We start from the raw sequence: 144,179 nt of genomic DNA on the forward strand, positions 1-144,179 counted from the left end.
AACTAACACACAATGTGACTCAATGCATGTGGTACCCAATGTGAATCCAATGTTTCACCGCTTTCCGATTCAATGTTTAGAATCCAAGCCACGCTTCCGATCCGGACAAGATCAACGCCAATACGCCTATCTCCAATTAAGGATAACGTCTTCTACGCCTATTTCCATTCAAGGATCAACGTCTCTTACCATGTGAACCCAAGTTTCACCGCTTCCACCATAAAGCCGACCATGCTATGAATGTATGTACAAATACCAACAATTTATGCAATTAAGATTATCTCATCAATCTTAACTTACCGCATATCACCATAATCCAACTCTATGAATTATCCGCCGATTGTACACAACATTCACAAACACAATTAACAATTGCAACAAGACATAACAACCATCATATATCCAATCACATACATCATGAATACATCTACACAAAGTGTTCCAACAATTGTTATACATCACATACAAACATAACACGCATAAGACAATTACATGTCATTCCATATAATAACGTCACAATTAATCAATAGAGTGCAATTAAATACTATACTATCATATAGAATATCACGATAGCTTTCTAACGCTTCGAACGACGCATAAAACGGAGCTACGGATAAAAAGTTATGGCCTTTACAAAAATCTGCCAAAATGGAATCTGCAGGTCGACGCAAGGAAAACATAGGTCGACACATTGCTGTTTTCCATCTCTCTCGGGTATGCACTCGTCGACTCATGTGTCGACGTAAGGATGCTATAAGTCGACTCACAGAACCTATAGGTCGACGCATGCTGAAGGAAAATGGATTTTCTGCTGTTTTAAGATGCTCAGGTCGACTCATGCCTCTATGTAGGTCGACCTATGCTGCGTAAAACTCAAAATCACCATTTTTCTTCCCCGCTCCCCTCATACAACACCCATTAACCCAAACACAATCCATGCATCAATTGAAAGCAAAATTGGCACACATATGATGTTCCTAATCATGTTTCTAACCATGAGTCATTCATACAACACATTAAACCTGAACAAATCATAAAATCTCATTGTTTTATCATAACCCTAACATTTTTCCAAAACTATGAAATGAAGAGATGAAAGATTACACAAACACACATTACCCAATCATGTAACTATAAGAACTTGGATTCAAACCCTTACCTCTTGAATTTCTCCTTCTAACTTCAAGAAATATACAATCCTCTTCTCTTCTCTCTTCTATTCTTTTGCCTCCTTTCTCTTCTCTACTTTTCTTTCTATCTTTCTATCTAATTTAGGTTAACTCATAAATTCTCTTCTAACTCTCATTATCTCATTGGGCTTAACTCATCCACAATTCTCATTTCTAATTCCCATTAAGCCCAATAGCTAATTCTAATAAAATTCTACCATTTATTAATTAGCTAAATAACATATTACCACAAAATCAAATAATTATTACTCAAACAATAATTAAATAAACACACAAACAATACCAATTATCAAATAATCCTAATTAATTAAAATTTAATAAAAATAGGGTGTTACAAGTCGACCTGGAAGGATCACGCGTCGACCTGAAAGAAACTGTGCGTCGACCTAAGGGTCGACCTGAGAAACCCGAGACAGGCAAGAAGGTCTATGCGTCGACCTGAAGAATTCATGAGTCAACCTACGGGTGCATGCGTCGACCTACAGGGTCGGCCGGATCAAACAAAGAGAATGAGATCGGATGATTACAAACGCGAACACGACGCAAACACAAACGAAATCCAAGAGATGAGAGGGATAGAATGGTGCACCCTAGCCTTGTGGGAGAGAGAGATCCGAATTTGATGATCAATGAGAAAGGAGATTCTTCACTCTTGCTTTGATCTTCAATTGTTCTTGAGATTTGATCTTGAATTTATAAAGATTGATGAAGTTTTTGTGGTTTTGATCCAAGAAAATTGAGAGAGAATTGAGAGAAAGTGTTTTTGATCTTTTGGGTGAAATTGAAGTTATGAGAGAAAAAGAGGGAAAATGACTTATATAGTGTGAGTGGTGAAATGTCAAAAACGCCATTAATTATCTCTTTTTGGCTCGTTTTCAAGGAAATGCGGCTCGGTGCGAAATTCGAAAACAGGACCAACGTCAACTCAAAGATGACTAAATTTTTGACTCGTAGCCGCGAGAATCGTCTCAATCCGATAAGCGATGAAGAAATTACGCGCGTTTGAACGACGAGAAACGCCAATTCATCTGGCGTGACTGTGCAGAATTTTGTGAGTACCGCTCAAAGAATTCGATAAAACTCCATCTCCGGCTCGAAATTTTAACAAGCATGTGTGACGATGAATCGAAGCTATCAAAATTTCTAAGAGAATGCCGCCAGAATGGACTTCATACGATAAAAATTGAAGAAGTTATGAATTTTCAAACTTGTCGCGACATGCCCGAAAACACACTTTTCACTGAAAAATCATGACGTTCTTCAAAATACCGGGCTTTTATGTGCATAATTGGTCGAAGGACCGAACATATGAAATATTGAGAATAATGACACGGAGCTTCGGTTAAGATTTCGAGCGAATCCGACCAGCGGATCATGATATATGAATTTTCTAAGGCCCGAAAACCTACATTCAACATCATTTTTCACTACGAACGCTTCAGTAATTTGCTAATTCGACCACCTTCCTCAAAGAATTGGTTTTTGAGCCAAACACAAAAGTTGTAGGGAACGTCGAAATAGTCCCGGCCTCGCGGGAACCAAGCTCATAACACCTTCTAGCTAAGACTTGTGAATTTCTTTGCATTCTCACCGTATAAACCAATTCTCACGTCACATTTCCTTAAAACCATGAATTTCTTTGCATTCTCACCGTATAAACCAATTCTCACCCCATGATACCATCTAGTATACGTCTGTGATCAGATGCATCTGCTGGAACGGAAGATCCATCCGTCGCCTGTGATAGTACCTACATCTGTGCACGTCGCACATAGGCATGCTATGCAGTCCTCCCATATATAATACGGTCTGGATGATCGGCCATAATGTCTCCATTGTATTACAAATAAAGTCGGATTATATACAATTAATTTATAAAAAAGAAAAGGAAAAAAAATAAATATAACTCCGTAGGTGCAAATACGAAAGACTTTCGTAGATACACCTACGAAATTGCCTAAAATTTCAAAAAACTGGGTTTGTTCCGTAGGTGCATCCACGGAACTACCTAATGTTTCATTTGTTCCGTAGATGCACCTACATAATATTCTGCAACTTTAAGGACGCAACAATGACGTTTGTCACTGTTCTAGCCACTAAAAAAACCCATTTTGGTGGCTTGATCGTCCATTTTATACACAAAAAATTATCTACATTGTCTCTAAACTATGTTTCTAAAACTAACTAATGATTTCTACACCTAAAAGTGTATTCAAACTCTATTACGTGAAATACTCTAAAATAACTCGAAAACTTACCGATTAAATTGAGTTTTGAAGTTGTTGAAATGTGTTGATGCACACGTTTACCGCCAAACTCGAGAGAAAAAAAACAACTTTGGTGGATTTTAATTTTTGAGGTTGAGAGAGTTTGATAGTGTGAAGCAGAAGAAAAGTGAAGAATGAGGGAGGGGAAGAGTCTGACGTGAATATAAGATCAAATGTTTTCGTAGATGCTTCGCTGAAAGTCTTCCATAGATGCTCCTATAAAACAAATGAACTTTGAAACAAACAAAAGTGCTTCCGAAAATACATCTACGAAAATAAAGGACATTTTTAACAACGCGCATGATGCAAAAAAGACTCTAGAGATTGGGGTTAAAATTTCTCTATTTTTAAATCTGTTTTATAAATCCCTTCATTTTGTTTTTTCAAGATTTTAATTGCTTTTAATTTGAGATTAAAATTCATTGACATGACAATCCACTTTATGATGTAACAATGACACGTATGCAATATTTAATTTTATTTTATATCGTATTGTTTTTCTACATGGATGGATAATTAATTTTTATTTTATTGATATATACATTTTATATTTATAAAGAATAGAATAAAATTAAAAATGTGATGCCCTAAAGTTTCTAAATATCTCATTATCATTTAATGGTAAATTTATCTTGCCTAATGATAAATTAGAGATCAAATAGAATTTTAGGGATATCATTATTAATACTCTCCTAAAAGAGTCAAATGCATTATGATTAGATGGTGTTTCTTGTGTCGTCACGAGAGTTTGACGAAGACACTTGGATACACATCGATAACGGAATGTGATACACAATTCTCAAAATTAGGAGAATGTACACACACTCAAGTTGTGAACCGTAGTAGTTCAGTTATTAATGCGATGGGTTAAGTGGCATGAATACCCTAGAGGTAGTATGTAATACGAGTATGTGATCTAAAACATGCTTGGTGAGTAAGTAACTCTTGGGTGAAAAGTAACTTAAAGGTTAGGTCGAACGAAATTCAGTTCAATCTCAAAGTTCAATCTCAATAGACTCAAGTATTGTATAATCTCTTAAGTGGAATTTTGGTTCCTATGTCTTGGATAATTGGTAGTTAGATATGTAGAAGAGTAAGGCCTGAGATAGGACGGTAGAAAACTTCTTAATTATTTTTCTCACTACTAGAAAATTCGCTTTTAGTGATCGAATTAGAGACTAATTTAGCGACCATTATTTTTCGGTAGAAAAAGTGCTAGTTGTTAAGCTTTTGCGACAGATTTAATTGCGACGAATTTAATGACCGAATTTGTGGCCGATTTTAGAGATCGATTTTAGTGTTCTTTTTTATAAAATAAAATTAAAAATTGTGATACCTAAGAATCAAACTTGCGACCTCCACGTGTTTTAATAAGAACTTGCCACTGCACCACTTAACATTTATTACTATATTTTATATTTAAACATATACACATATAATTTTATATAAATATATTATATGTTAAAACAATAAAAAAAATACGAAAATTTTAGTAAAAATTAAAAGAGAATTAAAATATTTAAAAAATGGAAAGGAAATAGTAACTTAATAAAGAAGATTAAAAATAGAAAAAGAAAACAAAAAATATTAGTGACCGAAATTTCGGTCTCTTAATTTTATATATAAATAAAATTGTAAATAAAAATATTTTTCATGACTGATTTAGTGACTTTTTAAAATTGGCTCATGAATATTAAATTTTAGTGGCTAATTCGGTCAATATAGTGACCGAAATTTCGGTCGCAAAATGTTGGTCTATAAATCGGTGGCTGATTTATTTTAGTGGCTGATTTAGTGACCTCATAAAATTGGCTCATGAATATTAAATTTTGGTGGCTAATTCGGTCACTAAAAGCGAATTTTCTAATAGTGTCTGAGGTGTATCTAATCCCAAAAGTGAGACACCACTCGAGGTTCCCTAAGTTATTTCTTCAATCCCAAAAGTGAGAAACCACTTGAGTTCGGTCCTTTAGTTATTTCTCCATGAGCATTTGGTCCAAAAAATTAGAAACCACCACCGACAGCTGATTGGTTATTTGTAGATTCGATTCAACCTGGCCAAAATTTGTAGCTCCTTGGTTCACTTGACAAGGTTAAGTAGGAAGCTGGATCCCACTTAGGAGGGTGTATGGAGACTTCAAACAGGTGGGAGACCAAGCGGGAGCTCTACACCCGAACCTCTCCATTCCCTACTCGCAATTGAATGCGTTCAAGGTTGTTCAGGACAGGGCCTTGGTGGAGAATTCTAGTGCAGCGTCTCGTGATGGATAGTCTGAATGGACAATGATAATTATCTATTCAAATTTCTCATTTTGATGTTTCCTTTGTTTATGATGTAATCTATTATAATATATAAAAACTAAAGTACTTGGAAAATACATTCTAAGCCCTCTGACAAAACAATTTAATCTGATCTTATTCCATGGGTAAATTAGTCTTTTTACAAAATAACTCACTATTATTCATCTGGCATTTATTACAGGATGATGTGTCAGCCTTATAAATTTTATTATTGGTATTTTAATTTTTTTTAACCAAACCCAATATACATTGCAAAACCCTAATGCCTATTTTATACCCTAATAATGCCTATTTTACGTGTTAAATACATAACATTAGGGTGGCTTGGAATGTACAAAGGTTGTTTTGAAAACATAAATCCCTTTGTACAAGAGTGTTTTCAAGCCTTTGTAACTTATATGTCCATACCTTTGATACTACAGATGCGATAATTCTCGAGCTTTAGTGTGAAAGAATTGATCAGATTGTGCTTGTGAAAAACACTAAGTTTGGGGCAGCAAGATAAACATACTATTGGAACTCGTGTTGGTTTCAATAATTAAACCCTTCTCTGGATGAAATATCTTGCAACTTCCTCCCTTAGCAAAATTTCCAAATCCTTTTCTTGCAACTGCCATATACTTAAGAGATTATTTTTCAGTTTTGGAATATAGTATACTTCAGTAACAACGAGCTTCATTCCATTTAACAGCAATTTCACACTTCCTTTTTCCATCACATCCATCTTAGTGTTGTTTCCCAATTTTACAGAATGTCGGTATTTTTCATCAAGTTCATTGAATATAGTTCGATCACTGCACATATGATTAGAATATCACGAATCAAGGAACCGTGCATCTTGTCTTTTAGCTTCATATAGCTCCACATAAGACATCAAAAGCATTTATGCTTCTTCATCAAATTATGCATAATTAGCTTCTTTGTTGCAAGGACATTCATAACGAAAATGTCCAAGTCGATGAAATTGGTAACACTATAATTGCCTTGTTGAAATATGTTTGACCTTTACCTCTTTCCCTTCCTCTGTAACCAACTCGACCACAACCTCTTCTCCTTTCATATGTAACTTTCAAGGCTTGTTCTTCGCCAGACTGTCTTTGGAACTTCTATTCATGCACTATTAATGAGCCTTGTAACTCATTAACAGAAATAACATCGATGTCCTTTGACTCTTCAATAGAACTAACAATATAATTAAAGTTCTTAACTAATGAGCGTAAAATATTTTCAACCACTTTAACGTCTGACATATCCTACCCATATATTCACATTTTATTGGCCACTGTCATGACCCTAGAGAAGTATTCTGTTACACCTTCACTAAATCTCATCCAAAGAGTTTCAAATTCTCTACGGAGAGCATGGAGATGAGAGCTTTTGACCCTTGTATTTCCTTCAAACTTTTTCTTCATAGCATCCCATTTATATTTAGAACTATCCTTCTTAAGGATGGTGTCGAGCACAGTTTGATCAATCGCCTAAAAGAGATAATTCTTTGTTTTTAGATCCTTCAACTTCATCTCATCGTTCTTCTTTCGTTGTGCTTCTGTCGGTACCACTCCACTTGTTGGCTCAACATAGCTAGGCTCGATTAGCTCCCAATACTCCATCAATTTGAGGGAATTTTTCATTAGCATGCTCCAATGATCATAATGACCATAAAAATGTGGGATTGCGGGTTGCACAAAGCTCTATTTTGTAGTCATTTTTTTGTTTTCGCTGCTGCAAGAATATCAAAGACTGCTGCTTTGATAGATCAGGCCCAAAGAGGACTCTGATACCAAATTGTTGAAAACTCGTATAGATATTGAAGCTAAACGAAAGAACTAAACAATTGGACTGAATGACTCCGTTTTTATTAACTATATTATTGGCTTAAATAGCCATTGATTACACGATGAAAAATAATAAGTGAAAGCAATCAATTATACTAAAATAAAAATTGGTAATGCTAAATGATTGCACAAATTAAAAAAAAAAAAAACACAATACAAATAAAGACTAAGTCTGTTCTATAAAGTAGTACTTTATTCTAACTACAAATTATAGAGTAACTCTTTCATAATCATATGGTTGGGGATACTTATATTTAGTGTTCAACATGTTTTAAATAAAATAATTTCAAAACATGTTTTAAATAGAATCATTTCAAATGGAGAGAACTTATGTGCAGAAAAAGTTATGAAAAATATGTTTAACTTTCTCAATTTTCACGATTTAATTTTTGTTTTCTTGTGCATATTATTTCGTAGCATGAAATTTTGGTTTCAAAGTATCAATTTCATGAAATTGATACCGAGTTTTTATGGAATGAGATTTTGGTTTACATTCTATTTTCATCTACCTAGATAAGGTGAGTTTTCAATTCTTCATGACCGATTCAGGTTGCTTACATTTAAAAACCACTATAAGTAGCTACAATTTTTTCTATCAGCTTAAAAAATTTCAAATGCTTCAATTTTCTTGTGAAGAGCCAGTCATTTACTTAAATTTTATATGTATGTAAAGTTATTTTTGTCATGGTATTGAATTATGAATTATAACTATTAACTCACTTTTTGAAAATATGATCATGAATTGAATTATATATTATGTTTAATAGTTGTTTTCATTTGATCTCCAATATATATAGTTTTCTTGTAGTTATGTAATGACAATAATTGATTTTGCTTATAACTAGTATTGATAAAACTAATTTTGACAAATTTTTTCAGTAGAATTGATTTTAGCTAAAAGTGAGTTAAATATAATTGATTTATGCTTTAGATTACTTTGCATATAGATGATTTTTATTGACTCATTTTATTTTTTGATTTCCAATATATAAATTTTTCTTATCAGACTAAGTAAGTGTGTTCAACGACAATAATTGATTTATTTTGAACAATAATTAATTTTGATAATTTTTTTAATAGAAATCATTGTGATTATAAGTGGGTTAAATATAAATTAATTTATATTTTAGATTTATGTTTATATATGTAATTTTTATCAATTCATATTTGAATAATATAGATCAACGTTTTTTTTCTTTTAAAATATGTAATTATTGAAATAAATTTTAACTAGTATTTATATGAAAATTTTGTTGGAATTAAATTTAAAATGAAATATTATAAATTTTATATTTAACGTAAAATTTTAAGACTATACTATAAATTAACTTTACATTAAAATTAATTAGTAATAAAAACAGCATCACGCAACATCAACACATACAAATATGCTAATAAGAAAATAAGAAATTTGGAATTTTTAAACATTATTTTTCCTAATATGTTAATGAGAAAATAAGAAATTTAGAATTTTAATTATTATTTTTCCTAATGAAATAGTACCTTTTTCATTTTACAATTACATGTTTATATATTTAATTTATTTTTGAAGCTCTGTTCAGGATTATTCAAGATAATTAGAACCAGATCGGAAATTGAACCAGTATATCTATCAATTCAGAGTTTTAAAGTTTGTTCGGGGTTTAGTCGATTATATATAAATAATTTCTTTTACTATATATAATAGTAATAATGCAGAAAAACAATTATACTTTTTAAATAATAAACATGTTTTTTTGATAATTTCTATATAATTAATACTTAAGATTTTTTTAATTTTTTTTATAATCTATTATATTTTTAATAGCTTAGATATGTAGGCTCAAAACTTTTATTTTATAATAATAATAATAATAGTAATAATAACAATAATAATTAATAATTTAATCATTTCATCAATTATTTGTTCACGGTATTGTCAGATTATTTCTTATGCATTGAAATGTATTTTATCATATTTATCTATTATATAAAATATATTTTCCTTTATCAAATGAATAGACAAATAGACAATAATAAAATAATTTAAAATAATTTTTACTTAATTTTTCTACGATAACGTATTAGAGTGATTAAAAAAGGAAATTAAATCATGTATTTCAAAAAGAAATTTTTTATCACATGTTTATAAATTAAAAGCAAAATCCGGTCCTACCCTAAAAATCGCCTAAACAGTCGGTTTTCTAGTTTTAAAAATCGCCTAAACTGCCCGTTTTCTAGTTTTTAACCGAGTTGGATTGACTTTTCGGTTTAAATTCCAGTTTCTCTGCATGCCGATTTTCAGGTCTAAACAGATCAACAGATCGATTAGGATTCTGGTTTCCAATTCAACTGATTAAACGTCGATCCATCCAATTTTGATTACCATATTTTCCTTCTTATAAGAATTTCACATAAGAAATTGTTAAACTTAAAAAAAATGATTTTCATTATATTATTGACCCAACACTTTTTTTAAATTGTTTTTAACTTTCACAAATGCAAGTCTCTTAATTTACAAATATGATATTAAATTGATAGGTTCCACCATCACTGGTAATAGTCCAAACTCAGCCAACAATACACAAATTTATAATATCATAGAGGCTGATTTTTTAGAATTGTTGAGAGGTTGGTGTTTTAGAATTTTAATAGATAGATAGAGGAATGTAGGATCTAGATCCTCTACTGCTCGGATCTAGATCCTCTGCTGCTCTTTCTCTGCAGCCATGGTTCAGCACTAATATCGGCCTTTGGATGTAGGCTATGTTTTTCTCTTTTTCAATTAACAGGTTTTGTTTATTTTTTTCAACCACTAGATTTAGAGCAGAATACATAGCAGCATGCTTTAGGCTGGAGATAGGCTGGAGATGATCCATATCCAGGAATGTAATGTTTTAAAATTGGTAGGCAGATGTTTTAGAGTTATTGTCGTGCCATTTATGCAGTCATGTTTGTGAATCTCTAATCTGAGATTCTTCTTGATCATTTTTGTGGATCACAACATTAATATAGAGATATTACTAGTTCTTTAAATCAATATAAGAATATATCTTCAAATCAATATAACAATATATCTTTTAAAGTAGACATTTAAGAAAAATTAAATGAAGAAAACAATTTTAATTATAACTTTGGTTCCTTTATTTTCATATATTTTTAATTTTTGGTTCTCTTGTTTTAAAATTTGATTTATTAGTCATTTTATATTTTTTTTTTCAAGATTTTAATTCCTTTAAATTAAGATTAAAATTTAGTGACATTACAATCTATTTGATGATATATCAATGACACATAAGCAATAATTAATTTTATTTCATATTTTATTATTGTTTTAATAGGATTGATAGTTTTATTTTATTTTATTGATATATACATTTTTATATTTATAAAAAAATTGAATAAAATTAAAAAACCTAAACTAAATTAAGTGCTAATCTACAAAATCTTTCATGATAATTAAGACCATGTGTGTATTTAATCACAAACCAGTTAAAAATGTGTTTCGGAGGCCGCATTTGATTTCTAATCTAGGAGGAGATCTCACCCCTAATATGTCTTTTGCTTTTTCCTTTTTATGAAATTCAAATGTGTTGAAACAAAATATATTCATACTCTTTGGGTTTTGATGATAACAAGGTAACTAAAGAACAATAAGGTATACTAATATTTGCTTAAGTGTGCATGATCATCAAGCTGATATATAATTTGATTCTCACTCAATTAAATGAATTATAAAGAAGAAGTAATCCATATTCTAATGGACCAGAATCTGATTTTCAAATAGAACCTCAACACATAATCATCTCAGCCTCTGATGTTCTAATAGGACCTCGGTGTCATATTGACTCAACCTCTGATATTCAAATAGAGTTTCAAGCGCCTTGTTGGAAACATAATACAACATCTATTTGTCCGTACTCTGTGCAAAATCAGCTTCATCTAATCAACTGCCTGAATTATGGAGAAAGTCAACTAGAGGTTTAACACAAGTTTCAAGGCAACTTGACATGATTTCTTTAGTCCACTTCAGCATGCTTATGGATTCCATACTTGAGAAAGACACAATGGATAAAGAACTTATTCAGAAGATAAACATCGTCATCGTACAGGCTCCAACGTCTCTTTCTTGGAAATTGCTTCTTTAGTAAATATACTTGTGCAAGCAAGCTTTCGACGTATCTTTTGTTCCTTCTATATAAGGAGCTGGAGATTCAAAAGAAACACCACGAATATACAACAAGAACAAGAACTATTTCACTCTCTTAGCTTCTATATATAGTTGTTGTGGCTGCACATAGTCTTGAGAATTTCTTACATTTATATATCTTAGAAATCTCAAGAACCAATGTCTTTTTACCTCTGATTGTATATCACATACATCTTGTTGGAATCCTAAACAATTTTTTTAGTATTTGTAAAAGTCTCAGATTGAGTGTTCGAGCAAGGAAGTCCCTTTCTATTGTGATTGAACAAGGAGGTGCTGAACAATTGGTTTAGGCAAGGAAGTCTCTTTCTATTGTGATTGCGAAAGTAAGTCTTGAACAATTGGTTTAGGCAAAGAAGTCTCTTTCTAGTGTGATTGAGCAGGAAGTCTTGGACTGGTGTGTCTAGACAAGTTGTAATCATGTTCTGATTATAGTGAAAAACTCTTGTGTGGCAAGGGGACTGGATTACTCTCATTATAAAGGAACCAAGATAATTATTGCGTGTGATTTACTTATTGCTTATGCACTTTACATTATTCCACTACTGCATACTCTAGCTTAGAATCTGAACTTGGTCAAATTAATAAGCCGCTGTTTGAAAAAGGGAAATAGTTATCAAATACACAATTCAACCGCCCTTATTGTGTATTATTCTCACCTTTAGAATGCCTCGAGTAACATACTAGTTTTTGCTCGGAGGCTTTTAAGACTGCAAATAACACTCGAACTCGCCAAACACAGAGTTATTAGTGAAGCTCGCGACATTGTGTATTCATCGTGCTTTGGCTCTGAATAGTCACATGTTCATCTTTTCATTCTCTGTCTCGTGACTGGCCTAGTATGGAATTAGATCTTTAATTGGCTAGGAAATCAATGGAATTTTTTCAGGTGCTTCTATTCTCTAGCATTTGAAGTCTTATGCTATTTGTATGCAAGACAAGGTGGAGAATTCTTTTAGGATTCTATTTAGGCTTGCAACGGTTCATGGGATTTAGTTAATTAGAAACAACATTCTTTTTAACTATGACATTAAAGACGTGAACGCCATAGTTTCTCTAGCAAAATTCATCTCCTGGATATGGTTTAGGGTAAGGTTTAAGAGGTCTGTTGTTTCTCTTAAGAGGTGTTGAGTTTTATCCTCAATCTCTATTTTTGTTAATTGGTTCGGGGCTCTATTCCTCGCGCTCCTTGTTTCTTTGTATTAGGGTTGAGTAGCCCTAATACTCACATTAATATTTCTTAAAAAAAGTAACAACTAAAAACTCCATTTCATCTTTTTTCCAATTCAACTTTGTCTCCTTTCCTTTTTTATTCTAAATACATATAAGAATTCAGAATGTTCCTGATGCATTCATGATTTATATGTTAAAGAGAAGTTGATTTTTAGTGTTGTACCCAATATTTTAAAAATTGGATCAGTGAAACTTCAGGTTTAAGGTTCAATTGGTTCAACCGGTTAAACCTATTGTTAAACTGTTTATTAAATAAACTAATAATATGAAACTATATTTCATATATATGCCATACATCATATGTTCACAACTTAATAAAATAAACATTTTAAATATTTATTACAGACTTAATACAACAATATCAATAATACATATAATAACACGACATAATTGTACACTTCATTTCAATTTTTATTTAAGAATAATTTCAACAAATTAAAGAATTAAAATAAAATAAATTAAACTAATTTAAACCAAAATTAAAATAATAAAACATAATAACAAAAATAAAGTTCAAATAATTAAGAATACCTAAATTAAATAAGATAGAATACTAAAAATAAACAATACATTATACTTAATTAAATAACAACAAGCAAATTCGAGTTGAAATATGACAAACAAGTCATAATTGACAACAACAAACAATATTGACATGAACGACAACCAATATTGAGCTGAACAACGTAACTATACTTGAAAGAAACGACGCGATGATGCTGAAGTGTAGTTGAAATAAAAGCTATAAAAGAGTGACAAAATTTAGAAGTTTGTATCATTGAAAAAAATATCCATTTTTTTTTTGTGATTGGAGAATGTAAGTTAAATTTGATATTGACATATTAATTTTTTTAAAAAATTTCTAATTTGATGAGTTTTTTTAATCAGAGGGTTTTACAAAACCGACTTTGATTCTTTGGTTCTAATGGTTTTGGACAATTCAATCCAATTATTTCAATTTTACTCCGATTTTGACCCACTAATAGTTTTGAAAGGTTGACCCAACCAGATTTATCCCCAATTCTCGATTCAGCCGATTAAACGAGCCAGTTCAACCGAATTTTAAAATATTAGTTGTACATAATTGCTCATCTCTTTCCTTTTAGGTGATAGTGGTACAAATCAGTGTTTTAAAAATCGGACCAAACCGGCCGGTCGGACCGGTCCGACTGGAAACTAGAGGGGTCACTGGTCTGGTCTGATTGTTGAACCAGATATGCTATTGAACCAGTGAGAACCGACCAAAACTGGAAAAAACCGGTGAACCGAAGGTTTTAGAAAACCGGTGGTTCAAATGCATACTCTTTTCTTTTGCACAAAACGACGCTGTTTTCATGATTTTTTTTTTTAATAAAAAGTACAATTAAAATATAATTAGACTTTATTCAAACTTTATTTGGAACAACTTTTTTCCTATTTGAAATTAATTTGGTATAAAATTTATTTAAATTTAAATTTTGTTTTATTTTGTTGTGAGTGATGATTATATTTAAAATTTAAATGTAAAAAATAAACATGTGAAATTATGATATTTTAAAATTGTAAAATTTTGTAGGTTTTAAGATATTTTTTAGAGACTAAGTCATCCGATTCGAACGATTTAATAACTATATAGTATTGCAATAGAGACCGGTTTATTCAACCGAGTTATTCAGTTTAATCCGATTTAATCATGCGGTTTGACCAGTGACCCAGTGATTCAACCAATAAATCAGTGACTCGGTACTCTAGCCGATTTGATGACCGGTTCAGTTTTTAAAACACTGATATATAAATGTACGTTGGTACAAAATCTCTGCACATAAAGAAATAAAATATTGGACGTGAAAGAGAGAATTTATAAACAATGAAATATTGTCTACAAATGTTTAACTTAAAATTGAGCCCGTTTATAGATATATATATATATATATATATATATATATATATATATATATATATATATATATATATATATATATATATATATATATATATATATATATATATATATATATATATATATATATATATATATATATATATATATAATATAATTTTATGTCAAGAACATTATTTTAAAAAAATAAAATAAAAACATTATTTTAAAAAATAAAATAAAAAATAAAGATCCTGCCAAGAACATTATTTTAAAAAAATAAAATAAAAAATTCTATAATATTTATTATAAATAAAAATAAAATTATATTATTATAAACATAATATATGTTTAAATTATATAAAATAATATTTGAATATTTAAAATAAGAGAAAAATTAATATAAGACAATGAAAGAATATTGATTATATTGTATAATATTTAAAAGAAAAAGATGAAATACAATAGAAATAAAATTTAATGAGATAAGAAAAAGCAATGTGCTATTTTAAAATAAGATAAATATTAATATATATTTTTTTAAATTTATAATTAAGCGGGTTTAATAGGATACAACAACTCATATAAACCAACTTTAAGAGATAGTGGACTTTTTAGAATTGTGCTAAAAAAAACTCTAATTTTAAGGATTAAATCCTTTAATTTTCTTTTGGATGTTAGCCCATTTTAATAGCAATCTCCTATAAAAAATGAAAAATATGTTAACAACTTCTCAATATGGAGCTACTAATTGGACAGTTGTAGTAAGAGTACAATATGAGATTTCTTCTTGCTTTAGTTTTCCTGTTAGATAAATCTGAATTGGACATTTTCTTATCCATAATGACTGAATCAAGAGAGTATATTCATAGGGCAAGGAAAGGCAAAGTAGAAGATTTGACAGCAGCTGAGAATGATGACCAATAAATACCACCAGTCATTCTTTAAGAAATCGATCTTAATCATATCCTCCAATGCAATTATTCTCCGAATCATCTGAGAAATTGGAAGAAGTTTCAATCAACATACGCAAGAGCCTTCAAGTGTCGGTGATAAGAGTATGTGTTCAAGTCCTTACTAGCAAAATGGTTTTTTTTAGAGGTTTTGATGTTAAAAATATTTAAAATTAATTAATTTATTACATATTAATTTAAAAAATCTAAAAATTTGTGTAGGATTATTTGTAAAAAAATATTTAAGTTGAAACAAAATAATAGAAATCATTGATATTATTCTACAATCTATTTATGCATTTAAAAACTAAAAATATGATTATTCATTATATATTAATAATTATTCAAAATTTAAATATATTTTTAATTTTAATTTCAATGAACTAAGAGAAAAATTAAAGTAAAAATAATTTAGTTAGATTGAGAAGATAATTAGATAATTATACGCATCCGTTGACACAAAGTGTCTAACATCAAATATTTGTTTGATATAGTAATAATATATATTTATTCACTTAAAATGCTACATGAAAAAAAATTTAGTTTCTCTCTTCCTCACACATATTTTTTCTTTAATAATTAATATTTTATAATATTTTGAAAATAATTAATTTTTTTTATAGAGTGGTCTCCTTCCTTTCGTATCGACTAATTCACTCAAGAGCATTTCTGCACCACGTAGCCTCCAAAAGTTGGTCCTACAACCACATAGTTTAATATTTTATAATAATTAAAATATTTCTAAAAGTTAGACAAGAATTGTAACAATCCAACAAATATGCATCTAGAATCGCATTACTAAAAAGAGTTAAAATTTGATATTGAGTATAATCACTGTCTAACTGACATTCACAAGTGTACTAGTTCAAATACATAACATGGGACATAAAAAACTAATACAATAATGTCCGATACAAGTAATCGAGAAAACACAGCGGAAACTTAAACATGAGACAACTAGGTCTTCAGGTCTTTGAGTTTTCTTGCCAAATCCTTAACCCTTCATCAAATTATCTGGAAAAAAACATAATTAGGGTGTGATAACTACCGGAAACAGTTACTTGGGATGACAAACATCTCTTTTACTTTCTTATTCCTCTTATCATTTTTAACTTAAAGGAAATGATAATCATCTCTCGAGTGGAAATGACTTTCCTCATACCATATGGAAGAGTTTTTTATGAACTTTTTTCTCAGTTAAAGATAGTTAATAAAGATAATGTTAAAGTTAAATGGAGTTAGGAGTTTGAATATGTGGAATAGTTATATGTTGTCTTGTTTTTTTATTATTAATAAAATATTTTCTTTTCTATTATTGCCTATTCTTGTTTATTGATATAACAAAGATTTTGTGAATTACTAATTAACAAAGAAAAACATGGAATCAGGAAAGACGTCAAGTGAGTAATTGTTGAAAAAAACTTTAAATGAACGAATAGTGATTCAAAGTGAGATCCCTTATAGCTATATTCCCTCGATTTTCCAAAAAACCGAGAGAATAGGTTTATTATTTTTTTATGGATAAAAATGGCACTCAATTATAGCTATGTTATCTTGGTTTTTGAGAAAACCGAAGAAAAAAGTTGTTTATTTTTTTTAAAAAAATAAACATTACACTCCCAGGACCTATACTATCGATTTTTAGCATATTCGAGGTGAAAACTTTGTCATAAAAAGTGTTATTTTTAGTAGTGACATAGTCAATGCCACATTCCTTTTATGCAAATGGTTTATTTATTTATTCTTTGAGAAAAACATTGAAAGATACTTATCGTACGAACCAGTGGGCATTGGAACGTTTCCTTGGACAACGGTCCTTAGAAGGTACGCGTCCGGTCGTCTAGCGATCAATTTTATCCTTGTAATGATATGAGTTGTGGCTTACCCCTAACATTTTGTCTATCCCTTCTCTATAGGCCTTATCCACCATCATTTGGCCCATTATGTATGCTTTCTCCAACCAAAGGGTGTTATATAGTATTGATAATTTGCTTGTATGATCACAAATGTGTTTCCTTCTTATTAGATCTGACCCTGAGAACCCGGGTTCAACGCCTATGAGCGGTAACAGCTTGTGCCCGACCAAGCCGGTTACCTATTTGTTTATGTTGGGCTCGGTATCAGAGTTTACTAAGGATGACAGACATGATCAATACTTGGTTTCCAATAGTCCTTCAAATATGCTAGTGGTACCCTCATCTTTCTCTGGGGAATGCTTTCTTCTTTAATGCATGCCTCAGTTCAGCTGGTCGGATAAGAGCTGATTTTGCCGGTCTACCTCCTTCATAGAAGATTTACTTTCCTGTTCACCTCAATCTACATTTGGATCTTGTTAATTCACACTGTAGATTAAGCTTTTTGAAATGATATGGCATATCGTTGTGATAGAACAAGATCTTGAATTTGTAGTAGACGCTTACTTGCAGTCAACCTCTAGTCGCCTTAATTACGACACTTTAACTTGTCTTCATTGCAGTCCTAACACCATAATTGTGATGGCTTTGAAGGGGTGAATTTAGTCACACAACTTAGAGATATGACTTGTGTTGTGTTTATAAGTGGGACAATCTTTATCCTACAAATCGATTTTATAAGAATGAGTTAGAATCAACCTAAATTCTAAAGGAATCATTTTCAATGGGGGAGAACGTGTGGAAAAAAAAGGTATGATACAGCTCTACGAGAAATATGGTTGATTTTCTCAATTTTCACGAACTTATTATTATTAATGATTTTCAATGGGAAAGAACTTGTGTGGACAAAAAAGGTATGATACAGCTCTACGAAAAATATGGTTAATTTTCTCAATTTTCATGAGCTTATTTATGATTGCTGACTCATGATTTACATTTTGGTTTTCTTATGCTTATTAGTATTTTGTAGCATGAGGTTTTTATTTTTACAATATCGATTTCATGAAATTGTTGCCGATCTTTCATGGCATGAAATTTTGGTATACGTTCTATTTTCACCTAGTTAGATAAGGTGATCTTCCAATTCTGCATGACTATTTCAGGTTGCTTACATTTAAAAATTAAAATCATCATAAGTAGCTACAATTTTTTTGTCAATTTAAAAATATTCAAATGCTCTTCTTTTGTGTGAAGGAGAGTCATTATCATTTGCATAACCTTTTATTAAAATGTTCTCAATAATCATTTGCATAACCTTTTATTAAAATGTTCTAAATAAAAAGTTGTTAATAGAATCATTTATGCAATACTATACTATATTTTAAGGTAATATAAACATCTCACTGTTATTTATTTATCGGGTTAAATATGTAGAATCCTCCTGTAATATAGCGAAATTCGCTTTTCTCCCCTACAATTTTTTTTAAACACCCTTGAAATATAAAAATATTATGTTTTTTTGCCCTCTAAGCGTAAAGTTTATCCTTGTAATATTTTTTTTTGTTTGATTTCCCCTATAAATTTGGTGTTTAAATTGCATGTTTAGAGGATAATCCAAAAAAAAATATTACAGAGAGAAAACAAAAAAAAATATATTACAAGGGAGTAAATTGAATTTCGCCTATTATTACAGAGGTGAAAAGTGATATTAATCCTTATTTATTTATTAAACATATGCATGTAAAGTTAATTTTGTTATAGTATTGACCAATGCTGTAAAAAAAATTAATAATCCTTAACCAAATAATTAATTAGATTGGTCCAATTTTTTAAACCCAAATTTTAAATTCAAAACCGGTGGTTTGTGAGATAAAAAAACCGATAGCCATAATCTTTCATTTTCACAAAAATTTAACTAATTAATTTTTGAACCGATTCATATAAAAACCAATTTTATCATAAAATTCGAATGGACTAAACTGTTTGAAAGGAAAAAAATGATTGTAAATAAAACAATTATAAAAACTGAACTTAACAATAAATCAGTTATTATGGTTGTAATTATTAAATTTGATCTCCAATTTATATATGGTTTTTATGTAATATATACAACTAAGCGTGTTTTGATTCTGACAATAATTGATTTTTCTAAAATAAGAATTAATTTTAATAAAATTTGATATTAATTAGATATGAGTTAATTATAAATTTTATATAATACACAAATGGAAATTTTATATAATATGTAATTTGAAATTTTGTTGAAATTAAATTTTAATTTTCTTTTAAAGATTTTACCATAAAATGTTAAGACTATATTAAAAATGCAAAAAAAGAATACATACTAATATGATAAATTCTATATTATAAAAATAAAATTAATGTTAATTTTGTCACCAAAATATAATGTAAGAAATTAAATCCAGAAACTTTATTAGATACGGATCAATCTTGCATTAATAGTGTGGAATGCACAAATGACTGAATAAGAGGCTACTACAGTTGAATTGGCTACCGAAGATGCGGAAGATACAACTTAGTTGGCTGCAACAACAGAGGTGGAAGAGACGGAAGAGGCGGCTGCAGCTAAGGTGGTTACAGCATATGCGGAAGAGACGATCGAGACAGCTGAGGTAGTTTCAGTAGTGGCGGCCACGGTCCCTTGGTCAGATGAAGAAATAGTAACTTTGATTGTAGCTGCTATGCTTTTAAATATTATTATTTTGAGCACTCTTGTTTTAATTAGTATAAAAGTATTTTATTTTAATATTTTTTTTGTTAACTTGTATTTTTAAACAATTTAATGATCTATAAAAATAAAATTTTCCGTGTAATATTTTTATTTTTCATAACAAAACTTTCTCATTTTTTGTTTTTTAATATAAAGTTATTTTACTTTATTTTTGTATTTTTGTTTTTCTTGCCCCTTTAACCCAACACCTTTTCTTGCAAGACCCGAAACATCTCAATACAAAAAATTCCATTAATACGAGTTGGGTTGCAAGATATATAAATTGGGTTGCAAGATATACAGATTTGAGTTGAAAATTTTACTTTGTGCCCATACGTTTGTCTTTATATCCTGACGTTTAAAATATTTGGACCAAAATACCCTCGCATAAACAGGGTACTTTTCACAGTTTCACTTTTCACCCATTTTACTGAAAACGCTCTGAGTAAATAAAGAATTTCCAAACCGGAACATGCTATCAAACTCTTCTGATTTTTATTTCTTACAAACTGGAACACTTTTTAAAACTCTTTCGGTTCGCAGCGAAGCATACCGGAACAAATCAAGTAAGTATTTCGGTTTAGACAAACACATGCCAAAACACTTTGGAAAACTCTTCAGGTTTAGGCTAGCACACACCGGAACACTTTAGAAAACTCTTCAGGTTTAGGATAGCAAACACCGTAACACTTTTGAAAACTCTTCCGGTTTAGGTCAATTAAGAAATCGGAACACTTCCTCCAACTGTTCCGGTTTAGGTTTAAATTTTTTTCTTTTTGTTAATGTTGTTTTTGTAAATTTTTAAAAAACTTGATAGTGGTGTGTAGAAGAGGATTAGACGGGAGACCTGCTAGCTGCACTTTGGGACGACGAGATGTTGTAGATGATAATGGTCTTTCTGCACCAGTTCCACAACCCCCACAGGCGTCAGTTGGATATCTTGGAGGGCCTGCTGACCCGTCGTTACTTGTGAGATACGAGCATCATGTTGCTTGACATCTATGGTTCGGCGAGGCACTTTATTCTACATTGATTATTTTAAAATTAATTTTAAAATATTTTTTATTTTTATAAAATGATTTTTTTTTCAGGAAAGAGGTCCGAAAAAGGAACTTAAAGTTGCAGGACACAAGTTGAAGCTGAAGGATAGGGTTCCTCATTTCCAGAGAACCATCCTGAGTAAGATAAACACAAACCTTGTTACAACATTTGTGGAGAGGTGGCATATAGAGATATCGTCATTTCACATATGATTTGGTGAGATGACGATTACCTTAGATGATGTTTCCTGTCTGCTACATTTGTCCATTGAGGGTGTGTTGAGCTTGGCATTCAGTATCTAGGTGTGGGCAGGGGTGCAGCTGCCCGACATGTCCGTGAGTGTAGGGGCGCTTATTATTCGATGCAGTGGTTATATGATAGATTTGTGGAGTATCGAGCAGCTGGTAGTTAGGCATTTGCGACCAGAGCATATCTTATGATGTTGACGGGTTGTACCATTTTTGTTGACAAGACTTTTACTCTTGTTAAGGCATGATATATGTTGCTGTTTAAAGACCTAACCCATACAACATCTCTCTGCAATGCGTCTATCGTCTCTTGCACGTCTTTCACCACATATTCTTCGCATTTTGAACCACATATTCCTTGCATGTCTATCACACTCTTATGTTTGTATACTTGCGTGATCTGAGTGACATTTTCAGGATATTGCTCTTGCAATGAACTCAATATATGTCTAGGCGGAACATATCTCTTTGTCAAATCAGCGACATGATGCTTCTCATCTACGGTCAGCCTACCAACAAAGAAATGACCTTTTAATCTATCTGGTAATCCATGATTATGAACTCCACATTTTACATCAACCTTCCATCCAGATCCATATTTTGCCGGAGTCGACCGAATTTTGAATGGACATCCACGTCTCTTAGTCGCACTTTGAGTATCAGTTTTGTTTTAGTATTTTCCCCCTTTATTGCAACCAAATATCACTTTGCCGCTTCTTCCACTCTTGCCTATTTCGGTGTCCAAACGAGTGATAATAATGGTCACTTTATTGTTGATTCCAGTCTCTATAATCCATCAGATAACCTCATCTTGTGTGACAAATCTTTGAGAATTTGTGAATGTATCAGTGGTATCTACAACTGTCTCGTTTTTTTAAAATATTTGGAGCAGGATTTACGTACTTGAAAAAAACGGAAAAATCATCCCCTGTCAAAAAACTATTCTGGATGATTTAAGAAAAGTGTTATGGTTTGCATCAATAGTGTTCCGGAAGACTTTAACAAAGTGTTCCGCTTTGGTTTGAACCATTTCGGAAAACTTTGTTAAAGTCTTTCGGACCACAATTGATGCAAACGAGAAGTCTTAAGGAGTTAGTTCCGATTTGTTATTTTACATACCGGAAGTCTTGCGTAGGGGTGCAATTTTTCTAATTTTTATAATTTTTTTTGGTGAATAGTAAAAAATAAAATGGTAAAAATTTTGAAGGGTAAAATTGTCATTATTTAAAAATTGTAGGGGTACGTAAAAGTAGGGATACAAAATTTATAAGAATTGAAATTCAATAGTTGAAAATATGGGTTAGGTTTCATGATATAGAGATTTTGATTTATAGGGATTGAAATTCAATGGGGAATTTCTCTATAGACCCATATACTTTCTTAGTGACCTGTCAAATTTTTTTTTCCAGAATTTAGAGATGTATCTCCGAAAGCACCAAATTCAAAAATAATATTTGGTGTCTTCGGAGATGCATATCTGAAATAACTCAATTTTTAGTGTGGGAGTTTTCGGATATGCATATTTAAAATAATTTAATATTTATTAAAAAAATTAAAATCAAGTTGGATCAATACAATTATTAGTAGGGTTATTATAATTTTACCTCCTTGCCATATAGGTCATTTATGGTTTATCTCTCTGTAAAATTTTTTTTTTGAAAAACAACCTTGTCATTTTAAAATACTAACAATTTAACCCTTAAAGTCAAAATCCACAGGGAAACCTTCTTTCAAATTTTCCTGCGGATTTTGACTTTAGGGACTAAACTATTAATTTTTTGAAATGATAAGGTTGTTTTTCATTTTTTTTAAAAGGGGTAAACCATAAATGCTTATATGATAAAGGGGTAAAATGGTAATAACCCTTATTAATATAATTAATTGTATTAAATAAAAATATATACTTAAATGTATATCCTTATAATCAAGATATATTAATAATATCAATTTATTAATTATTTAAATCAACATATTATTTTTATATAAAATTAATAAAAAAAGAATATAAAAAATTATAATGTTAATAGGAGGATATTTTTACATGATAATTTTATTAATTATAATGCATAATATTATAGTCATTTAAAAAATAATTACTTTTATAATTTTAAAAAAATTGTGACAAATAAGTTATTACAAAACTAAAATTTTGTTTGATCTCTTTCTTCCTTATTTAATTTATTACTTCCTTATTTATAATAATTTGTATTTAAGTTATTCTTTATTAATAATAATTCACTTTAATTATATTATAACTATATTATAAATAAATACTTTAAAATAAAATAAAAAGAAATTTGAGATATTAATTAATTCGGAGATGCATATCCGAATTAACCCATATTCTAAATTTCTCAATTTCTTTGGGTTTTTTCGGACATGCATATCTGAAAAAACCTCTTGACATTTTAAATCCAACGTTTAAATAAAAAATATTTAAAGAGGGTGTTTTCAGATATGCATATCCGAAACATATTTAAAATGTGAAAAATGTATTTTCGAATATATATATATCCGAAAGGTATTTTGAGATTTCAAGGATGTTTTTCACCCTATATTTTGAGATTTTCAAGTATATTTAAAATGTTTCATTTCTACTCATTTGGTTTGATTGGCATCTATCTAGCAAATTTATGATGATAAAATAATAGAATAAAATATTTCATTTTTACTCGATTTATTTTATGTATGAGAGTTTTGTCTAATATTTAGTTTTTTCTTGTAAGTAAGATTATATTAATAAGAGAATTAAGGGTTCTTAAAACCTGAATACATAACAAAGTCGAGAAAAAACACCGACTACAAAAAAGAAATTATAAACCAATTAGAGATTACGAAAGAAATAACAAAGAATTTTTGTTAAAATCGTAAAAATTATAAATGGGGTGGGTAATTTCTCCAATAAATGACCATTTCCAAATCAAAGACTTGATATCCCAAGCCATATTATTCACGTTCCATCCTTCATTCCGAAAGCAAATTCTATTCTTAGCTAACCAAAAAATTCACAAAATAGCTAGCCACACCAATCCATATTTTCCCTCTTTAACTTTTTTTTTTTACAAAACGTGAACCATTCCATGAAACTCGAAAAAAAATCTTCCTCCCAACCATCCAACGGTTTCCCAATCCAACTAGCAATATCCCTCCAAACAACCTTCACCTTCAAACACTAGAAGAAAGAATGGTCACAACTTTCCGGAATAATACCACAAAAACACACTTTGAATTCTCTATAGACAAAGGAACATGTCTAATCACAAGTAAATCCTTAGTCGGGAGCCTATTCACAAAAAGTCTTCATCCAAACGCCTTAATTTTGAAAGGCACATGTACTTTCCAAAGCAAAACCAAAGCGACATCACATCTATTTAACAGACCAAAAAAGAAGCTACCAAAAAAGAGTAGTAAAGCCATTACCAACGGTGAAACAATAATGTTCCACCAAAGGATCGACACCCAACGAAGTACCACCAGAGATCAAATCTTTCCACCACAAAGAAGAATAAGATGGAGAAAGATTAGAAGAAGAAACGGAAGAATACATACCTCCGCAAAAAGACTTCATGGATAAATCACCATATCGAGCTTTCAACAATTTAAACCAAAGCGCGTCGTGCCGTTTAATAATTTTGCATCTCCATTTGTTAAGAAGAGAAAGATTGAAACCACAATATTTTGATTACAATACCTCCTTTTTCAAAAGAAATACACACGTTCTTCCAACTCACCCAATGAATCTTCCTCCTGTCATCCATCCCCCTCCCCAAAGAAAATTACTTTGAATCCTAGAAACTTCCTTGACAACCATAACCGGCATTTTATAAAAAGAAATAGTGAAAATAGCTAGAGAGCTACGAATATATTTCAAAATACATAGTGAAAACTGCAGAAGAACTATAACCCACCCCCTCCTCAACGTTTGATTTTTCCGTTTCAAACTCTTCAATACTATCGGCCGAGTCTAAACTCCTACTGGATTCCAAATTAGAGTAGAAACCATAGGATCCATATTCATTATAATTCAGAGACTCAGATGACTCAGAATAATTTGCACTAAAAATCTGTGTACCTGAGCGAATGCTAAAAGAAGTTGGAGTTTCCTCTTTTAAAACCAACCAAAACGGCTCGCCATCTACAATTACCTCCAACGAATTGTGAATCACAACATTAAAATCCACACACACTTGAATTCTAGCCATATCCAAGGTCTTTCCACGTGCAGTTGAATCATCTAAACATATGAACGAGCCATCATGATTAGCAACTAAGACGAAAAATTCAGGAGACCATGTCACACCAGGAACTCCATAAACCCTTAGCCAAACAACTCTAAATTCATCTAAAACACCATCATTCCATCTTGATACTTCCACAAACCATTCTTTCCACCATAACGCATCTTCCCCCAAGAAATCTGACAGCGCCCCTTGTTCGACTTCCTCCAATAAACATTTTTTTACTCCTAAAGGAGTCACCGTTAAACCAAAGAAACCAGATTTCTCAATGTTAGATTGCAAACTAAAAGCTTAACCAGGGCTCCTCAAGAGGCCCACAAACGCTTTTGAAAACCGACATCGAACCTCCTCCTTCGAACTGAACACCAAAGCCTTCTTTCCTCTCCTCTCACCACAACCTTTATTATCAGCCACCACATCCGCAAACGACCTCGCAACACCCCCCTCATTCCTAACCCCCCAGTTCCTACGAAAAGCTCCAAATCTATGACCTCGTTGCTGGAAAAACCCCTTGCGCACAACCTGAATCTTGGAACATTAGCATGTATTTTCTTCCCTTCAATGCAGACATTATCTAGCTTCACCGTCAACAGTCGAGCACCCTCCACTTCCGAAAATATCGCGAAGCCAAACCTCTTGCGGATTCTATTTCTTCTAGGAGCAATTGCGACCTCTATAATCTCACCTATGCACCCAAACAAATAGAAAAAATCTTCTGCCTTGCTCTTATCTAGAAACTCCGAGAAGTAGAACGATTTCACCTCCGCTATTATATTTTTGCGAACTGGAAAAACGTCCTAGTGGGGGACTCAGTTCCTGAAAGCTCTCTTCATCGCCACCTTCCAATCACCTTCACGGTGGGAAGCGCCACCGGACATGGTGGTTACTCAAAACCCTAATCCTCAATTAAGAGAGAAGGGGGAGAAAACGCCAAGATGAGAAGCTTATTATAGTTTTGTTTGCAATTACTCTTGATTGCTATATATTTATTTAATAAATATAATGATAAATATACGTAATGTTTAGACTTAAGACTGGAATCACTATTAATGCATAATAGTGAATGAGTGAATAGTATTGTATATGTTTTTGGATGATAATGAATATGTAATCAGTGGCGGAGTTGGAATTCTGAATTAGGGATGCAAGATATTTTTCAATGAAATATTTTAAATTTTTATTATATATAAGTATGTTGCATCTAGAGCAATTCTTGCATGGACACGGACCTAAATCCATATATTTAGGAACAACCAATAAGAAGAGAGAGAATTTTAAATTATTTAAAATTTAATTTTGTTTTTAATTGCCAACATGGAGGGTGGTTGTGATAATGGAGGAGAGAGAAAATTTTAGTTTTATTATTTAATTAATAAAAAAATGTGATTGGTTGTGTGTAAATCCAGGTGGTGTAGCTGTGTCCATCTAAGTATTTTTCGTTGCATCTATGGTGTAAACGTGGTTCCGCCTCTGCATGTAATATAATGATATTAGTTTATTATTTGAAAGATGATGTAATTGTAATGTAATATTTAGTTTATCACTTGAATGTCGATGCAAATGTATTATAATGATAATAGTTTATGACTTGGATGATGATGGAATCATATAAGATATGTATGGTTTCTTAGTTCTATTATGCAAAATTTAATTATATGAATGTATGTTTAATGAGTATTTAACTCTTTTTATTTTATATTTTTAAGAAACTTATTGATAGGATGAGTGTCACACGAATGAATATTTTATAAGATAACTTAATAGTTGTTGCATTTTCAATACATATGAAATGAGATTTTGGGTTAGAAAAGACTAGCCAAATCATAATTCTAATTAATTGAATCCAACCGTATGGCCGTTTAAATCGATAAATTGTTGATAAAATCAAATTTAATTAAAGGTGAAATTTGGTCTAACTTTTTCAAATGTGGGTTAGTTCGGTTTAGTTAATTTGGACCCAAACCCATCCATAACCAACTAATGTCTAACCTTAAACCACACCACACCTCACTTTGACTTTGAACACCACAATTAGTTTTGATTTTCAAATGAAATAACACCTGCAATGGAAAACGTTTGAGCTCACATCAAAGAGTCTATGTCGGTTGTCTGGTTTATCGGTGGCAACGAATGTTGATGTCACCATGTTTTGCAGTAACGTTGAGTCTGGTGTTAGATTTTTGAGTCACAAATATAATATTACATGTGTTACGCTCATTATTTAATCAGGTAAAATTAAAGTGGTCTAATTGATATTAAGTCAATGGTTAAGGGTATATTTGTCACGAAAGATTATTGTGTGGATATATAAGTTAATATCTAGTTTGATGATGTGCCAAATTATAATATTGAAAACTAAGAAATGACCCTATGTTTATATATATGGGTTATGGTCCTCATTTGTAGATCGATAAAAAATAAGATTTATCATGATTCTCTCTTCATCCCCGTCAGAAGAGATTTGAGAAACCCTAAAGTACTCTACAAATCGAAAGATCACATACCCATAACCTTCAACGATTCCAATGACAAACTCAGGTACGCTTGATGGGAAATTAAGATACAATAACAGACCAATACGCGGAGGATATAAAATTCCTCATACTTGTAGAAACCTTGAGGATCAAAAACAAATATAAGACAACAAAAATAAACGCACAAAAGAACACTGATATAACGTGGAAAACCCCTCAATTTGAGAGTAAAAACCACGAGTCGTCCAAACCAAAGAAATAGCTCCACTATAATAAATTGAGGCTACAATAGATTCTTAAATTGATTCACAAACAAGTGCTAACAACCGCAAATCACAAAGCACAATTAACTTACAAATAAGAATCAAAAAGCTGCAAAATAACTCAAATATGCAGCTTCAATGCGATACACATATCTCTCAGCTCAGACATTGTTTTCAAATTCTGAACGGTCAAACATTAGATACATGAGTTACAAACATGCCCGCAAAATTTCAACTCGATCCAACGGTGAACGATTCGAGGATCGTCGATTTAGAGAGGCAGGTGGAGAAAAAACGCGAATGAGTTTCTCTCCTCTTTTCTCTCTTTTGAATCCTTATTTTCTCTGTATCTCTCTTAACCCTGAATTGACACTCTCCACTTAAATAAGTGAGATAAATGAGCTATTGATATTTGGGCTTTTTTCCACACAGAAAGGGAACCCAAACCCAACAAATCTCCCCTCACAATTATGTGGAGGAAATCGCCAAACCGGCGATATCACAACAAGCTTCAAACTTCCCTCTTGGTAATGCTTTAGTCATCATATCATAACCATTATCATCTGTATGAACTTTAGCTAACTCCAACAACTTAGCATCCAAAACATCACATATCCAATGATATCTCACATCAATGTGTTTGGATCTATTACGAAAAGTTGAATTCTTACCAAGATGAGTAGCGCTTTGGCTATCAACAAATAACACATATTTGTCTTGAACAAAACCAAGCTCCTGCAAAAATTTCTTCAACCATAATAGCTTTTTGCATGCTTCGGTAATGACAATGAACTCAGCCACTATAGTAGACAATGCTACACACTTTTGCAATCTGGATTACCAAGCCACAACTCCCTCTTTCCAATTTAATCATGTAGCTCGAAGTGGACTTTCTGGAATCAATATCTCCAGCCATATCAGAGTCAGAGTACCCCACTAGAGTAAGCTTATCTCCTCCAAACAAAGCCTCATATAAGTAGTGTCGCAAAGATACCTTAAAATCCAATTTACAGCATTCCAATGCTCTCTACCTAGATTTGACTAAAATCTACTGACAGTACCAACAACATGTGCAATATCTGGTCTTGTACACACCATTGCATACATCAAACTACCCACAACAGACGCATAAGGAACACATTTCATATCAAACTCTTCATCTTCACTTGAAGGACTTTGATTATAACTCAACTTGAAATGAGTAGCAAGAGGAGTGCTTATCGCCTTAGAGTTTTCCATTTTGAATCTTTGCAGCACTCTTTCGATATAATGTTCTTGTGACATCCAAAGTTTCTTCTCTTTTCTGTCACGCATGATTCTAATGTCAAAAATCTGTTTAGCTTCTCCCATGTCTTTCATTAGGGGTGTTCGCGGCACGGTTTGGGCGGTTTTGACGAAAAAATCATCTGAACCGCAAGAGAAAAAATCGTGCGGTTTGGTTTGGTTCGGTTGGCTTTTAAAAAAAATCCGAACCAAACCAAACTAATGCGGTTTGGTTCGGTTTGGTTGGTTCGGTTTTTTACAAATATTTTATTGAGCCATACATACACATATAGATGACAACATAATTTTGTATTTAGACATTCATATACTATCAAATAACAACAAAACTCGTCATATTTTGACAACAATTTTCTATTTAATATGTAAAAATTAAATTAGACAAAAGTGAAATATTAAACATAAAATAATAGCATAAAACAATATAAAAATTATTATAATGAAACAAAAAAATAGAAGAGACGAGAGATTAGTGAATGTGAAAAATGAGTATTTAAAAATAAATTGGTTTTTTTTAAAATAAGAAAATTTGAATTTTTTTAAAAATAAAAAAGTCGGGCTTTTCCAGAAATTAAAAAAGTCAATTTTTTCGAAAATAAAAAAAATCCAATTTTTTTGAATATCAAAAAAAGAATTTTTTTCAAAAAAATAAATTTAAATTGATTTTTTATGAAAAAGTCCATTATGTAAAATAATACATTTAAAAGTTTTAAAAAAATGATAAAAACAAATCTAAATAGGTTTTTTATTAAAAAAATTCAAAACAAATTGTAACGATTCATTTATTTAACAAATGGTTTAGTTTAGAAAAAATTGTCTTATAAAAGTTTGGTACGACTCAAAAATTCGGAATTTCAAAAAATCTTTTGGTTCAGTTCATATGACATTATATAATGGCTAGGTTTGGTTTAGTTCAGTTTTCTAACAGAACTTTACCATAAACAGTCCTACCTCCATCATATTTTGTTTCAATATAGTATTCATTTAGGCGAATATCTTTAAAACTTAATCATTTCTATGAGACTTAGAGAAATATAATGTATCATCAATGTGCAATATTGTTCGTCAACATAACAATACATTGACTTTTTCGGAGCCTTCAATTATTTTTCGAGGTGCCAAACATACTTCTAAATTAGAGAAATATATCATTCTGACCACCAATTTTCTCTTACTATAACACAATTATTATTTTTAACACTTTTTTTTTTGGCCGGTTATAGACAAAACATTAATTTTAATAAAAATAAAAAAATAAAATAAAAATGAATGTGAAACACAAAGACATCCTCAGCCACCGTCCCACGAGTTTACCATGTTTGGTTTCATTCATTCTTAATTTCTTACAAATATTTGGAATTTTGCGGTCAAATTTATCATTTTCATTCTCATAACAAAACACACTGATTTACAATGGCATCATCTTCTTCTTCAACCACATTCTGCAACCTCAAGTTCCACCCCAAAACACCAATCAATAGTAAGAAACCTTTTTCTCTTCCTCGTATTCTTCACATGAAGCTCCAAGAGGAAGACAACAACAACCCTACCCATCAAATCAACCGAAGGTACTCTTTCTCTTTCACTTCTTCATAATCATTTTCTCTTCACCCAAATCTCTCACACTTCTAATTTTTATCATTTTCCAGACAACTCATTTTGAGAAGCAGCGAATTGGCAACCATTGGTGCCATCTTCAATTTAAGGTATCTAATTTTTTACTTTGAGATTATAGGAAAATTGATAAGATAGCTTTTATGAAAAAGTCACTATACACTTTGAGTTTTAAATAAGCACTTATGTAAGTTGTTTTGATGTAGTGGGAAAAAGCCTGAATATCTTGGAGTTCAGAAAAGTTCATCAGCATTGGCTCTATGTCCAGCAACTAAGAATTGTGTGTCAACCTCTGAGAATATCAGTGATCTCATCCATTATGCTCCTCCTTGGTAAACTTTCCTTCATTTTCTCATGTTAATTTTAACCCTAGTTTTTTAGATTATATCATATAGCTACAATTTTTGGTTGAATGTTGAACTCGGTGTTAAAGGCTTGCGTCCTGAGAGTGTATTTCTCTCAAGGTTTCAGATTCGAATCTCACTAGGTGCTAACAATCTTTGTGTTAGACCAATCTATACAACGTTTTGCTCTGGCTATAAATAGACTCTGCTAGGGGACGGTGGGATTGATCACTTGGATTAGTCGGTCTTAAGACTAGATATTAAGTTTAAAAAATAATATATCACTTGGATTGATCACTTGGATTTTGTCTTTAGTTTTGCTTAGTGGCTGCTAAACTAGATTTAGGAGATACTACTATAATAATTAATATGGTCTTTGTGTGATTCACACATTGCAATACTTTACTTCAAATAATATATCATGTTTTGAACAAACCAATGTTGAATTGGGTTGTTTAGTGTTGAATGTTGACTTTAATATTGGTCCTACCAAAAGTTAAACTCTATTAAACTATAATGGTGTTACTTTGTTTAAATTTTATAATCTTTGTACAGGAACTATAACCCTGAAAGCAGGAAAAGTCCTGTGAGCAGAGAGGAGGCAATGGAGGAACTAATAGAAGTGGTAAAAAATATATGACACCGACACAACTACGATACTTGTATATAGTTATAGAAACAAACAGTCTAATTCAGAAGGTGTCCGTCTCAGCTAGAGTGTTTGTTTCTATTGCTTTATGCAGCTATTTTCAGGAACCAAATTTGACTTTAAGTATTCAATTTTAGGGGATAATAAGATTTTGTTGCACGGTTAATCAATCATAATCGTCGGATCATTAGAAATATCAGACACTCTAAATACTTTTAAAGTCACACACATGATTGATTAAGATATATCGACAGTTTTAGACTTCTTACAGAGACGGTGCGTGAAAATTAAACTCTTTACAACTTTAGTTAGATGTTTGTCGATTTCTTAGTTTTAGGAATCAATTTTGGGATTCACTCAACATTTATTATAACTGGATTGGTATAACATTATCTGCACTGCGCCATTGTGGATAACTTTACAGATAGAATCAACAAGACCGGACAAATTTACACCAAGAATAGTCGAAAGGAAAGAAGACTATGTTCGAGTGGAGTATCAAAGCTCAATCTTAGGGGTATGTATGTCTGCGAAACTCACATTTAAGAAAAATGAAACTCATCATGAAATAAAATCATAATAATCATTTAATACATTTATATGATTTCAAGAACAAGCTCTAACCCAACCTTCCCTTTCACTGCCATGTAAACAGTTTGTAGACGACGTTGAGTTTTGGTTTCCACCGGGCAAACGTTCGATTGTGGAGTATCGATCTGCATCAAGATTGGGAAACTTTGATTTTGATGTTAATAGAAAAAGAATCAAGGTATGGAAAAAGAATATGTTGACATGTTTTATTTGGCATGGAAAAAGAAGTTCTAAATTGCATAATTATGTGATGAAAAATGATATGGTTTGTTGACAGGTACTGAGACAAGAGTTGGAGAAGAAAGGATGGGCATCTCAAGATACTATATGAGAAAACCTATGCAAGATTCATGTGCATTTAATCAATTATAACCAATTGAAATATTGTTGCTAATGTTTTGTAAACTGCAATATTTTTTTATTAAACTACAAAGCTTACACAATCAATGTAATAAAATGTCAGATTATTAGAATTGTTGAATTCATGATAACAATATTTTAGCTCTAAAGGAAGGAATAATATAATGCATATGGTTTCATTGACTCAAATATTCCACTACTTTTATTTGGTGAATGGATCGTCTCCAATTTTCTTTCTTCTGCTTTCAATGCTGCCCAACTGCTGAGGATCCAAATCCATTTATTTGTGGGTCCACTTAACTTTCTAGCTTTAATGAGACAGTATCTTGTTTTTTATATAAGATATAGCTTATCCCACCTCATAAGTCTCTTGAGCACCATACGAGTTGTCTCTCTAAATATACTTTTGGAAGTACTTTTTTGTCAAAATTTGGCTTTTTTCCGAAAGTGCATCTACATAAGCTTTAATAATATAGAGAACGTTTGCAAAAGCCAAATTAATTCATTTCATAAAATCTTGCGTATCTACATCTACAGAAGGTTTTGAAAATAGAGTGTTCCGAATTACATTTCACTTTAAAACTCAATTATTATAACAAAAATGGAACATCAAATTATAGTAAATCATATTGCAATTGAGGTTTTCCAATTACTTTGATTTATTATAATTTGATGGACTATTTTTGTTAAAAAAATTTAGAGATGTACAGGTTTTGTCAAAAAAATTGGAGTTTAGAAGTGAAACGTAGTTGATTTGAAAATATAACATAATATTCCGTAGGTACATCTACGAAACACTCTATGTAGCTATGGAGGATTTCATATTCTGAATTAATTTGAGTTTTCCCAAGGTTCACTATGTTTTTAACGTTTCCGTAGTTGTATTTTCGGAAAAAACCAAATTTTAACAAAAAAAAAATGTATTTCCGAAAGTAAATCTACGAAAGCGGCGGCATAAATGAAATCTTGTCAGGTGGCTAAATGATGCATTGAAATGTTCTCTTCTATAATACACTAAAGAGACTTCAACCTTATACTTTGTGTATTTAATTAAATTCCAGTGCTAGAATAATCCTAGTGGTATTAAACATTATTTTTTTACTTGCTAAAAAAAAAATACTAGTAAATTTGTTTAAAGATTAACAATTGAGTTTAGGTTTTTTCTTTACCCACCTTTGTATGGGGTCACCCCAGCGAAATTCCCAACTTACCCCTGCTTCGGAGATTCATCTCCGAAGTAATTTATTTTTTAGATTTTTTTAGACTTCGGAAATGCATTTTCGAAAACACCAAAAAATTGGTGTTTTCGGAGATGCATTTCCGAAATGCATGAAAATTCAGTTATTTTTTACAATCAGGTAATATTTCGAAAAAGTGTTCATATACCATCAAAATCAAACCCAAAACAAACCCAAACCCTCTCCAAAACTTCCATCAAAATCAAACCATTTTTCGTCTCTTAATTATTCACCATTACAGGACAAAAATTGTAATCGCATTGATAGTAAATTGGGAAGTCTCTTAATTATTCACCATTACAGGACAAAAATTGTAATCGCATTGATAGTAAATTGGGAAGTCTCTTAAATGATAGTAAATGTAGAACAAGTTGTAATAAACCTGATTTGAAATTTCGAAGTGCCTTTTCTTTCTCCCCCACCACTCTCAGACGGTTACCTTCTAAGAAATGTGGTAACACTTTCCTACTTAAAAGCCTGCTCTCTCACCCATTTTTCTTCCAATCACATCCAAAATCATTTTCGATCTTTACTCTTTTCCTCTACTCACACATTTTCTCTCTCTTGTAACCGCTTTCATCACAATGTTTCGCCGCGGTCGAGGAAACCATCCTGAAAATTGCCGGAGTCAACCATCTCCTGCACATTCTCAACAATCATCCGTCAATGCTGCAGGATCAGGCCGTGGTAGTGGTGGCCGCGGCTCTCGCAGTGGACGTACCGCCGGTTCTTCCTCCTCCGGACATCCACCTCCTCCGGACATCCACCTCCTCCGTCATATGCTTCGCCATCGGTCACCCCTACTCCTACTCCTACATATGTTGCAGCTCTGGTTCTTCGTCCACCTGTTGCAGCGCCATTCGTTCCATCTATTGCAGCGCCAATTGTTACTCCATATGTTGCTGCGCCGGATGCTTCTTCGAGTTCGGCTCCAATTTCCATTGAGAGCCTGACTGCCGAAGTTAAACAGAAGGCTACTCTAGAGTCGGCTCCGTCGTCTCAGAAGGCGGTTAGGTTCCCTAACCGGCCTGGTTACGGTCAATTGGGAAGGAAAATTCAAGTTTGTGCTAATCATAATGAGTTGCGAGTGGCTGGTAAGGATCTACACCACTATGATGTAAGTATAGTACTCATTAACTGTACTCATACAGTATCCTATAAGATATTTTACAACATGTTTAAATGATAATAGCTGTGTTAACAAAAGGGCAACAATTTCTACACCTTTTGGTAAAAACATTGGATGAATAATCAAAACAAACCCTAAATTAGGTGTATTTTCCCATTAGGGTTTCATGATCATGAGAGTAATGTGAGGGTTTCATGATCATGAGAGTAATGTGAGTGGAATGTAAGAAAAAAAAACGTAAAAGTAAAGAAAGTGTAATTACCGGGAATATGAAAAGGAGAAGGTAGGTGAACAAGGGTTGGGTTTGGTTCAGTGATGTTTAGTTCAAAGATCAGGGGCCGACGTTATCAAAATGTTGACTCATCCTCACCTACCCGTGTTTAACAATATGTAACTTTAATCTTATGTAATGTGATCGATGTAATCTTCATCCGATTAAATAAAGCGAATCGTTCTTGTTTGTTATTTTTCTTCTGTCCAGACCTTATTTCGGAAGTGCATTTCCGAATTCCTCCAAGGGGGGTGAATTTGGAGATGCACTTCCGAATACACCAATTTTCTGAAAAACAACTTTAATTCGGAGAAGCATCTCCGAAATCAATATTTTTCATTAAAATATTCACCTTTTCGGAGATGCATTTCTAAAAACACCTTTTTTTTCAATAAAAGTACGTTTTCGGAAATAAACTTCCGAAACAAGGGGTATTTTTGTAAATTCGCCAGAGGTGACCAAGAAGGTTAGGAGGTGGGTAAAGAAATTTCCTTGAGTTTAATACTTTATCAGGTACCAAATATAAGTGCGAAGACACTCATATTTGATGGGCTCACACATAAGTAAAGGAAAATTTACCCCAACCCCAACATTTATTTTCACATCTCTATAAATATACTATTTTTTACTAAAATATTTCTGTATAAATAATTTATTTGTTCTAAATTTTCACTTTTCATTATTCAATCTTTAAGTTATTCGATCCGAAAACTTTTTGTTGTATTAAAACTCTTTAATCTTAGTTATTTGGTCAACATACATAAAATTGAAAGTTTTTTTCTCTAATTCTCTCATCAGAAAAGTTATTGGAGGTCATAAGTCAAAGTTATCAGGTACACATATTGTAACACCGAAAGTCTTGCAAAATTCTCCAATAATGTGTTCTAAAATTACCTTTCGGAAAACTTTGAAAGAAGATATCAGTGAAGAAAAAAAACTACCACATCTTTTATTTTATTTTTTGACATAACCAGATCTTTTATTTAAGACTTATCCGAGGCAACCATAAATTTAGCCACTAGATCTCTTTTATGAAGACTTTTACTGGCTAGTAAGTGACTTGCCCTCAAGTCAAGCAAGGTACCGAGTTAGATAAAGAATTATAGGGGTGCAAGCCCGAATACTAACTATTTCCCTTGCTACACTCGATACATACTTGCTCAAATTGTTGTAACTCTTGATGATCTTCAACTTCATCACTAGTCCATACAACTTTCATTCATAATGTGTCTATCACCTTTTATATGGCATTCACAACATATTGTTTATATTTTAAACCAACATTTTTGTTGATGTGAAATCGACAAAGCAAATTAATTGTATTTGAAAACACAACTTCAATTGCTTTCATCAAAGCAAGATCTCTATGAGTCAAAATCACTTGTTGACACAACTCTTCCTTAACAAATAATTGTTTCAGCTTATCCAACACTCAACAAAAGTTCGCTGCCTACTTAGATTCCGTAAAGGCAAATGCAACCGCAATTTCAACTCGGTTGACGTCATGCCAACTATTTCAAACTGAGGTTGTATATATTTGTTTGTCTTATATGTGTTGTTCATAACCAACACAATAGGAAAAATATTCAATAAATTGATTGAATTTGGATGGGCTTAAAATATATCTGTCACAACATATGAGTCATCTCTTCTTCTACTCCAGTAAACATAACATGCATCCTCTATCAATTTAAACAAATGTTGTATCTTTGTTCTAGGACCTCTTATCTCTTTTTGTAACTTACTTTATGTTTAAATATTTCCGTGAATTGAATGACATTCTCCGAATCTCACTATTGCAATGACAACAATATTTGTATGGATGGAACATGACACTTTGTCGAATCAACAACATGCTCTTACTTGTTTCAGTATATAAAAGACTTCCAGATAGCTTACCATTAAATAATCTAATACACAAAATGAAATTGACCGGATAACGTTATACAAAGTAATCTGGTACACAAAATGAACGCAAGCTAGGGCCTTTTGGTTTCCGCGGCAGAGGTGTTTGACGAAAGGCCGCAGAGAAGTACGGTTACTTTGAGTGTTTTTATTAATGGTTTGATTAAATGGGGCCAGATGAAATTCGCTCGGTCTTTGTTTGATCGGATGTTGATTCGGAGTGTTGTGTCATGGACTCTTGTTATTGATGGATATACGAGAGTGAATAAGCCGTTGAAAGCTTTGGCTTTGTTTAGGAAAATGGTTGAGGTTGATGGTATAGAGCCTAATGACGTTACTCTTTTGGCTGTTTTTCTTGCTATTGCTAGTCTTGGGGATATCAAGATGTGTAGGTCTGTTCATGGGTGTGTAGAGAAGAGAGGGTTTAACGCGGTTGATATAAGGATTGCGAACGTGTTGATTGATTTGTATGCGAAGTGTGGATGTATAGAGAGTGCGGGAAGATTCTTCTGGGAGATGCCTGACTGGAGGAAGAATTTGGTGTCGTGGAAATCTGTTATATCTGGTTTTGCTATATTTGGGATGGTGAGGGAAGCTGTGGAGACTTTTGAAAGAATGGAGAAGGCTGGGGTGCAGCCGAATCATGTGGCGTTCCTTAGTGTTTTGAATGCTTGTAGTCACGGTGGGTTGGTCGAGGAGGGGCTTGTGTTTTTCGGTAAAATGGTGAATGATTATGGACTTGTGCCGGATGTCAAACACTTTGGTTGTGTGATAGATATGCTTGGGAGAGCAGGGAGGTTGGAAGAAGCTGAAAAGGTTGTTATGCAGGTTCCTTGTGAGGTTGCAAACGATGTTATTTGGAGGACGCTTCTTGGAGCTTGCAGCGTTCATGATAGATAAGAGAAATGCCTTTAAACTTCCGGGCTATAGTTTAGTCTAAATTTCATTTCATGTGATATATAATATCGGTGTTAACATTTGAAGCAGATAAGGGCACCATCATGGAACATGGGAGAAGTACCTTGGTAGGCCATTGTTGTTGGCTTCAGAACTTCTGAACTACTTCAACTCATCAAATTGAAGTAATATTTATGGCCAAGTTCATTGAATCTGGGAGCTCGCGCCTTCTTGTTGCCACTACAGATCTGTGATAGTGCATGATCCATTTATTCAGAGAGGATTAGTAGCAAGATGTAAATTAAACATATTGCTATTTGCTTAGTGTTTTGAAAGCTGACATATAAGGTAAGCAAATAAACTTGCTATTTTACATAAATGCATTAGTCTATGATTATATGTAAATGTAATTTGCTTTAACTCTAGATCATTATGATTGAAAGCAAAGGTAAATTCATTCACCTCAATTCATGAATATAGTGCTATCAATAATATGTCCTGTTCTTCAAATTTTAAATAGAACAATCTTCCCAATTTAACCATTAACATTGTGCTTAGTAAATTGTCATTCATTAGGCTCAAAAATCAATCTTAGACACAGTTGAAATAAGAGAGAATGAGAGACATTTGAATAAATTGTGTCTGAATAGCACACTGAGAGATGTATTATATAATAAAATATACAATTCATCGTATTAATTACATTCCTATTCTATTCTAAAATGAAATAATGAACTAGTTAGCCCTCGATTTCCAGAAATAATCAACATAATAAATTTTATATTAAAAATAAAATATTCATGAAGACGCCACTTTAAGTGCATGTTTGGTTTGGCTTTTGAAAAGGCCAAAAGCAATTCTAGAGGTGTAGAATCAATTCTGGGTGATTTTAAGATGTTTGGTTTGACAAAAGTAGAATTGATTCTGTCTCCAGAATTGATTCTACTTGAAGCTAGAATTTGTAGCTTCTACCTCCAGAATTGATTCTGGATGATTTTTACACTGTAATTTATTATTCAACTCACTTTTACAAAAATGTATCCAAACATAAATCAATTCTGTTAAACTCAATTCTGCTAGAATCAATTCTACCAAACTCAATTCTACTAGAATTAATTCTGTCCACCGCCAACCCAAACACACCCTAAATGAAATAAAAACACAATCTAAAGATGTTGGGATTCGAAGCATGTACACTAAACTAGTTCACCATTCGGTTTTCATAAATAACCGATCAAATAAATTTTATATTAAAATTAAAATATTCAAGAAGACGCCACTTTTAATGAAATAAAAACATAATTTGAAGTTGTTGGGATTCAAAGCATGTATATTGAACTAGTTTACCTTTCGTTTTTGTTAACATGAGCACGCGGAAGCATTGGGAAAGATGAAGAGATGGAAAATATTATTATTCAAGTTGAGTTTATGTTTACAGGTGGTGTGCTATATATGGCAAACATTCTAGCCGTTACAGTTGGTCATATACAAAAGTGGAAAGAAGTTACATATAAGGAAAAATGGGCCTAGGGAGAGTGTCCAGTGGGCCTTTGTAATCCAACACCCCCCCGCAAACTGGAGTGGATGTTAAGCAGTCCAAGTTTGGAAATGCAGGATGAGAAAGGACCAAGATGGAGAGGTTTTGTGAAGACGTCTGCGACTTGGTTTTCTGAGTTGATTGGCATTAGGTGTACAGTGTGATCTTGAATTTTGTCTCTAACGAGGTGGCAGTCCATTTCTATATGTTTTGTTCGTTCGTGAAAGATGGGATTGTTTGCTATTTGAATCGCGCTTTGATTATCACAGTAGAGAGTGACTGGCTTGGGATGAGGAATGCGTAGGTCATGAAGGAGAAATAGTAACCATTGAGCTTCGCATGTAGTGTTAGCTAATGCTCGGTATTCGGCTTCTGATGATGAGCGAGACACTACCGTCTGTTTCTTTGTCTTCCAACTGATGATATTGTCTCCAAGAAAGAAACAGAATCCCGTTGTAGATCTTCGTGAGGTTGTGCAAGCTCCCCAGTCGGAGTCGGAAAAACCAGTGAGCTGTAGGTTGGAATGTCGTCTGAAGAATAGTCCCATGGCCGGTGCATTTTTGAGGTAGCGAACGATCCTATGAGCAGCTTGTAGGTGTGTAGAGTTTGGCTTGGCAAGATATTGGCTTAATCTGCATACAGAGAACATAATATCAGGCCGGGAGTGTGTAATGTATAGGAGCTTACCTATGATGCTGCGAAAGACGGATGGATCAGGTAGGAGTGCTTCAGTTTGGTCATCAAGGTTGAGTCCAGGTTCAATTGGTGTCGATGCCGGTTTTGAAGCAAGGAGGCCTGTGGCTTGAAGTAAGTCAAGGCAGTATTTTCTATGGCACAGTGTGATCCCTTGAGAGGAATGTGCAATCTCGAATCCTAGAAAATATTTAAGGACTCCCATATCTTTGATGCTGAACTGTTTATCCAGAGTTTGTTTGATGTGTGAGATGTCTGAGATATCAGTGCCTGCAACTATCAAATCATCGACATACACAAGTATAACAGTAAAGCAAGAAGGAGTATATTTAGTAAATAAAGAATAGTCAGACTTTGATTGTATGAAACCTAGCGTAGTTAGAGAGGAAGTAAGCTTGTGGTTCCATTGTCGGCTTGCTTGTTTTAGGCCGTAGATAGATTTTTTTAATTTGCAGACCAGATTTGGTGAAAGTTTCATGCCTGGTGGTGGTTTCATGTATACTTCTTCCTCAAGATCTCCATGGAGGAAGGCAGTATTTATGTCCAGTTGGTGGATGTGCCAGTTGTAGGTAGCAGCAATGGATAAAAGGAGCCTAATGGTGGTCATCTTGATAACGGGGCTGAAGGTTTCTAAGTAGTCCAAACCTTCAGTTTGGGTGTAGCCTTTGGCCACAAGTCTGGCCTTGTGTCGTGCTATGGTGCCATTCGGGGCAAATTTCAGTTTAAAAACCCATTTGCTACCTATGGCCTTTTTGTTGGGTGGAAGGGGTGTGATCTCCCATGTTTTGGTATCATGAAGGGATTGGAGTTCAGTGTTGATGGCCTGTTGCCATAAAGGATCAGTCATGGCATCTTTGTATGATGTAGGCTCAGTGGCAGTAGAAATGTTGAGGCTAAAGATTTTGTGTGCAGAGGATAAGTTATCGTATGTCAAAACAGCAGCCAGTGGGTAAGGGTTGGTTTTTATAGAAGGGGTGGGGGATATGTTGGTTTTTAGAAGAGAGCAATGATAGTCTCTTAGGTAGGATGGTGGTTTGTGATGTCTTGTTGATTTTCTAGTGGTGGAGGGTGGCTGGCTAGGGCTGTTGTTAGTATTTAAAGGAAGAGGGGATGTGGGTGGATTGGGAGAAGAGGATTCTGGTATAGCAGGGGTGGTGGTGAGAATTGGAGATTGGAGGGGTGGTGATGGTGGGTTGTTGGGAGTGTCTCCGGGAGGTATAAAGGTTGTTTGTGGTAAGTAATCAAAGAAGTCATCGTTAGAAGAGTGGTGGACAGGTTGAGGTGATTGATAAGGTTTAGGGGTGGGAGTTTTGTAAGGAAAAATCTGTTCATAGAAGGTAGTATCTCTAGAAATAAAAATATTCCTAGTTTTGATGTCATATAATATGTATCCTTTGACACCTTGCTTAAGACCCAAGAAAATACATTTTCTAGATCTGGAATCGAGCTTTGTTCTGTGTACCTGTAAGCTGCAAGCATACACTAAACAACCAAAGGTCTTGATAATAGTATAGTTAGGAATAGAATTATGAAGTAAATAGAAAGGACATCTGTTATCCAGTAATTTAGAAGGTAACCTGTTAATTATGTGAACTGCATATGAAAGAGCATAAGACCAAAAAAGTTTAGGCATATTAGATTGAAAAAGTAAGGATCTAGTAACACCAAGCAAATGTTGATGTTTTCTTTCAACAAGACCATTCTGCTGTGGTGTATAAACACAAGAGGTTTGGTGCTGAATGCCTTGAGAGTTGTAGAACTCTTTTAACATGAATTCAACTCCATTATCAGATCTAATGTTCTTAATAGTTAAGTTGAATTGAGTTTGAATGAATTTAACAAAGTTCTTGATTAGCAGAGATGTTTCAGTTTTAGATTTCATTAAAAAAATCCAGCAGTATCTACTATGGTCATCTACAATAGTGAGGAAATATTTATGGCCATTGATAGATGGAATTGAAATAGGACCCCATATGTCCATATGAACAAGATCAAAACATTTAAGAGTAGAAGTATTACTAGTATGAAAAGGTAATCTTTTATGTTTAGCATTAAAGCAAGTATCACAAGGAGCAGTAGATTTTTGCAAATTGGATAAAGGGAAAATTTTATTGATGTGAACAAGTGTCTCATAAGAAGTATGGCCTAATCTATTATGCCATAAAGTACAAGTGTTTATAGCATGTGTGTTAGCTTTATTAATAGAGATGGCAGGGGAAGTGAGAGTGTAGAGACCATTGTCAATTTTAGCTGCACCAATCGTCATCAGGGTATGTGTGCCCTGTATGAGACAGTGAGATTCAGTGAACAAACAGTGACACTGTAATGAAGTACAAAGTTTAGAAATAGATATAAGATTTGTGGAAAACGTAGGGATATATAAAACATCGTGAAGTTTGAAATGGTTGTTAAAGATTATAGTGCCAGAATGAGTGGTTGTAATGGTGACTCCATTAGGGAGTTTGACAAGGATAGGATTTATGGTGTGTAAGTTTGTAAAAAAAGATTTGTTGTGGCAAACGTGGTCCGTGGCACCGGTATCAAGTAACCATTCAGAGGCGATATTAGTATGAATATTATGAATGATAGAGATACCTGTTTGAGCAGTGGGATTTGTCTGAAGATGTTGAATATTTGGTGTAGAAGTATTGGTGCTCTGCTGTAATAAGGCAAGGAGTGCCCGTTGTTGTTCTGCAGTGAAGCCAATACTTTCTGAGTTATCTTCAGTGGTACAGAGGTTATTTGCTTCAGTATCAGGTTCATCAGAGGAAGCCATAGAGATGTTAGCTTTCTTAAGGTAAGGTGGAAAGCCATGTTTTTTTGAAGCAAACCTCTATGGTGTGGCCAGGTTTATTGCAGTAACTGCATATTTTCAAACCTTTGGTTTTTGGATTGTAAGAAGGTTTGGTGGTGAGATCAGTGGGCCGGTTTTTTGCAGAAGATTGTTGAATTTGGGCTATCATCTTTTCATCAGGTAGAGGTGTAAAGATTTGTCTTTCTTGTTGAATAAGCATAGAAAAGACCTTATTAACACTAGGTAGGGGATTTAGAAGCATGATTTGGGATCTAACAGGGGCATACTGATCATTCAGACCTTTAAGAAAACGAATGACATAATCATTCTCCCTGTAAGTTTTGATGGTGGGTAAAAGTTGACAATGGCAAGAAGGTTCGCACTGACAAGTAGGCAAAGGACGAAAATTATCGAATTCTTGCCATAGCTTTTTTAAGGTGGTGAAGTATTGAGTAACAGATAGATCACCTTGTTTCTGAGCGTAGATCTCTTCTTGCAGGTCAGATATGCGAAAGATGTCGCCTTGGTGGTATCTTTCATGGAGTTCTTCCCAGATTTCTTTGGCAGAGTCGATCCAGAGAACACTTTCCGAGATTTCTTTGTCGATGGAATTCGTGATCCATGCCATTACCATGTTGTTGCAGCGGTTCCATAGGACAAAATTGGGATCGGTGATGGCTGGACGAGTTAGGGTTCCATCAATGAACCCTAATTTGTTCTTGGACATGAGAGCAAGTTTAAGGGATCTTGACCATGAGTGAAAATTGGTGTTGTTGAGAGGTGGAGTGACGATGGCTAACCCAGGATTGTCACTGGGGTGCATATAGTAGGGATCTAACATGTCTTGTTGAAAAGATCGAGTTTTTGAAGTATCGGCCATGGTGATGCGTTTTGGAGAATTGATGGGTGAGGAAGATTCTTCGTCAGAATCTGTCATGGAAAAGGAATATATTTGGAAGAAGAAAAGAAAGAACAGGGAAGGAAGAGAAAAAGAACGATGTGAAAGAAATGGATCGTGAGAAAAGATGAGTTGGGGAAGGTGAGGAAAAAAAAGAGAGGATCAGAGTTATCTTTCTGATACCATGTTAACATGAGCACGCGGAAGCATTGGGAAAGATGAAGAGATGGAAAATATTATTATTCAAGTTGAGTTTATGTTTACAGGTGGTGTGCTATGTATGGCAAACATTCTAGCCGTTACAGTTGGTCATATACAAAAGTGGAAAGAAGTTACATATAAGGAAAAATGGGCCTAGGGAGAGTGTCCAGTGGGCCTTTGTAATCCAACAGTTTTTAAGAAATAACCGACATAATAAATTTTTTTTTTTAAAAATGGCGCGTCCAGGGATTATACCTCGGTTTTTTGATATGTGATGTGAACTCTTTATTATAAATAGTAGCTTTTTTGGTAGTGATTGCGGCTAGTGGCTTATGGAAGATAGTGTAGATGGTCATTTGCATTGCCTGTTTTTATATTTCGCTCGATCTTAAGTCGGCTATTAGCTTATTTTAGAACAACAACTCTAATATTGTAACATCGGGGTTGGGATATTTGCTATGTTCTTTGTTTGGTCTTAAATTTAATAATCGTACTCTATTATTATGTTTGAACTTCAATTTTCATTTTGAAATAAAAGGTTGAATATTATGAGGGTGTGACACCCTCGTCTTATCTTATTATATCCCGCAATATTTTCATAAAGAAAGAAAAAAATTATTCTGGATTTTAGGGTGTTACAACTTTTGTCCTTTTGATTCAATTTCTATGACCCCTTTCTCCTCCTCCATCACAACCATACACTCTCTTTCTCCATTGTAAGCTGTAACCCTTTCTTCTCTTCTACTGAAACAAAATCACTCTCTTTTTTTCTCGCTAAACCAAAATCATCATCTCTTTTCTCTTCATCAAACAAAGGTTCTTCTTCTACCAGAACAAAATTGATCCATCTTCTTTCTCATCAAACCAAAATCATCCTTTCTTTTTCTCCTCATCAAACAAAGCTCAATAGTCTCAACCTATATCACTCGATTTCAATCTCTATCATTCACACTCACACAAAACTCGATTGTTAACCTCTACCACTCGATTTCAGTCAAAATTATGATGCTGAGATGAAATCTTTGAAAGTTGATAAATTGTGTTGATTTTAGCATAATTTTAAAGTATTATTAAAAGTAGGGAATTATTTTGAGTTTACTCATTTTAGTGTGTTTTTTTATAACTTCTAATAAAGCTTTATTATGAGACATATTTAGTGTATTTTATGTCTTGAAACTTATTAACCAACATTTGAGTTGTATTAGAGAAATTTTTACACACAATTAACCACTTTGTTTACCTGTAAGTCTACTTCATTTTTTATGTCTAGAAATTCATTAAGCAACATTTGAGGCGTGTTAATCAACTTTATACATATAATTAACCAACTTTATTTTACTTATAATTTACTTTATTTTTTATGTCTGTAAATTCATTAACCAACTTCTAAGCGATATCAACCAATGTTTTACATATTGTTAACCAATTTTGTTTTATTTGTAAAATACTTCATTTTTTGTTTGAAAATTCATTAACCAACATCTAAGATCTATTAATCAGTTTGATATGCACATTTAACCAACTTTATTGTATTTATAATTTACTTTATTTTTTTATGTCTGTGAAATCATTAAGTAACATCTGAGTTGTATTAACCAATATTTTGCACAATTAATCAACTTTATTTTAATTTAAAAGATAAAAAATAGAAACTTTAATAGCAATACCACTTATTCTCTTTTTTTTTATGCAAAGTTAAGTAAAAATAGCATATATCTTAGACTAATTAATATACAACTTCGAGTACATAAAAAGTAATCAAATTTACACACCGTTAATCACACTTTAAAAAAAAAATCTAAAACTTCAATTCATGAAAGTTATATATCTTATCTCTGTATCAGTTGGACACAACATTCATGAATTGGAGATCATTTCCCATTCTCTCTAAAACATTATAAGGAAGACATAGTTGAAGATCAATACTACCTTCTTCTGCTCCAGCAAACACTGTAACAAGTCCATTTACTTTATTTGAACATCGAACTGCCACTGGCTTTCCCCATCCAAAATCATTACCATAAACATCAAAATGTGGAGAACTACTTATGACTAAGAAATTATTATTCGATATGTCATTAAGCCTAATAATATTTGGATTTTTCAACCAAGATTCGTAGTGATTCTTTATCTTCTCATTAGAGTATGAAGCAATTAACTTGTTCATCTCGCAAGCACCATCACAAACCCCGCCTTCCTTCAACAACTCTCCAGCTTTCATGGTAACTGTACAAGTTATAATTGTGTTTCCAAAGTAACCTTCTAGCAAAGGTGGATGTAATCTTGGTCCAACCCCGATCAAAAACATGTTATGAACTTCTTCTTGTGGATCAAATTTTTTGGAACGAACAAAGGAGGACCAAACATGAGTTAAAAGTGCTTGTAAAGAGGATACTTTGATGGTACTATCAATATGCGTATTGAATTTTGATTTTAGTTGCAAGATTTTCTCCTTTTTGAAATGAAATAATCTCTCTGATAAATTGAGTTCATTATCAGATGGTGAAGAATTCGACCCATCAGAGTGATTCTTTTGTGACTCCATAGTATAAGCAAATTGTACAGGATGTTGAATATCATTAGGAAACCAACGTTCCAATATTGGGGGTTTGGATATTTGACGATGACAAGAACTACGTGAAATTTCAGACCAAGAATTAATAAAATGCCATAAGGAATTTCCGTCAACAACCACATGGTTGACATTGCAACCAATAAAGATGCCATCAACTAGCTCCGTGACTTGAACAGCCAACAACGGTTGTGACGTACCTTCATAGTTACTAGCTCCGATAAAAGGGAAAAATGAACTAACAATTGAAGGAACGTATATGGGTTCTAAGATATCAGCAACACATATATTTTCTACGGCTGCATGAATAAAGAGAACACCTGCATTGTTGCAAATAATAGAACACGAGATAATATTGTCTCTGTGTTCCGTTATTTTAAGACGACCAGCAAGAGGTTGGAAAAATTCAAGGACAGATGATAGAGAGTATTTCAAATGTTGGATTTGGTTTGCTACTAATGGATGGTGATAAAGAAGACCTTTTTTGTTGGATGGAGTATATAGAAATTGGAGATCCCATGGAGTTAAATGGATTTTCTTATCATTGGATTTTGGTGCCTTGATTGTATCAGTAGAGAGGACTCGGACAACACCCATTTAATTGTTTCAGGCTGTATTATACTACTTTAGTACTTGGAAGAACACATTCATATATAGTTCCTTTTTGGCATGAGTACGAGACTTTGAATTATTCATAGCGCAATTATTTATTGTCCCTCAACTTGCTATATAATATAGAAAAATCTAGAAATAAAAAATTATATAATTAAATTGAGTGGAGTAATAATAGATTAAATATGTGCATGCAAAACGTTCAAACACACATTGCTGTCATATCACATGGAAAAATACTTAATATAAAAGTTGTTTACATAAACTCAATAAATGAAACCCATAAATTGTTCTTGGAATTAATCATTCTTGAATTTACATCTCTTTGAAGTTACAACTATTTTCTAGGATTTTCCCCTTTTTATTTTATAATTTGAGTATTTTTAGATTTTTCTTTGAATGAAATGATATGGATGATTGTTGATTAAAGATTCAATTTAAATTTTTTATTTTAAATTTTTTGTTTGATGAAAATATTGAAAGTTGAAATAGATGTTGAATAACGTGTGAAGGTAGGTGTTTTATCTATTATTTTATACAATAATTGAGTGTCCAAAACGTAAGCAAAGTAGCAAATTGATATTTTGTTTTCTTTTTTCTAATAACACGAGGACCTTGTTATGACACTATGTCTTAAAAAATGTTTTTGTTGATTATTATTCATATTCTAACCAAATTGGCAATTACATAAGATATGTAAGGATAATGCTCACTGCACTCTTGAAAATTCGAAAATTCGCTTTTTATTGTTTGGAGATTAAAATTCAAACACACCCAAAATTAAAATAATACTTCAATACAACAAATCTCTTCATTAGAAACATATTCAATGCAAATAAATATTTGTCTAGATTGCAATCTTCGAACACACCCTTCAACAATTGAAATCCAGACTAACTCGAGCAAGAAAACAAATTACGCATTACCTTACGTGTAATTCATGCATATGTGACATCTTCATGATCATAATATATTTTCTTAAACCTTTTCAAAAATTTCTTGTATTCTTATTAAAGATTTTTGTTTGCAAACACAATTCTATTCTATTTCAACATCAAAATGCACAAAATCTATATAAGATAATACACATGTCTACTATTGATGATCATTGTGATAATTTATTTTACCTCAAACACCAGATAAAGGTCTGATGGTTGTTTCAAGATCCAAAGGAATCTCAATAATCGGTTCGCGCTTTTGGATCGTCGCACTGGAAAATGAAACTCATCATAATCATTTAATACATTTATATGATTTCAAGAACATGCTCTAATCCACCCTTCCCTCACATTGTCATGTAAACAGTTTGTAGACGACGTTGAGTTTTGGTTCCCACCGAGAAAAGGTCCGATCGTGGAGTATCGATCTGCATCAAGATTGGGAAACTTTGATTTTGATGTTAATAGAAAAAGAATCAAGGTAAAAAACTCTATCACTTATATATGCTTTCTCTATAGCTTTGTTAGATAGAGTGATTATTGGTTTTAGCATGATGATTCATTTTTCTAAATTACATAATTATGTGATGAAAAATGATCTGGTTTGTTGACAGGCACTAGACAAGAGTTGGAGAAGAAAGGATGGGCATCTCAAGATACTATATGAGAAAACTTATGCAAGATTCATATCTCTAAGCAATGTGGACTAAATTCACCCTTTCAAACCCAACACAGTGAAGGTGTTGGGGGCTGCCTTGAAAACAAGCCAAATGCTGCAATTAAGGCGACTGAGAGCAGACCGCAATTAAGGCGGAAATTCCGACACACGATTTATAAGAATTGCAATTTTAATTGTTGATAGTCAGAATGATCTCAATTATACATAGGTTTAAGATAAAATGTTAAAAGGTCTATTTGCTCATAGTATGTTCTAGAAATAAGATTACCAGCCATGTCCTATTGTAGAATGTTTTGCAGTTTTGTGGAAATCAATTGCAATGTTGGAAAAGAAAGACTAATTTATGCCCTCATGTTTGCTGAATGTTGTGCAGTTTTTATATCATTTTAAAATCTGACTGTTATACCAAACATTGGCAATTTTTATTAATATACTCAAAGATTTATTTCTTAAAATAATTGTTTGACTTAGTTGATTTTGATACAAATATGGAATGTTTATGTTGAACTCATTGTGCTTGCTTATGTAAACAGAGGCATGGGGGACTCCTAACTCATTGGTGTCTAAGATTGATTTTTGAACATAATGAATAACAATTTACTAAGCACAATGTTAATGGTTAAATTGGGAGGATTATTCTATTTAAATTTGCAGAACAGAACATATTATTGATAGCTAGTTACAGGACATATTCATGAATTTGAGTGAATGAATCTACTTTTGCTTTTAATCATAATGATCTATAGTTAAAGCAAGTTAAATTTAATCATAATGCGTGTATGTAAAATAGCAAGTTTATTTGCTTACCTTATGTCAGCTTTCAAAACACTGAGCAAATAGCAATATGTTTCAATTTACAGTTTGACACTAATCCTCTATGAAGAAATGGATCATGCAATATCACAGATCTGTAGTGATAACAAGAACGCGCGAGCATCCAGATTCAATGTACTTGGACGTAAATATTACACTTCAATTTGATGAATTGAAGTAGTTCAGAAGATCTGAAGCAAAGAGCGATGACCTACCAATAGACCATTGGTCTAGTGGTGAGTGAGCCTCTCACATGGTACTTCTCCTATGTTCCATGATGGGGCTCCTATCTGCTTCAAATGTTATCACCTATATTATATATCACATGAAATTTAGACTAAACTATAGCCTGGGAGTTTGAAGGCATTTCTCGTATCGATCATTTCCCTTAATCTCTCGACATCCTTGAATCTCCCAACACCTGCCAAAATATTAGACATTAGAACATAATCACCGCCATGCCCCTTCTCCATCTCCAATATCTTCTTAGTCACCCTCTGACCAATTTCAACATTATCATGAACGCTGCAAGCTCCAAGAAGCGTCCTCCAAATAACATCATTTGCGACCTCACGAGGAACCTGTAAGGCAACCTTTTCAGCTTCTTCCAACCTCCCTGCTCTCCCAAGCATATCAATCACACAACCATAGTGTTTAACATCCGGCACAAGTCCATAATCATTCACCATTTTACCGAAAAACTCAAGCCCCTCCTCCACCAATCCACCGTGACTACAAGCACTCAAAACACTAAGAAACGCCACATGATTCGGCCGCACGCCAGCCTTCTCCATTCTTTCAAAAGTCTCCACAGCCTCCCTCACCATCCCAAATATAGCAAAACCAGATATAACAGAATTCCACGACACCAAATTCTTCCTCCACTCAGGCATCTCCGAGAATACTCTACTCGCACTCTCTATACATCCACACTTCGCATACAAATCAATCAACGAATTCACAATCCTTATATCAACCGCGTTAAACCCTCTCTTCTCCACACACCCATGAACAGACCGACACATCTTGATATACCCAAGACTAGCAATAGCAGGAAAAACAGCCAAAAGGGTAACCTCATTAGGCTCTATACCATCAACCTCAACCATTTTCCTAAACAAAGCCAAAGCTTTCAACGGCTTATTCACCCTCGTATACCCATCAATAACAAGAGTCCACGACACCACACTCCGAGTCACCATCCGATCAAACACGGACCGAGCGAAATCCAGCTGACCCCATTTAATCAAACCATTAATAAAAACATTCCAAGTAACAATACTTCTCTGCGGCATTTCGTCGAACACCTCTGCCGCGGAAACCAAAAGACCCCAGCTTGCGTACATACGAAGCAACCCAGTTTGAACATAGACATGAGATTGAAAACCCAGTTTAAAAATAACACCATGGAGATGAAACCCAAAAGAACAAGAACTAAAATTCGCGCAAGTGTGAGAGAGGAAAGTGAATGTGAAGGAGTCAAGTGAAAGAGGGTGTGTGAGGGAGTTGAGAGTCGAGGTGAAGAAGTGAAGGGCGTGATGGGGGGAAGAGGAGAGGGAGTAAGAACGGATAAGGTTGTTGAAGAGGAGGAGAGAAGTTGGGTTGTTGTGGAAAGGGTGATGGTGGAAGAGGGAGGAAGTGATGATTTGAGAGTGGAGTTGTTGGAGGGATTGGTGGTGAGAAGGGTTGTGAAGGAGAAGGGAGAGGAAGTGTTGTGGATGGTTTGGTTTGGGGTTTTGAAAATGGAGGTTGGTGGTTTGATGAGAAACGATGGTGGTGGTGGGTATTATGGCTGATGCAACATAAGATGAAACAGGGTACATTAACTTCAAATGTGACATTGTTGATAAAACACAAACAGATTATGTTTTTTTTTGAAAATTTAATAACCAAAAACAGGAGTACCAAACACTAACCTTGTTGAGTTAAAACTTTTTCTGGTTCGTTAATACCTGCTATATAAAAAAAATGTTATTTTAGTTTCTTTTATTTATATAAAATATGTTATTTTAGTCTCTAATGATAAGATGTTATCAAATTTGCATACATTTTGTTAACTAAAATCAAACAGTAATTTTTTTTCTTAAGCAAAGGCAATCAAATTTAGGATCTGTTTAGCATGACACATTTTTGACTTATAAGCTTGTATCAGAAGTGTTTATACTCCAAGAAATCATAGAGACATTTGTAAAAGCTTTTACCCCATCAAAGAGTCAGTTTTCAACCAAACCTTCTTCCAATTTCTCTCCCAAACTATCTCAATGTGAGGGATGTTATATTTCTGAACTAAGAGTGTCTCACACCAATTGTCCAATCAAAAGTTTATACTTCTACCATTACCTATGATCCAATCACAGTTCTCAATAATTAATTATGTTGTATTGCCTTTTCAAACCACTCCAAATTAATGAGTGAATATGATGGTTTGTTGCTCTGCCGTTTCTCAAGACTTTAGCTTTAACAAGCCCAGACCAACTATCCTCATTCAAGGCTCCAAGCCACTGTAACCGATTTCCTTTAATCTGTAATGTCACTCTAGATGAGGTTCCTGATTCAGGACTCCAAATTTTTAAGAAGCTTCGCGAGAAAGTCATTGATTTAAAATCAATGAATATACATACTTTGAACCACTGATTTAACCAAATGAGTTCTACCTGCCATGGTGAGAAGGATAGCTTTCCATGATGACAATTTAAGTTTTACTTTATCAGTGAGAAATTGGACTTATTATCACCCTTGCAAAACACCATAATATTATCAGCATATAAAGTGTGAGAAGGGCACTGCAATTTCTAATATCATTTATCAAAGTTATCACCTTATCAATAACTAAATTGGTGATACCTCGAGCACCTCCTCAGCAATGGACCTAATTTGGTCCAAGGAGTCAACATTTTGTCATTTGGAAATTAGGACAATTGTATTGAAGTTGCAAGGTGGAAGAATCCACTCATCCTTGAAGAATTGGGCGGCTGCCGCATCAGGGTTGATAATGTCCCAATATTTATGATAGAAGAAAGCTCCAAAATCATTTGGGCTTTGAGCACTATCTCATAAGATTCACGACAGTTTCTTTAATTTTCTGAGCAGAAAGAGTGTCTGTGACATGATATTGGTTTTATTGGTTTGACCATTCACCAAGACACCAAAAGAGAGTCATTGTGATCATAGCGCAAGGAGTAATTATACATTGGAAACAAATTTACCACCTAAATTTTAGGTGATCATCTTTAATTATTTCTCTGTTTGGAAAAATATTTTTCAATTTTAGGCAATGTACACAATACAAATTTAAAACATAAGTTGCAACAATGCCTGCGCATAAATCTAAAACTAATTTTGATTTGTATAGTTCCCAAGAAGAAATGAGAAAAGTATACTTTCGATCCAAAGTAAGCTCATCCAAATCAGTGTAATGTTAGTAACATCTTGAACTGAAGTTTGTCAAAATTTAGCTACAAATATATACAACCATTTAGTAATCATCCACTTATAATATCCTTGCATGAGTAAAACAAAATGTGATTTTAAAAAGGAATAGGCTTTCTTTCCGGCCATGATTCTATCTTCAGGAAATACTTGGATGGAACAACACCATCTAAACCTTCAGTCAAGATCACTTTGTTGTCAGAAATGTATAACTTTATACCTTCTGAAATGAGATCAAAGAAGCAACAAACCAGTCAAAAGTCAATAGTTTTTGAGTTTAATAACGTAAAGAACAAGTTTAGAATATTATCATACCCTCCAATGCTTTTCTAACATCAAGAAATATCAGAACATTGACATCTCGCCTCATACCTGTGAACAAAAAATAAATAGAAATGAAATTAGGTAGGTGCATCAAAGGGCATAATAACATAAAACTATTAAACGTTAACCATAATGAAACAAAATATATATTCAGATTTAAACTTTTCCTGGTAAAGAAAATTCTTTTCAACAATATATCACATTACCACTTATTACTTCTCCATCTGTTGGTAAACCACAAGAGAAATGAACATGCAGTCTCTTCATGCGTTTCAAACCAGATGTTAGGATTGAGTCTAAGTTCCTTCTATACGTTCCATGAACACAAACTGCATTTTTGTGAAAAAATAAAGATGTAAAGCAAATCAAATAACACTAGAGAATTTTTTTTTAACAGAATATGATTTGTAAACTCAGTATACGGCTCTTCAGTTGTTATAGAACTGTGTTAATATGATATGGTTCATGGTACAACTGCTAAATGCCAACATATACAATTTTCAAAGGATAACTTTGAATTACAAATATGTACGAAATTTAGCAGTTGATATGCAGCTAAATGTTAAGTTCACTGTGAATTGAAGTCTATACTCTATAGCAATACACAACTTCAATAAATATGCACCTGGAAATTCTTCAGCTGAAAGGATTGGTTTCAATAAGCTTTCAGTTTCAACAGCCTGCAGATCAAAAGTCAATGACCATATTTTAAGAGAAGATCGACAATATTGAATGAATTCATAACCAAAGGCTTTACATAACATAAGCGACAACAATAGTAAAAAAATAGTTAGCTCAACTCTAAATTCATTGAAGAAACAATTGATACGTATTATCCACATAATGTCTTTCTAGACATTAGATTACAATTTTTCTATTCATTGAACGTGATACATTGAGAGCAATTATATGCCAGTAGGCCTTTAGCCCAGTGGTGAGCAGCCCTAACAAGGTTTTTCTCCCGTGTTCACGGATTCAATTTCTACTTTTCTTTCATCTATATCCAAGAGATGATAAGAGGAACAATGATATATCTAATATTTATATCGTTTAGTCTAACTGTAGTCCGGAAGTCAAAAAGCACTTCTTTTATCTATTAATTCCTTTAATGTCTCGACATCCTTGAATCTCCCAACAACAGCAAAAATATAGGTCACCCTTTTCAATCTCCAATGTCTTCTTGGTCACCCTTTGACAAATTTCAACATTATCGTGAACACTAAAAGCACATGAAATGCCCTCCACGGTACAACTTTATCTCACTTCATAAAAGAAACCATTGATACTTTATCAAGTTATCGTCAATATTTCTAAGCTTTCAAGCTAGAATTTAGGCTTTTCTTTAAACCCCTTTGGCTTTTAACCTCCATCAACCTTATCAGTTTAATGACATAAAGATAAAGAACCACTATATTATGTTAATTACTTCTTGAATGCCTATTAACTATGCTCCTATGTTGTTAATGTCACATAATGTTGAGTAGCACCGACCCCCTAAAATGCTATAGTGGTATAATAGCAGATATTGCATAGACTAAAAACTAGTGTACAAAGTAAACATAAATACTAAAAAGTAGAAAAGTACACAAAATTAAAGAGACTGTCATACTTAATAGTTAAAGAGTCTAAAGTATAGAGCAATACAACTTAAGTAGAGAGAAGAACAAAACAGAACCGAACTAAAAGTAGAAAGAAGAACAAAACGATTATTTGTGAACAATAATAACATAACAAAATGAAGAATAAAACATTATTCTTAAAAGGATTCTGATAGAAATTTATACGCTTAACATAAGGCAACGGCTTAAAAAAAAGAATTTGAGGAATTTCCTCCATAATCCTAATTGCGGGCACAGTATCGGTTTGGGGCCGCAACTTCGCAGAAATTAGCGGCCGTTACAACCGCTATAGCAGTATTGACAATATAGCTCTGCTCCCAGTTAGTTACACCACTTTCTTAACCATTAATTGCCTATCACAAATATATGTTATTTTCTGTACTAACAATATCATAACTTAAGTGCTTTAAACTTGTATGGTATCAATAGTACTAACAATGAAAGCATCTATTTTTCAGTGAAACATTTAACTAATCAATATATTTTGAAGCCATGTAAGCAACTTTATAAAGTAAAAAAAACAACCAGCAGTAGTTTAGAACTTGAGAGATATGACTTCATGTCATATCGGTGAAAATATGCAAAAGGAAAGAGAGAGAATTACAAGAAAAAAGAGTTAAAGAACATTTCATTGATGGCATCTCAGCACAACAATGACTAGCAAACTTGAACAAATAATTAGGTGCATTACCATTTGAGTGTACTACAGAGTACAATCCCGGTCACTTCTATTATACAAAACATAATAGGCAAATTTGATGAGTCAATATTTGGTGGACAAAATACTTTACCGTTGTTGTGTGGCCTTGGTTTGCACGTATTAGTATCTCCCCGTTCTCTTCTATGAGGCTGAAACGTTGCTTGTTATCTTTTCGAACAGCCTGAGGATAACAAAGAGATACTTTAGAATAAAATGTTTTTCTTCAGAAAATTCCAATGAAATTAATAACTAGATAATCAATTTACTAAATTATTAATTTATAATGAAATTAGTTGTTGAAAGGATGGATCAGTAAATTCATAATCCATAATCCATCGAACTCAATGCAATCTTTTCAAAGCATAAAATAAATTATTGGAGTTTGGCTAATATCAACAATATGACTTTATTTTTTATATTTCCATCAAAATGATCCTTGGATAATGACACGGGAATCAAAACAAAAAAGCGTATAAAATGGAATGAGCACGTGATGGGTTCTTATATGAATATATGGATGAATAGAGAATATATGAATAGAATAGGAAAAGAATTCTGTAATTGTATTATTATGGATGATCAATTACAGAGAAATAGTGGCAATGAAGATAACAAACTGATAGTTAATAACTATCAGCCCTTAAGCACGCAGTGCTTCCCTCACCAAGATGGTGATATGTAATCCTAATAGAATCCCTAGATACGCTCTTTGCTCTATTCCTTCCCTATTTTATAGACACAAACTTAGCTGATTATTTTCTCTCTCTCTTCCCTAATTTATCGTAACAATATAATTATAATAACAAACTCCTATAATTATAATAATAGACTCCCATAATTATAGTAACTAACTCCTATAATTATTCCCTCTATTCCTTTATTCCTTTGCCACGTCTTCTAGTATAAACCCTCCATACTTTTGGCTTAGGCCCAAAGTCAAGCCCAACTTCTTCATCTAAGTCTCTATCAACACCTCGGTCCTTCACAACAGCCTTGTCCTCAAGGCTAAAATTTGGAAACTGCCCCTGCAGATAAGCATTGTCTTCCCATGTGATATCATCAACATGTTTGTTCTTCCACTGAATTAAACTTTGAGGAATAGAAACACCTCTCAGCACATTAATTCTGGAGCCTAACACCTTTTCTGGATAAAAGTCATCATCAGGTGCCACCTCTAACTCTGTAGGTAGTGCCCCTTGAGCCTGATAGTCACCTATAGCCTTTTTTAGCAATGAAACATGAAAAACTGGATGGATTCTGGAAGTGTCAGGTAATTGCAACTTGTAAGCTACAGCTCCCACCTTGTCCACAATTTTGAAAGGACCGTAATAACGAGCAGCTAGCTTTTGATTAATCCTCTTGATCACTGACTGCTGTCTATGAGGTCTAAGCTTCAAAAACACCCATTCACCGACATCAAATTGTACATCTCTTCTCTTTGTATCTGCATACTTCTTCATTTGTTGTTGAGCACGCAACAAATGACTTTTAAGCTGATTCAAAGCCTCGTCCCTTTCACTTAATTCCAAAGCCACAGCAGCTACCTTTGTTTCGTTGCTTAAAAATCTTAACAAGCTGGGAGGTGGTCTTCCATACACCACTTCAAAAGGTGTCTTCCCAATAGAAACATGAAAAGTAGTGTTATACCAATATTCTGCCCAGGGAAGCCAGTGAGACCAGGACTTTGGCTGTTCTGATGCAAAACACCTTAGATAACTCTCCAAACATCTATTTAACACCTCGGTTTGCCCATCAGTTTCTGGATGGTAGGCAGAGCTCATCTTCAATTTTGTACCTTGTAGCTTGAACAATTCCATCCAAAAATGACTTACAAACAAAGGGTCTCTATCACTGATAATAGAAGCAGGAACACCATGGAGCCTGACAATCTCCTTCACAAATAACTCTGCTATGGACTTTGCAGTGTAGGGGTGTTTTAGAAGGATGAAATGACTGTACTTAGATAGTCTGTCCACTACCACAAGTACAGCTGCATAACCCTTAGATTTTGGAAGGCCGGTGATAAAATCTAAGGACAAATCCTCCCAAATCGCATTGGGTATAGGAAGGGGCTGTAGGAGACCACCTGGGGCAGTAGCTGCATACTTTTGTCTCTGGCATATGTCACAAGCTCTCACGAAATCTCTGACCTGCCTTTGCATTCCCACCCAATATAAATTCTCAGCCAACCTTCTATAGGTCCTGAGGTACCCAGAATGACCTCCTGTGGGAGTGCTGTGAAATTCTTGCAACAACAATGGGATTGAGGGAGAGTTTGGGGACAATACCAACCTGCCGTGATAAAACAAGGTCCCCTGTTGCACCGTAAAACCTGGTCTAGCATCTGGTGAGGCCATCAATTCAGCAATGATCTTCTGAATTTCCAGATCCTGTTGCACTTCTTGCAACAATTTCTGACCCTCCAACCATTTTGAGTAAGAGACTATAGAATTCATCTCCACATCTCCATAGCATCTGGATAAAGCATCAGCGGCTTTATTCTCCCCTCCTGGCTTATATTTAACTTCAAATTGGTACCCAAGCAACTTAGCTAACCAACATTGTTGGTCTGGTGAGGAAATTCTTTTTTGAAGGAAATGTTTCAAGCTCTTGTGGTCAGTAAACACAGTGAATTGTTTCCCCAAGAGATAATGTCTCCAGTGCTGTATAGATAATACTAATGCCATTAGCTCTTTTTCATACACAGATTTTGATAAATTGCCATCAGACAAAGCCTTGCTGAAAAACGCTATAGGCTGTCTGTTTTGCATCAAAACTGCCCCGATACCCCTTCCGGCTGCATCACATTCCACTTCAAAGGGTAAGGAAAAATTAGGCAGCGCTAATACAGGAGAGGTGGTCATGATTGTCTTCAGTTGGCTGAAAGCCGCAGAGGCTTCTGGACCCCACTTAAAATTATCTTTCTTGGTCATTTCAGTCAAAGGTTTGGCCAATTTGCCATAATCCCTAATAAATTTTCTGTAATATCCCGTAAGACCCAAAAATCCACGTACCCCTTTTACATTTTTGGGTTCAGGCCAGTCCATTATACATCTAATCTTCTCAGGGTCTACTGATACCCCTGCGCCAGAAATTATGTGTCCCAAGTAATCTATTTGTTGACATCCGAACTTGCACTTAGATTTATTAGCAACAAAACAATTGGACAGTAAAACAGTCAGCACTTGCTTCAGATGGTTCTCATGCTCAGACATATTCTTACTATACACTAGGATATCGTCAAAGAAAACTAATACGAATTTCCTCAAAAATGGTCTGAAAATGTCGTTCATAGTGGCCTGAAATGTGGCTGGGGCGTTCATCAACCCAAATGGCATTACTAAATATTCATAATGTCCATTATGAGTTCTAAATGCGGTCTTGTGGATGTCCTCATCTGCTACTCTAATTTGATGATAATCAGATTTTAAATCAATTTTAGAAAAAATTGTTGCGCCAAATAACTCATCAAGCAGTTCTTCTACTATGGGAAAGGGGTACTTATCTGGTATTGTAGCCTTGTTGAGAACTCTATAGTCCACACACATCCTCCAACTTCCATCTTTCTTCTTAACCAAGATAACAGGACTTGAAAAAGCGCTCATACTAGGACGAATCACACCGGCTTTTAGTAATTCAGACACTTGCCTTTCAATCTCTTCTTTTTGATGATGTGGGTACCTATATGGCCTCACATTAACAGGGTTATGATCTGAGAACAGTTTGATTTGATGCACTTGAGACCTCTTGGGAGGAAGACTTGTGTATTCTTGGAATATGCTCGGAAATTGACTCAACATAGTTTTCAGCTCTTGATTTTTTTCTGCACCATCTAACTTCTTTTCACCTTTTGACCAACTCCACACTTCACCCCTTCTCTCATGTCTATCTTCCAAGAAATTGTTGAGGAAACCTTGCTGTTCTGTTTTTCCTACCTGCCCCTGTAACATTACTATCTCACCTTTATGCCAAAATTGCATAGAGAGAGCCTTCCAATCCATAACCACCTTCCCTAGAGTGCTCAGCCATGAAACCCCCAGCACTACATCCAACCCACCTAAATCCAAAACCAAGGCATCCACCACTATCACCATTGGACCCAGATTTATACTAACTCCTTCACACACCCCTTGAGAAAACACCCTATGTCCATCCCCCAACTTAATGCTCTTTGCAGCCATAGGAGTGACTTGCAAGCCTAAAGCAGCAGTGATTTTAGGAGAAATAAAATTGTGGCTAGCTCCACTATCCACTAAAACAACCACATCAACATCCCCCAATTTACCTTCAATTTTCATAGTTCGATACTCACCCATGCTTCCCAACACCCCAATGAACTTACACTCTGCTTCCTCTTCGCTTTCAGAATTTTGAGCCTCCATGGATACGATCTCGCCTTCCTCGTTTAAACTCTCGCCGTCTCCCAAAATCAAAACCCTTATTGATCTTTCAGGGCATTTGTGAAGAGTAGGGTGATACTTCCCGCCACACTTGAAACATAACCCTTTAGCTCTTCTCTCCTCCATCTCATCACTATGCACGCTTCGAACCCCTTTCCATTGCTCAGAAAAGTTAGAACGACCGTTTTCCATTTTCTTTCCGGTTGAACGCAATGATGAAGAGGAATTTTGCGTGGAACCCACCGAACCCGTTTTCCGAGTCGGGTTGGACCAACCCATATTAGTTGATCGGGTCAGATCTTTAGGGTTAGAATTTAACCCATTATGATATTTGGGTGAGGATCCAGCCCAATCCCTTCGACCCCCAAAATCACCAACGGCCTTCTTCTTCCCATAATATCGCTCCCCATCGTCATCTTCTTCCTTCAGTTCACCTTCAACATCTTTAGCCATCCTCATCATCTGCATCCTAGTGATAGGATTCAATGTTCGAACTCGCCTTCTGATCTGTGGTTTTAAACCACTCATGAAATAACCCAAATATTGTTCCTCAGGTAATCGACCCACTTGCGACGATAGAAGCTCAAAAGCTTCCACAAACTCCTCCACACTCCCGGTTTGACGTAACGTGGACAATTCTTCAAACGGGTTTTCTAAGCGTCGACCACCATAGCGCGTGATTAAGGCCTTCTTCAATTTTTCCCAAGAGAGATCATCCTCTGTTTCAAGCAGTAAATTGAACCAATGTATTGTTGAACCCTCCATGCTCAAACGTGACAGCTTAACCCGCATCTCATCCGGGGTATTCTGCACATCGAAATAGATCTCTGCGCGCGTAATCCACGCAACTGGATCATCACCTTCGAAGACTGGCAGCTTCACTTTCTTCCCAGCAAGACGTGATTCATTGCAAGACGATACTTCAATAGACGGCTCATTCTCCGGGGTTGTCTTCTGTTTGCCCAGTTGCTTGCTCATCTCACCGATCACAAGGCTTTGAGTCTGCATTTGTTCGATCAAGGACTGTAACGTCGTCTTTACCTCACTCATTTGTTCCTCCAGTGCGTCAATTCTGTCTCCCATTTTTGGTTTCCGTGGCATCTAACGCTCGCTTGCAGAAGCGGTGTGGGTTTCGGATCCGGCAGGTCGGACCAATTGATGGGTTCTTATATGAATATATGGATGAATCGAGAATATATGAATAGAATAGGAAAAGAATTCTGTAATTGTATTATTATGGATGATCAATTACAGAGAAATAGTGGCAATGAAGATAACAAACTGATAGTTAATAACTATCAGCCCTTAAGCACGCAGTGCTTCCCTCACCAAGATGGTGATATGTAATCCTAATAGAATCCCTAGATACGCTCTTTGCTCTATTCCTTCCCTATTTTATAGACACAAACTTAGCTGATTATTTTCTCTCTCTCTTCCCTAATTTATCGTAACAATATAATTATAATAACAAACTCCTATAATTATAATAATAGACTCCCATAATTATAGTAACTAACTCCTATAATTATTCCCTCTATTCCTTTATTCCTTTGCCACGTCTTCTAGTATAAACCCTCCATACTTTTGGCTTAGGCCCAAAGTCAAGCCCAACTTCTTCATCTAAGTCTCTATCAGCACGTGCAGCTGGAAACAGAAAAGAAAACAAACATATACTAGATCAACTGACCTCCCTAATGTCATCAATAGTGTGGGATCGTAGAGGAACATTAGCTAATGTCTTCAAATTCAGCTTTAGCAAATCATTAACATTCACATAACCATCACTCCTCATATTCAATTTCAATTCAGATGCCATGTGACGTAAAATCCGTGTCCTGCAGATATAAAACAAACGCATAGTTTGAGTAAATTGCTTAGTAAATAATTAAGCACACAACAGTTTAATTGAGTCACAGCATAGAGTTCATCCACTATGTTACTCCAATCCCATGCAAACAAAATACATATTAGTTTTTCAAAAGAGACTGCTTTTAATTGGCTAAAGTTACAAGAGATATCCCATAAAAATCCCTCCTTCCTTAATCAAGCATGATAGAGATTAGAGACACAAACTTCTTTCTACGCATGAAAAGAATGAGAATATCCACTTTGTATTACAAACAAAAGAAAAGTAAGTATCAAGTGAAATTTGCATTCTTTCTAAACAAAGAAAGAAATAAAAAAGTTTATGAAAACAAAAAACAATCAGACGGGCAAGTAGTGCTTACAGGAGCCTACCAAGAGCATCAATTTTATCCTTTCCCGATCCACTCGCACCACCACCACGTCCTCTTGCTCTTTCTTTATCAATTCTTGTATCAAAAGCCCGTCCTCGTCCATTACCAGAGCTGCCCACAAAATATCAAAAAGCATAAAACTCTCCGCTTAACTTTCTATCGGAAGCTACTGTAAGTAATAAGGAAACACAAAGCAAAGCAATCAATGACATAAACTTATCCAAAGTAATGAATCGCTAGAATAAACATGAAATTCCGAAAAAAGGTGTATCTCTGTTAGTGTCTAAAACTGAGTCCACACTTGTGATTACGTTTAATTTTTTTTTTTTTTTAATTATTACCGGTGGATGTGTCAGTGTCATGTTTCTGGCTTCCGTCCTCATAAATCACATTCACATATCATGTCCAATAAAATACCAAATTCCTTGATTCACAATCAAAATTAACAAAACTAATCAAACCCTATCAAATTCACAAATTCTCCCACAATACTATAAACTACAAAAACATTACAACAACATATATATAAAGTCATTGAATTTGAATACTAACCCTAAATTGAAGAAGAGTTAAGAAGAACCGATTACCTTGGAGTAGCGCGAGCGTGGGAATTGGGATTATTGTATACGTTGTTGTTGATGTCCATTGGAGGTGGAAGTGAGGAAAAGAATCTGAGAGATGGAAATAGACGACGGAGAGTACGGTGGCGTAGAACAATGGTGCCGGTGTTTGAAACTGAAGAAAACAACATGAGAAATTGAAATCGAAAGAGAACAGACTGGGAATGGATCCTCCACAGCTAGCGTGTATACAGCTTTCGATGCTGCATAATCTAAGCCATTGGATTGATCCGACGCTTCCAGACGTCTGTCTATTTTTTAATGGTTTGAATGTTATGTAAGCAACTTTTCTCTTTTTCTTTTCTATTTTCTCCGTCAACCTGCTCGCCCTCTCCTCCGTTTTCCACTCCATAGGTAAGCAACTTTTCTCTTTTTCTTTTCTATTTTCTCACTAAATTAACACTTTCACTGAATTAAACTTAACAATTTGTTTCCTATCGAATTCGCCCATTGAATTCAACTTTCATTGCTCAGGTGCGCTTAGGGTTTAACCATATCTGCGTTAGTGCTACTTCTATGTTCGCTGTCTGTAAGGTAAAATTCATCTTTTCTACTTTGCCTACTAAAAGAATTGATGAATTTGATTCGGTGCAAATGAAATCACTTTTGCTATTCTAGTTTTGTTTCAGAATTTGTTGTTTATGTAAATTTACAATAAATCAAGCTTATATTTAGAGATATACTGTAGTAAAAACATTTTATATAAGAAACTGTAACATTGTCATTAGACCCTATCTAATTAAATCATAATAAGGTTGTATTTTTTTTTTTTTTTAATGTTTCAAATTTTAATGTGCATCCATTATGTGTATTCATTATGATTGAAATGATCAAACATCCAAGAGACGTTTGATTTCGTTTTGATTTTTATATACAGGATACTAAAGTTGCATTATTGTTGACTCGAGTGGGAAACATTGACATACTCAGGAAAACTAACAACCTTACTGTGAATTCAAGTATGTCTATATACTTTATTTTCCTCGCTATTATGTAGACATGTATGGGATGGTATCAATCTCCACCTTACAATGGTTAATTTGTACATCATGAAGTGACTCCCTACTCGTTTAACTACTTTTCGGTCAGTGTTGGCAATTGAGATTTGCAGAAAATAGAAGTTTTGTTCAAATTCCACTACTTTTTGACATCTCTTTGTACCAAATAGTAGTATATTGCTAAACAATAGTGATTTCTGCAAGTTCCGCTAAACTGCAGCCTGCAGGGCTATAGCGTCGCTATTTGACAATACTATTCCAACTTGTGGTAGATACCCGAAAAAGAACTTGCTTGTTTTTAGCTTTATTTTTCTTTTTACTTACTTTTTTAACTACTTTTTAGATTGACGATAAAATACTTTTTTTTTTGCAAATTTTTGTATAATTTGAAACAAGCTTTTGTTCTTGTTTTTGATGACTTTGACACACATTGGGCCAGGGTTGAGTGGGACAAACTGACAGCTCTAATTGTTTCATTTCATGGACTAGGGTGCAAATTTTTATTTTGCAAAGATAGTAGAAGAACATATATTGGCCGAGCGAGGTGTGCAGTTGCAGTGGCTGGAACAAGAGAGAAGATGGAGATGGAGAGGAAAGAGACGGTAAGAAAAGCTGAGGCGTTGGTTGAGAAAGCAATGAAAGGGAATGATGCTTCTCACGACGCAGCGCATGTTTGGAGGGTTCGTGACCTTGCTCTCTCCCTTGCCTCTGAGGAAGGCCTCTCTTCTGATCCCCACTCCATGGAAATCGTAACTATCCTACATTCTTCCTATTTCTACTTTACCATTATAAAATGTACATTTTGGTTTTTTATTCTTCATATGCTCGCTTCATTCTCATTTTTCTATTTCAGGTAGAGCTTGCTGCACTTCTCCATGATATAGGTAATCAAATATCAATTTTCAGCTATCGTTGTTGGCAGAATTGTTTGTCCATGTATCCATGTGTGTGATTTTTATTTTAATTAATGAAAAAACAAATTATAGTTGGCTAATAAATTCACTTCTTTGTTGATAACTACAGGTGATTACAAATACCTAAGGTTAGTATGTATTATAATTTTATAAATATATATTCTCTGTTTCTTTCCTTTAAAATGTTAAACCATAACCAATGTTTTGTTTGCTTTAGGGACCCATCTGAGGAAGAAGCTGTTGAAAATTTTCTCAAGGAAGAGGGAGTTGAAGAGAGTAAGAAATCGAAAATTTTGGAAATCATTAAAGGAATGGGTAAGTTGGCGAAGCTAAAATTTTCTTGCCTATGTTCTTACATTTTTTATGTTCTTTAATTGAAATTAATATATTTTCGAGGTATAATTAATTATACTCATTGTTGGTGTTGCTTCCAATATTCAGGTTTTAAAGAGGAGGTGACAGGAAAAGGAAATACCGAATGGTGTCCAGAATTTGGTGTTGTCCAAGATGCTGATAGGCTTGATGCTATTGGTGCCATAGGTATTTGATAGAATCCGGTATCATATTATTGGAAAATGGGGAATAATTCCCTTTGATTGCATTGAGGCTTCATATTTCTGCAATATAAGTGTCATATTTCGGTCGCCTGCTAGTGTTTGACACAACACCGATATTAGGAATTCTACTTAAATGTGATATGCTTAAATCATTTCCTTCCTCTGCTTCCAATATTAGGAATTGCAAGGTGCTTCACTTTTGGTGGGAGTAAGAAGAGGGCGCTACACGATCCAGCCATTTTACCAAGATCTGATTTATCCAAGGAACAATACATGAATAAAGAGGAACAAACTACAATTAATCATTTTCATGAGAAGCTTCTCAAGCTTAAAGATATGATGAAAACAAAGGTACAAGTGTATTACGATTTTCGACGACCTTATCAAATTTGCGCAATTTCTCTACTGCATTCTTATAGAAATTGTGAAGGAGTTATAACTTAAGCCATCTATTTCAGGCTGGGAAAAGGAGGGCTGAGATAAGGCACAAGTTCATGGAGGAGTTTGTGAAAGAGTTCTACGACGAATGGGACGGTTCAATCTAATAAATACTTAATTTATCGGGAAGTGTTATTTTCATCTAGTTGTGTTTTTGCTTGTATGTATACTTTGATTATAAACTAGTCATGACACCTCAAACCGTTCAGATTTCAATGACACTTTCAACTATTTAGATAACATGGAACTTTAAATGGTTTTGATTGTGTTTGTATTGAAAATATGATATTGAATCTCAGTTTAGAGAACTCAAATTACTTTCTTAAGATTCATTGGACCCCTTAGATATGATCATCCACATGTTTGAATATTCTATATAAGTAGAGATATTTGATTTTTTTTTTTTTGACATGGAAAAAGATTAATTCATTCAAACTGAGGGCCAGAAAAGCCAGAAACAACAGAATTTGCAGCCGGGACACTGTCAAGCCAGGTCCTGGAGCCATACAGTTTGCCTAACAAAACCATATTATGAGCATCATAGTTATCCTCTCTAGGAGTAAACAAAACAGAACTAAAAGAAAACCTACTTAAGAACACCCTACAGTCCGCCGCAATAGGTTCGAGAAAGACGTTACAGTCAATACCATTAATGCAATCAACAACAGACAAGGCATCGGATTTAAAGACGGCCTTCTTCAGATTCAGGTTCAAGGCTATTTTAATGCACCATCTTAGCGCAAGCATTTCTGCCAAGCTTGACTCCACCTCTACATTCTCCACTTTGCTAGCAGCCAGGATCACATCTCTGTTATGGTTCTTGAACACACAACCGAAAACAGCCTTCCCCTCCCTATTGAAGCCAGCATCAACTTGAACCAGGTGAACATCCGTGGGCCACGAAGAATTGTGATGTTGGATAGGAATAGACCTCCTCTTATTGCTACCAGGGCATGTCCTGTTGAACTCTTGCACACTCTCAAATGCATCCGCTGCCACAGCAATAGGACAGCAAGATTTGCCATGAAAAACAGTCAAGTTCCTAGCAGCCCAAAGTTTGTAGAGGCATGCACAAATTATCTGAATGTTGTCAGCATCCCCACACTCTAACACAGATTGTAACCAGTCGATAACGCTCACACTCGAAGGTATCCGGTAACTTAAAACAGAGGCAAAGAGGACTTGTTTGGCAAACACACACTCCATCAGAAGGTGTTGCACAGTTTCGGTACCAGCAGAACAGAGGGGGCATTGAGAGTCAATAAACATACCTTTTTTAAGGAGGTTACCTCTCGAAGGTAGGATGTTCTTTGCAACGCGCCATAAGAAGTTCCGCTGACGGGCAGAGATAGGAGCCTTCCATATGAGGGGCCAAATCTTTTGGTTAGCAGGTGAGGAAGGCCCAGGAAGAAGCGAGTCTTTGTGCGCACGCGAAGCATGGTAAGCTGTCTTAACAGAGAACTCACCATTCTTCTCAAACTGCCAGACCATATTGTCCTCATCGGGATGCACAGAAAGAGGAATGCTCGTGATCTTCATTGCATCTTCAGAATTGAACATACTTTGAATGTCCTCAATCTTCCAACACCTGTTGTCCCTGTCAATGATGTCGCACACTCTGGCTGAGTCCTCCACATTTATCCCTCCTGGTTGAACTTTGAAACCTGTGTTCTTTGGAATCCACCTGTCCTTTAAGATATTCACCTTCTCCCCGTTTCCAATTCTCCAGCACGCACCCCGTTGGACCACCTCCCTAGCACCTATAATACTACGCCAAGCATAACTTGGATTGTAGCCTATGCCACAGCTGTCAATGGAACACTTTGGAAAATATCTTCCCTTCAGCACCTTCCCCACCAGGGAATTCTCCTGATTCAGCAGCCTCCAATAGTGTTTGCCAAGGAGGCTGGAGTTGAAATCGCAGATGCCCCTAAAACCCAAACCCCCTTCAGCCTTTGCCTTCGCCAACTTGTCCCAACCTAGCCAATGCATTTTCCTCTCTCCTTGTTTCGACCCCCACCAGAACCTAGCAATCATGCCCTCAATCTCAAGGCAAACAGAATCCGGGAGCTTGTAACAACTCATCACGTACGTAGGAATCGCTTGAGCAACGGCCTTGATAAGGACTTCTTTACCAGCAGAAGAAAGGAACTTCTCCTTCCACCCTTTGATCTTTTTCCACACCCGCTCTACCACCATAGCAAAGATGACTTTCTTCGACCGGCCAAACATAATAGGAAGCCCCAAGTATCTAGAATGAGAAGAAACAGAATTAACCCCCAGCCAGTTGCAAATAGAATCTCTCACATTTTCATCCACATTCCTACTAAAAGAGACTTCAGACTTCTCAAAACTAACAACTTGGCCCAATGCTTCCTCATAAATTCTCAGGATGTCCTTGATCCGCTTTGCTTCTTCCAAATTAGCACGCGCAAACAACAGGCTATCGTCCGCAAAGAATAAATGAGTGATCGTTGGAGAGTTTCTAGCAATTTTCACCCCATGAATCTCCTTCTCCATCGCCGCTTTCTTCAATAAACCTGAAAAGACATTAGCACACATTATAAAAAGATAGGGTGAGAGGGGATCTCCTTGACGAAGACCCCTCTCCGGAGTGAAGCTCTTGCTAGGAACACCATTCACGAGGACTTTGTAGGAAACCGAATTGATACATCTTTTAATCAGAGACACCATCGCCGGAGGAAACCCCATAGTAGCTAAAACCTCAACAATAAAGCTCCCTTCAAGTCTATCATACGCCTTTGACATGTCCAATTTAAGGGCCATGACACCTTTCTTCCCTTTAACCTTCTTCTTTAACCAATGGAAACATTCCATAGCTATAAGTGCATTGTCCATGATCGGCCTATCCTTTACAAACGCACTCTGTTCTTCGTCAATGATTTCTGGAAGGATTTCCTTTAACCCGTTAGCTATAACCTTAGTAACCAGCTTCATGACCACATTACATAAACTAATAGGCCGGAAATCTTGAGGTTTAACGGGGTTTTTACACTTCGGGATAAGAACAATATGGGTATTGTTGATAATCCCCGGGTGCTTCTGGTTGTTGAGGATATCCAAGACAAGTTTACAAACCTCATGCCCAACAATATGCCAATACTTCTGAAAGAAGAGAGCCGGCAGTCCATCCGGTCCCGGGGCCTTTAACGGGTTCATTTGGAATAATGCTGTTTTCACTTCTTCCTCCGTGTAAATAGCCTCACAAAATCTGATATTCTCCATGGATAAACGGCCCTCCACAACATTACAAACATCAGCAATATTGGTAGGGAAAGAAGAAGAGAAAAGTTCAGAGAAGTACGTGATCAAGATTCTCTCACAATGCTCATGTCCTCTCCACCAATGCCCATTCTCGTCTTTAATCTTTTTGATGTTATTTGTCTTCCTCCTTTAACTGGCTTTTCCATGAAAGAATTTTGAATTTCTATCTCCATGCTTGAGCCATAAAGCCCTGCTCCGTTGCCTCCACATAATCTCCTCCGTGCGAAGTAACTTGTCTCTTTGACGCTCCAAGGCTCTATTGTAACTGATATCCTGCCTCCTCTCGGCCCAACAAACCTCCTTCCCAAGATGCTCCTCAATTCTTCTAAGCTCTTTTGAAATCTCACCAATCCTGTATTCCTTGAAGTAGTCATCAAGGCACTGCATCCCTTCAAATTTGTTACGACATCTGAAACTGGGGTCATTCCAAAGTTGCTGCACTAGCTTCTCACACCTAGGGTCCTTGCTCCAAGCTTCCTCGAAGCGAAAAAGATGAGGCCTCTTCCTTTGCTGTTTCTGATTACACGTCTCAACTTCAAGAGAGATGCTAATGGCAGCATGATCCGAGTTAAACCTGGAGAGATGATGAACTTTGATAGGAGAATGTCTATTTAAAAAACTGTTAAAGGCCAAGGCCCTATCAAGGCGGCATTGGATATTATCCTCTCCTTGTCTTCCGTTAGTCCAGGTAAACGGGTAACCAACGAAACCCAAGTCCAAAAGCCCGCACAAGTTAACAACATTCCTTCCCCACATAAGCTGACTAGAACTCCTGCTACTCCCTCCCTTTTTCTCTTGCTCCCAAAGAATGTCATTGAGGTCCCCAAACACAATAGCATTATCTCCTTCCTCCCTTAGCAAATCTTGAATCATTTGCCACGTTTTCCGCTTGTTCAGCTCCTCAGGATGCCCATAAATACTATAAAACTTCCATGCTTTACCATCTTCCTCATCAATCCAGTAGCCCGCAATATGGTTTAAAGATTCCGATGATATGCTAAGCTGAATCTTCTATTTCCACAACAACATCAACCCTTCAGCCCTCTCCTTCCCCGTTCCCTTACAATCCACCACAAAGTAATTCTCAAAACCAGCCTTTATTCTTATAGTTTGAGTTTCTTCCTCCTTGAGACGAGTCTCCATAACGAAAACCAAATCGGGATTTTCAAGACGGATGAGCCTTGACAAGGCTCGAACTGTACGGGGATTCCCTAACCCCCTACAGTTCCAACTAACTATTTTCATTGTCCTAGGCGGTGTTGGCCATCCAACACCACCTCTGGTAAATTTTGTAACGAAACCTCCATAGCACTTTGTCCCTTCCTCTTCTTCTCTCCACTGCCACATTCCTCCACTTCGCCCTCCGTGATCATAACATCCACCAATTGCCTCTTCCCTATCTCCACTTCTAATTTCTCTGTAGAGGTTGCCTCCTTTTTCCTTGAAGATAGTCGTCTAGTCCACTTTTTCTTTTTTGTGCCTGAGCCCTTGTCCAAGCCAGACTTACCCGTCCCCACATTCGAAATATCTACCGCTCCAAAAGATTCAGCAACGACTTCTATTTCTAGCAAGCTTTCCGGCACCGTAGTAGGGCCAACCGCCTCCTTAGACATTTTCTGTTTTCTTCCTTCACTAGCATCTTTCAATTGTTCCACTTCTCCTTCTCCTTCCTTCTCTTTACCTTTTGTTTCACACTTGCTCTGTCCCGAAGAGAGATTGAATAAGCTTCTGCTACACGACCCGGAGGTTGAATCTTTCTTCTTTGTGGTATCCTCCTGCACCCTGGGCAAAGGAGATGCCCGAAGCCATTGGCCATACAAAAGATCCGTCTCTTCAATGTCGTCATAACCCTCATCATTAAGATCATCGGCAGTCTCGCAATCCTTTAATTGATGACCAAGGCACCCACAAACAAAGCAGAAAGTCGGAAGCCTCTCATACTTGAAATGGACACGTAGATTCTTTTCTTTAAATCTGACAACCGTCCCCCTCTTCAAAGGCTGCTTGAGATCCATCGTGACTTTAATCCTCAGAAATCTCCCGTTCCTATCGCCTCCTTCATATCCATTTCTTCAAACTTTCCCAAAATCCCCCCCAGTTTCCTCGCCATAGATTCTGACCGTAGCATTAGGGTGGCAATTCGTACACTCTCACCCAGAAGACCCCAAAGTGCATGTTCAGCTCAGATGGTTGCTCCTCCCCGGACACTCTAGAGAGAACAAGAATGTTTCTATCGAAACTCCAAGGGTCGTTCCTCAACACAGTCTCCAGATCTCGTTTGGTTGAGAACCTAAAGAGAAAAAGGTTCTTACTGAGTTCCTGAGTTTCCACCGGGTTTCTCAGCTTCCAAGCTCCCAGCATCGTACTCAGAAAAGCTCTCGCATTAAAGCTGCTATCAGTCTATAGCCTTCCCGCCAGGGTCCTCTGAAAAGTTTCTTCCCCACAAATTTCTTCTCCTTCGACCGTGACTCCTTCTTCTTCCTCCTTTGAAAGAGGAATCTCTTTCCATTTTTCCATACTGCGACCGACAGAACTCACCAATAAGCCAAAGGATCCACAAAGATTTCTTCCAATACAAGAGGAAAACCAGGAAAACAAGCTTCTACTAGATAAGAGAGCAGAAACGATCAAGAAAAACTAGGAAAAAACCTGGAGGGGCGCCGCTACTCAAAACCGTAGAGGTGGAGAGAGGGGAAAACACGATGAGTTATCTAGAGAGAAGGGAGAGCCTCTCTCTCTAAAACACGTGGGTTGGGCACGAGATATTTGATTTTTAAGTGTGTTTGGATTGTGGATTTTAATGAGGCAATCTAATCTTATGAGAGACTTTTCAAATTCTTCAATTCAAATCTCATTTTATCGATAATTTTTTTTGAGAATATGTAAAATGAATAGATTTTATGAAAATTTTATCAAAGTTAAATTGAGAAAGATTTACTATTAATTCTTAATTTTTAAATAAAATTTAAAAATTAATAGCAAATCTCAAATTGGTATTCATATTTTTTCTTAAAGTCGATCCCTACAAAGTTTTAAATAACCTATTCTTAGGTATCTATGATAAGTAGTTGGGTATCGGTACCTTTAGTACAAATTAATTAAAAGAATTAATTTATTTTAAAATACAAATAATTTAAAAGATGACATGACAATGAATAACCTTATTTGATTGAATGAGGGTACTGGTACCCAACAAAATTTAAGAGTATCGGAGTGTTCACCATTTTAAATTAGTCTCTAAAATTTATATTTTGAAATTGGTTCTTCAACTTATTGAAATTTTATAAAAATAAACTAACAATTAATAGTAAATAAAAGAATTAAAACTTCATTTAAAAAAAATAAGAGGACCGATTTATAAAAAGAAAATCAAGTGAGACATTAAACTTCATTTATTTAAACCAACTTATTTTTATAAAAAAATTAATTAAAACATTTAAATTGTTTAGAATTTTGATTTCCCAAAAAATTTAATATCTAAAAAAAATTAAATATGTTTTTGAAGAGATTAACAACATAATTTATAATTTCTTTTTATTTGTAAAGAGAAACAATTTTCTATGATTAATGTAGATTCTACTTAAGTTCAAAAATAAATAACTTACATGCTAAATTTTGGTTAATAACAATTAGTAAACTCAAGACATAATTTATGTGTGCGTGGTCTAACGGTAAAACGCTTAGGTCCTAAGAGTGTGTTCATTCCTAACACAGAAACCATCTACTCCTAATATAGGAGAAACATGAGGTTGCCTTGAAAGCACAAAGTTTTATTAACAAAAAGAATTGGTAATTCGAGACTTGCCCAACTTTTGTTTATTAAGAAAAAATATGTACAACATTAACTACAACATGAGAGTATTATTGATTTCTAAGTTCTAGATTTTATAATTTGAATTGTGAACATCACTTATGACCCAAAAAATACATACTTTCTAAGTGGAAGGGGCCAAACAAAACAGTGAACCTTGATGAATGCACCTACAAAACTTCATCAGCAAGTGGGTTCCCACCTAGTTGAGCATGGCTTGGAAGTACTTCAAAAATAATGGGAAGTGGAGACTCTGCAAATGTTTTTAACTAGAAGCCGAAGCAGCTTTCCGTTTATCCGATTCCTCTTGCTCTTCCTTGGCAAACTCTTCGATCAATTCACGCTGCCTCTCTGTCAGGCTTCTGTAAAATCACATCATAACAAATCAAGATTCATCAAAATGTATCAAGACTCATACAAGTCAAGTCAAGTTATGAGAAATTTTGAGAAACTCACGTTGGAATGCTGACATTAAAATGAACATATTGGTCGCCATATTTGAAACTATTTGTTCCTGTTAAAAGAAAAAACAAGTCAAGATCAATGAAAGAAGTCAGTTTACTGTCACCAATTGCCGACACTTTTTCAAATGTAATTTCCCAAAATGAATCCTAGAAAATAATAAATTTCTCTAAATAATATCACCTTGCATACCTTTCCTTATACCTTTCCTTTTCAAAACCACCTTTTGACCAGGTTGGGTGCCTGGGGGAACCTGCCAAACAGAACTCATCATTCAAACCCTGTCGCAAAGGAGTGTTAGGAACACACTATTTCCATCACTTTCTCTATTGGCTAAAATTCATATAGAACCGATTAGTAGAATCCACATGAATTTGAGCCAATAATAGTATTAGAAAGAGCATCTAAGCATGTTGCCAACACCTCTGTATTATGTTTTGTATTCGAAATACTCACCTTAAGCATTACATTTCCAGTAAAAGACGGAACCTCAATGGTTGCCCCCAAAATCGCCTGAAATAAATATTTAAAAGAAAAACAAAAAATTTCAACTACTTAGTTTCTTTATAATTATTATAACTAATAATATCAATAAATGTTCGACAAACAACAAACAAGATATCAGGGGTCAAATATTACGACAAGCTAACCAGCCAAAACAAAAGCCTCCATGCCACTGCCAAAATTACATTGAAATAAATATTTACAAACGAAATATTATAGAAAATCAATTCTCCTACAAGTCCACAAACAATTTTCATGCCATTAAAGCTTGCACAGTGTGGTAGCTCCTACAAAGGTTCTCAATTATATCAAAAGATAAACGTACTACCGAAGTACTATACTATCTCAACTTCATATATGGCTGCATTTCTTGGAGCATTGCATGTGAGTATAGTGTACAACGATATAAGTCAATTATGAAAGTAAACTACGACTTAGGTCCCTAAAAACTATTTAGCAAGATAATTCCTAGAAAGTATTAACTAATATCTACAATGAAACACGCACATGGATTACAAAATACCCAACCCAATAACCACATAAAATCAATGCTCAAGATTTTCTTCATGAAACATTACCTGAGTAAAACTTAAAACAGCATTCACATGAACATCTAATCCTTCTCTGCGAAAAACAGGATCTTCCCTAACCTGCAAAAAGTATGAATGAAAGAAATACAATTGACTTGGCTTTAAAATATAAAGAAATAATTAAAAATGGCAGAAATTTCTAAGCTACCGAAGTACCTTGATAGTAACATATAGATCACCAGAATGGTGTCCATCAGGATTTGCTCCTCCACCGCCATACACCTTTAGGATCTCATTGTTGTCGATTCCTGCAAATGTAAGAAAAACCGTACATCATTGAAACATTTATCTCTTTGTATGTCATATAACCATGGCCTGCATAACATATTACAACAACGTGTTCCAATTTTTTTGAAATATTTACCAGATATAATATCTAACTTTACTGTCTTTGTTCCTTTGACAACTTTCGCACCCTTGCAAGACCTGCAGAAGTTCTGATACCATACCAGTAACAAAAGTTAAAAATCATCAAAAATCAATATATCATCACAATTTCATATTTGATATTAGTATGAAAAACCCCATATCCATAGAATGATTTTAATTATAAAAATCAATGGTAGAATGACAAATAACTGCAGAATATCGGGTAAATGGATACAAGAACGATAAGCAAGTTATATAAACACAAGAAGTTCATATATCATATTGGAAGTTCTGAATCTTTATATGTAACATACTAAACAGAAAAGAATCAATATGGCAAATTAGAGAGGGCAATTTGTACCATACCGATACAATTCTTCCAGTTCCTTTGCAGGTACCACAAGGACTCTGCATTCTGAATATTCCAGTTTGTACAAATATCTGGACATCTCGAAAATTATCAATTGAACAACACTTCTCAAGCTTGTAACAAGAATTAAATCATTTCCAACACGATACTGACCATCCCTGACCCTTTACATCGCGTACAAGTTTCAGGTCTTGTACCAGGAGGAACACCACTCCCACCTGAAACAGTTCGGCAAGTGAGAGATGTGTTAATTTTAAGGAGCATTGACTTGTCAAAATTCGAACCTTTATGAATACAAAATATCAGTGAAGGATGACAATTCATAGCTTATTTATAAACATACCACAAGCATTACAAAGCACATCTGTTTGAAATGCCAAAGTTTTGGTGCACCCTTGGATAGCTTCGGTAAAAGATAGTTCAATGACAGTCTGTGATCAAAAAGATTATTAATATGGTTTTCATCATAGAATCACAAAGCATGCTTAGTAAAGTATGAAGATGAAAGAAAAAACCTTGACATCAGCACTCTGACGGAAAAAGTTGTTGAAAATATCCTGATCACCATGAAGAAATTGGGAAATAATATTAGGTATCAAATTTAGAGCATTCATTTATAAATTTAATAAAAACTACTTAATTTGTAAAACACAAATTCCATGCGACATTATTATAATTAACATGCATTGAGCCAAGTGTATCAGCTTACAATTAAAGACAAAAAACTGATATAGAACCAAACATATCATTCAATTCAATTAAATGGAAAGACGTGACGACAAATTTCAGCACGTCCATATATACAAAATTTCAAAAAAATAAAATAACTTTCCATTTATAGTGATATAAAAATGTTTGGGGTCTGCTTGTATGGTTTTCAGAAAATATAAATTTAACAGTTAAATGATATAAAAATGAATATATAATAGTATAAGTATGAACATAATTAAAAATGAAATATCTCATCAAAGCTTGATTAATAAAATAGAGAGAAGGAAATAGTAAGTCGTTACCTGGCCATTGAACACATGCTCGAAAGGATTGAAGCCACCCTCGCCTCCGAAACCAGTGCTTTGTTGGTTTACATAGCCATCATGTCCAACCTACGAATTCATGACAAAGTAGAGTAACTCAAATGAGAGAGGCAGTAGATACTAGGGAGAAACAAATAAGCACATTAAAATACACAAACAACTAAGAAATATGGACAACTTCACAAGCGCATTAAGCATAAGTCGTTCATAAACATAGAAAGAAATACACCTACATTCTATAAAATGTTGCTGAAGATCTTAAAATTTCTAGCAATCTACTATGCCTATTAATAAAGTTTTCTACCTTCCACTTCAAAGAAGGGGGGAAATGTCAATTTAAAACAAAGAAAAGAAACCACGAAAAAGCTAAAATAAAACGAGCTTGGCATTTCTACTTCTCTCTATCTTTCTTTTTCTATTAAGTAGCTTTTAAAAAATATATAGTTCTCCATGAAACAGAGACCAGCACTAAAATCATACCATTCCCTCCATATGCAATAAAACTCACATTACAGACAGTTTTTCATTCATTAGAATTCACATGAAGTTATCCTACAATATTTCTCAATTTAGTGAAAAGGTAGTTACTACGAAGTTTCTAAGAAATAGCCAGTAAGGAATTAAACCTGATCATACTGTTGACGCTTTTCCTCATCCTTCAAAACCTACACACAGTAACAGGGAATATCAGCAGTTAAATAAATTGGGACATGAATATGGATTTAGGGGATATGCAATGTCAATGTAAAACAGTTTTCCATCAACATCCATGATAATCTACTTTTCCTATAACAGCCCAGCTTTTTAAAGGTATTTTGATACTGGTGGTATGACATGGAAAAATAGCGATCTCTCATTGGATGTCAGTGTAAAACTTTTACACGGACAGTATATGCCTGGTAAACTCTGAATACTTGAGATAGATATCTGGCTCTAATGACAAACAAAAACAACAATAGTCCACCTCATATGCCACCGTGACTTCTTGAAACTTCTTTTCAGCCTCGGGATCATCTTTATTTGTGTCTGGATGAAGCTTCTTTGCAAGCTGCAGAATATGGAGAAGAAATGAGGAATAATAATAAAATATAAAAGCAGATGAATAATCCTAATTTCAAAATTGAATCAAACTTGATCTAATCTTAATTTCAATTTTAAATCAAATATAATCTAATCCTTAAATTAATCTTAACAAATCAAATGCAAACTAATCCTAATTCAATTTCGAATTAAAAATATAATAACTACAATAAAAATAACAATACTAAATGATTGAGTTTCGCCCAAAACTTCAATAGAGATTGGCTAGTATATAATAATGTGAAAGTTACTCAAAATAAAACAAGCTCTTCCTCGTCCCACAACATGGGAAACGGTTGAGTTTCCATATGATTATTTTATTCTTACATTAGCAACTTAATGAATTGACGAAGTTTAACAATGCAATAGGCTAAATAGTAAATACTTCAAAACACACAGAAATCCATATTCCAATACATATATTCATGTACATTGACAATTATGAGAAATAACCTACCCCATAGTAAGCTTTCTTTATTTCAGAAGAGCTTGCATCTTTACTCACACCAAGAACATCATAATAGTCCCTTGCCAACGGTGCTATAAAATAGTTTGAGTATGCAGAAAAAGAAAAACAAGTCAGTGACATGCACGAAACAATAAACAACTATGCACAAGGAAGCAAGGACATACTTCAACGAAAAAACGAAAGAACTTCAAGCTAAAACTACCATTCTAGTAAATAGTAATCAATAGAAGTTAGTATAATAACCATAGTCAACATGTAAGCTATAAATAATAACAACAAAACTCTCAAACACGCGGCTGCGTGATTTTACGAGCAATAAAACAGGGCCTACATGCATCATGTAATACATGATAATAACTTATACCTGAGCCATGAATTGATCTAGACGCCCCTAAATATGAATTAGCCGCTCCCAATAGCAACCAGTTCTTCAAATTAACACAGCCTTTAACTGCAACTACGCAACCGGAAGGTAATCAAAATCAATATACAAAATTACGACAGTATAACCTTGTTTTAAAGATAAGAACATTTTTACATTCCAAACAAAACAAGAAAAGGATTAATGGTTAATTAATTTAGCAACCTATTTAACTTTCCAAAATAACTATACAACCAAATTACCAAACAAAAAAAATTAAAATAAAGTAAAATAACATGTTGTGTTGATCCACTAAAAAAATTGTTGATTTAACGCCTCAGTAGCATGTAGTACCAACAACTCTAAAAAAATATGTGTTACAGTGTTAGTATTCAAACCGACACCGGCACTTCTGTTTATGTTTAATTTATTCATTTTTTTCAAATTATTATCAGTGTCGACGCGTCAGAGTCAGTGTCGTGTTTCTGTTGTCTCGTGTCTGTGCTTCATAATTTAACATAGTTTAACGAGCTTCATAGTTTAAAGCATACCATTTGGTGCATTACTACCAATAACTCTAGGTGAATTGCATGATCCTAAATTCAATGTCCTATAACCCCTGTGGAAAACTACTTGATATACCTGCAAAAAAAAAAAGAAAAAAATCCATAAATTTGTTAAACCACAGTTCATAGAAAAATGTCAGTAAGAAACACACACTCATACACAGAAGAAGAAAGATATTTACGGAATCGTTGGCATGAAAAAGTGATCGACGAGCAAGGTGAGTAAAGAGGATGATGCTACTAGAGCGAACCATTTGGGTAATTGAATTGAATAAGAAATTTGGAAGTTTTGTTTGAAGGGGAATTGGGATTTTTTTGGGATGAATAATCAAACCCTAGAAAAAAAAACCCTAATTTGATGAAATGAAATTGGAAGGTTCTAGTAGAACCAGGAAAGAGGGTCGGTAAAGTTGTTACGATGAACCGGGATTTTCTGTTGCGTTGTGGTGTGTGCATATCACACACAGTGTTTTTGTGATTTTTTTTTTAAAAATAATCCTGTATTAAAAAAAAATTACGCAAATAACCACGTTTCAAAAAAAATTACGCAAATAACCAGATTTCTGAAACCCTTAACACCAAGGCGCCATCTCACATGGCTTATTCTCTTTTTTTTAGTCCTAGGCGCCATCTGACATGGCACACTCAGTCCTAATAAGCTATGTCAAATGGCGCCTCCCTTCAACTTTTAGGAGGAGGAGCCATCTCATATGGCGCCTCGTATATTTTTGTTCAATTTTTCATTTGAAAATGCAAAAAGGCGCCATCTGAGATGGCTTATTGCAGAAAAGTTATACATAGGAGTCATCCCAAATGGCGTCTCCCTTCATCTGATACAATGGTGGCGCCATCTCACATGGCGCCTTGGTGTCAATGTTTTCTGAAACTTGGTTATTTGCGTAATTTTTTCTGAAGTATGGTTATTTGCGTAATTTTTTTCTAATACATGATTATTTAAAAAGAAAATTCTGTTTTTGTTGGTTATTTTTTTCTTTTATTTTTTTAATTAATAAAAAAATTGGTTAAATATAGATACTTTTAATATAAATAAATTTAAAATTTAATTTATTTTAAAATAAATTTGTAAGAGAAAATATAATGTATACGATCCACAACGTAAAATAATTTTATTGACTAATAAAATATTAATATGACTTAATGAAATAGTAAATTTTTATTTTATAACTGTGTAAAATTAAATATAGAATACACAATAATGATAGAATAAAATATAGTGTGTTTGTTTTTTTCATACATGAGAAAAAAAACTAAACCAAAAAAACTTCATTTTAAGTATTATTTTGTAATATTTTTTATCTCAAACTTTTTATTTTAAAAAAAATATTAATGCAATTTTTATAATGTGTTTATATTTTATTGTTTTTAAGTTAACTAACTATTCCACAAATTTTATTATTTACTAAAATATTTTAATAAAAAAAATGAGATATAGACTAAGTCTGAAGACACGAATAAAACGAATAAAGGAATAAGAATTGTTTACGTTACGCACAGATTTTCATTATGTAATTACGTTTCGCACAGATTTTCATTATGTAATTACTCCAAAGAGAATATATCAATGTAATAAAATTAGTCGGACTATAATTGTGACAAAATATTTTAGCTATTCAACAAACAAAGATTACATCAATTATTTAAAATTATTATTCAACATTTTTTGTCAATATATTTTTCATTAATTTTAAATAAGAATTACAACAAACTTAACAAAATACCTCTTTAAAATACATTATTAATAAAATTAAATTCAACCTTAAACTAATAAACTCAAACATCAGTGACATCTTCAATTGTGCTAACAAATGCATTCTTCAATTTGAAAATTTTCTCTATTTTCTCTAGTTTTTCAATATTTAAATCTCCTCATCAATAATGTCATCATGTAACCACTTAACAAAATTACAATCTTTATCCAAGTAATTTAATTTCTATAATTTCTACAATCTTTATATAATTCAAAATCTCAAAAGAAGCAGGACAACAAAGCACAAGCAAAGAATCTCTAACTAAGCTAATCTTCCTTTACTTTTAGTCCTGCAGCTATGGTTTTATGCCTTGCTTAAACACTTTCTTTTCTTCACTTTGCCATTGCTGTCCATAGAAGAAAGTAATAATGTTACTAAAATCCACATATAATAACTATTAACTAACTACTACATGACAGAAAGTTGAGAATCTTTAAGCTGTTTTTGTAAGTTAGGAATCAACCAAACTTTCCTTAATCTCATTATACAAACACATTGAATAATTCGTTTCATATTTGTAATCATTGACGAATTGCTATAGACAATCTCGAAAGCTTTTCCGTATTGCTAAAGCTCATCACGCAGCTTCTCCGTGAAATTATTCTTTGCTTAACCGAAACTTTGTCACCTTTCATCTATTTCACTCTTTAGTACAACTTCTTTGTTTCAAACTCAAATTTCCAGTTACTTCCAATAGATATCCACACATAGCTGCAACTACTTGTGGCAAATAAACACTAGAAAAAAAAGATATGAAACTGATAGTCGAGGTCATTAATGCGCATGATCTTATGCCAAAAGATGGCGAAGGATCAGCGAGTACCTTTGTTGAAGTAGACTTTGAAAACCAGTTGAGTCGAACAAGAACTGTCCCTAAAAATCTCAACCCTGCTTGGAATCAAAAACTTGTCTTTCATTTAGATACAACCAAACCTTACCATCACAAAACTATTGAAGTTTCTGTATACAACGAGAGGAGACAACCGATACCTGGCCGAAACTTCCTTGGAAGAGTCAGAATTCCTTGCTCAAATATTGTTAAAGAAGGCGATGAAGTGTATCAGATTTTGCCGCTAGAAAATAAGTGGTTTTTTTCATCTGTTAAGGGTGAGATTGGCCTAAAAGTTTACATTGCATCAGAGTCCAAAGCTGAAAATTTTTTCACTCCCACTTTCACTTCAGAGCTAGAAAAACTCGACCCTTCTAATCCAAAACAAGCACTCGAATCCATAGATACTAACCTTCCTTCTCTTAATCATACTCTCTCAGCCGCAGAAACATTAGAAGCTGATCCGGAAGAGGAAGATCCTGCACTTGACAAACCAAAAGCAACAAGAGAAGAAGCAGAAGTAACATATCCTGTTGCTGCATCCAATTACTCCATTGAAGAAGATCAATCTAGCGGCATTGATATTGATCAAGAGCCAAAGATAGAAGGCAAAAAAGCTTTCCAATTAGATAAACATCAAGCTCACCAGCAACCAAGGATTTCAATAAAGAAAAGGCCACAAGATAATCTATTCACAATGCATTCAGTCGATCCTCATCAAGTTCAACATAGTCATGCCGAAAACTATAATCACAACAATGACTCCAACATGCAGCCGAGGATTTCAATCAAGAGACGACCGCGACCACAAGGTACTCCTTCATCAACAACATACTCAGTTAATCCACAAGTCCAACCTAGGTATGATGAAAGATACAATCTCAAGGGAACCAACCAACAACCAAGGATTTTAGTAGAGACACCAAGGGATGTTTCTCCATCCCCAAGGCACCATGTAGATCCGCAAGTCCACACTAGCAATTTCAAGGGAACCAACCAACAGCCAAGGATTTTAGTAGAGACACCGCGACATGTTTCTTCACCTCCAAGGCACCGTGTAGATCCGCAAGTCCCCACTAGCAATGATGAAGACTACGATCTGAAGGAAACCAATCCACAAATTGGTGAGAAGTGGCCTAGCGGTGGAGGTTATGGTGGAAATAAATGGATGAGTGGTGCTGAGAGATCCACTAGCACACATGACCTTGTTGAGCAGATGTTTTATCTCTATGTCCGTGTTGTGAAAGCAAAGGATCTTCCACCAGGAACCATCACCTCAAGCTGTGATCCTTACGTGGAAGTGAAGCTAGGGAACTATAGAGGAAGAACAAAGCATTTGGAGAAGAAATTGAATCCGGAATGGAACCAAGTATTCGCTTTCTCCAAAGACCGGATTCAATCTTCGATTCTCGAAGTCTTTGTGAGAGATAAGGAAATGATTGGAAGAGATGATTATCTAGGAAGGGTGATCTTTGACCTCAATGAGATTCCAACAAGAGTTCCACCAGATAGTCCATTGGCTCCTCAATGGTACAGACTCCAACACTTGCGAGGCGAAGGCATGGTGAGAGGCGATATTATGCTTGCAGTTTGGATGGGAACACAAGCTGATGAAGCTTTCTCAGATGCTTGGCATTCTGATGCTGCCACTGTCTATGGTGAGGGTGTTTTCAACATCAGATCAAAGGTTTATGTCTCTCCAAAACTATGGTATCTACGTGTCAATGTCATTGAAGCTCAAGATGTTATCCCGAATGACAGAAATCGCTTACCGGAGGTTTCTGTGAAAGCTCAATTAGGATGCCAAGTACTGAAGACAAAGATTTGCTCCACCCGAACCACTACTCCGCTTTGGAATGAAGATTTGGTTTTTGTTGCAGCTGAACCATTCGAGGAGCAATTGACAATAACGGTGGAGGATCACGTGCAACCTTCAAAAGATGAGGTACTAGGGAAGATAAATTTACCATTGAACCTCTTTGATAAAAGGTTAGACCATAGACCGGTTAATTCTCGTTGGTTCAACCTCGAGAAATTTGGTTTTGGAGTCTTAGAAGGTGATAGAAGAAATGATCTTAAATTTTCGAGCAGGATTCACCTTAGAGTTTGTCTTGAAGGTGGATACCATGTCTTAGATGAATCCACATTGTACATAAGTGATCAAAGACCAACAGCAAGACAGCTATGGAAGCAGCCAATTGGAATACTTGAGATAGGCGTCTTAGGAGCAAAAGGGCTTCTCCCTATGAAGATGAAGGATGGACATGGTAGCACAGATGCATACTGTGTTGCCAAATACGGTCAGAAATGGATCAGAACTAGAACACTTTTAGACACTTTCAATCCAAAATGGAATGAACAATACACATGGGAGGTTTATGATCCTTGCACTGTCATAACATTAGGTGTTTTTGACAATTGCCATTTAGGTGAAAAAGCTCCTAGTGGAAGTTCAATCAAAGATTCAAGAATCGGAAAGGTAAGGATTAGGCTATCAACACTTGAAGCGAATAAAATTTACACCAATTCTTTTCCACTACTTGTTTTACACCAACACGGAGTTAAGAAAATGGGTGAGCTTCAACTTGCAGTGAGGTTCACCGCACTTTCACTAGCTAACATTTTTCATATCTATGGCCAACCTTTGCTTCCAAAGATGCATTATTTACAACCTTTCACAGTTAATCAAATCGATAACTTAAGGTACCAAGCAATGAATATTGTAGCAACGAGGCTTGGTAGAGCTGAACCACCTCTCAGAAAGGAAGTAGTTGAGTACATGTTGGATGTTGATTCCAGCATATGGAGCATGAGAAGAAGCAAAGCTAATTTCTTTCGCGTGATGGCACTTTTCTCCGGTTTGATCACAATTGGAAGATGGTTCAACGACGTTTGTCATTGGAAGAATCACATCACATCAATACTAGTCCATATCCTCTTTTTGATACTAACATGGTATCCAGAATTGATACTCCCAACTTTTTTTCTCTACATGTTCTTGACTGGCTTATGGAACTATCGGTTTCGTCCAAGACAACCGCCTCACATGGATACTAAACTCTCATGGGCTGAATCCGTTCACCCTGATGAACTTGATGAAGAGTTCGACACATTTCCAACATCAAGATCACACGATACAGTGAGAATGAGGTATGATAGGCTTCGAACTGTTGCAGGCAGGATTCAAACAATTGTTGGTGACATAGCTACACAAGGGGAGAGGTTCATGTCTCTACTGAGCTGGAGAGACCCCAGAGGAACTACACTCTTTGCGTTGTTTAGTCTTTGTGCAGCTGTGATTTTCTATGCAACACCATTTAGAGTTGTGGTTTTGGTGACCGGTTTGTATCATTTGAGACACCCGAAGTTTAGGAACAAACTGCCTTCTGTACCAAGTAATTTCTTCAAGAGGCTTCCTGCAAGAACAGATAGTTTACTGTGAATTTGTTTTACAGATAATAATATAGTTTCAAGTGACTTGTGTTGTATACATATAGAAACAGTTCGTTGCAATTTATTCATTTCCAGCTTTAATCTCCTTGTTCATTATTAAAAATCTATTTCACTGAAATCAGATGGCTAAAGTTAAATCTGTTAGTTCAATCTTAGGCAAACAAGTCATGAAACAACTTCACCAATGGCAAATAAGAGAATATGAATAAACTGGATTATGAAAAATTATCCAAAATGCACTTCATAATTTTATTCCATACGAAAACAAGAAACACAAAACATTAACACGGTGAACAAAGTTTACTCGACTAGAGAATAATCTACTTCATATTTCAGATGTCTAAAACACCAATCAAAGACACTGTACTTTGTTTTAGTACTTGGAGGCGCAATGTATTTCTTCTTCGATTTTTTATCCCAATTGTAAAAAGTACAATTGGGATTTTGATCTGAGACTTAGTACACAGAGTTGCTCTTATACCCCCATCTATTCGGGTTGCTCAACGCCTTGCAGCTTTTAAAGCAAACATAAAATAATGCAATGTCCCCCAAGGTTTTCAGCTCGATATAAGTCATGGTTGAGAAGTCTATCTTGTAAACTTTTTTAACTATCCCAGGATTTAATCGAACCAGTAAAAGTTCTTCATCACATTTAACCAAGTTAACGTGTGACGAGGAAGGATCTAATATGGGAGTTTTCTTCAGTTTTAGAAACTCAATTTTTGCAGAATTCAAGCGGAGTACCCCTATCTTGGCCTTGTTAGTAACAACATATATTTTATTGTTCAAAGCCACAAAGTCAATAACACGGATACCAACGGTGGAGTAAGTAACCCAACCATTATTCCGAGATTGACGGACATCGCCAATGATGGTGGAGTAAGTAGTAACCCAACCGTTATTTCGAGATTGATAGACATGCAAACTGTTAGACTCTTTGAATAAAAATACCAAAACAAATTCCTCAGAGCATTTGTCAAAAGCAAGCAATGCATGGTATTTACGCGAGTAACTAAATTTAAAGGTGCACGGATAGATTACCTTCTTCTTTAATCGTGTAAACGGATTGATAAGCAGAAACGAAGAATCCTCCGCTATCATAACAAAATATCCACTAGAATAGGCAAACATATATAGGGAACGAAACCTCGGAGCAACTCATCATGTTCATCATCATCTTCTTCAAACCATAAACTTTCTGATTATACTTTTTAAAGCTGTGATCTACCAGGACTTTGAAAAATTGATCATACTTTTTCCTTTCAGGTTGAAATGCAACTCTTGCTGCGGTTAGAAACCCTAATGTCTGGTCTGTTGGAGATTTCTACATTGAGAAAATGATTGTAAACAGTTTAATTTAATCAAAATTAAAAAAAAAAAAAGTAAAAAATAGAAATGATTAAGCACATACCATTGGTTGTTGTTGATGTAGAAAAGAAGCGTTGTTGGTAGAATTGTAGAAAAGCTGTTTATATTTATAGTTAGGAGGCTAGAGAAGAAGTGGATGCTCCTCGCCCCCAAAAATAGGGGTTCTCATGATTCGTGAAGTGAACCAAACTGAAGCAAATTTCAGTCACCCCGGCGAGGCGCGGGGTCGCGGGGTCTATCTACGCTTTCACTCTCCTATTTACCATTTCTTTCTTTTATATATATATATTTTTTATTAAAATTTAATTGGTATAACCTGTATGGATGGATAAGTATACAAAATTTGATTTTTATTTTAATTTTAATTTTTTTTAAAGTAGTACAATTAAATATTCATGAAGCATTGATGATGTAAAACTTTCTATATTAATCGTGCATACCAATTAAATCTCTAAAAGTGCGTAAGATGATTTTATTAGTTGCACCACAACTATAATGATAGGAATTTGTTGACATATGGTGAGTAACTCATGTATAGTTGGTAGGTAACTTCTCATACATGATGATCCAAACAAAATGATGAATATTTTAAGGTAACTTGAGGTTTCAAATCCAATACTAAGTCATTATCTGAATATGAGGTGAACTGGACTCCAAAGTTAGCCAAGAATAAGCTAGTTTGGTAGAATAGTACTTGATAATAAAGGTTCTTAAATAAGAATATCATCTGAGTTGTCATTAGTAAAGACACTAGCCATCTCCATTTTTATGTCACGAGGAAGATGAGTGAAAATGATGTAAAAATTCCAAGTATCATAATTGCATATATCCATGATATGTAGGTGTGTATCATGTTCATCCAATAAAGGAATTATGACAAAAATTGTACAATTTAAGAACCATTTTTCATACAAAGTGAATGTCCTCCCTACTCTTGTGATAAAATCCAGCTTGAGAGCCTCAACTACTTTAACAATCGAACACTATATGAATGATGCTTTGTGGTAATTATTCGTTTTTAGGATGCAGACTACAAAGTTATCTAATCCATTTCCAAAGTGTATATAGATTGACCTTTTTTTAGATTAGAGATTTTGTGCAAAAGCTTGATTTTCATTATATTTTGTTTAAAAAAATTCATTCCACCTCTCATTCAGATTTATAAATGGTTAATATTGATTGTATTGAAAATTTAAAAATATTTTTAATTTTGACTTTTTATTTTATTTTAAATCTAACAATTTTAATTGACTATTAATACTATATGAAAAATAAAATTTCTAAAAGCAATTAGATCAAAATATCTAGCAAATAAAACCATATAAAATTAAATATTATATAGAGTAAATGAATATTAAATTATTGTATTAAAAAAGTATGAACACTTTAGTATTCTTGCATTTAGATGGATATTGATACTTACATTCAACAAAACAATAATATGCAGTGTGACATCAAATTTTTAAAATCTCATGATTTTTTTAGCCTAGTATGGAAAGCAAAACATATTTAATAAAAAAAATATAACATATCAACTTAGTATTTAATTTAATTTAATTTTTAACTTTGAACTTCATAAAAACATAACAACCTTTGGAATTCCAAGTAAGCTTTTTTACTTATCATCATTTATGCTATGATTGATAGGTGAAAGCTTATAAATGATTAATTGCTGATAGTGTATACTTAGTGACTGATAATTTATAGTTGATAACGTATAATTTATAGTTTATTGACTTAAATAGTATTTTTGTCTCTGTAAGTTAGCGAGTTTTTGGGTTTAGTCCCTAAATTATTTTTTTAGGTATGACTCATGTTTGTGTTGCATTTCGCCCCTGACGTTAGTATTAACAGTTGGCAAACAACGCTGATGTGTAATGGCATTTTATTTTTATTTTGTTTAATATTTTGCAGACGTGGCCAATGACTTATGTTGACACCAAAACCTTTGTAAATATTCAGAAAAAGAATTTTGGCATCAGTTCCTGCAAATTAGGGTTTTCCATATTTGGGAGGAGAAGTGTGGTGACCACTCGAGAACGACGGAGGCGAATGTGAGGCGACAACCACGATACGACGACGGAGCCATTCTAGTTGACAATCTCATCCGTGGTATTTTGCATTTATCTTTCATTCTTGTGTTTCATTTTTGTCTTCGTTGCCTTTATCCGTGCTCTTTCATCTATTCATATCGCAAGTCACGAGTTTCAATTTGGTATTTCATTACGGGGGTAATTTTTTAAGGGACTATGTAGTATACTACACATGGGGTTATGAGAATTTAGTAGAGATTGATCCTGATAGATGGAGCTTATTTGAGACAACTGGTATAGTGAAAGACATTACTCAACTTGAGCATTCGCAGTATCTGTTATGGTGGTATAACAATGAGAGAAACAAGTATAGTATAATGCTTACTAATACTGATACTGATGAGGTATATCAATATGCCAAAAGAATGAAAACTGGAGTGCATATACATGTTGATCCTAAAGATGTTTGTGGTGTTCAAGTTAATGAGGTTGGTGGTGTTCAAGCTAATGAAGCTAATGATGTTCAAGGTAATGAAGGTAATGATGTTCAACGCTTTCTCATTACATGATGGATAATCCATAAGAGATGATTGTCTTTGTATTGTCTTGGATCATGGGCCAAAATGAGGAATTCACATCATGCCCATTACATGATTCAACGCTTTCTCATTATTTCTTCTGCTTTGCATGCAAGGAATCGAGTACAGGGACAATTTTAAGGGATAAGGCGTCTTGTGGCAGTCTGCTACAACAGAGGTGCAAATGACGCTTTCCTTTCTTGCAGAGTGTGCTTTGTAGTGGGCGTACTATGTACCTTCTTTTGTCTTCTAGCGCCTCTTGATATTATCCATCTGATTCAAAGGATTTTTCTTCAATACAACAATAATTACTCCATCCAATGAATCTTCCCTTCCACTAAAAAGGCCATCTTTTTCCTTTTTGTAAAATCAGTCGAAAGAAGTCGTTCGGGGGGCAATTTGTTATCCTAAGATTTCGACTTGCTAATAATGGTAAGTAATATCTAAAATATATGAGATTATTAAACATTCTAAGTCAAAACAGTTTGACTAAGAAGTTCTTTTAGTCAAGACTGTTCGACTAAAAAGGCTATAATTACCATGGTCATTTCGACTAAAAATGTGTAGATACCATGGTCATTCGACTAAAAGGTGTAAAAAACTTAGAGGTTTTGACAAGTGCAGAATTGAAGTCGGAAGACACCAGAAGCCAAAGGTGATAGTTTTCAGACGGTTTTTAGCAGTTTCCAAAAGACGCGTGGAAGTCTCACTGTCGCTACCCGCGAAAAATGGAATCAGAGTCGCCACTAATACATTCATCCCATTGCGGGAAAGGAATATCAGAAACCTAACTCAGAATAAGAACAAGGTCTTTCGACCAGAGAACAGGGCACGGGAGTCGGTTACGCAAGGGGAAGGTGCTAGCACCCCTCACGCCCATCGTACTCGATGGTATCCACCTATGTTTGTTTCTATCTAAAGGGTGTATCTAATGTCTAAAACCTAAATGCGAATGAATGCAAAAAGAAATATGGGGAAAAGAAGGAATTATTTACAAGTGTGCTCGCTTAGGCCCCGCGACCCAATGCCTACGTATCCCTTACAAGGAATCAGAGCTACCGTAGTTCGGCTCCATAGTTTCCATTTGTTTTGTGTTTTTTAGTTGAACAGAGGTTAAGGTCACAATCCACGATGCTCGACCTTTGGAGACTTATACGCCTACTTTTGGAAAGGACTTAACTTGTTCTTAAGCGCCTAACAAGGCAAAAGAGTGAACTTGGGTTTGTGTTTTTTATGTAACTACATGATGAACAAAACCCAATACAAGGTTTCGCACCACTTCGTCACTTTGTTTTAATTCGAGCCTTTATTAAGTGTTTTGAATGTTTTTGGTTGGGTATTTTTTAAGGGAATTTACTTTGCGATTAGAATCACATAAAATGTATAATGATCGAGAAGCAGATTAGGGAATGAATCCCACTCACTTCTATCCCATTATATAATGTTCAAGAAACAGATTAGGGGATGAATCTCACTCATTTCTATTCCATTAATTAATGTTTGAGAAACAGATTAGGGAATGAATCCCACTCATTTCTCTCCCATTAAGTAGTGACCGAGAAACAGATTAGGGAATGAATCCCACTCATTTCTATGCCACTAAGTGATTGAGAAACATATTAGGGAATGAATCCCACTCATTTCTCCATCACTTTCTTAATGTGATTCGCCTCTTTATTTATTAGTGTTTTAAAGTTGAAAAGAAAAAGAATGAACAAGGGAACTAACCTATTCTCTAATCTAAGTTATTCTAATCTAAGTCTAATGGCCCTAAGGTCAAGGATAACTATCCTAACCTATCTCAATTCCTCTTAACAAAGAAGGAAGAGTCTAAGGGAACATGGCAAAAGAATGGAGTTACAACTCCAACAAGATGAGAAGAGAGCCCTAGGGCAGTAGCAAACCAAGGAAATAAGTGTCCTAAATCAAACACAAAAGCCATATGGCACTACACGAAAATATTCACAAAGAGTTACCAAAGTATCGCATAAATCGTCACTTAACAATTAGCGAACAAACATCCACTAATCAAAACAAAAAGCAATTGAAAACATGAACAAAGCTTAAAGTCAGTAGCTATTAGTTCATTTATGGGTCCAAGACCTTATACCAATCTATGTTAGTCAATTAACTTGAAACAAACAAAGTTCTAACAAAACTATACAAAACTAGGTCAAAACTAGTTAATAGAATTCAAATTAGGAGTGAAGTTAGAAAGATGTAATCAAATGCTATGAGTCAGTAGCTAATGACCTCTAAAAGGTGTCTAAGCAATCACAAAACAAGTCAAGAAGTTTCATACAAAATTATAGGTCATTCGGACAAGTTATAGTGCAATCGTTAACCAAAGGTAAGTTATGTACATGTAAGAAAGGAAAATTCAAGTAAAAAGAGAAGACATGATTTAAAAATCTAATTCCAGGTCCTAAAACCTCTTAAACAAACCTAGGGATTTCCTCAAAAAATATTAAAAGCATTGTACAATTGCATCATCATTTACGGGCACAAACAAACAACAAACGTACACAAACATACAATAATCGAACGCTAAAGGGACTAGCCTAAAAAACCATACCAAAATTTGGAATCAAGACTTCCTCTTTGACAAATGACATCCTACATACCTCTACTGAATGTACACAAAAAGAAATGGAAAAAATCAGTTTGCAAGTTATTCAATCAAGCCTAAACGCACAAGGTACCTAAACCGAAACAAAATCGACTACACCTTAGAAAACAGTCCATTAAAAATACCAAGATAAGTCCTAAAATTCTTAGAAAAATATTACAATTATCTAAACACATTAAGCTATCTAAAATATATTTTTATGGATTTTTTATTTGAAGGAAAACTGGTCAATGAGTCAAAAGTTATGGGAGAAACAATATTGAAAACAAAATCTAAATCTGCCTAGAACTGGGGGTGAACTAGCAATTAGCAATGGACTGAATCTATGTGTTAGCGCGTATGGGCCTATTACAGGGGTGTGGAAAACGAAAGAAAAGAGCCCAATGTATTGATCCATGGATTGAATTTTATTTTCAATTAAAAAAGAATTAAATTATAATTAAAAAAAATAAAAATAAAAAATAAAAAAATGAAAAAGGGGGATTTAGGGTTAGAAAGTGACCTTTCAACTTATTCAACCCAACGTTGCTTTCTCCTTCTTCTTCACCGAGAAACGGCGGCCGGAGAACCATCCTCTTCTCCGATTCTCTGAGCGAACGGCGTTCTCCTCCCTCGCTTATGTCTCTCACGTTCAACCTTTCTCTGATATTCATTTCGTCTCATCTCTACGACCACGCAGCGGCGGACGAAACCTCTTCTCCGGCGAGATTCACTTTGCGACAGCTTGAACGACGTGGATTTCTCCATCCGAACTCTCCTTCTCTCCGGTCTTGACCTCTCACTCGATTCTCCTCTCGAACAGAAATCGCAACAACCATATAACACCGAGCAACACGGTCTTCACGCAGAGAATGCCAATTTTTGCTTCAGGTATCAAAACACTGTACCGATCTCCTCTTACCTCGTCATCTTCTTCTCTGAATCTTGAAGTCTTGTTGCGATATGTAAACGACCTTCGTCACTGCTTTTCCAGTGAAGATTGTTATGAGATGTGTAGAATCTTTTATGATTTTCTGGGTTTTCTTTCTGCGAAGATTGAGAATGTATGAAGAGAAGATGATTGAAGATTGATGACGATCTTCATGAAGGTGACGTTATTCTGACATTTTCTGATTTGTGTTGAAGATGAGAGTTGAAGATTCAATGGAATCGAGAGGTTCTGAATTGGTGGATCGTGAGAAGGAGTTTGAAGATGGAGGGAATTTGAAGTGTGGTTGAGTGAATTCCTTTGAAGAGAAGAGAAGGAGAGAATTGAGATGTGAGAATGGTGATGAAGACGGATGAAGCAGGTGAATTCAGAGGGAGATATAAAGCTCATTACAAAGAATCGGTTAGTTCTCTTTTTTGATTCTGTTATTTTTCTGTTGCAATTTTCTCTTTTGTTTTCTGAATTTTCTGTTGGTGATTTGATGAAGGTTGGTACAAAGATGAAGATTGGTGGTGGATGAAGCGTGTGAAGTGTAGATGGAGATGAAGTGAAGGTTATGAAAAATGATGAAGAATGGCTGAGAGCCTGAATCAATGGTCAAGTGCAGAGTTATATAGGTGAGAAAGTTCTGATTCTTCTATTAGGATTCAGTTAGAGCTTGGTTAGTAGGTTGTTAGAATTCTGTTATGACAGTTAGGAGGTTTTTGTTAAAAATCAGTTAGATGTAGAGAATTTCTGTTAAGTTGGTTGGAGGCGGTTAGAGGCAGTTATAGGTTAATAACAGAACTGTTAGGAAATGGTTAGAGATAGTTAGAGATCTTCTGTTTGACAGTTAGAAACTGAGTTAGTTGCTAGGAAAAGTTTGTTATGTAAAACTGTTAAGTGTTAACTGTAGAATAAGCTGAGGTTTGAAGTTAGTAGATTCTCTGATTTTCTGATTCTGGATTCTCTAGTCCCTGCTGTTTGCGTGTGTATAATTTCAGTTTTATTTTCTGAGCCGTGACTGAGTTCGTTAAGTATGCTGCCGTAGGATTGAACCATGCTATTTTACTGTATGCTGTGCGCCGGATTCTTTTGAATGTGTGGGTCTGATGCTGTATGCAACAATGAACTGAATTGGCTTTTGACTTGGATTTGAATTTTACCTTTAAGTGCAAACTTGTCTTGAAGTGGAGACAATAGGATTTGTCTTGAATTTGACATGGCTTGGAACTGATATGGTATTTTTGTGTGTTGCAGGTTTGATTTATGGATGTGGCAGGGACAGGTTTATGTTTAAAGCAACTTGGTGAATGCAAAGAGACTTGGCATGGTTGGATGAGCAAAATGAATCAAGGCTAAGGGTAGGAGCAAGTCACCCTAGGTTTAGAAATTTGATTTTCTTGTAATGAATTTTGTAAGGAAAAGATACACTCTATTTATGTATGGATACTTGAATGATTGTTGAATGGATTATGGATGGATTGTAATTTGTAATGAGTTTGAAATCTTGGACTTGATTATAAACAAAGTGTACTCTTTTTTGTAATTTTCGGAAGAATCTACAATGTAACTTTTGATCCTTGTATAGCATTTGGAATGATCTCGACTTTGGTCATGTATGGTCTTGAATGATATTGGAATGAAGTAGAAGTAGTGATGGATCTAGATGAACTTTTTAGACCAACTTAGTCTTTCCTCCAAAATAGATTTGAATTCTTATTTCCCTCCCATGCTAATTTGAACCTTCAAATGTTTCCTTCTCTTTAATTCAATTTGAGCTCTCTTTTTTTATGGTGGCACCATGTAACCCTTCGTGGCCGTTTGTATGAATCCATGAATGCACTTGGAAATATAGTGATGGTTATACCCATGAGGAAGTCGAAGTGAATTGGTCTTCCACCCCAATCATTTGATCACTAATCAAGTGTTGAAACATAGTTGAAATCCAAATAATAGGACTTCCTTTGATCCCCAATATGATGAATAAACCTTTGATGAATAAACCCTATAAATGGAGATTTATCCACCAATTGATCAACCTAAAAGAAAGACCCTGAATTCATGAAGTCCAAATATACCAAATGCTCAGGGATGTAGACCCTAGGTCAAGTAACTCATGGGAATTGAATCCATCTGATCAAGTGCTTTTCAAGAGACTGAACCAATCATCATCTTCTGATCAAGCATCGAGCATCCTTTTGAGGAAATAAATAAGCTTGTGCCAAAACCTCTATGAGACCTTGATTTGCTTCATGACCCTTGATCCCATGCTTTTAGATGTTTTAGTTAATGAATGAATGCAAAGTCATGCAAATGCCCTAATGAAAGTATGCAGATGAAATGAGAAGCTTAAGCCAGTTAGAAATAAATATGTGGGAAAATTTTGGGGTGCAACACTCACGGATGAAGATACTGCATGTCGAGGACACGTGTTGGCTAGTAATTAGTCGACCGTTAGTAGTAGTTATTCTATTTTCACTATTTAAGCAAGTTTCAGATGAATAGTTTAGGGTCCGCATTTTCTACAGAACACAAGTAAAACTCAAATCTCTGTGCAAAATGAGTAATGAGTGCAACTTTGGAATGTATGTATGCATACCAATTTAAGTTTATACAATCATCGTTTTATGCATTACTTTCAGTACAAATTCACTGCATTTACTACAATTTATAGTCTTTATTTAGTGCAATTATTTGTAACTTTCAGTGTGTTCATTTACGTTACTTTATTACTGCATTTAATACAAGTTGAATTCATACAAACAACAAAGAAAAGCAATTAGTCCTGGAATATTCTAGTTGATTCCGCAAAAGTAACCTTTAAAAAGGAAACTAGCGATTGTTTACCATATTTCTGGGTAAACAAATTGGCACACCTGGTGGGACACGTCAATTGCTATTTGTTTTGTATTTGGTTGTTAAGAGTTATGTATGATATTAAGGAGTGGTAGACAATTAACTAATATGTCTGAAGTTAATGTCAATAATTCTGACTCTTTTAGAAATCAAGGGGTTGTTCTGACAGGAACATCGTCACAAAATGCTGCAAATGCGTCCCCAATTAGGACGACAAACACCGGTGGATCGACGGCAGCAACCTTGGTGTCATCACCAGCAAATGTACGGTCGCCGTTCAACCCGGTGAGACCGCCGTTTCAAGGAGTAATACCTCCGCCAGGTTTTAACCCTCAATTCGGAATGCCTACGTCGATGATGCAGGGCTTATAGACTAACCCTTCATTGTATTCCGATAGTATGATGGCGACAAGCACATCATCAAACCCAGGGGGTCGACCTATAGGGATAGGTTATATAAACCAAACGTTGCCATCTCTAAGTACTACGTCGATGTTGTCAATCCGACAACAGATGGATGAAAGTAACCACGAAATGGTGAATGCCCTTACACAACAAATGGGGACTGTTTTTACTCCCATGATAAATAATACAAACCAAAGTTATGAGATATTGGCTGGAAAAATGGCCAGAATAGCAGATTTCTTTGGGGCACCCCCACAGCCAAACCGTCCGACTTCCCAAGTGTTGAACGTAAGGGTAGTCAAAACCGTGGGAAACGGGGAACAGATCGAACAAAATATCCCTAGAGTAGTACAAAGGCATCAAGATGCTGATCAGGTCCTTAAAAAATGTCCAACAAGATGCTAATGTGGGACACAATAATATTTCGAATGTAGTCGAACAAATCCTAGTTCAAAATGGGATAAATGTAGGGTTACATAGACCTAATTTTGTTTCCCCATTATCAAAATACGTAAGGCAAACAGAATTGCCTAGAGGATGGAAAATCCCAAAATTTACTAAATTTGCTGGTGAGACTGGTGAATCGACAGTCGAACATGTTGCTAGGTTTCAGACAGAGGCCGGAGAATTAGCAAACAACAAGAATTTGAAAATGAAATATTTCCCAAGTTCCTTAACAAAGAATGCCTTTACTTGGTTTACGACTTTGCCTCCACAATCTCTGTTTTCGTGGAACCAGTTAGAACGATTGTTTCATGAACAGTTTTATATGGGGCAGTCGAAGATTAGTTTGAAAGAATTAGCCGGAGTGAGGCGAAAGGGTACAGAAGAGATCGATGATTATCTAAACCGTTTTAGGTTGCTGAAAGCTAGGTGTTTCACACAAATCCCTGAGCATGAGTTAGTCGAAATGGCTGCGGGTGGGTTAGATTATTCCATAAGGAAGAAATTAGATACCCAACATTTAAGGGATATGGCACAACTGGCAGACAGGGTGCGTCAAGTGGAAAGGTTAAAGGCTGAAAAAGCCAGGGTTAGTAAATATCATAAGAAAGAAAAGATAGCTTATGTTACTACCAATGAGTTCGACTCTGATAGTGATAGTGAATATGAGGAAGGTGAGGTTAATGTGGCTGAATTAAAGCCAGGACCGCCATATATTTGTAAATTACTTAAGCCCTCAAAAGATAAAAATTCGGTCGAAAGCAAGAATGAAAAGTTTGCTAATAAAACATATACGTTTGATATAACAAAATGTGATGAGATATTTGATTTATTAGTAACTGATGGGCAAATCATAGTACCCCCAGGACTAAAAAATCCTCCTCTTGAACAAAATAAGAGAGGATTTTGTAAATTTCATAATTTCTTGGGTCATAAGACATCTCAATGTGTCCTTTTCATGGATTTGGTGCAAAAAGCTTTGAAAGAAGGAAGGCTACAGTTTGGCGAGAAACCAAAGTCATCAATGCAAGTCGATGCTGATCCCTTGCTGGTCGGAGAGGCCCACTATTCTGAGCTTGCTGATGTGATGATGGTCGATACTACTGATGGTTTCGGCGAAAAGAAAAATGTTGCTACTGATGGAAAAGTCTTGAGCATGGTTTATCCTGAACCAAATGAGAGCCTTCTGAAATTCCTTGAGAGATGTCACAATAACAATTCTCAAGTTGGGTTATGTCCAAGGTGTGATGCTGTCTTTAATGTTGATGCTGCAAACAAAGTGAGATTCGACCCTCGTCGAAGTAAGAATCGTCAGTTCATGTATGCAGGAGAAGGCAGTGGTCGAAGGAATGAGAATTACAGGAAGCTGTTCAAGAAACCAAAGACTTTTCGACCTAAGACGAATGTCCCTGAAGAAAAGTGGGTGAAACCTATTAACTTCCGAGGAGGCAAACGTCCAGAATGGCAGATCCAAGGTGTAGGGGCGAAGGCTGAAGGCCCCTGGACTGATAGTGGGTCGAAGAGGAAAGATTATATATCTCCGAACTATAAGGGCAAAAACCCCATGACTCGAACTCAGTGGAGGTGTTATCAGAGAAGCCATAAGAATGGGCAGGAAAGTTCGAAGATGATGTAGGCAGGATTTTCTCATTACCAGCCGAAGCCTTTTCATAGGAAATTGACTGAGGAATAGGCCAAGGTGGCAAATGAGAGACTTGCTGCAGGAATGATCTTAGGAAAGAAACTCATCAAAGAGTTGGTCGATAACGATACTCCGAGTCCCAGTACGGGGATGGAAGCTGAATATTCCCCATTGTCGGATGAAGAGGTCGATGATAACTTTGATGTGGAGTCAATTGAGTTGTTAATTGATTGTGGAATTGTATCATTTCTCCCAGCAGAGTTCGACAGAATATCTGAAGTGTCAGAGAATGAAGATGATTTTCTTCCAGATGAAAATGTAGAGGAAACATCTGTTTGCTATTATGTAATGGGAAAAGGAGTAGTGGAAGATCAAAGGGTTGTGTTTGAGAAGCCAGGTCGAGGAATGATGTATCATTTGAAACCTTTATTCATAAGGGCAAAGATAGATGGTGTTCCAATAAATAAAGTGTTTGTTGATGGTGGGGCTGCTGTGAATTTAATGCCTTATTCCTCACTTCAGAAAGTAGGGAAAACTGACAAAGATTTAAGGCCTCATAATATGGTGGTGTCTAATTATGAAGGTAAGACTAGTGGAATACTTGGAGTAATTCAGGTGAAATTGGCTGTAGGTTCGACTACCAGGCCAACCATTTTTATGGTGATTGCATCCCAAGCCAATTTTAAGTTACTACTGGGTCGAGAACGGATACATGGCATAGGGGCAGTTCCTTCTACTTTGCATCAGCGTGTGGCCATTTGGAGGCCAGATGGTATAGTTGAAAATGTTGAAGCTGATCAGAGTTATTATAAAACTGAGAATGGTCGAAAACATTTCGACCAACATCTAGCAAATGTAGCCCCATGCTATAAAGCAGAAGAGGTGTATTCTTCTGATGAAAGTGTGTCTAAGTATTTGAACTTAGACCCAAATTATGGTTTCATTTGGAATACAGAAGATCCCAATGAACCATTGAATCAAGAAGGTCCTCCTGAACAGGGGACCAGAGTCAAGGATATGACTCCTGAGTCAAAATACCTGGCTTGAATAACGGCTTATTTGGCCGAAAATAAAATAAAAACGGCTTTAGAAGCCGAATTGGAAGAAAGTATGGCTGTTGAAGCCATGATTGTGAAAAATGAAAATAGTCAAGTGGTCGATCACCAAGTCGAAAGATTTGATGGGATATATGATGACGAACCCTTGGGTTTTGAAATGGATCCTGAAGGGTCGGTAAAAAGAATTCAAGCCCAAGATCCTCTTGAAGAAATTGACTTGGGTGATGGAGGCACTAAAAGACCTACGTATGTGAGCGCGAAGCTTGGAAATGATCTAAAAACCAAGTTGGTTAGACTCTTGAAACAAGGCAAAATACTCTTTTTAGTCCCGTAAGTTAACCTCGGGGTTCATTTTGGTCCCTTAACTTCAAAAAGTTTCAAATTGGTCCTTTAACTCTTGAAAAGGTGTCATTTTAGTCCTTTTTGTCATATTAGCGACGAAAAAACTCAAAAATCAGTCGCTAAATCCGTCGCTAATTTGTCAAAAAGGACTAAAATGACACCTTTTGAAGAGTTAAGGGACCAATATGACACTTTTTGAAGTTAAGGGACCAAAATGAACCCCGAGGTTAACATACAGGACCAAAAAGAGTATTTTGCCCTTGAAACAATATAAAGATTGTTTTGCATGGGATTACAATGAAATGCCTGGTTTAAGTCGAAGGGTGGTAGAACATCAATTGCCTTTGAACCCAGGAAAGAAACCTATCAAACCGCTTCCTAGAAGATTTGCACCAGAGGTTATGGAAAAAATTAAAGTGGAAATCGAAAGGTTGCTGAAAAGCAAGTTCATTCGAACTGCAAGGTATGTCAAATGGTTAGCTAACATAGTGCCTGTAATAAAGAAAAATGGTACCCTTCGTGTATGCATAGATTTCAAAGATTTAAATTGTGATACTCCTAAGGACGAATATCCTATGCATGTAGCTGAGATGTTAGTCAATTCTGCAGCAGGATTTGAATATCTCAGTTTGTTAGATGGCTATTCAGGCTATAATCAAATTTTTATAGCTGAAGAGGATGTGCCTAAGACGGCGTTTAGATGCCCAGGTGCTTTAGGTACTTATGAATGGGTTGTGATGCCTTTTGGTTTAAAAAATGCTGGTGCAACGTACCAAAGGGCTATGAATTCTATGTTTCATGATTTTATTGACAAATTTATGCAGGTTTATATTGATGATATTGTGGTAAAATCTAACTCAGAAAATGGTCATTTAGACCATCTTCGACAGTCCTTTGAGAGAATGAGGAAATATGGTCTGAAAATGAATCCTTTAAAGTGTGCTTTTGGTGTACATGCAGGGGATTTCTTAGGTTTCGTGGTTCACAAGAAAGGTATTGAGATAAACCAGAACAAGACGAAAGCAATCTTGGAGCTAAAAGCGCCAGAGACGAAGAAACAACTCCAGTCGTTGTTGGGGAAGATTAATTTCTTGAGGAGATTTATTTCAAATCTAAATGGTAAAACAAAGATCTTTTCACCGCTAGTGAAGCTCAAGAGTCAAGATCAATTCAAATGGGAGCAAGAGTATCAACAGGCATTTGACCAAATAAAGGCATATTTAACCAAGCCTCCTATTTTATTACCCCCAAATAGGACGAAGAGTATGAAGTTGTATATCACTGCGTCTGGTTCGACAATTGGGAGTATGTTAGCCCAAGAAGATGATAATGGCGTCGAAAGAGCTATATATTATCTAAGCCAAACCTTAGTCGATGCAGAAACTAGGTATAATGACATTGAAAAATTATGTTTATGTTTGTACTTTTCATGTAATAAACTTAAGCAATATATAAAGCCTGTTGATGTGTATGTGTCGTCTCATTATGATATTATCAAGCATATGTTGTCTAAACCAATTTTGCATAGTCGAATTGGTAAATGGACCTTGGCATTAACTGAATTTTCTTTAACATATGTTCCTTTAAAAGCTATGAAAGGACAAATCGTGGCCGACTTTATAGTCGAACATGGGCTAGTCGAGTTATCAGAAAATATGGTCGATCAATGTAATTGGAAGTTGTTTTTTGATGGTTCCAGTCATAAAAATAGATCAGGAATAGGAGTTTTAATTATTTCTCCTCAAGGACTTCCGACTAAATTCCACTATAGAATAAACGGCGCGTGTTCCAATGATGAAGTTGAATACGGAGCTTTGATAACTGGTTTAAAAGCTCTAGTAGACTTGGGGGCAATGCAAGTCGAAATCCGAGGCAATTCTGAGCTTGTTATTCGACAAATTAAAAAAGAGTATAAGTGCATCAAAGAAAATTTAATAGTTTATTATGCTATGGTTGTGCGCTTGTTGGAGAAATTTGAGTATGTCGAGATCATGCATGTGCCAAGAGCTGAAAACTGTGTAGCAAATGAATTGGCACAAATTGCTTCAGGATATAAAGTCTCCAAAGGTAAATTAGAAAAGATGGTCGAAGTCAAAGAGAAGGAAACCCATGAAGTGTTGGATAAGACAGGCCAATTGTCGATACCAAAACTTGGGGGGGGGGGGGGGGGGGTAGAAGACAGAATTAATGAAAATGGTATGAATTTGAATATTGTGGAAATTTTTGCCATCGACAATATGGCAGATTCTGATTGGAGAAGTCCATTAGTCCAATACCTAAATAATCCAGTTGGAGGAACTGATCGAAAGATTAAGTATAGAGCTTTAAATTATGTGATATTGGGAAATGAATTATACAAGAAAACGACTGAAGGTGTATTGTTAAAATGTTTAAGTGAAGCCGAAGCATACCTGACAGTATTAGAGGTTCATAGTGGTGCTTGTGGAGCCCATCAGTCAGGCTATAAAATGAGGTGGTTATTGTTTAGACAAAGTTTATATTGGCCAACAATGTTGAAGGATTGTATTGAATACGCAAAAGGGTGTCAAGAGTGTCAGAAATTTTTAGGTATTCAATATGTTCTAGCTAGTGAGTTACATAATATAATTAAACCCTGGCCTTTTCGAGGATGGGCTTTGGATTTAATAGGAGAAATTAGACCTGCTTCGTCTAAACAACAAAAGTTCATCTTAGTAGGAATAGATTATTTTACTAAATGGATAGAAGCAATCCCATTGGTTAATGCTGATCAAGAAGCAGTGATTAGTTTCATTCAGAAACATATTATTTACAGATATGGGATTCCATAAACTATTACTACTGATCAAGGATCAGTATTTATTGGTCGAAAGATGCAAGATTTTGCAGCAGAGACAGGATTTAAGCTGTTAACATCAACCCCTTATTATGCTCAAGCTAATGCTCAAGTTGAAGCAGCCAATAAAGTTATTATAAACTTGATAAAAAAGCATGTGGGAAAGAAGCCAAAAAACTGGCATCAGACACTCGACCAAATCCTTTGGGCCTGTCGAACCTCACCAAAAGAAGCAATAAATACTACTCCATTTCGTTTAACTTTTGGGCATGACGCTGTGTTGCCTGCAGAAATTCATCTACAGTCGGCTAGAATTCAACGACAAAATGATCTTTTGATAGATGAGTATTGGAGTATGATGTTGGACGAATTAGTGGAGTTAGATGAAGAATGATTGATAGCGTTGGATAGATTGATTAAACAAAAGCAAAAGGTGGCGAAAGCTTATAACAAAAACGTAAAAGAGAAAACCTTCATGGTAAATGACTATGTATGGAAGGTTATTCTACCCATGGATCAAAGAAATAAATTGCTGGGTAAATGGTCCCCAAGTTGGGAAGGACCATTTAAAATTTTGCAAGTATTTTCAAACAACGCATACGAGATCGAAGAATTGAATTCAGACGGTCGAATCTTGAGGATAAATGGTAAATATTTGAAAAAATATAAACCTACACTTCAAGAAATTCGCATAATAGAATAAGAACCAAAATATTAGATTAAAATGGCCAAAAACATGGCCAGTCATTACAAAATAGTCATTACAAAGCAGGTAAATGGTCTGAGGCGAAAACAAAAAATTACAAAGAAGGAAAGTTATTCCTGAAATAAGCCAGTTTGGCTGACTCAAAGTCAAGCTTAGAATCAAGTCGAGACAACCCTTGCCTGAATTGTCGAATGCTACCCTTCAATTTGAGAGCTCTTTCGCCATGGCTAAGACCTTTCAGAATCTCTTGGTTAATGGTTTCAGGAGAAGGAGTCCCTTCAGTCTGAGCCAAAGTAACTTTCTCTTGTTCAAGAGCTTGAATCTTCTTGTTGAGTTCATCAATCTGGGCCTTGTAATCAGCAATTTTGTTGTCAATCTTCTTCTCCTTGTCAGAAAATTTTTGAGCTTTTTCCTGAAGTTCTTCAACTCTTTTAGTCGAAGCTGCACTGAAATCCCACTCCCTGTTCATCTCAAGCTCTTTATTCTTCGCTTGATGATCAATGTTCTTCTTAGTGATAAGGTCCCTCCAGAGCTGGTCGAAGTATGCTTCAAAATCAAAAAAGAATTGAGCAACCACAGTTGGGAGAGAAGCCTTAACAAGTAAATCCAATAATTTTCGAATTTCTCCACCAAGATGATCAGATCCTTCAAGGACAATAAGGAATTCAGGTTCAGTCAAGTGAGCTCGAAGTTGGCAGATAGCGCTGACAAGAGAGGCATCGATTTCATCGTTGGGATCAGCTGATTGAACGGTGTTATCAGGAGAACTTGCCCTAAGTTTTTGAAGTCGAATCAGAGCTTCTAAAGGATTTGTTTTCTTCAAGTTCAGAATCTCTTCTTGACTAAGGGAACTGTTGGAATTATTGTCCTCAACAAGGACATGTTGTTTTGATTGAGAAATAGCAATGTTGGTTTCTGGATGAGAAGCGAGATCAGCAGCTTCAATATTTTCAGCCACAAGGTGAGCTTTGTCTGTGGTAGGATTTGGAGGAGGAATCATGGTTGCATTTGGGCCAGTTCGACTAGGAGTATTAGTCGAATCAGTAGCACTTCCAAAAGCACCAGTCTTTTGAGGACTAAGAAGGCTAGAGGAGTCAGGAGCATTTTCGACAATCTTTTCTTGAGTGGGGTTGACAGTTGATGCAGTCTGCTTAAAAAGAAACGTATTAGAGCATAGCCTTTAAAAGAAGTGTACTAGAAAATAATACTGAAATTTACCCCAGGAGGAACTTGAGATGAGGTCGGGATTGCTGTTGGGGTTGTTTGTGTTTGAATAGCAACCTTAGGGATCTTTTTGGTTACCTTTCGTTTCTTGGCTGGAGTCGGAAGGGGAGGTCGTGAGAAAATTTCACCTCCTTGATCTGGTGGAGAGTTAGTTTCTTCTGAATCCTCAGGAACTATCAACTAAAGAAGAGAAGTAAACAATTAATGGATACTCCAGATGTAATGAATACTGATAAGAGATAAAGGTTGAGTTGATACCTTTCTTACAATTTTGTTTTTCTTAATAGTGGTGGTGTTCGACGTGCTGGGGCGTTTTCGACCTGGTTTGGCAACAGGATCTTCGACTTGATTAGCAAGATCAGGACCTGAAAGATCTAAAAAATAAGTCAGAACATTGTAGATTTTTATAAGTAATTAAAATTAAATATGAAGTGCTTACTTATGGATAGTTGATCCTCCAGTTTGTCGAAAGCAGTGTTTAATTTCTTGATGAAAGAATCTCCATCATATAATTTGTAATAAGCAAACCACCAATCGTTGAATTCTTTAGTGGAAAGTGAAGGTGGGGAGTTCTAAAGACTGTTTGTTGTGGAATTTTAGACAGTCGACATGATTACGAGAATTGAATGGTCGACCGGACCAACAGATGTCAGCTTCATGGGTGTACAGGCTTTTTGGTAACATTTGGCTTAAGCCAAATTGCCGTGAGACCAGATTTGGTTGATAGCTCACGAACCCATAACACTTACCAGTCGACTCAATGCGATGTGACAGAAGTGTTAGAGTCAAAAAAGCGGCCCAGATGGCATTTAGTTGAGCTCGAAGAGTTGGGGTATTTCCAGGAAAAATGGCTCTGAACCAATTTGGCCCAAAACACCGACTAGAGAAGGGGGCCATGGAAGCTATGAATGTCTTGCACTCAGAAAATAATTTCACATATTTTAAAAGGTTGGGTCTGTTCGACTCATCTTGAGGAGTTTGTAAGGCAAGTTTGATACCTTCGACCCTTCGGTCATGCATAACTTCCAAAATGGATCAAGAAACAGTAAAACCAATATGTGACTCAAAGGTGGCATTTAGCCAATGTTGTAAGAGCCAGTAAGGGCCCGACAAAGCCAATTGCTTTGGAGTTTCATGAAGGCATTTTATTCTTAGAGAAGCTATACCTAAATTATGATAAAGACAGGCAAGTAAAAGCTTACTCAATGAAATCTTTCGACCTTCATGAATCTGAATAGCCATGGGTATATAAGCTTTAGCTATCTGAACAGACCCTGGACAAAATAAAAAGTAAGAGAGCCAGTATCTGAGAAAAGCAACGTGTTCTTCATCAGAGACTTCGACTGTAGATTTGTCATGGTGGTCTTGCATTAATTTGGTGATAGTGGCATTGTCGAAGTTGAAGTTCATCTCTGTTGGGAGGGTTGGGTCGAAGATTTCGACCAAAGGCGAAAGTCCCGTGATGGCAGCCACGTCAAAAAGGGTGGGAGTTATCATCCCACAAGGGAAATGAAAAGTATTATTTGAACCTTCCCAGAAGAATAGCGAAGCAAGTAGCATAGGGGGGCTAACCCTATGACCATTCTTGGATAATTGGATAGCGTCGAAGATACCCAATTCTTCCCACCGTTGTTGTTTCTTCGCCTGAACCTTGTTTAGCCAAGCTAGGAAATCCTTGTTGCCAGGGGCAGGAGTCGAACGAAACACTGTCACCAAAGGATCCATGAATTTCATGTCGAGAGGACGTTGTTTATCAAATGATACTAGCATGGTGGTTTGGAATGAAGGAAAGAAATTGATAACCTTCTTTGGGTGAGAGCGAAGATCTGGAAGAGGCCCTGAGAAAGCCATTAATTTATCAGTGATCTGGAATGGAATCAACATTTGATTTTGCCAAATAATGGCTTTGGTCTCTATAACGTTTGGTTGAGGAACAAAGTCTAACCCCTTCTCTTCTTCCTCACGAGAAATAATAGCCCCTAAAGGGTTAGAGCCTGTATCATAAACAGTAGTGTTTGTGGTGTTTGTAGCCATTGTTGAGGTATTGAAGAAAAAAGGAAATGAGCGTTTAAGGGTTTGAAGAAGAATAAATGCTCTGGAAACATTTTGAAGGACAGAAAATGTGAAGAAAGGAAATAGAGAAGAGGGAAGACTATATATAGTGGATATGTGTAATGACGTCAGTGAAAGAAAACGTAAAGAAGGAAGTTGGTGAACCAAAGGTCGTGTCAAATGCCTTGGAAACTGACACAAGAAAGTGGGGAGTAGTTAATAGCCAACTACCTAGTATTTAGGTAATAATTAGTGCCTGGGAATTCGTGATATAATCATGGCGTTGAAGAGGTTAGAAAAGTCGAAATCTCAAAGAAGACAAAACACCATCTTTTTCCTTTTTGTAAAATCAGTCGAAAGAAGTCGTTCGGGGGCAATTTGTTATCCTAAGATTTCGACTTGCTAATAATGGTAAGTAATATCTAAAATATATGAGATTATTAAACATTCTAAGTCAAAACAGTTTGACTAAGAAGTTCTTTTAGTCAAGACTGTTCGACTAAAAAGGCTATAATTACCATGGTCATTTCGACTAAAAATGTGTAGATACCATGGTCATTCGACTAAAAGGTGTAAAAAACTTAGAGGTTTTTCCAAGTGTAGAATTGAAGTCGGAAGACACCAGAAGCCAAAGGTGACAGTTTTCAGACGGTTTTTAGCAGTTTCCAAAAGACGCGTGGAAGTCTCACGGACGAAGATACTGCATGTCGAGGACACGTGTTGGCTAGTAATTAGTCGACCGTTAGTAGTAGTTATTCTATTTTCACTATTTAAGCAAGTTTCAGATGAATAGTTTAGGGTCCGCATTTTCTACAGAACACAAGTAAAACTCAAATCTCTGTGCAAAATGAGTAATGAGTGCAACTTTGGAATGTATGTATGCGTACCAATTTAAGTTTATACAATCATCGTTTTATGCATTACTTTCAGTACAAATTCACTGCATTTACTACAATTTATAGTCTTTATTTAGTGCAATTATTTGTAACTTTCAGTGTGTTCATTTACGTTACTTTATTACTGCATTTAATACTAGTTGAATTCATACAAACAACAAAGAAAAACAATTAGTCCTGGAATATTCTAGTTGATTCTGCAAAAGTAACCTTTAAAAAGGAACTAGCGATTGTTTACCATATTTCTGGGTAAACAGTAGCGAAATTATCATCAACAATTATGGAAGATAAAGTAAGGGATGGCGCTTATTCTCAACCTTCAACTTTAATAACAAAATAAGAGAGTTGTAATCAATCAACTCAACGACTTAAGAATACTCAACAAAAAAATCTTATGACTTTAACATAACAAACATAAGGAATAAAACAAGCATTCCCAACTCGATGTTACATAATCAGAGCAAGTTGCTACTAAATAAAACGATAAGCTAAGAAGCAACTCCATGAATTGGTTTCCACTTACTTCTGCAAGATCTACTCCTGAGTATATGCACGATGCCCATGTAAAGGCAACATTCAAATATAAAGGGTGATAATACAATTCAATAATTAGCGATGAAAGACAAATGGAGTAAAGTAATTAACAACATCACACACCAATTACAACAACATAAACATTTCAAGTATTCTCATCCACACATCATAACACCAAAATAGTCACCAATGCAACACATTACAACACAACATAACACCAAAATTTACATAGTCAATCATAACCAAGATTTTACTGTATAAGACTTTTACAATATCTTTGTCTCTGTCTAATAAAGAAGCTTTTTCCTCTTAAATGTATCACAAAACATTGACAAACAAGGTAACGATTCGAACACTCTTCTTTTAAATTTACTCAACATGATTACCCTATCTACTACGACCATGTCTTGTCTTGTTATAACTGTTGTAAACACATGTTCTAACTAATCACTTTTGAATCTAAAACTTTTTGTGCTCTTTTTTCTCTACTACAACTAGAATGCTAATTGTAATGAACAAAACTCAAACGTCTCAACTCAAGGATAAACAACAATAATGCTACAAGATTGTTTAAATAACTTTAAAGACAAATCCAAACCTCAATTGCAATAGAAAATTCAAATGATGGAGATGTCAAGGATGCAATGGAGAAGCTATTGGCACTTGACAAAGCTTACCCACTTACATTATTAGGAGCAATGCTTAAAAAATATACCAATTTAACACATAGGAAATATAGATTAAAAGGTTATATAAATCAATAAAACACCAATTTAACTCATACGTAATATAGATTAAATGGTCATAGAAATTAAAAAATATGTATGTAAGATCCAAACATCACAATAGTATTGTTTTAAGTCCCTAAATAGCTAATGATGGGCTTTTACACATAAAATATTGCACCAGGTAAATTTTTTTTAGTATATTATATTTCATTATTGTGTGAATCAATCTTTTATCAAGATGGACAGAAAATAAACTGATATCATTATAAGCTGAATTGTCATCTACAATTTAGAATGAATACATATCAACACTCGAAATGGCCCGTCATAAAACAAGGCACAACGCTTAACGATTTGGATTTCATTCTGAGCTGTGTGTGACAATTACAACATATCACAATATCGGCTCATTTTCTTCCCATCTAGTAAACATGTTAATTCTACGTATGTAAATTCATTGAAAGAAAGGTTAATTCAACTTAAAATCAATTTAAGAATCGAAAGACGAGTTAATTTGAGTCAAATCAATGAATTCAACTTGAGAATAAAAAATTTATTACAAATTCAAATTGAAAATATTAAATTAAAATATAAAATGTTAAAATGCAAATCCATATAATGATCACATATTTAAACCTAAAATCAAATTTTAAAAATGGAAATAAGTCTTAGTTCAATATGAATCAAAATAAACACATTTATCCTAAGAAATTAACAACAAATTAGCATAAAATAAATAAAATCAAACCTAAAATCAAACTAAAATAGAGAGGAGTAAATGTTGGGCAATGAAATCGATAGATAATGAGTCGATATACAAAGAGAGAGCAAATGAAATAAATCAAAAGTATGAAAAATGAAATTGAAGAATTGATATGAAAATGAATGAGAATTATGAATTCTATTATGTTGTATTATAACTTAAGCAAAAACTTAAGAGTGAGTTGATAATGTTGAGAACTTTTGGACACATGTGAAACAGAAATAAAGAATCAAATGTGAAACTAACTCTTACCAACTCTTGAAAAAATTTGGACACATATGGAACTAATAATTCGTACCACTCATATTAGGATTATACACTCTATCTGTTTTTAGCTAAGCTTGTATGTGTATAATTCTTTTATTTTCTAGCACATGTGTTTTTTTTTACCAGCTGGCATTCGGTTACTGGTTGTTAGCTCACGTAACCGTTTTCCTAGCCTCTGTATATTAACCATGTGGTGTGCACATTATGATTCAACGAATGAAATCACAAATCAAGAAGCTTAGCTTATCTTCTCTTTCAGTCTTTCTTCTTCTTTCAGTTTCACTTTCTCACTGTATCAGAACTTCACTGAGTGAAGTATGAACAACTTGTTCAGTTCAAACATGGTATCAGTCGCGGTTTCGATCGCCATCGCTTCCCTCAACTCCAATCAGTGATTCTCATTCGTTCCTTCCTGCACCTCACCCTCTCCTCTAACCCTTGCTTTCTTCACTGCTCCTTATCGTTCCATGGCGCCCGAGACTCATGAATCGGAGACTGACTCTCAAGGAATCTCAACGCTGCTAGGTGGAGCGAAATCCAACAACTCCTTTGGTCCCAAACTCTCCATCAAACTTCAAGAGAACAACTACTTGCTATGGAATCAACAGGTAGAAGGAGTGATTCTTGCACAAAAGATGCACAAGCTTGTTGTCAATCCTCAGATCCCGCAGAAGTTCAAGACTGCACAAGATCGCATCTCCGGTGTGGTTTCTGATGATTACGAGACATGGATCGCGCAAGATCAAGCCGTGTTCATCTGGCTTCTCTCCACGATCTCTGAGTCTGTGCTACCGCGAGTTCTTGCGTGCAAACATGCGTTTGAAGTCTGGGACAAGATTCATCAATTCTTCAATGCGCAAATGAAAGCCAGGGTGAGACAGCTGCGTGTGGAACTCAAGTCAACAAAGAAAGGTAACAGATCTATCACAGAGTTTGTTCTTCGCATCAAATCCATAGCCAACTCGCTATTAGCCGTGGGAGACTCCATCACTGAACAAGATCAGATTGATGCTATTCTTGAGGGACTTCCTGAAGAGTTCAACCCATTCGTGATGCAAATGTATGGATGCCCTAACCCACCCACTCTGTGTGATGTTGAAGCACTCCTTTATGTGCAGGAAGCCCAATTAGATAAGTTCCGTCAAGAACTTGCAACGTCCACAATTGCAGCAAACGTAGCCCACACCAATCATGCTGATTCCGGCTCCAGAGGAGCATACTTAGGTGGCCGTGGACGTGGAAACAGCTACACTCGGGGCCGTGGGCGTGGCCGTGGAAGATCCACCTCTGTTAATCGACCCACATGTCAGCTATGCGGCAAGTATGGACATGTTGTGTCAACTTGCTGGCATCGCTTTGATGAAAACTATATGCCCCCCGAGAACAACAGGACTCAGTCCAACTCCAAGCAATCCCAAGACAACAACACTGATGCTGCTAAGAGTTCTCCAGCTATGGCAATGATGGCAACCACACAAGCGTACTCTCTCCCCTCTGAACTAGAGTCACAGGCCTGGTTCGCCGACTCAGGTGCCTCACATCATCTTACACCTTATTCACACATTCTACACACACAACATAAATATGCAGGGTCTCATAAAGTTTGTGTTGGCAATGGCCAAAATCTAAGTATTCAATCTATAGGGTCTATACAATTTACCACTCATACAAATCCTGATCTCAATTTGGTGCTCACAAATGTGTTACATGTTCCATCCATTACCAAAAATTTATTGTCTGTCTCCAAATTTACTAGTGATAACAAAGTCATATTTCAGTTCCTTCCTAACAAATGCTATATTATTTCTCAGGCTTCTAAACAAGTCATTGTTGAAGGAGTCCTGGATGAGTGTGGTCTTTACTGCTTCCCTCAACTGTCAATGGAGCCTCTCAAGTCTCACCAAGTCAGTTCCAGGCCTGAGCAACCTAATTGTGTTCATAGCTTTGTTGCCTCTGATAGTTCTATTCCTAGGTCAGTCAACACTGATAAACATACTTGTAACACCAGCACATTATGGCATCATAGATTAGGCCACACGAATTTAAAATCTATGGCTCATATACTGAGATCTTGTAATATTCCTGTTATGAATAATAGTAGTATTCAATTCTGCAACTCTTGCAATTTAGGCAAAGCTCATAGATTGTATGCTCCCCTTACTACTACTGTTTACAAACACCCCTTTGATGTTGTCTACACTGACCTTTGGGGGCCCTCTCCCAGCCCATCTAGTTCTGGTTTTAGCTACTATATAGCATTTGTTGATGGTCATTCCAAGTACACATGGTTGTACTTACTCAAACAAAAGTCAGAAGCATTATCTGCCTTTAGGCTATTCCTTAAGTTTGTTCAAACACAGTTTAACACAACAGTCAAAGCAGTACAGTCTGACTTTGGTGGGGAATTTCGCCCCTTTACAAAATATCTAGCAGAACTTGGTATCTCTCACAGGCTAACATGTCCACACACATCACATCAGAATGGCACAGTTGAAAGGAAACACAGACAAATAGTTGAAATGGGACTTGCTCTGTTAGCTCATGCCTCTCTACCTATAGAATACTGGGATCATAGCTTCACCACAGCCACATACCTGATAAACAGGTTACCTACAGTTGCACTACCCAAAGCCAGCTCTCCCTTTCATGCCATATATGCTAAACAACCAGACTACAAGTCATTAAGAGTCTTTGGGTGCTCTTGCTTTCCCTTACTCAGGCCTTTCAACAAAAACAAACTACAAATGAGAAGCCAAGAGTGCATATACCTTGGGGTCTCCCCACAACACAAAGGTTACAAGTGCCTCAGTAAAGATGGTAGGATCTATGTCTCTAAGGATGTTAACTTCAATGAACATCACTTTCCCTATCCATCCCTGTTCTCTAAACAGCAAAGTTCTGTTAGTGTGTCAAACAACAACACTATTACAATACCCTCTGTTGCTGCACCCAGTGTGTCTACCCCTTTACATGAGTCACCCTCACAACAAATCCCTCATCCAACCCTGGAGGACCCCACGTTGGCTAATTCTGTGTCAGACAAAGACATACCTAGCCATGAACCAAACTCCTATGGACCCACTGACTCTTTACAAGCTCACATAACCAGTCATGTCTCTGACACCAGCCTTCAGTCCAATAGTGACATGTCTAATATGTCTAAGGGTAACACATCCAACCATGAGTCACCCAATTTGCATTATCCTGAGGATAATAACCAGCTTCCTATAGCCACTCCCTTAGACAACACTGCTAATTATCCTGAGGATAATAGCACAAATAATAGCATGCCAGCTTCTACTTCACCTACAAAAAGTCTATCATCAATCCAGATCCCAAGTCGTGGCAATCTCTCCAGTTCCTCCAACTCACCTTCAATACACTCAAACCACTCTCCTAAGAGTCTTCTTGTTAATAGTCACCCTATGCTCACAAGAGCAAAGACAGGGCATTCCAAACCCAAGGCTTTCTTAGCCCATACAGAGTCTGAACCTACCACTGTGAAACAAGCCTTAGCTTCTCCAGCCTGGTTGCAAGCTATGAAGACTGAGTTTGATGCCTTACTAGCTAACAAAACCTGGACCCTCACCACTCTACCCTCTGACAGAAAAGCAGTAGGATGTAGGTGGGTTTTCAAACTCAAATACAACTCTGATGGTAGTCTGCTCAAACACAAAGCCAGATTAGTGGCCAAAGGGTTTCACCAAGAACATGGCTTTGATTATACAGAAACTTTCTCCCCAGTTGTTAAACCAATCACCATCAGAGTCATTTTAACTCTAGCTATTACCTACAAATGGGAGATTCAGCAGATTGATATCAACAATGCTTTCCTTAATGGCTCTCTTCATGATGAAGTATACATGGTGCAGCCTACTGGGTTTGAGAGCAAAGATAAGAATCTAGTATGTAAGCTACACAAAGCCATATATGGTCTTAAGCAGGCACCAAGAGCCTGGTATGAGAAACTCACTCAAGCTCTCATTCATTTTGGCTTCTGCCCATCCAAATGTGATCATTCTCTGTTCATCTACTGTGTTAAAAATGTTTCTATGTATGCTTTAGTCTATGTAGATGATATATTAATCACTGGTTCTAACTCTCTTTTGATTCATGATCTGATTAACAAATTACATCACACATTTGCTCTTAAGAAGCTTGGCAGACCCAGTTATTTCTTAGGCATTGAGGTTAAGTTTTGTACCAATGGTTCCTTACATCTTACACAAACCAAGTATATCAAGGATTTACTAGCTCGAGCCAATATGCCAGGTGCCAATGGAGTTCCAACTCCAATGCTTAGTAACTGCAAACTCAGTAAGCATGGCTCTAATCTCTTGTCTGATGCCTCTCTATATAGATCTATTGTAGGAGCTCTACAATATGTCACTCTTACTAGGCCTGATATAGCCTTCAGTGTCAACAAGGCATGTCAATTCATGGCCTCACCTCTTGAGTCACACTGGTCTGCTGTGAAGAGACTCCTAAGGTATCTTAGTGGTACAAGTAGCTATGGACTCATACTATCTCCTGCTGCCTCTGCCCCCAAGTTCTCCCTGCGTGTCTATAGTGACTCCGACTGGGCAAGTGATCCTGATGACAGGCGTTCCACCTCTGGTTCCTGTCTCTATTTTGGCCCAAATCTTGTATCATGGAGCTCCAAAAAGCAGTCCTTAGTTGCAAGGTCAAGCACAGAAGCAGAATATCGTGCTCTTGCCCACTCCACTGCAGAACTGCTATGGCTGGAGTCACTGCTTTCAGAACTGCAAGTATCATTCCACACTCCTACTCTTCTATGTGACAATCTGAGTGCTGTACTGCTCTCTCACAATCCAGTATTGCATGCTCGAACGAAACAAATTGAGCTTGACATTCATTTTGTCCGCGAGAGAGTTGTTGCTAAACAGCTTGCTATAGAACATGTACCTGCTACTGCTCAAATTGCAGACACCTTGACCAAACCACTTGGCACTGCAGCTTTCCAGGATCTTAGGAACAAACTCAAGGTGGTTTGTGGCACTCACCTACCTTCAGTTTGAGGGGGGGTATTAGGATTATACACTCTATCTGTTTTTAGCTAAGCTTGTATGTGTATAATTCTTTTATTTTCTAGCACATGTGTTTTTTTTTACCAGCTGGCATTCGGTTACTGGTTGTTAGCTCACGTAACCGTTTTCCTAGCCTCTGTATATTAACCATGTGGTGTGCACATTATGATTCAACGAATGAAATCACAAATCAAGAAGCTTAGCTTATCTTCTCTTTCAGTCTTTCTTCTTCTTTCAGTTTCACTTTCTCACTGTATCAGAACTTCACTGAGTGAAGTATGAACAACTTGTTCAGTTCAAACAACTCACAACGTGATTCTTCTTTTAAAATGAATTATAGTTAAGCTACTTTCTCTAGCTTCTAAGTCTGTTAAATCAATTCTATACATAAATTAAGTAAATTTGTTTATGAATAAATTACTATGAGAAGAATGATACAAAATTAATTAATAATTATGCAATTAACTATACATACATAAATCAAAATAATTTTTGTACTAAAAGATCCCAATAATTCATATTCGAAATTAATTTTAATCATGACTATATTAAATTAATTAATTTAAAATGAACCCTCACTCATCACAAATCAAATACACTATCCATATACAACCAAAATCAAGATTGATCCTTTCAATTTGTGAGGTCTTGCTTCGTGGTAATTGTTTTTTAATCTTTGCTTTCTTTCTTTGTTTTACATGCGGTTTCTTTTAAAACTTTGATCTTCTTTTCTTATTTTTTGTTTCTGTGTTTTGTCCGGGGTGTTTTGTCTCTTGTTTTTCTTTTATGGGTGCCATTCTCTATTTGGTGTGTGATCCCTTTTTAGACGTGTATTTCTTGTTGTTCTTCTACATTTGCTGGAGTGTCGTCCTTTGTTTTTAAAAGGAAATAGAAATATTATTGTTAATAGTGAGTTGTGGAACAAAAATAAATTTTGTAATAATTTGTCGTGTGCGTAAAATATGGTTAAAGTTTAAGGGTTTGTGTTTGTGAGATGTATGTAAGGTTGTGTGACCAGGCCCTTGAATTGGTATGCCTTGTCCACTTCAAACAATCACTTTATGATTTAAATGACTCAAATTAGAATAAGACGAGAGATTACATTGTGATTTTGTTATATGGGACGAAACTCTGGTGTCCATGTAACACATGTTGTTTGGAGGATTAAGGGACATGGTTGCATATCAACGAAAATGTTAGTGAGAGCTGGGGAAGTTGTGAGTGTGAGCATGAGGGTGCTGACCTAAGATATATGGTTGCGTCAAAGGTCTGGTAGGGTTAGTCCATTGAGATATAGGGTAAAGGCAAGGAGGTGGGTTTCATCCCCAAGGAGACCGGGATGGTGCTTCCATAGACGAGAGGGCAGAGAGCGAGTTGTTGTCAGGAAACCATCAGAACGTGAACCACCACGATGTCCATGCCCTTTGTTACAGTTCTGATTGTTACGATTGCGGTTGTTTCGACGACGATTAGAGTTATGTTGAGAAAAGTCATGGAGTTACGTTGAGCAGCAGTATGCAAGGCAATGTGAGAACTAGTGATGTGCATTTTTTCCAGACTGGATTCATTTAACCATAGAGTGAGACAGAACGAACGGAAGTGGATTGCTTTGGTGGATTAGGGTAGAGACCCCACGGTACGACTCAGAAAGACTAAACACCAGTTGAAGAACTAAACAGTGATTGCTAACAAGTGCTTCAACGTTCTTCAATTGATCAGTATGTTGCTTGAGACGTTGGCAATAGGCAAAAACATTAAGAAAATCTTCCACGCGGGTGGATAAGAAGTCCTACTAAAAAGCAACAACACGTGATTTTTGGTTATCCTAAAAAATATCAGCTAAACGCTGCAAGGCAGCCATGGTGGTTGATCCCTTTTCCAAAATAGTGGTAAGGAGATCAAGAGAGATTATGGAATAAATCCATTGGAGCATTGTGGAATCAAGGGTGTCCACATTTCCAAATCAGCATCAGCGGAGGCAGGTTTTACTTTTCTTGGTTGCGGAATGATGTGATGGACAACTTTGTGAGCAGGAGCGTGAACTTCAAACAGTTCAGCCCACATGGTGTTGTGATCTTTCTCCATCTCTAGAACAAAGGGAATGCTATTTTGATGTTAATGACAACAAGGACTGGGTGAAACTCTTGTATATTGGAAGAAGAGGATGGCTTGGTGGGACTGCCAACCTTTGTAGAAACATGCTCGGACTCATCACCGGAAGAGGAAGACATGGTGTTGGAGGCGTGGCAACTGCCGAATGCGACAAAGGATGGCGTTGTGAAAGCGGCGGCGGCGGCGCTGGAAGAGGGGCAACGACGATGGCGGTGCAGTGGGAGGAGCTTCGACGGTGGCGGTGCTAGAGGACGAGCTACGACAGCGGGAGCGCTGGAAGAGGAGCTACTGTCGCGGCGGTAGCTTTTGACGAGAAGCGGCGACGGTAACAGCGCTAGGTGGAGCTACTGCGGTGGCGCCGACTTTGATTAGGTTTGGATTTTTACTTTAATTGATACCATATAAGATATTGAGAGATATTGAGATCAACCATGTGACTAATAGCACTACAGAGACTGTATTTTATATATATATATATATATAGATTCATTATTGTTCTTGCATTAACAGTAAAAAAAGTTATGGTAGTCTGTTAAAAAAGTTAGGGAGGTTAAGACTTGAGAGGCTGGAAGAGTTTCAAATATAATTTAATTGTTTGGTCATTTTCTATTAGTTATATCTCATAAAAATAGTTAGAATTGTCAACTTTTTTTTAGATTTTCATATTAGAAATTAGTGTGAGCGGAAAGTTGTAATATGCCATGTTTGTTAATTATTCTAAAACCATTTTTTAATCAAAATGTAAATTTTTTAAAGATAGTAAAATGAAGATGTTTTGAAGTTTTAGACATTGTAGTTATAGATAGTAATGCATAATTGAAAAAAAGACTATAAGTTTTTATCTTAAAATTCGTCAGTTAGTGTGAATTCTCGATAATTTCGTTACATAGGATGATGATATTTATACAAATATATGGAAAACATGCATCAAATTTTAACTACAAGCATGACAACGGGGCGGGTTAGGGACTATTTTGATCTCCTCCAAATCTGACTCTCCAAACTATCCATTTTATTTCCCACCTGATTCTCAACAAGGATGAAAAATTAAAACTAAAATCCATTCCTAACTAGTTTGGATTGGGTTTTAGTATCCTCCCACCAACCATTTAATAAGATAATTTTTTTAATAAAAATTATTTTTTTGTGTCAACATCAAATAACATTTAAAATGATAAAATAAAACAATTTAAAAAAAAAACTCTTACAAAGATTTCAAATAAATAATAAAAATAAATCAAAATATTGAGCACAAATTTAATATTCTAAATCATCAAAACTAAAAAATAAAATAAATAATGAAACAAACAGGTCGGGTTTGTTTGGAAGTGGGTATTAAAGTCCCCATTACCTGACACATCCCTATATTTTGTAATTGGAGAAAACTCAAACCTAGTCAAAATGGATTTTTCTTGTCAAATTCGAGGTGGATTCGGGTGGGTACCCATGTGTACGGGTTTTATTGTCATGCCAATTAATATGGGTAAATAAATTATGAAAATCACAACCTCCATGTTTCTCTTTGTTCCCTCTTTAATTTGTACTACTGGAATTATGGATTACGCAAACTACGATGATATGAAATATGTTGTGAGTCACGAGTATAATGAACAACCTAAGTCTTTTGTGAGCTTTGCATTATTGTGATTTTATAATTATTTTTGCTACAGATCAAAAATCTCGAAGACTCAAAGTTCTGGGACGCAAGAAATATTTATTCATGAAATAATTAGTTTCAAGGATGTATTGTTTTGGCAAAATTTTAGAATAATTGTAGATGATTTTAGTGAAGGGCTTTTGAAGATATGTTATTGGTTTTATTGAAGAGATGCTACTGTAATGGTTTTGGAATTCTTAGTGTTTTAGGGTGGTTTTATTCTATGTGTAAATTTGATTATGCATGAGAATTGATTATGAAGAGTTATATTTTTTTTTACACATTTTGAACGATTTGAGGGACATCTATAATACAAGAAAAGTTTAATTTTTTTCCAATGTTGGCTCTGCATCTGCCACGTGGCTGCTTGAGAGAAGAGAGTTTCTCTTTTCCAATTTTCTGATTTTGCTATCCCACGTTATTCTATTCCAAAATCAAGCAGTGACAGTTTCTTCTTTTTATTCTTCCATCTCCTTTCTATTAACTGTTTCACTTCCAACAAAGAAAATGGTTCCTCCCTCGTTACTCTTCAACAATTTCATCTTCCATCTTCCTCTTCTATTAACCTTCATTCTTAAACAACATCATCACCATCCTATTCTCTATCTTTTGATATCGTATCACATCGAGTGTGCGAATCGGTTTACGTTCGCGAATAAGTTGGATTGTGGTTTTAGAGTTTCGTATATTTTTTGTGATATCTTATGATTTAGTGTTCGTTGTTTTAAGTTTGGATCTGTTAGCTCACGCGAAAGGAGGAAGATGTACGCGACTCAACAATTTGAATATCTCTATGGTACACTCATGGTTGACGGGTATGTTCACATGTGGTTTCTTTTTCTTACTCTTTTTTCACGTCACCTTGATCAAACCGCATTTTTTACGGTGATACACACAGTTCATGGAGTTTGTCATCGTTTTAGGTTTTAGCGGATGGAAGCAGTTTGAATCCCATTCTGAGGCTGTGTCAGCTATAATCATCACATGGTGAACAAGTCAAAATGCAAGGTAAGTTTGTGATGATCTTTATTTTTAGAAAAATCAGTTGAATTACTAAAAGTTTGTGACGAATCTTTCTATGTGTATCACCTCACAATTTACAATTCTGGTGTATAGGTTGAGCTCGACAGTGCTGGAAAAGCCATCAGCGTACTGTGCTTGGTTTGGTTCATGTTGATGAACTGCAATTCCGAAGCCATTTCATGAATGTCACCACATGTTTGATGAAATGTCACATTTATGAATGTCACATTACTGAACTACAATTCCCGAGCCATTTCAGGTAATTGTTTGTCACTATTTCATGAATGTCGCTATGATTTCGTCAAACTCGATCTAATTCAAATTTATGTAAAATTGATGAATCTCAATTGGTTAATTTCTAAATTGTTAAGGTGAACTATATGAATGCTCATGCTACATCAACGCTATAGACACAGCTGAGGTGAATGCAATCAAAAAGGTTTTTAAGGATACATCAGAACCGAAAATGAATAGGACTAAGGTAAGAAATTTATTTACTTTTAAATATTTTATAACCCTAACAACTTCCTCTATTTGATCTTGAAGTTTATCATTATAGTTCTCTCTCTTTTTCATTCAATGATTGGACATTATCTTCCAATGTTCCACACGGTAAGCTTGCTGAATAAAAGGGGCACCAGAATTGGGTAAAAGTTACACGCAAGTATCTTCCTGGTGGTGGAACCCAATTCAAATATGGCGCGCTTCATTACATCGACACTATACAACAGGTAAATATATTTTGTTACAGGCGACAACTAATCACAGATTATTTTTCTCGTGTCTGTATAATGAAAATCAGGTAGTCAGGAACTGTGCACTAGGACCTGGTGGTTTCTTTGTATGGTCTGCTACTCCTCTTTATCAGAAGCTTCCTGAAGATGTAGAAATATGGAAGGGTAAATGACAGCGCACACTATTATCTGCTTCTTTCAAGCATTTAAAATTTGGTAATATTAGTTGGACATTTTTTGAGTTAAATTTACATAAATGAAGGCACTAACAAAAAGGCAGTGCAGGTTAACTACAAAACTGTGGATAATCTGGCCAGTTGATAACACGATTTTATATCGTATATTTAGCTTAAAATCCATAGATATTTATAGCATTTTCCGTTTATTATGTTAATTTATTATGATATTACGCGAGTATTTGCTTTGTTTCAGGTTTTACACTTCAATTACGACTATTTGCGAAAAGGAAAGAAAATAGAGCTTAAATGACCAATATTTATGCCTAAAAGATGAAAAGGGAGTGCTGAAGTGAAAGAAGGGTGCAATTAAGGACCCAAAGGCCCAAAAGAGACGAACCAACCCACAAAGGAACAAAAATGCGTAGCCCAAACCATGCAAGTAAGTGGAGACGCACGTCTCCACGTTCTCTTCTGCCACGTCACCAAGAGGAGACGCCCGTCTCCAACTGCCCCTAGATTCTCTCCACTTGAGACGCACGTCTCAAGTCTTCCTGAAGAAACGGAGACGCACGTCTCCACGTCCAAGTCTGTTGGAAGCTCCTCTTTTCACGCAAAGCAACTTCAAAGCCTCGCCTATAAATAGAGCCAGCCACTTCACTTCAATCTGTCCGATTTCCTGCCAACGAAGTGCTGCCGAAATTGTACCGCGAACCGCTTTTCTTTATTCTGCTTTGATTCAACCGTTTATTTTCTCACAACGATTTCTACACTGGAAATTGTTGTGAACTTTTCGTGGATCTAGCCTTACGTTAGATTTATCGTTTTATTTCCTTGTTTTTATTTTCTGCCATTTAAATTCTGAAGAACGATCCAGCCAACCTGTGGTGGAAGTTCAGTACTTGAAGATCCAGTTACCATTTATTTAATTCAGGTTTTTATTTACCGCTTTATTTATATTTGTTTGCATGATATATTATATGCCATTTAATATGCTTATTATTATGAACCGAACCGATTTATGCATGTTTAATCGTATTAATATGTCTGGCTAAATTACTAAAGGTGTCGGTATGTAGAGTAAGTTAACCGTAGGGATCCGAAATAAATTGGCTTAATTATGTTCTATTAATTATCACTTATTTTTGGTTTATATGTCTAATTTAATTAGTAAGTCTTAAAACCAATAGAGCGAAAGTTTGAGGGGTTAGGACAGTCAAAGGCTAAAATCAATAGAGCGAAAGTTTGAGATCTTTAACCAGATAGTAGACATAGGACATTAGTTTTAAGGATGGCGAAAGCGTATTAAAACTGATTGGAACTTATTTATTTTCAAAAATTGTTTTTACACTCGAGCGGGATGGCGAAAGCGTACGTTAGGGTTATTAGCTTGCTCCGAGTCAACAGAGCGAAAGTTTGAGATTAGGAGATTTAAATAGATAACAACCTCGTAAAATAGGCATTTTATTAATTACATTGTTTCCAAAAAGCTCTTCTAAAATCTAATGGGATGGCGAAAGCGTACATTAGGATTAGGATAGTAGTCTGAATCAACAGAGCGAAAGTTTGAGACGAGGATTTTTAATCAATGGAATTAGTAAAGATTTTTAATTTAATTATGCAAAAGCCAATGGACCTTCGGATTACCTTTAGTTAAACGAAATACATACTGATACCTGTCTTTTATTATTATTCTTTATTTTCTCACAATCACTTTCCCTTAGGAACAATCGAAATTTTAGTACTCCTAGCTTTACATAGTAACCTTAGATAACGGTAGATCGATTCATAGTCCCTGTGGATTCGATATCTTTTAAAACTACACGACACGACTGTGCACTTGCAGTTATCCCGACTAATAGACACGCAAAGTCGCGATCAAGTTTTTGGCGCCGTTGCCGGGGACTATTTAAGTCGATATCGTAACTCCCTGTTACACCGTAGAGACTAGGACAATTCTTCCCTTTCTTTCTGAACGATTGTATGCCAAATACTCGTTCACAAGGAGGAGATTTAATACAACGAATTAACGAGATCAAACGTTTCATTAACGTTAAACGTCGAGCTCGCAATCTTCCCGAAGTAGCAGAAATTCCGATTAATCAGGAATTGATTTTTACTGATCAAATTAATCAAATCATCCCGAAGTTAGAGATGGCTGCTATTCGTCCTCTTAGAGACTATGCCGCTCCTTCGCGCGCTGAACCGCATTCAAGTATCGCACCACCTGCGATTGAGGCAAACAATTTCGAACTGAAACCTTCGTTGGTCCAAGCTGTTCAACAGAATCAATTCTCTGGAAGCCCTGTAGACGACCCCAATCTCCATTTATCTGTGTTCGTGCAATACGCCGACACTATCAAAGCCAACAACGTTAGTTCTGAAGCTATTCGATTACGCCTTTTCCCTTTCTCTTTGAGAGATAGAGCAAGAGCGTGGCTTCAATCCCTGCCTTCCAATTCCATAACTACGTGGGACGAATTGAAGAGAGTATTCTTAGCGAGATACTTTCCGCCTAGCAAAACTGCTATGCTTAGAGGTCAAATCAACGGATTTACCCAGAAAGATAACGAATCACTCTTCGAAGCTTGGGAACGTTACAAGGACATGCTTAGAATATGCCCTCATCATGGACTCGAACCATGGCTGATCATCCATACTTTCTATGGTGGTCTCTTATATAACACTAAAATGACTATAGATGCCGCTGCTGGCGGAGCATTAATGGACAAACCCCATGATGAAGCATACAAACTCATAGAGAACATGGCACAAAACCATTACCAATGGGGTGGAGAACGAGCCACTCTAGAGAAAGCCCAAGCCAAAGGAGGAATGTACGAAATAAGTGGTATAGACCGCGTTAACGCTAAAGTAGACGCTTTAACTCAAAAGATCGAGAACTTAACCATCACTCCTTCAGCCACCGCTGCCGCTGTAACACCTAACTGCGAGATTTGTGGATTGACTGGACATGTAGTTGCTGAATGCCAACTCTTGACTGGAGTCCCATCTGATCAAGTAAACTACGCTCAAGGAAACCCTTATTCTAACACGTACAACCCTGGATGGAAAAACCACCCGAACTTTTCTTATAAGAACAACAATGCGTTGTACGCGCCTGGACAAGCACCTGCTGTACCACCTGGCTACCAAAAAGCGCCTGTAGCTGCTCAACACACCCCTAGGAAGTCAAATCTAGAAATCATGATGGAGAACTTCATAGCTTCCCAACAACAAACCAATAAGGACTTCCTAAATCAAAACATCCACAATAGCGAGCAACTAAAACAACTATCGAACAAAGTAGATGCTTTAGCTACGCATAACAAAATGTTAGAAACTCAAATCTCACAAGTAGCTCAACAACAAGCACCTACTGCTGCCCCTGCTGGCACGTTTCCTGCTCAACCTCAACCCAATCCTAAAGGACATGCGAACGCGATAACACTACGAAGTGGAACGAATTACGATGGACCCATAGATCCTAGAACTCAAAATGTACCCATGTCACAACAAGAGTCAAAGGAAACCCAAAAGAAAACAACTGACGAACAAACTGCTAAGACTGATGAGAACAATAACGAAGTGGAACCCGAAAAAGAGAAACCTTATGTTCCACCACCACCTTATAAGCCACCAATTCCTTACCCTCAGAGGTTAGCTAAATCAAAAACCGAAGCGCAATTTAAAAGATTTGTAGAACTTCTGAAACAATTAAACATAACCATACCGTTCACAGAAGCCATAACTGAGATGCCTTCGTACGCTAAGTTCTTAAAAGAAATCTTATCAAACAAAAAGAAACTCGAGGATAACGAAACTATAACGCTTACCGCTGAATGTAGCGCTATCATCCAAAATAACATGCCTCCAAAACTGAAAGACCCTGGTAGTTTCTCTATACCCTGCGTAATTGGAAAAACCATCATAGAGAAAGCCTTGTGCGACTTAGGAGCTAGTGTTAGTTTGATGCCTCTTTCGACCTGTAAGAAACTCAATCTAGGTGAGCTTAAAGCAACGAGAATGTCTCTTCAACTAGCTGACCGTTCAGTTAAGTACCCTGTAGGAATGTTAGAGAATATCCTTGTTCGTGTAGGTCAATTCTACATCCCAACTGACTTCATCATTATGGATATCCAAGAAGATTCTAACATCCCGATCATATTAGGAAGACCATTTTTAGCAACCGCTGGTGCAATTATAGATGTAAAGCGAGGAAAGCTTACTTTCGAAGTAGGAGAAGAGAAAATAGAATTTATACTTTCCCAATTCCTAAAAGCACCTTCTATAATTGACACATGCTGTTCTGCTGACATAATCGACGAGTGTGTCAAGGAAATAAAATCCGAACCAAATAAGGAAACCGAAATCCTAAGAATTCCTATGCCGCCAATTCTTGAAGACGACAACTGGCGTGAGGAATATCAAGATAACCACCTGAGTGAATGCTTAGCCTTAACTCCCGATCCTATACCTGGACCTAAGAAACCTGCTATAGAACTGAAGACACTTCCTACCGATCTTAGATACGAATTTCTAGACGAAGAACTAAATCGACCAGTTATAGTGAACGCCAACTTAGGACGAACCGAGACTGAAAAATTACTTAATGTCCTAAGAAAATACCCTACCGCTTTAGGATATAACATATCAGATCTGAAAGGTATAAGCCCTTCTCTGTGTATGCACCGCATTATGCTCGAAGACGATAGTAAAACCTCTAGGGAACATCAAAGGCGAATAAATCCTATTATGAGCGATGTGGTTAAAAAGGAAATCCAAAAACTGCTAGAAGCTGGAATAATATATCCTATATCCGATAGTAAATGGGTTAGCCCTGTTCACGTCGTACCAAAGAAAGGAGGAGTCACTGTAATCACTAATGCAAAAGGAGAATCTGTAGCACAACGTACCCAAACTGGATGGAGAATGTGCATTGACTATAGGAAGCTAAACAAAGCTACCCGAAAAGACCATTTCCCTTTACCTTTCATAGATCAAATGCTCGAACGCCTAGCTAAACACTCGCATTTTTGTTATCTGGATGGATACTCCGGATTTTTCCAAATTCCTATCCACCCTGACGACCAAGAGAAGACCACATTCACCTGTCCTTATGGTACATTCGCTTATAGACGAATGCCTTTTGGACTCTGCAATGCACCCGCGACCTTCCAAAGATGCATGATGGCAATATTTGCCGACTTCCTAGATGGAATAATGGAGGTCTTTATGGACGACTTCTCTGTCTGTGGAGGAAGTTTTGAGACATGTTTAGAAAACCTTGAAATGGTGCTTAAACGATGCGTAAGCGTAAACCTAGTCCTTAATTGGGAAAAATGTCATTTCATGGTTCGACAAGGAATTGTACTTGGACACATCGTATCCGATAGAGGAATCGAAGTTGATAAAGCAAAAATCGAAATTATCGAAAACCTGCAACCTCCCAAAACCGTTAGAGAAATAAGAAGTTTTCTGGGACACGCTGGTTTTTACCGACGCTTCATTAAGGATTCCTCTAAAATAACCAAACCCTTAACTGAATTACTTATGAAAGACGCCGAATTTATTTTCATCGATAAATGCACTGAAGCATTTCAAACGCTTAAACGAGCATTAATCTCTGCGCCAATTATGCAACCTCCCGACTGGAATGAGCCTTTCGAAATAATGTGTGACGCAAGTGATTATGCTGTAGGAGCCGTTCTAGGACAAAGAAAGGATAAGAAACTACATGTCATATATTATGCGAGTAGAACCCTAGACGAAGCTCAGATGAATTATGCCACGACAGAAAAAGAATTATTAGCTGTCGTATTTGCATTAGACAAATTCCGTTCTTACCTGGTAGGAGCCAAAATAATCATATACACTGACCACGCCGCCATTAGGTACCTCCTAACCAAAAAGGACGCTAAACCAAGACTTTTGAGATGGATCTTGTTACTGCAAGAATTCGACCTGGAAATTAAAGATAAGAAGGGCACTGAAAATGTCGTAGCAGATCACCTCTCTCGTTTGGAAAATCTGAAACCCGAACAAGTACCAATTGACGATGATTTCCCTTATGAAAGACTCATCGCTCAATTAGAAGCAAATGAATTCGAACCGTACCGTCCAAACTCTGAAACCAACAAATTAGCAGAAATAGCTTTAGCCCGATCTGACGCACCTTGGTATGCAGATTTCGTAAACTACCTATCTGCTGGTGTGCTTCCTCCTGATCTAAGTTACCAACAAAAGAAGAAATTCTTCCATGACCTAAAACATTACTATTGGGACGACCCACTCTTGTTCAAAAGAGGCCCCGATGGAATCTTTAGACGTTGTGTACCCGAAGAAGAAATAAGAAGCATAATAACACACTGCCATTCTGCACCGTGTGGAGGACACCATAGCACATCTAGAACCTGCGCCAAAATCCTTCAATCTGGACTCTTCTGGCCCAACCTGTGGAAAGACGTTTATTTTGCTGTACTAAGCTGTGATAGATGCCAACGAACTGGAAACATTTCAAGACGCGATGAAATGCCTCAAAAAGGCATTCTAGAAGTAGAAATATTTGACGTCTGGGGAATAGATTTCATTGGACCGTTTCCGTCGTTGTTTGGAAATCAATATATACTCGTAGCCGTCGATTACGTTTCAAAATGGATAGAAGCTATTGCTTCTCCTACAAACGATACACGAGTAGTTATCAAACTTTTCAAAAACGTCATCTTTCCTAGGTTCGGTGTGCCAAGATTGGTAATTAGCAATGGAGGTTCCCATTTCATTTCAAGAATACTTGAGAAACTCCTTCGAAAATATGGAGTGAATCATCGAATAGCCACACCATACCATCCACAAACAAGCGGTCAAGTAGAAGTATCTAACCGCGAAATAAAACAAATATTGGAGAAAACTGTTGCTATATCTAGGAAAGATTGGTCAACCAAGCTAAATGAAGCTTTATGGGCTTATAGAACAGCTTTCAAAACTCCAATAGGAACTACCCCGTTCAAACTCGTTTATGGAAAATCATGCCACCTACCGGTAGAGTTAGAACATAAAGCCTATTGGGCCATTAAGAACTTAAACCTAAACTACACTGCCGCTGGTGAGAAACGACTTCTAGACATAAACGAATTAGAAGAACTTAGACAAGACGCTTACGAAAACGCCAAAATCTATAAAGAGCGAACGAAAAAATGGCACGACAAGCGTATATCTAGGAAAAATTTTAGCATAGGCGATAAAGTACTTTTATTTAATTCTAGACTAAAATTATTTCCTGGTAAGTTACGATCTAGATGGTCTGGCCCTTTCGAAATAACTAACATATTTCCAAGTGGAGCGATAGAAATCAAAGGAGAAACCGTCAAACCTTTTGTCGTAAATGGGCAACGTCTTAAGTATTACCATCATCTCGAATACGATGAAAACATCGAAGTTTTTAAACTTGACGAATTGCCCGCTCTTTCGAAAAAATAGTTTTCTATTTTAAAATCGTCGAGCTTACGACATTAAACAAAGCGCTTGGTGGGAGACAACCCACATTTATTTATTCTTTTTATTTTTATTTTATTTTATTTTTAATTTTTAACCTTTAATTTTCATTTAATTATTCTATTTTTAATTATTTTAAATTTTAATTTTCTTAATTTTTCATACATCTTTTAATAATTATTATAATTATAGCCGCTATCTTAATTCGAGGAAATACTTCCTTTTTATAATTATAATTATTATTATAACTTGTTTTATTTAATTTTATTTTTAAAAAAATGAACACTAGCCTAGTTCTAACTTAATCTTAATATTTTCAACTTCTAGGTTTTTCATTTAACTACTAACTACGATGCAAGAAGTTGATAATATGGAAGTTGTGTTCCGTGGTAGAGGACAAGAAGCAAGATTTAACAAGCTGGCTGAAAGACACATGGAGGTGACTTGCTATCCTCACCAACCAACTATGGTGAAACTTGGTATCGAAGAAAGCATCCTACACCTGCTTAACCAAATTGGTTGGACTGGTTCTCACTTGTTCCGCAAGTTTAGCACTTACCGGAAGCTCACTCTGGAATTCTTGAGCTCCCTGACCTATCTTCCAAACTGTGGACAAGGGCTGAGAAAAGGAGTTATTCTCTTTAGACTCTTTGGTATGGAGTTTAATTTCTGCATCCGAGATTTTGCTGAAATGTTAGAACTACCTCATGGACCTGATGCATACGCCAAAGTAGCTGAAGAAAATCTTCCATACTGGGAGTTGGAAAAATACTGGGGCAAGATCACTGGAAACGACAACCCTGAAGAGAATGAATTTCAATCTGAGAACATCCACAATCCTGCTTTCCGCTACTTTCACAAGATCCTTGCTCACTATATTTTTGGAAAGCCTGATAATGTCACTGAAGTTACTAGAGAAGAGTTATTCATCATGTTCTGCTCCTCTCAGAATCGCCCGGTCAATGCCATCGCATTCATGCTAACAAACTTCGAGCGCATCACGCAAGACGAAGTTTCACCCATTAGGATCGGCGGATTTGTCACTATGATTGCTAATGCCATAGGAATGAGAGTGCCTTTGCTTAGATTGACACCTTATGGTACCCATACCTCTATGGACATCAATTTCTGCTTTAATCGAGGTATCATCGGTAACCTTGGACCTGATCGGTTTGAATTGCTCATTGATAACAAAGTTTGGTATCAGTTCACCTTACCGAATCCTAGGACGAGTGTGCACAACCCTGCCAACTGGCTTTACTATGGTCAGATTCCTGAGAGAGAGCCATCACCTAAAACTCCTCAAGCTTATGAACATTTTGATGAGGAAATGCCTGCATCTGAATCTGAACCTGAAACACCTCCTGGTTACTATGAACCTCTTCCTGTTGATGAACCCATTCCTGATTATGAACCTCTTCCTGTTGATGAACCTAAATCTGAGTTTGAGCCTGAAACTCGTTCTGAAAATTCCGTTGATGATTACACTGTTGATATGACTGATGTCGAGCTCGAGCAACAACAACCCGCTACATCTACCGCATCGGTGAATCAAAGAATGCCTAATCTGAATACGCACGAGCAAGCCATCACTGCACTACAACAAGATGTACAACATGTGCGCAACGAGCTACACACTTTGCAAATGCAGTTCTTCGATTTTATCGACACCGTAAATGCTCAGTTCGACGAAGTTTTCAAACACATTCAGTCTAATGAGCACAACAATAGACGTGGCTAGATGTTACCGTATTAGTCTATTAGATTTTATTTCTAGTTTTAGTAATTTCTAATCCTAGTTTAGATTTTTATTTTTCTGCACTTTTACTTTCTGCTTCTGTTAACACTCAGTACTGGTTTAATATTAAATGCAAAATTCTTTTGATTACTACTACTGTGTTATATTACACTGCTATTGACTGCTATATATACTTGCCTGGGTATCATTTTTGCTGTTAATAGTATTAAAATTCGACACTGTTCTGAACTGATGGACAATTTATGGTATCTGTCAGCACTGTCTGGTCATTTTCATGCGTGACCCACTTGCCTACAACAGGAGACGCGCGTCTTCATCTGTGTGGGACCAGCTGACAAGAATCAGGGGACAGGAGACGCACGTCTCCATGCTCTGCCCCAGCAGACTGACTGCCTGAGACGCACGTCTCCCAAGGCCAGCAGTCTGCATTTGACCACGCAGACCATTTTTCTTTCCCTCTTGAATTTTGAATTTGAATTTCAAAATTCACTCTTCCTCATTCTTCCCCTATTTATTCCATTTAAACTCCATAAACCACATTCATCCTCCATCATTCACCTCTTAAACTCCATTCATTTCCCACTTCTCTATTCTATTCAAACTTCAAACACCACCATTAATCCATTTTAATTCTCCATTAACCACACCATTTTCAAACCTCACTATAAAACCACACCACCACCACTCTTCTTCTTCACAACTTTCATACCTTTCTCTATTTTTCTACACTACATTTCTATTTTTCATTTCCATACTCACCATGCCTCCACGTTCATTAATCCGTAGTGAGCGTCCCGAGCGACCACCTCCCGACCTTTCAAACATTATCTTCCGAGATGATGACAATGATGCTCAACGAACAAAATATGTCGCCTTCTACGAACGTTCGGTTGTTCCCACAAAATTTGTGAACACCGAGTGTCTAGAAACTTTGGGTCTCATTGATGGTGTTACCCGTTTGCTCACTAAATCTAGCCTCCACCATCTTTGTACCGAACCCGTACCTACTTATGAGCCGCTCGTCTTAGAATTTTTGAGTTCTTTCAACTACGACACTCCCTCTAATCAACCACTCTCAACCGGTAGCATCCAATTTCGGATGTTCAACCGTGAATATGCTCTAGATCAAGATGTCGTAGCTTCATATTTGCATTTTAATCATGCACCAATTGCTCACCGCTCAATCTTTCAAGAACTCAATGGTCGATCTTGGGAGGAACTCGCTTTTGAATTTTGGTTCCATCTCACTGGAGAAAATCCTACCGGTTGGAGAGCTCTCCATGCTTCTCACATTCAAAACCCCGCTATACGTTATTTTCAACGTGTCTTGGGGCATACTATTTTTGCGAGATCTAACAACCACAAGGTAAACCAAAATGAATTATTTTTCCTTTACTGTGCGCTTAACAATATCTGTTTCAATGCCGCACCGTTTATGTTCCAACACATCCAAGGTTTAGTCAACGCCCCCGCTACAAATCCATTCTTGCTTGGCGGCATTATTACCTCCTTGGCCTGTGCTTTAGGTCTTGGTGACGAGCTCCTCTCACTCTCACATCTCATGAAGCCTGCTCAGTCACTCGATCTCACCTACTGCCGTGACTCCCACTTGGTTTCACCCCGCCATGATGGCCGATACACTTTGGTCGTCAACAAAGTTCCTATTCCTTATGTCATCCTTCCATGCCCTGAAAGAATCAACATCCGTTATGTTCAACGTTGGAGGCTTATTGAAGACAACCCTCAAGATGACCAACAAGAACATCCTAATGAACCTATGGATGCAAATGAAGAAGAACTCAACCAAGGGCAAGCTGATGTCAACCAACCTCCTCCAAACAACCCTCCGCCTATCACTCTTGAAGCCATGTATGCTGCTATTCAATGCCAAGATCAACTCGTTCAAGCTATGCAGACAAACCAAACTAAAACAATTAGGCTCATCCGAGAGATGCAACAGGAGCACTGTGACTATGCTATTAGGAACGAAAGTCAATACGCTGAAATTGCTACATATTTGCATGATCTTGACATTCGTGTGAATGACTCTCCTCCTGATAGACGTCGCCGTGTTCGTACAAGAGGCGCGAGCAGTTCTCGAAACCGCAACAATGAGGAGTAGTTCTTATGCACTGAGGACATTGCATCATCTAAGTCTGGGGGAGTCGTATTATTTCTATTTCCTTTAGTTTTATTTTTCCCTTCAGTTATTTCCCTTCCTTGTAATGTTTTTCAAATTCAATAAAGAATATTTATGGAATTTAAGTCTTATATGTATAATTCCGTAGTTATTTCAATTTCTTCCATTTTCTTGAGCCATAACAAAAATTTTGCTCCTAAACGATAAACGCAAACCCCACACGTTTGAGAAATACGAAGCTACTCAAACACTCAACGCATTGAAACTGAATATAGTCAATATCCTTATTGTCCCAACACTCTAAAACCCCCAAGTATGCGTAACCGATTTGAATACCCGTTATACCAAAACCATCGACTTTAAGTTTTGAAATAACCCTTAGTAGTTTATTCTAGCAGTCGGCACCGTCTTAGATACAAACTACGCAGAGAGTCGATGAATATAAGTGTATGATCCTCATAATAATAATTATGTGCTTAACCACAAGAAGAAATGTGCCTACTAAGTAAGGTGATCCTCACAAGATCATTTAACCTAACGGTCGCAAATCTCAAATACAAAGAATTTAAAAACTCACTGTCGATTGGTTCAGAAGTCATCTGGTAATGAACTTGGTAGGAAGGACTATTGTCCGATTCCCCACAATCTACAAGTGAGTGCTAAGGAGTATACCACATATTGTGCCAGAACTCCATGAGAAGGATCATAGTCACTAACCGACTACTCTGCTATGTGCGTGTCAAGATAATGGGCTTAATGTGATTGCGCGCGAATGAAAAGGGTGAAACATGATGACGAGTCAAAAAGGTCGAGCTATAATGGCATGATTCGGATTGGTATGCATACTGGGAGTTATTTAGTGTTGTTACTATAGGTTTATTGCTAGAATCATTATCATTATTTCCAAATAAGAACACTATGTAGCTGAGTATGACCGAACGACGTGGTGGAAGTGTGTTTCATTTATCTTTATCTTATTATTTTGCTTGAGGACAAGCAAAGGTTCAAGTCTGGGGGAATTTGATAACACGATTTTATATCGTATATTTAGCTTAAAATCCATAGATATTTATAGCATTTTCCGTTTATTATGTTAATTTATTATGATATTACGCGAGTATTTGCTTTGTTTCAGGTTTTACACTTCAATTACGACTATTTGCGAAAAGGAAAGAAAATAGAGCTTAAATGACCAATATTTATGCCTAAAAGATGAAAAGGGAGTGCTGAAGTGAAAGAAGGGTGCAATTAAGGACCCAAAGGCCCAAAAGAGACGAACCAGCCCACAAAGGAACAAAAATGCGTAGCCCAAACCATGCAAGCAAGTGGAGACGCACGTCTCCACGTTCTCTTCTGCCACGTCACCAAGAGGAGACGCCCGTCTCCAACTGCCCCTAGATTCTCTCCACTTGAGACGCACGTCTCAAGTCTTCCTGAAGAAACGGAGACGCACGTCTCCACGTCCAAGTCTGTTGGAAGCTCCTCTTTTCACGCAAAGCAACTTCAAAGCCTCGCCTATAAATAGAGCCAGCCACTTCACTTCAATCTGTCCGATTTCCTGCCAACGAAGTGCTGCCGAAATTGTACCGCGAACCGCTTTTCTTTATTCTGCTTTGATTCAACCGTTTATTTTCTCATAACGATTTCTACACTGGAAATTGTTGTGAACTTTTCGTGGATCTAGCCTTACGTTAGATTTATCGTTTTATTTCCTTGTTTTTATTTTCTGCCATTTAAATTCTGAAGAACGATCCAGCCAACCTGTGGTGGAAGTTCAGTACTTGAAGATCCAGTTACCATTTATTTAATTCAGGTTTTTATTTACCGCTTTATTTATATTTGTTTGCATGATATATTATATGCCATTTAATATGCTTATTATTATGAACCGAACCGACTTATGCATGTTTAATCGTATTAATATGTCTGGCTAAATTACTAAAGGTGTCGGTATGTAGAGTAAGTTAACCGTAGGGATCCGAAATAAATTGGCTTAATTATGTTCTATTAATTATCACTTATTTTTGGTTTATATGTCTAATTTAATTAGTAAGTCTTAAAACCAATAGAGCGAAAGTTTGAGGGGTTAGGACGGTCAAAGGTTAAAATCAATAGAGCGAAAGTTTGAGATCTTTAACCAGATAGTAGACATAGGACATTAGTTTTAAGGATGGCGAAAGCGTATTAAAACTGATTGGAACTTATTTATTTTCAAAAATTGTTTTTACACTCGAGCAGGATGGCGAAAGCGTACGTTAGGGTTATTAGCTTGCTCCGAGTCAACAGAGCGAAAGTTTGAGATTAGGAGATTTAAATAGATAACAACCTCGTAAAATAGGCATTTTATTAATTACATTGTTTCCAAAAAGCTCTTCTAAAATCTAATGGGATGGCGAAAGCGTACATTAGGATTAGGATAGTAGTCTGAATCAACAGAGCGAAAGTTTGAGACGAGGATTTTTAATCAATGGAATTAGTAAAGATTTTTAATTTAATTATGCAAAAGCCAATGGACCTTCGGATTACCTTTAGTTAAACGAAATACATACTGATACCTGTCTTTTATTATTATTCTTTATTTTCTCACAATCACTTTCCCTTAGGAACAATCGAAATTTTAGTACTCCTAGCTTTACATAGTAACCTTAGATAACGGTAGATCGATTCATAGTCCCTGTGGATTCGATATCTTTTAAAACTACACGACACGACTGTGCACTTGCAGTTATCCCGACTAATAGACACGCAAAGTCGCGATCACCAGTGTCTGGTGTGAGTGGGCTGAATTTAGAATTGAAACATAAGAATTTTACAGGAGCACTAGAGCTTATGAGGCGGGCTACTGCAGAGCCATCCGCCGAGGTTAAACTAAAAGATATTCTTTGTTCCTATATAATTGTTCACATTCAGCTCTCCATTCTAACTATTTTATTTTAATTTTGTGTTTGTCAATGAGTGTTAACTAACTATTGCATTTATATTCTGTTTTTCTTTTAATGGCAGCTGACGGGAATCAACCGGTTCAGATGAGACTTCATAAATCTTTGAGATTGTAGACCTTTTATGTTGATTTGGAGGAAATTCTAGGTAATGTGGAGTTTATATGTTCAATTCAGTATTTTAAGGCAAAAATGAGTAAGAACAGAAAAAATATAATAAGAAAAAGATGATTTGTATTCAAATTACTAGAGTTCAAATGGGATCTAGTAGTAAGAAACAATAATATGCAGAAATAGAAATAGAATAGAAAGCATAAATAGGCTCTTATAGAGGTCTTTTCTCTCCCATGAGTATTTCTCCACTCAATTTTTGACTGCCCTCAATTATGTCAGTCCTCTCTCATTTATTCTTCAATCCTAGGTTCTCTTTTCACTAATATTCTGACAGATGTCCCACTAGCTGTCCATCCCATGTGCATCCTCTAATAGAATTTATTTTATGTGATATTTCCTTCATTCTCTTTCTTCCTACATGTCCTTGCATAAACTTTTCCAAATCTACCAATTCTCCCCCTTGAAAACTCTCCTTGACCTCAAGGAGAATGTTTGGAAATTCTGTTCCCATCTTGTTTCTTAATTCCCATGAATTTTCAACGTCGGGCAGGTTCTTCCATTTCACCAAAACCTCTATCTTTCCCTGCTCATTCCTCCTAGAAGCTATCCTTTTATAAGTTCTCAACTGCCCATGAATGGCCTCCTACAGTTGTATCATGAAACCCATTGAAGACCCAAGCAATTCTTGAAGATAGTTTCGGGATCATTATTCTTCCTTCATGATACAATCTTCCACCTTTGAGCTGAAATCCTTTATGACTAGAAGTATCTGACACTAGTGCTTGAACAATAGCCTTCAGCTTGTCATCCTTTTGCACTTCTTTTTCCAACAATGAATCTGCAGCATTGTATTTTACATATCTTATCATACTTAATTTTAATTCTATAATTTCCTTTAAAAAATTGACAAAATTTTAATTTTAATAATTTATCAATTAATTAATAATTAAAATAAAATAATATTTCCGTTATTATACACCTATAAATTAATAGAAAAAATCCACACCATTTACTCTCAATATCCCATTATCCGTAGTTTCACGATTTCCTAAGTGATATGAATTAAGTATGTTTAATTTTACATTTATTAATTAACATATGTTACATTAAAATAAGTTGAGTGATAAAAACAAAACAAAAAGTTGAAATTTTATAAAATTAAAATAAAATAAAATAAAATAAAATAGTATAATAGTCATGAAAATTTGCTTAGAGGTAAGCTCTCTTATATTATAAAAAATTTGTTTATTAGATACACATTAAAATATCCAATAAAGTTATGAATGGATTATTCGTTAAAGTATATATATATTTTTTTCTAACTCTAGTTTTAGGGTCTTCTCTTTTCATAAATTCTAAATCATATGTTTTAGTCATATAAATTCTAAATTTTGGAAAAATTATACCAGATAATTGTTGAAAAAAAAAAGTAAATTCTCTAATGATATGCAGCCGCCAGCCACCACCCTCTGCTAAATGATATGTAGAAATAGAAGTCATTAGAGACAAAAAAATTAAAATGATATGTAGAAATAGAAGTCATTAGAGACAAAAAAATTAAAAAGAAGACATAGATGAAATCAACCAAAATAATATATACCTAAAATTTTAATTATGAATTTGAGAGAAAGAAATGAAAAATGTTGCTATAGAAAAAAGAGATAATAGACTATGGTGGTGATAAGTAGAGAGGGGGACGTGAATCGTGAATTCTATTATGCTTTATATATAAGCAAAAACTTAGCATTGATAGCGTTGAGGAAAAAATGCACTAAACGTGGGAAACTAACTCTTACCAACTCTTAGCCTTGTTGTAGTTAGGTAAACAAATAAGGGTGTTTTCTTATGTTCTCATCCTACACATTTGAAACCTCCCCTAAAAACTAGATTAAAATTAATTGTGATGTGGCTTCTATTATTCTTTCTAGCAATTCTATTTGTGGTGGTATTGTGCGAAATAGTGATGGTGGTTTCCTTGGTGCGTTTGCCATTTGGTTGGGTATTTTCACTTCTCTCATCGCCAAACTTTCAGGTGTAAGGTTTGCAATTGAGTTCGCCCATGAGAATAAAGTATCCTTGGTTGGAAGCAGATTCAATGGCGGTTGTCAAGGCGTTCAAGTCTCCTTTTTTGATTTCGTGGCATATTAGGAACCGTTGGGTTAATTGTATAAATATAATTTCCAATTGAAATTTTATGGTTTCACATATTTATAGGGAAGGCAACAACTATGGTGATGCTTTTGCTAATCTAAGTCTTAGCTTAACTGATCCAACTTACTATTCTTCCATTCCTGCGAATATTTGTGCAGATTTTATAAAAAATCGGCTTGGTTTGCCATTCTTTAAGTTTGTTTCTTATTGATAGGGTTTCAGTGTATGTCCACATATCGTTTTTGTAACAATCTTCTTTGTTTCAATATAGCTTCATTTAAAAATTAAAAAAAAAAACCTACACATTTGAAGTTGTTAATTCAGATGAGTAAAAAAATATTCCTTTAATATTAAATTGAATAAATTGATTTTCCATTATGTTAAAAAAAATCCAAACATCTTAAATTGTCGAGTAATCCTTTATATATAAGTTTCGGGTTTTAGGGTGGTATAGTCGCGATAGGAGGTTACGCAGACGTTATGGAGCATTTTCTTGACACACTTTTTGCAGCTTTAAAGGAGAATTCAACTACTTTTTTAGAGGTTCTGATTTTGAGAGAGAAAGTGACAGCCAGGAGATTTGGAGCAAGAAATTGAAGAGAGTTGGAACCATCGGAGAGCATATTTTCCATTGATTTCGATGTATACTTCTTATTAACTCATGGTAATTGTTCTTGTCACTATAAGTAGCTTAGTTAATTTAGATTAGGTCTTTTGAGAAGAACCTAATTGTGCTCTGTTGGATCATATGATTGTTTAAGATTAGTTGAATGCTTTTATGTTATTAATAATATTATTTAATTATTCTTGATCTTATTGCTTTTTGTGTGTTGATGAGCAGGCAAATCAATATTAGATAAGTATAGATTATTGATTGTAAGTCTACTGATTCACTCTAAGGTAATTATTCAACTTAGTAATTAACTAGGAATAAGTAATTATAAGTTGTGGCTTGTAAATTAACGAACTTATAACACCTAATTTAACTCTGAATTGACCTAAGAAATTAGAGAATTATTGTGTAAATTAGTGAGTTCTACACTAAAGAATTGGATGCAGTGGTCTTGTTAATTCGTTGTGATATTTTAAAATAATTGTAACTCTTTTAATACATAGTTCATCAACAAGTATATTTAGGGATTCAACATAGAAGATCTAATTACCTTTCCTCATCGAATTTTACTATGTTAATTTTTTCATTCTTATTTTCATATCAAATTGCTATTGAAACCCCCTCCCCCATTTATTTACCTTCAATCACACTGTCATTCTTATGGAGACTAATATATTTTACTACTTCAACGAGAGTACTACACTTGCTAGAATTGTCAACAGGCACCCTATGAGGCAATTATGCCTGAATCCTAAGGGGTGTCATTGCCTCCTTTCGGGGAAATTTTGCTTGATCCTTTATGAGTTTTCTCTTGGGGTAAAAGGAATTAGAACCCCTAACTCGTGAATGACAGGAAGATGAAAATAAATAAAAAAAAAGGAGCAGATAAATCGCCCTTTGGTGGCCATGTTGGTTCTTACAATTTTTGAACAGGGCCCTAGGCCCATGTCCTCTTTGTGCCATGTTTTAGCAAATCTAATACCCAAACGAAACATCTTGATAATGTCAAAAATTGAATATAGAGACGCAATGTCTCAAACATGAACATATTTAACTTTCTTACTAGACATCAGTTTTTAATAAGAGGCAAAAGGCTAACAAATAACAACTCTTATGCTCTTGGGAAGATGACAAACCTCGTTATCCGTTTTCTTATCTTAAGCTTTCTTGTATCTGTAAATTTTTCCTAATTAAACAAAATGGAAATTCCAAAAGGGAAGGAAGGGGAATAGGTTTTCATGGAAAATATATCAAGGCCTTTCATAGAAACGAAAAAGACCAACACAAGCAACGTACCCGCTTGAGGGAGTAACTGTTGCAAGTAATGGAAGGGTTTCCATGATTTAAGGACACGTGTAAGAAAAGAGGTTAGGCTGGTTTTTCCCATAAAAATAATCGTGAGTTGCATTAAATTCCGCACATGCTCTTTTCCCATTAAATGTTAAAGTTTTCATAACAGACTGATGTTTTGACGTCTCTAGGTTCATTTCAAGTGATTTTTTACATCCCCAACTAACACACTAGATGTTAAGGGGACACTTGGAAAATGGTAATGAATTACCCTTAACTGAAGGACCTCACCTATAACTAAGGAACTTTCTTCTTAATTGAGGGACTTGCCTCTAACATAAAGGACTCACCCCATCCGTGAAACTTAAAATACTCTGCCCTTTACAAGACTTCGTATTTGAGAGATTGTGTAGTGATATATTTGTGGAGGGAGGAGATAGGGAGGCATATGTCTCTAACCAGGTGCCCTCCCCATGACGTGTCGTCCGAGGTATAACCCTCATGCGAAAGGAGGCTCACCCCTAGGGAAAAACATGGACAATAACATTATCACAAACCCTAATTGCATGTGTGAAGTCATGCCCATGACTCCCTAGGAAGTAGGTGCTCAACAACTCCCCGATTAATAGGAAGCAATTACTACTTCTTGGGACTTCCCTTAACCCTAAGCTCATAGGTCTCTATAAATATCTCATCCCCAATACGAAAACAGATAGATTGTAAGATACACGAAATACCCCCAAAAGCCATAGAGTTTCTCACCTCACTTGAGCCCGCTCTGTCATCACTGTAAAACACCACCAAACAGGGTATCTCACTGCCGCTATCCGGCCTTATCCAGGGGTGTTCATTAGTTTGGGAAAATCTGAACCAAACTGGTATTCAAACAAAAGCATGGTGTTTTGGTCAAGTATTTTTTTAGTTCGAGCAAAAACCGAACCAAACCTACAAAATTTGATGGTAATTGGTCCGAGCAACGGATTTCAAAAATTCTACCCGCGAGCCCGTGTACCCGAACCAACCATATTAATACATATAGTTTATATCATCATTATCATGGAAACTAATATAAGATATTCAACTTCAAAATGAAGAATTTTATATTATTATGAAAAATTAGTTTATGTAAATTAGATATTTTTTTATCGATTTGGGCATCTGATTCTCTCGAAATCGAAGCAAACCAGCGCGTGAACACCCCTATAGTAGCCACCAGAAAAATACTAAGCCTCTTATCACCCCTACCAGCATAGGAGTGTCATACATTCTGTACTTTTTGACAAGTACAAATTGTGGCACAAAAATCTTTGAATTATAAAAAATTATTAAAAAATATTTTTTTAAATTTTATATACAAGTCGTGTATGCAACTCAACCCAACCTAACCTAACCTAAAAGTGATCAGGTTGGTATTGTGCATCAGGGAATAAACTCACCTATTAAAATTTTAACAAGTTGAACAACCAATTAGGATTAGGACAAACTTAATCCAACTCAATCCATATACATCTCTAATGGTTTATTTAACCAAATTTTAGCGGTAGTTTTATTGAAATTAAAAGTATAACTACATAAAACTATAATTCTCATAAATATTGAAATTAAATATAATTACATGAAACTACAATTCTCATAAACAAGGCATAGATGATGGATGGTTTAGACTTATTTTATAGTTTTAAATATTGTTTTATTAATAATTTTAGAATTAATAAAAAATTATTCAGCCACGTATTCAATTGATTAAATTTCTTACAGAAATCAAACGATTAATTTTTTTACAAAAATCAAATGAGAACTATTCTATCTTGATAACAATTTTTTTTTTTTTGATGGAAAGACAAAGATATATTAGAAAGAGGTCAAAGAAGCCGAAGATAGAAGAAACTCCTCGCAACGAGGGATAACACCTAACCAAGTACGAGAGCCAACCAACTTCCCAATGCCCACCAAACCATGAGCATCAGTATTAGCATCTCTACCTATAAACATAACAGTTGAAGAAATAAAAGAACTACGAAAAGAACGACAATCCATAACAATGGGATCCAGGTCCGGCATTGAAGAAGCGCCATTTACACAGTCGACCACACCAAGCGCATCAGACTGGAGCACCACTTTATCGAGCTTGAGATCCAAAGCAAGCTGCAGCCCCCACCGAATTCCAAGAGCTTCCGCTGTGCCCGGAGTGACAAAACTAATGAACCTCTGTGTTGCTGCCAGCAGAATTTCCAAATTTGCAGCCCTTATGACACAACCAAGAGAAACAATACCTCCATCAAAACACCCCGCATCAGTTTGGATAATCCAGGAGTTCCCACATGTCGCTTCCACCTTCGAGGGCAGCACTCGATCCGTAGAAACCAACAATGAGCAATCTAATTCAATGGAGGATAGCCACACATCTTTTGCAACCAGCATGGGGCAGGGAGAACCCTTGTCAAACACCACTGAGTTCCTGGCTTTCCACACCTTCCAAAGCCCCAAACACACCACTTGGGAAAATTTAACTTCCTTGCTGCGAAAAGCTAACAGAAGCCAGTCCTTAACCTCATCAACATCCGGAATTCTAACACGCAGGGGAGGAGAAAAAAACATACGCTTGATAAAGTCGCAGTGGAGGAACAGGTGGGAAGAGGATTCAACTTCAGAATAACACAGAGGGCACGAGGGATCGAGGACGATTCCTTTCTTACACACATTACTTCGGAGAGGCAGGATATCTTTCACTACCCTCCACAAGAATTCTTTCACTTTACTGTCCACCGGCGCCTTCCATAACAACTTCCAGAAACCATCAGCTGACTTTTTGTATATGGTATACTTTATCACTAATCATTTTCAATTTTTCTAATTATATTTTTGAATTTGTTTATTGATTAAATTTATGATTAATTTTTTAATTTTTCTGATTATTTTTATTTTCTTTTCCTAATTCCTCCTTTGATTAAATTTATGGATTATTTATTTAGGAGATATGACCCACCTTGATTAACAGGCGGTAGCACAGTTTAGAAGTCTTCTGAACTACGAAATTCATATTCAAATTTAATTGGCATAATAGGGTTGGGAGAGAGGCGAGGGATCGTGTAAATATTTTTACCGTAACATATTCTCTCACATTAATTAAATATTTAAAAAATTATTTTTCACTATCCTAGAAGAAAAAATATTCCCATGATTTTACAATATTTTTCGTGATGATTTGATGGAATGTATATTTTTCTCATTAATTGATAATAAAAAAATATTTTTCAAAGCATCTATCATTTTCTTTATTTTAAAACATTAAATGATGAAACGATATTAATTTTATTATTTTATCATACATAATTTTAATTCTATAACTTCTTAAAAAAATATTTTTGCCAAAATTTTGATTTAATAATTCACCTATTAATTAATAATTAAAATAAGATGATATTATCATTATTTTACACCTATTAATTAATAGAAAAAATCCACACATCATTATCTGTAATTTCACAATTCCCTAGTGATATGAATTAAGTATGTTTAATTTTAGATTTATTAATTAACCTATGCTATATTAAAGTTGGGTGATAAAAATGACAGCAAAACAAAAAGTTGAAATTTTAAAAAATAAAATAAAGTAGTATAATAGTCATGAAAATTTGTTTTAAGTATAGTTTTTTTTCTAACTCTAGTGTTACGGTCTTCTCTTTTCACAATTTATAAAGTGTACAGTATAAATCATATATGTTTTAGCCATACAAAAAATTACAAAGAAGACAGATGAAATCAACCAGAATAATATCTACCTAAAATTTTAATTATGAATTTGAAAGAAAGAAGTGAAAAATGTGCTATAGAAAAAAGAGATAAAAGACTATGTTGGTGATAAATAGAGAGGGGGCCGTGAGTTGTGAATTGAATTTTATGTTGAGGAAAAAATACACTAAGCGTGTGAAACTAACTCTTACAACCTCTTGAGTAGAGCTGTCAAAATGGGCCGAAGTCCATGGGCCGGCCCATTTGGCCCGAAAAATTTTAGGGCCTGGGCCTCATTTTTCGAGCCCATTTACATCCGGGCCTTTTTTAGCCCGGCCCTAAAAAAATACGGGCCGGCCCAAAAAAATTAAATATTTTTAATATAATTAAAATTTATCCTTTCCTGTTGGAATTAGACTCTCAAACCTTTGAGTAATTCCTTATCGTTAAAGATGACAATGAAGAAAAATAAGAACAAAAGTAGGATTAGGGTTTTCGGAAATTAAAGAGAAGAAGAAAGTATTTTCTGCAGAGTTTCTCTCTGCCCACAAACTGTGGAAATTCTGTTATTCACTTGCAACTGCAACTTCTGTGAATACAAGATAATGACTTGATTACAAACTAATGAGGGTTACTCCCTATTTATAGATTTAGGTTAGCTTTCTCCCTAAGCCAAAGCCTAAAACTATAAAAGCCCAAAATACCTATTTTGGAGCTAAATCAAATCAAATCTATTTTAAATCTAAATCAAATCTATCTAGATTTAAAAACAAACTTATGTGTAACAAACTGTTACACACTTCGACACACCTTGTGTTCGAGTAACAGCTTCGACACAAGGAATTACAAATTAACACACCACCTAATTCATTGTGTCTAAGCTATCTACATTCAGCATAGCTCTTAGTCTTTTGAATATTTCAACCAGCACTCCCTTTGTCATGATATCTGCAATCTGATTCTCAGTTCTGCAGTTTTCCAAATTCATCTTCCCTTTAGCTACCTGCTCTCGAAGATAGTGGAACCTCATTTCAATGTGCTTGCTTCGACCATGTGCTATCGGGTTCTTCGCCAG

General features: G+C 35.4%; 10 protein-coding genes and 1 non-coding gene across 16 annotated transcripts; 4 read left to right on the forward strand and 7 right to left on the reverse strand.

Moving 5' to 3' along the window:
• Positions 1–31,241: 31,241 nt before the first annotated feature.
• LOC131606433 (uncharacterized) lies at positions 31,242–33,623 on the forward strand. Its single transcript, XM_058878663.1, has 7 exons — positions 31,242–31,520; positions 31,602–31,658; positions 31,773–31,898; positions 32,466–32,535; positions 32,984–33,076; positions 33,215–33,328; positions 33,428–33,623. The coding sequence occupies exons 1-7, from the start codon at positions 31,366–31,368 to the stop codon at positions 33,479–33,481; spliced, it is 669 nt and encodes a 222-aa protein (XP_058734646.1). The 5' UTR covers positions 31,242–31,365; the 3' UTR covers positions 33,482–33,623.
• A 4,197-nt stretch (positions 33,624–37,820) lies between these two features.
• On the forward strand, positions 37,821–39,337 carry LOC131606434 (pentatricopeptide repeat-containing protein At1g09220, mitochondrial-like). The gene has a single exon (XM_058878664.1). The coding sequence runs from the start codon at positions 38,231–38,233 to the stop codon at positions 38,951–38,953; it is 723 nt and encodes a 240-aa protein (XP_058734647.1). The 5' UTR covers positions 37,821–38,230; the 3' UTR covers positions 38,954–39,337.
• A 4,635-nt stretch (positions 39,338–43,972) lies between these two features.
• Positions 43,973–44,854, reverse strand: LOC131604424 (uncharacterized). Its single transcript, XM_058876865.1, has one exon. It carries the CDS (start codon positions 44,852–44,854, stop codon positions 43,973–43,975), a length of 882 nt encoding a protein of 293 aa, XP_058732848.1.
• A 1,818-nt stretch (positions 44,855–46,672) lies between these two features.
• Positions 46,673–48,691, reverse strand: LOC131606435 (protein ENHANCED PSEUDOMONAS SUSCEPTIBILITY 1-like). The gene has a single exon (XM_058878665.1). The coding sequence runs from the start codon at positions 48,240–48,242 to the stop codon at positions 46,914–46,916; it is 1,329 nt and encodes a 442-aa protein (XP_058734648.1). The 5' UTR covers positions 48,243–48,691; the 3' UTR covers positions 46,673–46,913.
• A 255-nt stretch (positions 48,692–48,946) lies between these two features.
• LOC131601503 (pentatricopeptide repeat-containing protein At1g09220, mitochondrial) lies at positions 48,947–52,586 on the reverse strand. Its single transcript, XM_058873336.1, has 2 exons — positions 50,682–52,586; positions 48,947–49,623 (listed from the first exon to the last, which is right to left on the reverse strand). The coding sequence occupies exon 1, from the start codon at positions 52,526–52,528 to the stop codon at positions 51,020–51,022; it is 1,509 nt and encodes a 502-aa protein (XP_058729319.1). The 5' UTR covers positions 52,529–52,586; the 3' UTR covers positions 48,947–49,623; positions 50,682–51,019.
• A 1,515-nt stretch (positions 52,587–54,101) lies between these two features.
• Positions 54,102–64,243, reverse strand: LOC131601504 (uncharacterized). Its single transcript, XM_058873337.1, has 8 exons — positions 63,984–64,243; positions 63,388–63,507; positions 62,847–62,994; positions 56,851–56,940; positions 55,066–55,120; positions 54,647–54,769; positions 54,432–54,488; positions 54,102–54,339 (listed from the first exon to the last, which is right to left on the reverse strand). The coding sequence occupies exons 1-8, from the start codon at positions 64,145–64,147 to the stop codon at positions 54,215–54,217; spliced, it is 882 nt and encodes a 293-aa protein (XP_058729320.1). The 5' UTR covers positions 64,148–64,243; the 3' UTR covers positions 54,102–54,214.
• Positions 64,244–64,289: 46 nt separating this feature from the next.
• LOC131601505 (uncharacterized) lies at positions 64,290–67,139 on the forward strand. 3 transcript variants are annotated; one of them, XM_058873338.1, is made up of 10 exons: positions 64,290–64,370; positions 64,491–64,550; positions 64,894–64,975; positions 65,504–65,763; positions 65,868–65,898; positions 66,038–66,056; positions 66,146–66,243; positions 66,370–66,468; positions 66,664–66,836; positions 66,944–67,139. In XM_058873338.1, exons 2-10 carry the CDS (start codon positions 64,533–64,535, stop codon positions 67,028–67,030), a joined length of 867 nt encoding a protein of 288 aa, XP_058729321.1. In that variant the 5' UTR covers positions 64,290–64,370; positions 64,491–64,532; the 3' UTR covers positions 67,031–67,139. The 3 variants fall into 3 exon arrangements, with proteins under 3 accessions (XP_058729321.1, XP_058729323.1, XP_058729324.1); XM_058873340.1 differs by lacking the exon at positions 64,894–64,975 and having other exon boundaries at positions 64,330–64,370; XM_058873341.1 differs by lacking the exons at positions 64,290–64,370; positions 64,491–64,550; positions 64,894–64,975 and adding an exon at positions 64,991–65,100.
• A 210-nt stretch (positions 67,140–67,349) lies between these two features.
• On the reverse strand, positions 67,350–70,169 carry LOC131604425 (uncharacterized). The gene has a single exon (XM_058876866.1). The coding sequence runs from the start codon at positions 70,167–70,169 to the stop codon at positions 67,350–67,352; it is 2,820 nt and encodes a 939-aa protein (XP_058732849.1).
• A 3,825-nt stretch (positions 70,170–73,994) lies between these two features.
• LOC131601507 (chaperone protein dnaJ GFA2, mitochondrial-like) lies at positions 73,995–80,275 on the reverse strand. Of its 4 annotated transcripts, none has more exons than XM_058873346.1 (18): positions 80,007–80,275; positions 79,810–79,900; positions 79,262–79,348; positions 78,886–78,968; positions 78,313–78,396; positions 77,975–78,013; positions 77,328–77,417; positions 76,830–76,871; positions 76,658–76,745; positions 76,468–76,532; positions 76,311–76,385; positions 75,940–76,012; positions 75,732–75,823; positions 75,564–75,635; positions 74,938–74,994; positions 74,674–74,734; positions 74,476–74,533; positions 73,995–74,381 (listed from the first exon to the last, which is right to left on the reverse strand). In XM_058873346.1, exons 1-18 carry the CDS (start codon positions 80,076–80,078, stop codon positions 74,285–74,287), a joined length of 1,326 nt encoding a protein of 441 aa, XP_058729329.1. In that variant the 5' UTR covers positions 80,079–80,275; the 3' UTR covers positions 73,995–74,284. The 4 variants fall into 4 exon arrangements, with proteins under 4 accessions (XP_058729329.1, XP_058729327.1, XP_058729328.1 ...); XM_058873344.1 differs by having other exon boundaries at positions 74,665–74,734; XM_058873345.1 differs by having other exon boundaries at positions 79,262–79,354.
• A 1,735-nt stretch (positions 80,276–82,010) lies between these two features.
• LOC131601506 (FT-interacting protein 1-like) lies at positions 82,011–85,968 on the forward strand. Its single transcript, XM_058873342.1, has one exon. It carries the CDS (start codon positions 82,346–82,348, stop codon positions 85,862–85,864), a length of 3,519 nt encoding a protein of 1,172 aa, XP_058729325.1. The 5' UTR covers positions 82,011–82,345; the 3' UTR covers positions 85,865–85,968.
• A 37,436-nt stretch (positions 85,969–123,404) lies between these two features.
• LOC131608329 (small nucleolar RNA R71) lies at positions 123,405–123,511 on the reverse strand. Its single transcript, XR_009285596.1, has one exon. It is a non-coding gene; the product is annotated as a small nucleolar RNA R71 (small nucleolar RNA).
• Positions 123,512–144,179: the final 20,668 nt, after the last annotated feature.

The sequence above is a fragment of the Vicia villosa genome, linkage group LG5 (genome assembly GCF_029867415.1).
Source record: "Vicia villosa cultivar HV-30 ecotype Madison, WI linkage group LG5, Vvil1.0, whole genome shotgun sequence".
NCBI classification, from domain to species: Eukaryota; Viridiplantae; Streptophyta; class Magnoliopsida; order Fabales; family Fabaceae; genus Vicia; species Vicia villosa.

What these genes read in the sequence shown, in the direction of transcription:
- LOC131601506 (XM_058873342.1), top strand. Translation starts at nt 82,346, where the DNA reads ATGAAACTGATAGTCGAGGTCATTAATGCGCATGATCTTATGCCAAAA.
- LOC131604425 (XM_058876866.1), bottom strand. Translation starts at nt 70,169, where the DNA reads ATGGAGAATATCAGATTTTGTGAGGCTATTTACACGGAGGAAGAAGTG.
- LOC131606435 (XM_058878665.1), bottom strand. Translation starts at nt 48,242, where the DNA reads ATGGGTGTTGTCCGAGTCCTCTCTACTGATACAATCAAGGCACCAAAA.
- LOC131606434 (XM_058878664.1), top strand. Translation starts at nt 38,231, where the DNA reads ATGAAATTCGCTCGGTCTTTGTTTGATCGGATGTTGATTCGGAGTGTT.
- LOC131601504 (XM_058873337.1), bottom strand. Translation starts at nt 64,147, where the DNA reads ATGTTGTTTTCTTCAGTTTCAAACACCGGCACCATTGTTCTACGCCAC. An exon ending in CACGCTCGCGCTACTCCAAG is followed by an intron (nt 63,508 to 63,983) that starts GTAATCGGTTCT and finishes TTTTGTGGGCAG; the next exon opens with CTCTGGTAATGGACGAGGAC. An exon ending in CTATTGATGACATTAGGGAG is followed by an intron (nt 56,941 to 62,846) that starts GTCAGTTGATCT and finishes TGTTATCCTCAG; the next exon opens with GCTGTTCGAAAAGATAACAA.
- LOC131604424 (XM_058876865.1), bottom strand. Translation starts at nt 44,854, where the DNA reads ATGGCCGATACTTCAAAAACTCGATCTTTTCAACAAGACATGTTAGAT.
- LOC131601505 (XM_058873338.1), top strand. An exon ending in CAACCTTACTGTGAATTCAA is followed by an intron (nt 64,976 to 65,503) that starts GTATGTCTATAT and finishes TTCATGGACTAG; the next exon opens with GGTGCAAATTTTTATTTTGC. An exon ending in ATCCCCACTCCATGGAAATC is followed by an intron (nt 65,764 to 65,867) that starts GTAACTATCCTA and finishes TTTCTATTTCAG; the next exon opens with GTAGAGCTTGCTGCACTTCT.
- LOC131606433 (XM_058878663.1), top strand. Translation starts at nt 31,366, where the DNA reads ATGGCATCATCTTCTTCTTCAACCACATTCTGCAACCTCAAGTTCCAC. An exon ending in ACCCATCAAATCAACCGAAG is followed by an intron (nt 31,521 to 31,601) that starts GTACTCTTTCTC and finishes ATCATTTTCCAG; the next exon opens with ACAACTCATTTTGAGAAGCA. An exon ending in ATCCATTATGCTCCTCCTTG is followed by an intron (nt 31,899 to 32,465) that starts GTAAACTTTCCT and finishes ATCTTTGTACAG; the next exon opens with GAACTATAACCCTGAAAGCA.
- LOC131601503 (XM_058873336.1), bottom strand. Translation starts at nt 52,528, where the DNA reads ATGTCACATTTGAAGTTAATGTACCCTGTTTCATCTTATGTTGCATCA.
- LOC131601507 (XM_058873343.1), bottom strand. Translation starts at nt 80,078, where the DNA reads ATGGTTCGCTCTAGTAGCATCATCCTCTTTACTCACCTTGCTCGTCGA. An exon ending in TGGTAGTAATGCACCAAATG is followed by an intron (nt 79,355 to 79,809) that starts GTATGCTTTAAA and finishes CCGGTTGCGTAG; the next exon opens with TTGCAGTTAAAGGCTGTGTT. An exon ending in TAAAGAAAGCTTACTATGGG is followed by an intron (nt 78,397 to 78,885) that starts GTAGGTTATTTC and finishes CATATTCTGCAG; the next exon opens with CTTGCAAAGAAGCTTCATCC.